Source organism: Varanus komodoensis, unplaced genomic scaffold (assembly GCF_004798865.1).
Source record: "Varanus komodoensis strain SLA01 unplaced genomic scaffold, ASM479886v1 scaffold1, whole genome shotgun sequence".
Taxonomy (NCBI): Eukaryota; Metazoa; Chordata; class Lepidosauria; order Squamata; family Varanidae; genus Varanus; species Varanus komodoensis.
In genome coordinates, this window is record NW_025335268.1 from 22,743,186 (window position 1) to 22,887,364 (window position 144,179).

The 144,179-nt window shown below is 40.3% G+C and overlaps 2 protein-coding genes and 1 long non-coding RNA gene across 3 annotated transcripts in view; 2 read left to right on the forward strand and 1 right to left on the reverse strand.

Moving 5' to 3' along the window:
* The first annotated feature begins 19,024 nt into the window (after nt 1-19,024).
* PLD5 (phospholipase D family member 5) lies at nt 19,025-99,215 on the forward strand. Its single transcript, XM_044419723.1, is given in 12 exon segments — nt 19,025-19,028; nt 20,449-20,505; nt 41,286-41,422; nt 54,256-54,424; nt 57,640-57,754; nt 75,296-75,423; nt 82,023-82,220; nt 86,906-87,045; nt 88,532-88,697; nt 91,880-91,994; nt 92,695-92,885; nt 92,887-99,215. Coding segments are annotated over 11 exon segments (1,404 nt in total). The 5' UTR covers nt 19,025-19,028; nt 20,449-20,502; the 3' UTR covers nt 92,929-99,215.
* Nucleotides 99,216-120,843: 21,628 nt separating this feature from the next.
* LOC123032959 lies at nt 120,844-122,190 on the reverse strand. The gene is made up of 2 exons (XR_006416556.1): nt 121,847-122,190; nt 120,844-121,189 (listed from the first exon to the last, which is right to left on the reverse strand). It is a non-coding gene; the product is annotated as an uncharacterized LOC123032959 (long non-coding RNA).
* Nucleotides 122,191-139,326: 17,136 nt separating this feature from the next.
* MAP1LC3C (microtubule associated protein 1 light chain 3 gamma) overlaps nt 139,327-144,179 on the forward strand; it is a 7,909-nt gene continuing 3,056 nt past the window's right edge. Inside the window, exons 1-3 of the mRNA XM_044448407.1 lie at nt 139,327-139,399; nt 139,855-139,910; nt 140,220-140,326. Of these exons, the coding sequence (XP_044304342.1) occupies nt 139,342-139,399; nt 139,855-139,910; nt 140,220-140,326 (221 nt within the window). The 5' untranslated portion in view covers nt 139,327-139,341. The remainder of the gene's footprint in view (nt 139,400-139,854; nt 139,911-140,219; nt 140,327-144,179) is intronic.

Genomic DNA, 144,179 nt, shown 5'->3' on the forward strand with positions numbered 1-144,179 from the left:
AAATTAAAGAAATAAATACAGTGAAAGTGCATGGAAGATCAGATTGCTAATATTATCCTTATGGGTGAAAAGTGCAGTATGTCAACACTGCTGAAATAATTTGACAAGAACTGCAGGAACTATTTTCTTTTCAGTTGACAGCCAATTAAGTAGCCCATTACTGCATTCCCTGTATTCATAATATTAAAAAGTTGACAGTGATCATAAATGCATGTTCCAGTGACTGCGACATTATAAATTCATCCATTATGGGAGGTTATGATGAAGATCCTGGATCTGCTCCAGCCCAAAACTTCAGTATGTACATGGGCAAAACATTCCAGATTACTAATTGGTCACTGAAGGGAACACAGTGAACCTGTTTGAATTTAGAACAATGGCACCAGCACCCCAAATTTAATGACTGGGTTTGGACAACACAATAAACACTCAAATTAAGTGAGGTATGAGTGTAGGTTTCCACTGAATTGTTGAGATATGGATTGTTGTGTTTTTTTAACTCAGCCAAGATAACAAACCACAGTTCACAATCCAAGAACAAACTATGTATTTTGTGGACCACCTTAGATAGCTTTGGCTTTGGGTGGTATAGAAATCAAATAAATAAACTAACCATGGGTTCTCTTTGTGGGTACTTTGTGGTTAGCAAGTCATGGCTTATTAGTGCATCTGGGTTCAGACAACATAATCCATATTTCAAAAAAAAAACCAACATTAACCCTTGTGGGGGTACTATATTGTCTGAACCCAGTTATGAAGAGCTCTGGAAGCCTTGTGATGCAAGACAGTACAAATATAGAGAGCTAAATTCAATGTTGCATGAATAGAAGTTTGCATGTGCAGCAGGAGGTTCCCTGCACACATAGAAGTACCCTCCAGTTCTCCAAAGCATGTGGCAGGGGGCAAGGTGGAAGAGGAAGACTGCAACAGGGAGGGGAATGTGATCTGCCAGAAGTTTCTGTTGGATGCAGGTCATTAGATTAAAAAAACCCAAAATAAATATTTCTAATCAATAATAAAGCTGAGATGTACATGAGTATGAACAAATTAAGGGAAGAAGGATGATGTGAGTTCACATTTCCTTCAAATCAGCTCATCAAATTTTTGTCTACAGATTTTATAAGTGAAAAACCATGTAGGGTTTCCTTATAAGTGGAAATCCATGTAGGTTGCCACAATGTCAGCAATATTTATGCTTTCTTCTTGAATAGTTATGTTAAAATAATGAGATGCTTTCTTCAGTAAGAAGTTTTTCCCACTGACATTAGGTATACTTGTCACCCTTCCTGTCCATGTCCGCTCACCTCTTCACATTAGACCTGGCCTTCTTATTATTTCTTTCCACTTACAGCTTTTCTTTTCAACTTTACTAATGGTATTTCCCTTTTAACTATAATCTGTCATTCTTATTTCTGCCCCCTTTCTTTTAGAGCTTTCTGTATTGCCCAGCTCAGGATTGCCCTCAGTGATCTATATTAGTTTTTTTAACATAGTTTTTAGTCAACATTTTTACTGACCAAGCTGATTGCATCCTCTCTGCTATGGCCAATTAGAAAATTTGAAACAGCAGCCACAAATCTCTAATTACAATCTCCTGTTGTACTGTAAAATATGGAATAGGAGGTCTTTCTGAAGTTCAGCATACAGTGAGCTCTCCAGAGAACTGGACATTTTACAAATTCTGTGTGAAACTAATATCTTTGGGAATTTCTAGCCAATTAACTAACTCTGCTTTCATCTGCCTCAGCTTCTGTGCTCTTAGGTTTTTCTGATTAATTGCTCCAGGATGTTCTGCTGGTGTAGTGTTTTTAAAATTTTGTGCTGATCTGTTACATTTGATCAGAACTCACTACTAAGCTATGATTGCTATCTTTCCAGAGTAGCTGTTTCACAGGGCTAGAAACAGCAGGGAAGAGACAAAATTCTTACTGTGTGATACAATGATCAGATCACTGCCATTAATATGACTGTGGACCAGGCTGTATAATCTTTGGAAGGTGACTTCAGTGTATCAGGTATCTAAATTCCACAGGAAATCAGTGGTTCTCATAGTCCTGATATTTTTGCTACCACTCACCTACTTTGTAAGTGGGATGATAGGTTTTCTTTTATTGAAGTTCAAAAGGCTTTTAACAATGCCTTTTAGCAGCTGCCTTTTAACGGTGAGTCCTGATGCCTAAATATTTTAGACATTTTGAAAATGTCACTCTATTCCTGTTACGTCTTACCTGTATGTCCATATGAAATGGTACTGCATTATTCAATTCTGCCATTAAACAATGTTTCAGTCCTCAGGGATGAGTTAAAGATTATACTGAACTTTAATTAGCCATTAAGTTTCATGAACTAGTAATAAGGAAACTTCCATTTTCTGGTAACTCAAGTCTATTGTTTGGCAGACTTGGATGGACGGACTTTTTACTTTGGATCAGCTTGTAGATCCTGATGATAACTTCCTGCCATTCTCTGTTTTGCATGCTAAATATTTGTCAGCTACAACAGAATTAAAATACATGCAACTGAAATATTTGTCATAATATAGAATCTATTTTGTCCAGTCAGTGGAGTGCTTCATTGGGATCTCTTTCAGAAGGAGTAACAGATCTTAGGTTACATGTAATTCAGCAAAAATTGATGTTTCAAGCATATTGGATAGAACAATGATGTTTCAGTAAGGGCATCATTATACTGGCCAGTTGTTTGGTATAAAACAGCTAACACTTCTTTTCTCATATGTTTTGGCAATTCCCATTAGCTGTTGCATTTTCAGAGAAGTAATAAAGTTGTTCTTTAATATTAATAGATAGAAATGCTCTTCTTAACTATTGGCCTACCTCTTGGAACACAATACAAGGTCAACATGAATTGATTTTTCATGCTACTTTGACAGCTAAAAGACTAATATTGCAACCCTGGAAGGATAAGCAGCCACCTGCAATACCACAGTGGTGGAGGACTTGATGAAATTTTCATTTTTTAAATTGGTGACTTTTAGGTATAATTTACTAATTTTTGGATATTTGGGCTGTCTTTGTTCAAGTCTATGCATAACAACAACATTTCTTGCTATGCATAAATATCTAGGGGTACATAATATACTAAATGTATTGCAATAGATTTACTTAAATATTATATAAGAAAGCTGCAATGTTTTATTCTTTTTTTTTTTTTTGCATTTCCCTTTTTCTTGTTTTGTTTGGGTTTTAGTTTTCATTTTGAAAATCAGAAGAAAAAAGTGAAAGCAATTGTCTTGTAATTCAAGACAGCTATTCACAGAAAGAGTTAATCTGAACATACTGATTAGAATCTATTATTGGGCACTCAAATAATCTGGCCCAATTCCAATTTCCATGTTGCATCATACCACTTAAATTGATGAAATAAATTTTAAGCTTCCAAATATTATTTAGTTGGAGGAGGCAATCCCTATAATGACCAAGCTTTCATCTAGGTAACAGAAATAATATTGGAAGTATTAATAATTTCAAGGATTTAAAAGAAACTTGTTTATAACTCTGAACTTTCATAAAACATACTTTTAAAATTTCTTTGTGTGATCATATGACTATAAGAGGTACTTTGCATTATACAGTATCATTCCATATCTAACTGTATGTGAACATTTCTGGAAACACAGACAATGTTGTCAGAGGCAGTATTAATATCAGATTTTGAAATATTTTCTATTTGATGCTGGAAGCAGTGAAAAATTTGCTGCCGGAAGGACACTTTTAAGATTTTATTCAAACTGTTTATCTTGTCCAGCACAACTGGAATTATCCTCAGAATTACTTACCTTAATATTCAATCTGCATGTCAGGGATTGCTACAATAATAGAGAACACATTACACAACTGGATATGTTTAGGTGATCTCTTACCCATTTATTATAGATGGGGGACAGCTGATATTTGCTTCAAGATAAGACCCCAGAAAAGAGATGATTGGAAAGACTTAATTGTGGTACAGATTCTGGTACAGATTCTGGTACTAGCCAACTACCTAGTATGTTCATGCAAGTGGTACCCTCACATACAGTGCAATATCTGAATGACATCCCTCTATAAGTACCATAGTCACATGACATCCCCCTATAAGTACCTCAAAGGCTATCACAAAGAGGAAGATTAAAATTTCTTCCCATTGATACCAGAGTATAGGACATGGAATAATCAAGTTGCAACAACCAAGATTCAGGCTAGATATCAGGAAAAACTTCCTCACTGTCAGAGCAACACAACAGTGGTGGTGGATATAAACTGTGATTGAAGTCCATTCACTTCCAAACTTATAACTAGATTGGTGGATCAAAGATATATTTAACATGTACTTTTGAAAAAAAATGTACACAAATATGCTTTAATCAATGGAAGAAACAAGTATCCATTTCAAAGATACACAGAATTTATATGTATAATCGGAAAAATATCTCTGGATATGCAGGCAGTTTTTCATGCAAAACAAAAAACAATGATCACAACCTGATAATGGACTGAGGCTGGAACAAACTTCAAGATGGGACTTGGAGAACTTCAGAAAGCCCAAGCTTTTCTGATTTCACATCTTTAATCGTGGCACACCTCATAAAATTCCTGGCATTCCTCGCTACTTGGCTTGTAATGTCCAAGTAGAGATGCATCACTATCCTATTTATAACTGTTTGCATGAGTTTCAAGCAAACATGTACAAAACCCTTAAAGATGCTTGGGAAGTACTTGCAACTGCCACCACTTCTCCTTTCCCTGTGTAAAGATGAAGAAACTTATCTTCAGGCATGCAAATGAAAAGGAGGAGGAGAAAACTGCTGCTGCAAATGAGCCAGCAGATTATCTTTATCTCTGAGGACTAAAAGGAGCAGTGAGAAGGTGATGTTGTGCATCCCAATCTTATTGGGAAAAAATCCTGAACTTTTCAGAATGTGCATAGAGATACAATAGAGGCCTTTATCCATGCCAAAAAATTCTACTACAATATTCTAAATCTGAGTTTACAAAACCATATGGAAGCTACATTCTGTATACCAGAAATAGGGAACATCTAGCCTGTAGGCTTATTACAACCCACAGAAATTTGCCATCCAGACTATGGAGCCAATCACTTCCCTCTCCAAGGTCTAAGTATGGGGATTCCCTTTATTTATCATGCCATACTTTCATCCAATCGTTTCATGTGGTTGCACCTTTTCCGGAATCTTTTCTACCAACGGTACAGCTTGGGAGGAAAAAAATCTCTTCCTGTGAAGTAGAACAGACACCCTCTTCCACTCTTCTGGTCCACCATGACTTATCACCAATGATGGGTTTTGATATCATGAGACCCCAGTCAGCAATGACACAACAACCTATTGTGGCTAACTAATCACAGCTACTGTGGTTATTGTATCATCCAAACTCAGACTGTGTATGTGGTTCTTCATCAGTTAGGAATAGATAAACATTCCTGAATGGAATGGAATAAATGGAGCCACACTGGGTTGATGGAATGGATGGAAGTATGCTGCTGGAGCCCCTTCTGCTCCATGTCAATTTGCCATCTCTGTCGGTCGGTCGGTCTGTCTCTTAGAACAGTCAGGGAAAGGTAGTGACTGTGGTAAAAAGGAGTTGCAGAAAAGGAAGGTGTTTAATATCTCTCCCTGCTAGAGTTGCTGAAAACCCTAGAAAGTGTTGAAAATGTGGAGAGTGCTAAGAACTGTTAGTTCAACACTTGAAGTTGAAAGAATTACTTTGCCAAGGGGAAGAGCTTGTCACCATCCCTTTTTTGGTGCACGTACTTCTCCAGTTTCTCCCTCTCCCTTTCACCAGTGCTTTTCTATTGCCAGCTCAGCAGCGCTGCACAAATGAGGTTTATAGGCAATTCTACTTTGCCAGTCTGTTGCCTAGTACACTTCACACTCCCTTTGACAGTTGAAACTAACAGGGATATTGAACAGGGAAAACTACATACATCAGGAAAATGTAAATGTACAATTTCAAACCTGAGAAAGATTGGCAAAATGAACTATTTAAAAAATAAAAAGAAACTGAACTTTTCTGAGGTTGAAGTGACCGGATTGACATATTTTTGAGGCTTTTTAGGGGGAGATTGAACAAGAATGGCAGCAAATGAAAAGAGGCCGTGATTGAAGTGGGTGGGGGAGGCAAAATGGCTTATATCAAGAAGGACAGTAGGATACCAGCTGAGAACTCTTAGAGAGGGCAGGAAGAACAACCCACAGTGAGGTTGACTGTCTCAGACAATCTGTGGGGTGTTCCAAAAGGGGGAAAAAACTAATTATGGCTTATTTGCAGAGTGGGTTATTATGCCACATGAATTCACCACCATGTAGCTTGTTCCTGAGGCTGCAATGAGAAGTTGTTGCCACAGAATCTTTTAAAACCAGTTTTCCACATGAAGTTGCTGGAATATGAATTGAGCAATTATGCCACCTTGTGGTTAAAAACTTTAGTTTTCTCTGGGAGTAGCAAAGCAAAGTAGAAGGTAGGAAAAAGGGGGTAGATCAAATATGAGATGGATTGACTCCATAAATGAAATAACAGTCATGAATTAAGAAGAGCTGAGCAGGACCATCTTGAATAGGACATTTGGAAAGGTTTTCATTTGTGTGTGTGTGTTTATGTGTTGTCAAGTCATGCTGACCCTGTGAATGAAAGTCCTAGAAATGTCTAGTCCATGACTGCTCCATGCAGCTCTTCCATGTTCAAGCCCATGGCTTCCTTCATGGAATCAATCCATATCATATTTGGTCTTCCCTTTCTTCTTCTGCCATCAGCTTCCCCTAACATGATTGTCATCTCCAGTGAGTCTTGCCTTCTTATCATATGTCTGAAGTATGACAGCCTCAGTTTTGTCATTTTTGCTTCTAGGGAAAGCTCTAGAAAGCTCATGTTTGTTTGTATACATGTTTGCTTCTAGGGAAAGCTCATGTTTGTATACATCAATTTTCCTTCTTTCAGCTTTCTTCACTGTCAGGATTTCACACCCATATATTGTGATTGGGAATCCAGTAGTTTGGATGGTCTTGATCTTGGTCGCCAGTAAAACATCCTTACACTTGATGATCTTTTCTAATTCCTATACTGCTTACCTTTTAAGTCTTTGAAATTAAGACTGAGCCAAGGTATGTGAAATCTTTCACAGTTTCAGTTTGTTCACTATAATATTTTGTAATTCTTCCATGGACATGATTTTTGTTTTCTTAATATTCGGCTGCAGTCCTGTGCTTTCTTTCACTTTTATCAGGAATCATTTTCAAGTCATTGTATGTAAAGATACAGAAAGGAGCACACCATCAATTGTATAAAAAAGCACATTCAAACCCTGTGATGCGCTACTTCAGTTAAGAACTTCTTGCAGTGCTGCAGCTCTCCCTAGTGGCCAAAAAGAAAGAGGACACTTCATCAAAGAACACAAAGCAAAATCATAGATTAAAAAATACTCGAGGCAGTTGTCCTCCTTTTCCTTTATCTTGCTGTCTGAAATGGAAGAAACTATCTGCACTTTGATGTATGTGTGTGTTGAAGGAAATGCAGCGCAGTTATCCATTCTTCATAAAATCAAGACATGACAACTTGGCTGGTATTTCATTACATAATATCATTGTAAGCAGTAAAATGATAAAATATTTTCAGTCTTGTTTGTGAAGTGTTGCAAGTCCTCTTTGTCTTTTAATAAATCTTCTAGGTATCATAGGTTTTATGCCAGTGGGGGCCACACTTTTAAACAATTATGTCACAACTGAATCCTAAAGTAAGAGTAACACATAGGTGCTCATAAAGCAGCCATCCCACCTACCTTCCTGCGGTCTTGGGTCTCTTCACCTCTCCAGCTGGGCAGCAACTCTACATGAGATAAGGTGACAGAATAGCAATAAAGAAGCATCCAGGGGTACATGAGCCAGCCGGTGGACCCTCCTGCCCATGTCTAATGAAATTAGAAATGTCTCATACCTGTTCCATATCTGGATTAGCCATTCATGCATTCTTATATTTTTGTTTTATTTATTTACAATATTCGTAGGTTGCCTTTCAACAGTAGCAATATCTCCCTAGGTCTGGAAGCCAAGCTTCTCGCTATATATCCAAGGGTGGTGTCTTGACCACCACATCCCACTGCTGGCTCATGTTCAGCTAGCTGTCAACGAGCATCCAGAGATCCCTTTCACAAATGCTACTTTCCAGCAAATTGTCCCCCATCCTGTACTCGTGACACCTATTCCTGTGTCCCAAGAGCAAGACCTTGCACTTATCCACATTGAATGCCATCCTGTTGTCCCCTGCCCACTTCCATAGCCTGTCCAGATCCTTCTGGATCTGGATCACCTGCTCCTCAGTTGTGGCCACCACTCCCACTTTGGTATCATCTGCAAATTTAATCAGCAGACTGGTTATCCCCTCTTCCAGATCACTGATAAAAAGGTTGAACAGAACTGAGCCCTGGGAGACTCTACTCATCACCAGCTGCCATCCCGATGATTCCTCACTGGTAGTCATCCTCTGCTTGTGGTCCATCAACCATGCCCTAATCCATCAGATAGTGCATTGATTGATCCCAAAGTTTAACAATTTCTTGACCAAAATATTATGCAGCACTTTGTCAAAGGCCTTGCTGAAATCCAGGTAAACCACATCTACTATGCCCCCTCTGTCTAGCCACCTCAAGGCCTTATCATAGAATTCCACAAGGTTCATCTGGCAGGATCTGTTTTTACGGAATCCCAGGCCCTCCCTGTTGGTCAGAACCAAGTCTAAGATGTTTCCCCACTCCTTGTGGTCTCTTGGACCCTCTGGGTGAAAAACCCTCCCTCCATAGCTTCTAGGAAGCAATGAGACCTAACTGCCACGACTGAGTGCATCTTTCAACTAATATCAGAGAAGTTGAAATCTCCTATTATGACTGCACTGCTTGTCTGGGATACCTTTCCAATCTGGTCTATCAGAGCATAGTCCAGGGTCTCAAATTGACCTGATGGGCAATGGCACATCCCTACTATCAGATCCTTGGCCACCTCTAGACCCATCAATCTTACCCACACTGCCTTTACCTGATCCCCTTCTGCCCCGCTCCCTATCTCATTGCACCTCATCCCTTCCCTAACATATAGTGCTATGCCCCCTCCTCGCTTTCCCTTCCTGTCCTTCCTAAAAAGAGCATACCCTTCTATGTAAACATTCCAATCCTGCTTTTCATCCCATCATGTTTCCATAATCCCCACCAGGTTGTATCTGCCTATTCCCAGGAGAGCCTCAAGCTCTTTCTGCTTTTTTCTCATGCTTCTAGTGTTGGTGTACATGCAATGCAGCTCTTTCCTGTGAACCCCATTCCCTGGCTCCCCTGATCTCCTTCCTCCCAGGCTCCCTGGCACAGCAGGAACCCTTTGTGCAATAGGCATGCCAGCCCTGCAGTCCCTACATCAGCTGTTCCTGAAACTGATTCTGTTCCTTCACCAGTCTGATCATGATTGGTTTCTGAGGGCCCTGAATGCACCCCACTGGATCAATTTTAAGCTCTCCAGATGAAGCCCACTAGAGTGTTCCCAAAAGTCCTGGTTTTGAAACAGTGGAGGATACCAAGAAGGAGATTACGTTGCTAAGGAGGAGATGTTGCTGCCCTCTTTTTGATGCACCCATTTCTCCTGCTTTCCCCCCTTCACCAGTTTCTGCCCCCTTTAGGTACACCTACTTTTTCCAATTCCCGTTTCAGTGCTTTTCAGATAAAAACTTGCCAGTTGAACCTTGGCAAATGTGCATAAATTAGTCTATATGCAGTTTCACCCTGTACATTTCTATGTATATTACCTTTCGACTTTGCCACTTCCTTTGACACCTGTGCAAGGAAATCAACAAGAATAGACTATACAACACTGGATAGCCACAAGTGCTCACCTGCCTAAGACCTACAACAACAACACATAAACAAACAATTTTCTGGGGTTGAAAAAACAAGAACAACTGCTCATATTTCAGGCTCCAGGTTTTTCCCCCCTAAAAGATGCAGTGAATCAAAAGGGGTAGCAGTTGCAATAGACTGGGGAAGATAAAACAGGTTCTGCCACAAAGGACATTGACACATTAAACCAAGGAAGGACGGAAAGAACAAGCCATCCTTTCTAGTGCACTGTGTGAGCAATGCATACTGTGTGGCTTATTAGCAGGGTGATGTACCTACCCTCATGTGAACATACCCTTTCTCTGAGCTGTTTTTTTTTTTTTTTTTTTGCTGCCTGAAAGTAAGTCAAAGGGTGGCAAGTGCAAACTTTTAAACCTTATATGCATTGGATTCTGTTTTTATGTGGGAGAAAGTGTCAGGAATCAAGTCCAATGACTTGAAACAATCTTGTTTTGAAATTTGTTGAATTAAAAACTGATACTACTTTTGCACCATGTACCTAAATTTCTGTTTGCATCCATGAACCTGAGCAATATTATATATGGATAACATAGAAGCATATGCATATATTTATTGTGTCAAACATTTCTAAAAATGACTGTGATAGTATCTGGAGCACCAGCTTGCGCTAACGACAAAATTCAATTCAGATCCAGACCTGAAAGTTCAGAAAACAGACTCATTTGCTCATGGCTGCTTTAATTCAGGCCTGAATCTAAATTTTGATTCCAAAATACAAATTGTCATATCTCCCAATGACCATAATTAATAATAAAGAAGTGGGTATAACTTTGTTTTTCTTTGTTAGAATTGGATGACATTTCAAGGGTCCATCATGGTGGAACCTTGTGATGGGATTATTCCTACCAATTGTCAGATGAATGATTGCAGGCATTATTGTGCTATGCACTTATCTTCCCTTTCACTGAGGGAACTGCAGATCACTTTTCATCTTGGGGCAGAACTGGACGAAATTTTCAGAGATAGTTGTCTCCTCCAATGTGATCAGATGAAGTGCCCCCTCCCACAAAAATAAAAGGAGAAAAGAAAACTATGGTTTTTTGTGGCTGGTACAAAAAATGACATACAGTATAGGAGTGGTCTAGTTAAGAAAACTGTAAAATTCAGGAGAGATTAATGGAAAAGCTTGGGATGCAATACCTGATAGAGTACCTCTCCAACCTGAAGGCATCTGAATGCCACAGTTAACATATGAGACTTTCCAAGTCTCACCTCCAAGGCAAGCAAAGGATGGCAGTAAGAGAGAAACCCTTCTCAGTGACAGCTTCTTATATATGAAATAATTCCCCATCCTTCACATCTTTCTGGTACCTGGTTAAGACTATACTCTTATCCCAGGCATTCAAAAAGATTTGTTGGCTTGATGGAGTATTTATGTCAGCTGTTTTAACAGTCTAGCTGTACTATTTTTAAAAAAGCTTTGCTTTTCTATCTTTTGGAAGAATGTTTATGTTGTCTTTATGGTCTTTTACTGCATTTGGTACTGTTTTTATACTTATTTTTATTGTTAATTTCAAAAAACAAAAACGGGAAAATAAAAATACAAACATTTTTCTTACTTAAGTTATAAGTAAAATTATTGCAATAAATGTGTATATACTGTCTATTCCTATACATTTGATGTATAGCAAGCTGTACTACTATTGTTGAACAAAGTTATAGACTTCAACAAAGGAAGCCCAAGTATCCATATATTTGTACATTTGAAAAAACTACATATTCAAAACTTGAAACTTTCAACAAGTTTTCTACCCATTGTGTTACTGCAGGTAGCCATTTATCCTTCCAATAATGTAGTATTAATCCTTTAGCTGTCAAAAGTGCATGGAAAATCCATTTGCATTGATCTTGCATTAACTTCCATGGGGTTGGCAGATCCTTAAGAAGAGCTTAATATTTATGGATAAATGTATCCATAAATATTAAGAAAATCTTCCATCACAATATTTATACAAATTATTACCTCCTCCCAAAAGGAAGCAGCCATTGGGCATTGCCAAAGCATATGTGTAACAGAAGTGTTAGCTGTATTATACTTCCAATTCTTTGCCAATTTAATTAATTCCTGATTGAAAAAAGATATTCTGGCATCCAATATACTTGAAACATCATTTTTTGCTGAATTAAATTTCCATTAGTCCCCTGAAATTGATGCCAATAAAGCGTCCTGTTGACTGGGCAAAATAAGGCACTCCAATTCATTATTCCATTCTTGCATAAGACCCTATGTATCATATTTGTGCACCAACAGTAGATACGTATAAATATGGATTGTGAGCCAGTGTACCTGTTCAACCTCAATATTTCCAATAACAAATTAGGTGCTGAAGCTGTAAATTGGAAGGGCTGATTATAGATTCTAACAGATGTTTCAGTTGTACATACTGCTATTTAGCCGTGGCTGGCAAATCATATTTAACATGTAGAACAGAGAATGGCAGGAAGTTATCATCAGGATCCAAAGTAAAAATCAGCCTGTCCATCCAAGTTTGTCTGTCCAAGGTTTTCTTGCCAATTTTGCAGTCCAAATTTTCCCATAGAGTTGATTCTGCACATGAAAATAAATCAAACTGCTATTGACATGAAACTATGCACCATTCTTCTCTTACTGCTGTAACTGTAGGAGGCATGTCAAGAACCCTGTGCCTTCCAGTTAGGGAGAGTGTCCAAGCATGAAGGTTTTACAACAGACAGAAAAGTTTAATCTGAGTAGAATAGACCAAGATTTAGTAGAAGTCAACAAATAGACCCAGTGATGTGAAGAATGATCAGAGAAACCAAATACACCTTATTCCCAAATAAGCAATAAATTCTGGGCAGAATCTGAATTGTCTGATAACTAGCAGACAATAGGGTTGTCTGTGTCTGTCTTGACATCAGTTCCAAATGTGACCACTTGCTGCTGCTGCTGCTATTTCATGTCTATACCCACAGATTTCATGTCTACCATCCCACAGCTGAAGCTGCCTGGGCAGTTTACAGGAGATAAAAATAATAGCCAGATAAATATTCAAAGTATCAATCACCTGTGTCAAAGCTGGAACAAAAGCCTGGAGTTCCAAAATAAACAATAGAAGAGCATTAGCATAAAGAACAAGATCAAATTCTGTACAATTATGCAAAAATCCATGAATATTAATATTTCGTTGGATAGTGCATGCCAAGGGTTCCTAGAATAGTCAAACATCAGTGGAGAGCATGGACATTCTTGTCTGGTGAACCTCTCTCAAGTATTAAAAAAATCAGGCAAAATACCATTGGTCCTGTAACTAGTTCTTGGAGCTGAGTGTAAAATTTTAACCCATTTTCAAAATTCTTCAGGAAAACCAGAGTAGCCAAGGTAGCCAAAATCAGTTTCCAATTAATTTTGTCAAAAGCCTTCTCTGCATCCAAAGAGATAACAGTAGCAGTACTGTTCACTCTGCATTTAATGCAATTAGAGCAACAACTAGTATAAGATTATCAGCCCCATCAGTTTTTAATGAGCTCAACTTGATCTGCTTAGACTAGCATTGCACTAACATGTTCTAGTCTATCAGCCAAAGCAGCAGTTAATATTTTCATATCAATTTTAATTAATAAGATGGGATCATAATTATCACATTAAATTTGCTTTCTATCAAGTTTAAGAATTCTGATAATACAAGCATAATTTAAGATGAAAGAGAATCCAGTTCAACAATTAAGTTAACAAGTGATAATGGTTGAGAACTAAAACACTAGAAAATACTTTGTACTACTCAAATAGAAATCCATCCAGACCAAGTGATTTCCCAGTTTTTATATAAGTTATAACTTTCATATTTTCCTCAGTACACAAAGGTTCCAGTAAAGAATCCTTTGTAAAATGTCTAAACATGGAAGTTAACATAAGAGAAGAAAGCTTCTAAATCTTTCTGTCTCTACCATACAATTCTGAAATAAAGTTTTAAAACTGAGAGTTTATTCAGGATGACTATATTTTGCCTCTATCTGCTTTATTTACCAAAATAATATTTCAATGTTTTTGTTGCTTGAGCCAAATTCTTACAGGGGGGTTCACCATTCTTCCAATATGTCTGTCTGAAAAAGGCTAAAGCAAATTCTGCTGTGAAGAATATTGTTCAACTCACATTTAACATGCTGTGCCTCCTGATAAAGTTGTACAGTTGGAGAAATAGCAAACTGAGTTATAACATCTTCAAAGCTATTTGTTGTTCCTTTTAAAATGTATTTTTATGAGAAGCATGAAATGCGGCCTTAGATAAACCTTTGTAAGCCTCCCACTTAGTGGTGTATGTGTTAGTTCCCACTTAGTATAAGTCTTAGAGAAAATCTGAGTTTTGAAAGATTTATAATTCAATGAAGAAACATTAAAGTACAAAAGATGATTAGCCCTTGGCCAATTTCTAAACTGTAAGTCCAAAGAAACTGGTGCATTATTTGATATTACTGCATCACTTCTCCAAAAAGTTATGATTGGAGAACGCTAGTAAAACTATTCATTTGAATTTAGTCTTACGTGGGGTTGCCAATGTTAACACCAGTTTTGTAAAAGGATGGGAGCCAGGTCAGTAAGCTTAATATTTGTTCTGGGTAAACTGCTTGAAAACATTATTAAAGATAGAATCAGCAGGGACATAGAGGGACAACCCATGCTGGAAAAAAAAGGATTCAGCATGGCTTCCGCAAGGAGATGTCTTATCCCACTAACCGTTCTTTGAGAGTGTCAGTAAGTACATAGACAGGGGCAATCCAGTAGACATTTTTTACTTGGACTTCCAAGTGGATTTTGACAAAGTCCTTCACCAAAGACTCTTGAGCAGACTGAGCAGTCAAGGAATAAAAGGGAGCCCTCCTTTGGATCACTAATACATTAATAAACAGAAGACAGAGGTTGGGAATAAATGGTAGTTTCTTCCAGTGGAAAGACATAAAACAGTGGAGTCCCACAGAAAGTATGAAACAGAAGGATTGTTTATTAGCATGATGATGACATCATCTGACAGCCCTATCTACTTATACTTAGGTGGAATTGTCTCCATAGCCAGAAAAAAATGGAACTCCTCAGAATTATATATTGTTGTGAGCTTTCTAGATTATAATGAAAAATAATTGCAGAAGGTTGTCTTGAATGAAGAAGAAAGATCCATTATATCAGGTCATGTACTTCACCAGGGATACCACAGAGGAGGAGGATGGAGGCAAGATGCAAACAAGGTCCATAGTATGCACAGGTCCAATGTAGACAAGGCATGGGACAGCCAGAGGCTGTCCAGAACAGATATGGGTCAATCAAGAACAAGGCATAGCAGGGCTGGAGACAGGAACAACATCAAGAGCAAGATCCAGCCACCCTGAAGGCCCATGTCATTGTGACAAAGCTGAGTAGGAAGGGGTAAGTTCTTGTGATTCTGAACAGGCCTGCCTGATTGGACTGGCAAAGATCCTGCAATCAGTCCCTTGTTTGGTGCTTAATTGTACAAATACCCACATGCAGATCAGCCTGCCTTCTCAACCAAGCCGCTTGGGGGAGCTGTGGCACTTTTGCAGAATGAGCATATATCCCGACACATTACCTTTACAAAAGACTTGCTCTTGGTAATGTTGAAAACTGCTAGAAGTACTTTGTTGCTATGGATCAACACAGCTGACTGCATTTTTAGATGCTTTGAGGGGCATGGCCAGAATGAGTTCCTGCACTTCTAAATTTGGCCAGAATGAGTTCCTGCACTTCCAAATTCCTTACAGCAATTACAGTCCTTCATTAATAAAACATCTGAAATGGTTAAATAATGCTCTTTGGTGGACAGCATCAGCAAATTTGTATATTCGACTAACCAGGGCTGATCTTTCATTTGCTCCCCATATATCTGTGATTTCGCAATGAAACAATCCATATTTCAAAATCCCCCCTTCTAGTTCAGAATATTTGGACAGAAATTTTCATTGCTGTAAACTGGATGTCCCCTGGAAATTAGGTTAGGACTGCATTCACTAATCTTGATTTTTAAACACACAAACTCCATTTATCTATGTAGATTTGACATGGGCTATACTGCCTAATGCCTGTGGGGAATGTGCGACCCCCGGGGTTCTTGTAGTCTATGACAGTCAGAGCACTTGAAAATAAAAGGACTTGTTGCTTAGCAAAATACCACTATTCCTTTCTAAGCTTGCTTTTCCCCACTGATCTTGAAATGATGTATTTATTTAGTGTTCAAAAATTCTTAGTCTCTTTCAGTGGAAATTATATTAAATTAAATCATATTTCTATACTGCTCCATAGCTGAGGTTCTTTGGGTAGTTTGCAACAATTCATAAAATACAGTAGAAAATGCAAATGCAATAAACATAAATTTTTACTATATACATTTAAAAACTGAATTTAAACAATTTGAATAAAACTAGCAAATACAACATGATCCACAAAAATGCTGACATGTGCTCCTCCCATGCAATTTACAGCCATTAAATATCATAAAATTACAGCATAGAGTACAGTCTTAACACAGCAGTAAAAGGAGTAGAGTGGTCCTAAGAGGACCTCCATGTGAGGTAGTTTCATAATAAGCAGACCATAGCAGAAAAGGCCTTCTTCCTTATTCTCACTTTCCAAGCCTCTCTCAGAGGAAAGCCTCAGATGTTGAGCATGTTGTCTAGGTAGATTTAGGTTGGGAGAGGTGCTCTGACAGGTACTGCAGTCCCAAAACAGATAAGGATTTCTGGGCTTGGAATTGGGCTTGGAAGCATACATGCAGCCAAAGTAAGTGGATCAGAATTGATGGTACATACTAATACAACGTTGTACTAGTTATTAGTCTCCCTGCAGCATTTTGTACAAATTCTGAACAGTCTTCAAGGGCAGACCCATGTAGAATAAATTGAAGGTTACCAGAGCATAGATTATAGAACCAGACTATCCCTGTCCAGATAGGGGAATAGCTGGGCCACAAGCTGAAGCTGGTAGCACTCTATGCCACTGAGGCTGCAGGAGCCTCAAATGACAAAAATGGCCAAAGAAGGCTCCCAAGCTTTGAACATACTCCTTCAAAATGATTGCAACCCCATTCAGAACTCGGCGAGCTGCCTCCATGCAGACAGAAGAAGTACCCACTAACAGCAACTCGGTCTCGTCTGGAGTGAGTTTCAGATGGTTAAGCCTCATTCAGTTCATTGTCTCAGTCAGGCACTGGTTTATCACCTCCACAGCCTCAGCTGTTGAAGATGAAAAAGAGAGGTAGAATTATGTGTTATCACTGTACGGATGACAACATGTTCTAAACTTCAGCTACCCACTCAGCAGTTTCATGTAAATTCTGAATAGCATGGAAGACTGATCCTTGGAAACTCTCAGCTAGAAAATACATGGGGTGGAGCAACATGCTCCTTCTGGATTCAGCCATCCAAGTAGGAAAGGCATCACTGCAATGCAGTACCCCCACATTCCCAGCTCAGACAGCTGCCCCAGAAGGATAGCATGATTGATTGTACTGAAAGCTGCTAAGAGATCCAGGAATATCAACCGGGTCACAACTATACAGTCTCTGTCCTGGCACAGGTCATCATACAGAGTTATTAAAGGGGATCCATTCCAAAACCTGCCCTGAAACCTGCCTGAAATGGATCCAGATAATCAGTCTTATGGTTGGCTGCCACCACCTGCTAAAGACCCTTGCCAAGGAAAGAAACATTTGCCACCAGCCTAGAGTAGTTGAGGTCTTCTAGGTCCAGAGAGGGTTTCTTCAAGAAAGGCCTTACTGCTGCTTCTTCCTGGAGGCCTCTCTCAAGAAGACAGTGATCACCTTCCTGGCCATGTCAGCTGTCCCCTCTCTGCTAGCTTTTTAAGAAAAGGGGGAAAGTGTCCAGTATGGGTGTGGTTGCACATACCTGTCCAAATCACTTTTCAGCATCCTCTTGTACCAACAGAAACTCATCCAAGAAAAATGGACCAGGCTGTGCTGCAGTTCAACTTCTGCAGGAGTGAGAGAGAGATGAGAACAAAATAAAGCTTTTCCTATTTGCTTTGCCCGTTTTCCAACCACAGGCATGCTCTCAACCATCTTCAAAATCACTCTCACCTAAAGCATTGCAGCATCCATTATTTGGACATAGAGTACCAAGGGCAAGTTATTCCTGTTCAGCTAGAGATGTAGGTAGGCCACCAACTGAAGCCAGATGAATGCAGTCCATGCAACTGAGACCATCTGAGTCTTAACCGATAATCATGGGTCTGGGATAACCCCCAGGCTATATACTTGCTCCTCTAGGGGCACTGCAGCCCCATCCAGAACATCCATATCCTCCATCTGACTCAAGCACCTTTCAGTAACAGCCAGGGACCTATCTACCATCTCACCTGATGAAGATAAAATGGATACACGGAGCTGCATGTCATTAGCATACTGATAACACACTCCAAAGCTCTAGGTGACCCCACTGAATAGCTTCATGTAACTGTTGAATAGCATGGGGTACAAAAGCAATCCCTCCAGAAACCCTTATTGGAGAATTCATAGGGCCAAGAAATATCTCCCAAGCACCAGCTTCTGAAGCCAACAATCTAAGTAGAAGTGAAATCACTATAATTAATTGTCTCCCATTCCAAACTCAGACAATCTCCCCAGAAGGATACCATCATCAATAATATTTAAAGCTGCTGAGAGATTAAGTAGAATCAACAGGATCACGGCTCTTCTGTCCCTCTCCCAATATAGGTTATCACACAGAGCAAGTAAGGCTGTTTCTGTGCCAAAACCTGGTCTGTATCCTGATGGAAATTCAGATAATCAGGAGTATCTAGGAGTATCTACAAATGATTGGAAATGACATGCTCAAGAACATCCAAGAAAGGAACATTTAGCGCTCTCTCAAAGTTGCTGAGAATGGCATACAACTGCCATTCTGGAGACTCATGTCCCAGTCACATCTAAGGTGGGCCTGCCCTGAAAGACACACTGGCTTAGAATTTTCTGGCAAAACTTGTGTTAGGTGTTAGCAGTCTAAATGTTTCACTTTGTCCCACATTCAGTTTTTGAAAAACCACTTTTTAAAAGTTCATTCTATAGCATTTATGAATAAATTTGCAGATTTTGGTAAATTCTTATTAGAAGGCAACCCAAATAAAATTCTCAGCAGCAAAGGTCATATTACGTCAATTTTGTTCCAGCTTTATTGACTTCATCAGTTTCTGTGCTCCATTCAATGTGCTAGCATGCCCTTAATCCAGGATGTTTAGGACATAACAAATATAAATTCCTCCAATATGAACTTGAAATCTTTGTTCTGAGGCTGTCCTTATTATTGCCTCGCCAACAGAAGTGCCGTTGTTGGCAAGAATGGTGGAGGAAGTCTTCTCAGTTTTGAAATTAGGAATATCCTCACAAGAAATGTAATATGCCGTTTGAGAATATATTTCACACTCATTGGTGATGCAGGAATATACTGAATGAAATAGAATGCTACCCCCATTACCCCCCATACTCATTAGTGGTGCCTACATGAGTAATGTTCTGTATGTACAAAACATATAAATGTCTAGATTTCCATAGGCTTTATCCTCCATAGGCTTTATCCTCCTCCTCTGAAGTATACAAACAAGATCTACATTATAGATTCCAGGAGACTGCATGGGAGGAGAGGGACCATGCAAAGTGAATATTATCTTACTGTCTGCTGATCATTTGGCATACTTGGATAATGCTGTATGATGTTTGCTTGCTACCTTGGACTTTATTCATTGTATTAAAACCATTCACTCTTCATACTCTTTATGACATAAAGTATGTGTTTTAATCCAGATTTCTCCTGTATTTGAACAGGCTGTGTATGACACCCAACTAGCTGAACTTTCCGAAAGAGAAACAGGTCACAAAACCCACCAGTTTTGTCCAGCTAGTTCACTCTCATAGCAAAAGCAGAGAAATACATCTGAAAGCTGTTTGGTATTCAGACTGTTTATTATTCTGCTATGTTTCTGAGTCATCTAATTGCTGCTATTTGTCCCGAATTTTTTCCCTTTTTTGAAAAAAAAAAAAGAAGAAGCACAGTGCAAGAAAAGAATTTGCTATTGCTAGTGTGTAGATGAACATTCTGCCTACAGCACAAACTATCCCGTGTTCCGGCTGAATCCGTGACAGTGAGGACTTAGGAGAAGCCTCATTTGAAATCATAATTTTTGCAAGTCAGCATTTAGGTAGCTTGGCAGACCTCTGTATAATCATTCAGATGGGCACGTGCCACATACTTGCTTTTTGACAGTCCATAAAACAAGCTTCAAAAAGGTGCATGAATCCTTTTGGAATAAGAAGAGCTGAGTTATTCTCTACTGTACAGTGAAACAATGTAAGTAAGTGCACATATCTTAAAAACAACAGTCACCACACAAACCTGTGCTATGTGAGCATTCCAAGATTCTTGTTGCAAGCTCTTCTTTTTCATGCCTGGATTGGCTGCTGATTTTCAAAACATCAAGGATAACAATTGAATGACCGGAATTTAAGCAGTGGTGATACATTTTCCACACATCTCGGTGCCTCTAAAGCCTCCAGTGGCTTCTCTAAGCAGTGCTACAGCCACAGCTCATTTGCTGGTACTGCTGGATTCCACGGGATCAGAATGGTAAGAAGCTCTTTGGATTTTACCAGATTAAGAAAAAAAAATATAGCTGCTTGGAACTGAAGGCAATGTGTAGCAGAACCTGCTAGTGAAAACAGTAGAAGGCAATTATTTAAAGCAAGCTGCAAGTGGCTAACAATAGCGCTATCAATATTTTGTTGGAAGGAACAGGCAAGTTGGTGACAAATTATTTCTGGTACTGATAATGTACAGTTTAACAAAGCCTTTTTAGCTAGAGGATCGTTGTTTAAAAGAAGTCTTGATATGGAAAGGCTGGTGTTTTCAGCAATAAACATGTAGTTGTATACATTTGGTTGACAATTTTTAAAAAGTACTCCAGGAGCAATGCTGATTTAGATTTATACTTCTAATGGCTCAATAGCATCTATTGATTGCTAGCTTGTATATGACTTTGAGTGGGTGTGTAAAATATGTTTGTCCTTTATATATATAAATTCAATCAAAGTATTCCAGTAAGTACAAAAAACACAGCTTAGGATGTAATCATATGAAAAGTAAGCAAAAATGGAGAAAGGCAAAAGTATATTTCACACTGCAAGGAATGTTTTATCTGTCTTTTTAATCTTTAGATTCTTAGGTGCTAAATAATCACCAGGGGCAGGAGAAAGGCTGCACACTGTAAGCATTTGGATCTACCCTAACTGGGAAAAAACCCCCACAGGATTCCTTAATTAAATATATAATGAAACCAGTATCCTATATGAAAGCTTATTTTAATCATTTATCAGAATAAATTTAAATGATAAGGAAACAATGAGTGCACCAAAACACCGAAATACAAATCCTTTAAATAAATACTTTGTGAAAACAGCAAGCTATAAAATATGCTTATTTGATAACTGACACGGTTATTAGCCTCTTTGTAATTTAAATAAAAGAAGAAAATCTGAGGCAGATTGTTGTCTTTTTTTTACTTTCAGCAGGATGTTTCAAGCAAACCAACAGATAAAAGAAATATTTCAAAGTATGATTGCCTCAAAGTAGGAAAATAGATAACAAATAGGCTGTTGGCACTCCAGCGTGATATTCTGGAAGAAGTTCAGCCCTTCATGTTATTTGTTACCAAGTCAACAATGTCTGTGTTGAACATGCAATAACTATAACTTGCTGAAGCACTTACTTTCCATACATGTTACCATAACAGATCCTAACACAGTGGAACTGGATATTTTCCAAATATTGTATTGTTCATTATACCAAGTGTTCTGCAACCTCCATAAATAATGTTAGATAAAAGAAAGGTTAAGTGAAATGTTCAACTAAAATGTCTTTTTTTGTTTTTTGTTGTTTGCTTTCCTCTGGTTTTACTAAGGAAAGGTGGACCATGATTCTGAGTTATGTGAAATGATAAGGAACCTAGGTCATGGGCAGCATTTGAAAGAATTCTTGATGGGTAGATTTTGCCAGGATATGAGTGCCACAAGATTATGTGGAGCACCACAACAATATAATAAGAGTAACTGAATACTGTTCCTTCAAAATATACAAACATAATGTGGACATGAAATCATAAGAATCTATCTGATCTCTGAACATGTTATACAATGTAGAGATCCCAAATAATTTAAAACTCTCATATTTTGTGATATTCATATATATGCTGATTATCATACAATGCTTGGAAATTTTAACGTTAAAATCATGGTAAATAAGAGTATAATAGGGAGAGAGACAGTCTGCTTTAGGTTATAAAGTGCATGGAGCAACAGGATGACAAGTGTGTTGCATTGTTTCGTGGCAAAGAGACATTGGCTGCATTGCACATATACCTGGACAATACAGAATGGTGTCTTTGTTCTCCGGGGCTTCCTCTAGGAAGTGCTAAATTTCTCCTACATAAGTCCTGGATCCTGTTTCAGCAAAGGAATTAGTGGGACCTACTTCTTGAAGAACAGCATTGACAGACCAGAAACAACATTGAATTCTGTCCTGAGATAGTTATTCCACAGATAAGCATATGTGAAAATTAATTCATCCATGAAAATACTTTCACATATACCTTGACAAGACTATTTCCAAAAGTATGATTATGGCAGCAAAAGTTAGATGGCCACTGACACACAGGGTGTAGCATGGTTATCATTTACAGAACACACTGTATTTTGCTTGACTTCTTACACTTTTACTGCTAATTTAATTTTATGTGAAAATATTCAAAATGAAATAGTACTGACCAAGTGGCTGCCATTTCTTTGCTGAATCCGCATCCAACAAGGGGATGTCTTTGCAAACAAATGACCCTATTAATTTGGAGTATGATGGTTTTCTGTTGGCTGCTGTGGAACTGGGTGGGAAAGATCCAAGGAATCAGACTTGCTCAAATGACCACATTATGGGGGAATGTCTAAGTGGTTTTTGTATTTGGATGTAATTGTAGGGACTAGAGGATAATTTCATAAATGCTTCATTTTAAATGGAAATCAGTTTTCAGCATACATTTAGCTTAAATAGGCATGTGTCGTAGGCATGTATACTTGGGTCAAACTAAAATAGTATAAATTAATCAAAATATAAGTTATATCTTTTCACATTCATTCTTTGTGAGCTGTGTGTCTTAGAAAAAATAGCGCATTCATCTTAGAAAAATTGCAGGTTCTTGTGTTTCTTAATTTTCTTAGCAATAGCATATGACAAATTCTTCAGTGTTGACTTTACACTTCACTATCTGACACCAGGAAGAATTTTCAGATAAAATATCTCAGCATAAGAAATCTTGATAGCTCCCCTGCAGGGTTCAAAAAACTGCTATTCTGGAACAGAATACATTTCTTTTATGTCTTTGAACTATGTTCTAGAAGAGGCATTTCTCTAAATGCTCGTTCTCCTTCAACGTTTGTTACCTCAGACACAGTCTCAGATTAATTTTTATTGCCTTCCTAGTGATCCTACAGGAACCAAACCAGTGCTATGGTATTCTGAAGCCTGAGAATATAGGGAGTTGCTATGGAAACCAACTCATAGCCTTGAAGGGGATCCTCTTAACTCTGTTCAGGGAGGGGCACAGGTGAAGCAAAAGAACAGAGATCGGGGCTAGGATGTACAAGATCTAACTCAGATAAAGGTCTTCATCTTGAGCCACAGAGAGTGACACAGAAATCTCAGGGACAGGGTTTTTATATAGTGGTACAGATTGCATTAAATATAAAGGCTTAAAGCTGGAAATGCTAATATTAAAGGAGAACATATGGAAAGTTTTGAATTCACATAATTTTAGACTGCTTCATACTATCCTTCCCAGAGATAGTTGGCCCTTGTGGGAAACAGAGCACTGGACTTTTTTGGTAAGATTGATTTTGGTATCATTCAGAAAGGTTCTTTGTACATTCTAGCAAACATATGTATTTTAAGTCCTAACTATGCACATTTAACAAATTAGTTAAATAGTTTACTGGAGTGTGGCTTCTTCTCATTGTTGCAATTTATGAACTTCTCTTTTTAAGGCAATTTGTTTAAAAAAATGATCAGGTTATAAAACTATTCAAGTCTTCAGGTAAAATCCTCTGTCAGAAACTTCAAAATCAAATTTCTGAATAACATGATACACCTTTTTATAGGTGTGCATCAATTTAACAGAAAATAGTTAGTACTTAGGCTGAATATTGTTGCTATATGGGTCCTAAAGAATGGGAGCCAAGATATGAGTAAGATGATAAACCAGGTACAAGACTAGCTGAGCTTTCATGTTACACAAGGTTCTTCATCAGGTTGAATGGAAAGGTAGCTCAAAGCTTGGCCTGGCCCACTGTGATTAGAATCACATGTTGGGAGTTGGGGGAGAAGAAAGATGGAAGGCAAAGACCAACCAGTGTGGCCCAGCCCCTTCCCTCAATTCTAATAGCATAGGGTGCAGGGCAGTGCCAGGTTGGTTATCAATAAATGGAGCAAATTTTGAAGATCAATTACTTGGGAGAGTGATATAGTTTGATAAATATTTTAGCATTTCAGAACTGTTAAATACAAAGTGTCAAGTATTAGATGAATCCAAATGTAAGAAGAGATTTATAGGTTAATCAAACCTGTCTTAGCATCTCTGAGGCATAATTCATGAAGGGCCAGTAAAAGGCATATTTGATCACCTAAATATTGGAAAAGCTTAATATATCTCCATTATAATAGGTACTCTCAGGTAGTGAAAATCTTGCAAGAATATACATATAGATTATAGACACAATAAAGACACAAGTATTACACAAGTAGCATTTTTTGATAGTTGCTTGAGTCTTATTTCAATGATCTAATTTAGTTTTGTATCATTGTAGTAGTTCTTACTTGGAGAGTCAGGAGATAACTTTAAATTTAATGTCCAGTGATAGTACTTTAAAAGATGTATACTACACATATAATTCAGCACTAAATTCCAGTTTCATCCATATAATTTATTATGTAAATAGTTGCCTATTAAGGTTCATCTGAAGTCTTTCATGCAACAATAATGGAGGCCTTTTCATTGAAATGGCAGACCACCATGTATTAGGGGCCCCATCAATTTGTTTTTTTATGCAGGTAGGCTAGGCAAGGGCACTGGCATTAATTTGCCAGAGTTATTTCCCTGGCAAAAGTGCCACAGTTGCTGTCTGTTCCCTCTGCTGCAGTCCGTCAAGGACTCTCTACCTTCTTTAGGATTCTGCAGTGAAACTGTGAAGTCAGCAACAAACAACATGAAGGAAACTATTAAGGAAAAGACGGCTTCCTTTGGAAAATGAAATTCTTGCCCCAATGAGGAAAACATGAAGGAGCATGTGCTTGCACAAGGGAAGTTCAAGCAGAAAAACCAAAGGGTCATTCTGAGGGCATATTGCTAATAACATGAAGGCCAATAATACAAGTATATCAGAAGCAGGAAACCAGCTAGAAAAGCAGTTGAATCACTGAAAGATAATATAGTTAAGTAGTACTTAAGGAAGAAAAGAAGAGCACAGAAAAGCTGAATGATTTTTCCCTTTTATCTCCACTGCAAAGGATACAGAAAAGATAACTGTTCCTTAAGTAATGAGGAAGTTTGAGGGACTAAAGATGAAATTCTCAATCTCACTGACAAATGAAAGTTAATAAATCACCGGTATCCTTCCTAGAGTCTTTAAAGAAATCAGTGAAGAGTGGGACATTGGTGGCTGGCAGGGATTGGCATAACACCAGGACACTGGTGTGAGGCTGGGATCCATAATTCTGTGGGGCTAGAGACTGGCAGCATGGTCAACAGTCTGGAACCAGAAACCATTCAGCAAGGAGTTTGAAGTAATGCGAGAGAGAGAGCACAGTCCAGGAGTCAAATGCCAGAGAAGCAGTCGTGCAAAGGTGGTTGATGTTGTGGAGAAAGGCCCCAGGGACAGACAGGAGCGAGCTGGAGCCCGGCAGTAGCAAGGCAAGGACAAAATTAGAGCAGGGCTAGAGCGAGGCAGGAGCAGGTGGAACAGGGAGGAATTCACAGGAGCAAGGCAGGAACATGCAGCATCAAGGTGCAGTCATGCAGAGGGACAGAGCACAAGAGAGTAATAGAGACAACTTGTATTGCTGTGGCTGAGAGGCCTTTTATGTTGGTTTCCTGGGTTCCAACTGCACCACATGATTGCCTCTTAGCTATTCCCTGCAAGTGCCTGAAAAGGCGTTCCTGGTTCAGCAGACATTTGCAGGATTAGCCTGGTTTCTGGTCCTGACTTTCCCTCCCCTCATTGCGAAATGGACTTCCACACTCCTTCATGGTCTTGGATTCTCTGGGTGTGCATGGTGGAAGGCACAGACATTTGCTGTGGCATGAATATTCTCAACTGGTTCCCAGGATCACTTCTCAGGTCTGTAACTCTCCCAATCCAGCAGGTAGAAGAGCTTGCCAAAGGACCTCTTTGAGTGAAGGATTTGGGCCACATGGTATGCCTCATGCGCACCCACTTCTGTGGGTGTTCGTGGTGGAATGGTGTGGTCTGGAAATGGGTTGGGATGGCAGGGTTTCAACTGGGAGACGTGAAAGACCAGTGAATCTTGAGGGTGTGGGGAAGGTCCATTTAAAGGTCACAGGTATGCCTCTCTCCACATCATGCATTATTTTAAAAACAGAAAGAGTCACCTCTTACCATTTTTCTAAGCTGAACAAGTGTCATAGCCATTCCTCATAAGGTTGCTGCTCTGGCCCCCTGATAATTTTTGTCTCTGCACCTTTTCCAATTCAACAATGTCCTTTTTCAGGTAAGGCATCCAGAACTGAACACAATATTCCAAGGGTAGTCACACCTAGGATTTGTATAATGATCCAGTGGACATTATTTACTTGAACTTTAGGAAGGCCTTTGACAAAATCCGTTCCTGAAGACTCCTGAGCAAACTTAGCAGTTATGGAATAAGAGGAGAAGCCTCTTATGCATCAGTAACTGGTTAAAGAATAGAAAGCAGAGAGTAGAATAAATGGTAATTTTCCCTAGTTGAGGGACATAAACAGTGCAGTCCCACTATACTGTACTAGGATCAATGTTTTCAACTTCTTCATAAAGGATCTGGAATTAGGAGTGCTGCTTAGGGTAGTTAAGTCACAAGGATCTCTCCAAACTGGGGAAACAAGCATCAAAATGGCAAATGTGGTTCAATGTAAACAAATATAAAGTAATGCACAATGGGGCAAAAAATGCTATCTTCAGCTATAAGCTGATGGGATCTGAGCTAGGGATGACAGACCAAGAAAGAGTTCTTGGGGTTATAGTGGACAGCTTGCTGAAAATGTGGACCCAATATGCAGCTGCTGTGAAAAAGGCAAAGTCCATGATAAGCATTATTAGGAAAAGAAATGAAAATCAAACTGCCTCTTTCACACTACCCTATACAAATCTATGGTGCGATCACACTTATTACAGATTCTGTAAAATTCTGGTTGCCCCACTTACAAATGGAAATTGTAGAGCTGGAAAAAGTGCAGAAAAGAACTACCAGCACAATCAAGGAGTTGGAGTCACTTGCCTATGAGGAAAGTTTAAAACAGCTGTGATAGCTTTGCTTAGAAACAGGGTGAGTAAGGGAGACATGAAACAAATATACAGAATTAGGCATTGTGCAGAGAGAGTAGAGAGGTACACATTTTCCTTCTCCCATAATACTAGAACCTGGGGTCATCCCATGAACCTGATTAGTGGGAGGCTCAGAATAGATATAAGGTAGTACCTATTATTTATTTATTTAGCAAACTTCTATGCCGCCCCATTCGCCAAAGCCTCAGGGTGGCTCACAACAATAAATAAATACACAATTAACCATATGGAACAATATAATTGGAGACATCCTGGCCGAAGATATAAATCAATAAATAATGTTAACAATTAAAATGACATTTAAATAAAAAGGTCTTGGCCTGGCACCGAAAAGCAAATGACGGTGGCACCAGGCGGACCTCTCTGGAGAGCGCATTCCATAGATTGGGCGCCACCACAGAGAAAGCCCTCCTCCAGGTACTCACCCTCCTAATGTCCTTCATGGAGGGCTCCCGGAGAAGGGCCTCTGCCGCCAATCTCAAGGGGCGGGAGGGCACGTATTGACGCAAGCACTGCTTTAGGTAACCAGGACCCAAGCCGTTAAGGGCTTTATAGGTGATAACCAACACCTTGAATTGGGCCCGGACTTCAGTGGGGAGCCAGTGAAGCTGACGGAGTATTACTTCTTAATACAGTGTATCATTTAGCTTGCAATTTACTTCCATGAGATGTAGAGATGGCCACCAATCAGGATGGCTTTCAAAGGAAACTGGACATATCCATGAAGTAGGAGGTTATTGATGCCTACTAGTTCTGATGGATATATGCTGCCTTTAGCATTGGAGGTAGTGTGCTTGTGAATGACAGTTGGGGAACTTCAGACAGGAGAGTGCTCTTGCAGTCATATCCCAGTAGTGGGTAGCATGGCTCTTATATATAAAGACCATCTCTTTTTCCTCTAACATCCTCTTTCTCCTTCTCCCCAGAAAGGTTCGCCTGGCACCAATGTCATGTTTTTTTTGGTGCCAGGTAAAAGCCTTTTTATTTGCCCAGCATTTTAATATTTAAATATTTTAACTAAGTTTTTAATGGCCATGCTTAGTCATATTTTATTATGCTTGTTGTATTTGTTGTGTTTATTTATTATTATGTTTAATTATGTTATAAGCTGTACTCAGACATTTGTTAAGGATGGAGTAAAAATATTGTAAATTAAATAAATCAGTATCATTACCTACCAACCAGGCACTCGGAGTAATATCTGGTCCTGTAGATGCCAGCAACAAGGAGTGATGAGAAGTTAGAGCTAAGGTAACCCACTCCAGGGAAATATTGCAATGTCTTGTTTTTGGCCCCCACTTTATATGTTCTAATCCAGAATTTATCAAGGCATAGATCATGGAGGCAAGTTCTCCTCTGTCAAAAAGAGGAATAGATGACACTTCAAATGACACCAAACAGGAGACTGATGAAACCATATCTGCTACCTGGGATTCATGCAGCAAAACCAGTTCACAAGTTTTCACTAGCTCCAGATCTGTTCTTTCAGTATGACTCCTCTCCTAGACAGTTATTCCACCTACTCTCAGGATTGAATTTCAGTGTAGTGGCCCTTGTTTCATCATTTTACTGATTCTAGGCTGACATGTTCAGGGATTATTGTCTCATTAGGCTTTGTGGATAAACAGGGAAATAACTGAACATTTTGGATTCTGAAAAATAACTGAACATTTTGGATAAGCACAGAATTTATCAGAGATTTCTTGTAGTGTTGAATACAAAACAAAGTGCTACCACTCCCCACAAAACGGTTCACTTATATGATGTATTTAATTGGACCTGTGTATGAATTTGCACATGTTCCAATGGCCGACTTATAAGGAATCTTTAGACATTGGCTAAGAAGGCAATTCCTACCCAAGGGGATCCACAGTCAGATGCTGTTGAAGAGGATATCACTACAATGGAATATGTGTTGATATGCACTTTGGGGAGAATTAACTAAGCAAATAGATTTGTTCACATGCAAGCCAACTGGGGACACTCCAGTCTTGGCCAAGTTCTGATTTGATGGGGGAAATTAGCAGCATTCTTGCCAAAGCTGGGCTCAGAAGCAGTTTTTGAAGCTGCTGCAGTTTTTTGAAACAGTGGGAAGGAATCTTCAGCATGCTTGAGAAATACAAACAGAGGGGGTGGGGAAGAGGGTATGGAGGCTACCACTTTGCACTAAGAACCTGCAGAAGCATTTTTTCTTTCCTTGAGTGGAAGCCTTTTCCTGCAGACAGGAGCTTGCAAGCACTGCAACCCCTGATTTATGGAGAAGAAGTAAAGAAAAAGGAAGCATTGACTATGGGAGACAAGGTACCTAATGGTGACACCCTGCTCTGGCAAGCAAGGAGCCTATTGATTTCAGCAGGAAGGAGGCTAGTCCTTCAGTGATTTTCATATGGTGGAGCAAAGATTCTGAGTGATTTCTGTAACAGCATTAACTTTATCTTGAGGGATAAAGTGTGGTAGTGATTTCAGCCTGGGAAAAGCAGGAGCTGGGAGCAAAACCACTATCATGCTGCATTCCTTGCTCCCATACCTGCCAGACAGTTCAGATGAGATAGCATGATCAATGGTGTGAACAAACCATTTAGAGCAGGGGTCTCAAACTCAACTTACCTGGGAACCGCTGGAAGTAGAGTCTGGGTGAGGCTGGGCGGCATCAAGTATTCCACCACTGCGGTGGTGGTGGGCCGCTCATCCCACGGCCGGCCCGGGCGCCGCTGGCGCTTTGAAGGCCACAGGGCCCCTCCCTCGTGCCCCGTGGGCCGCGAGTTTGAGACCCCTGATTTGGAGGTTTGCTGGATGTGTAATTGGGCACACTGAATTCTAGGTTGTAGACCAAACCTGTGCATTCAGAGATAAATATGGTTCTTAGTCCCTATTCCTGTTATACCTAATGATGCAAATTTATAGCTGGTATAGTTTTATTGAGCTGAGAGTTGTGTTTGTCTGTTGAAGAGTACATGCTACACTTGATGTTAGCACTGTTTATAAGTAACTGCTTGGTATAAAGATTTTCACTAAACACAGAAAACACGTTCATTTATTAAAAGGCATTTAACATTCAGACTGTCACTGGGATTCAAGGAATAAAACTGTATTTAGAAAGATACAGGTTTGATTTGGAAATATGATGTTCATACACATAGAATCCCTTCTACTGAGAGCAGACCAGTAGTCTGGGCTTCAGGGGCAAGTCTGATGGGCAGTGCCAGCTCCAAGTGGTTTTGTAGAAGGCAATGGTCCGCTTCCTCACCCTTCTCACCACCATTATCACCATCTAACATCCTTCCTAACAATGTTCCTCATCATTGCTCCCACTTGCTTGACAGGCAGTGAACCAGTGAGCACATAGACAGGGGCATCTACTGCCTCTGCTTCTAACCACCATCTTTGTTAGACCCATAGTGTGAGGCAGGTGAAGAAACAGGTAGCAGGGAAGAAGAGGAGCAACTCCAGGCACCTGTGAGCCATTGGTGGGTGCTCAGTCATGCCAGCCCTTCTGATAGGTAACAGCAGGTCTTGAAACCCACCAGTTGGGAAGTTAAGAGAGAGACTATTCACAGGACTCATATAATGTACAAAGCACACATTCTAGGTTCTTATTATTGATCTGTAACCTTTTTTGTGGAGAAGAATATGGACAATATTTTAAAAATGACTCAATATTATGATATCTTTTGGGGTAGTTAAATAGTACTGGTCAATCTAGGAGAGGATTGGAAGCTAAAAAGGAGCATGGTCAAACTTGGTGTGCCAGTTGATGTTCTTAAAATAAAGTGGAAATAGAAGGGTGAGTAAAGGTTAAAAAGATTGCTAATGGATGCAATGTGGAATGAGCCTAACAGTAATACTATTTATGGCAACTGCACAGACTGTCTCACTGTAAGCTAATGGAACTTCTGCATTTTCAGTGGATCATCTTTATTGTTGAGAAGCAGTAATTTTATGACATGCTGTGATCTTTTTCAAGGGCAGGGGAAAAGACTACACATTGATATTTCTTCAATTGCAAATCTATTGTAGTGAAGATAATTTAGGAAAATTATGATAATGAAAAGAAAAAAGAATACATACTTATCCCAGAGTAAGGCCTATGAAACTTGTGGGACGTATTTCTGACTAAATATGTCTAGGATTGCACTGTTAGTTACTGCTTAAGAATTCTGTTATAGATCTAAAGAGCTTTGGGGAGCTGAGGTTGAGAAAATGGAATGTATCAAACAGGAGCTAAAATTAAATTTAGTGCACAAACAGCATTTATTCTCTACAGATATTGTTTTCATGTGGGAAAAAACTGTTGATACTGACTTGTGTGTGATCAACACCATCCCACTTGTTTTTCCATTTGCATTTTCAATGGGAAACTGAAGTTGATTGCTGCTTCCAGTTGCATGCACATGCATCAAAATAAACACATTAGTACATAGGGCACATGGAACAAGGTACATTCAATGGAAATATGTTTTTGTACATAGTAGCAATATACCAGCAGGAAAATTATAATGAATGAAAAATTCATAATTGTTTTAACAGTTTCAAGGTAATTACTCAATATTATGTTATATGAAATGTTTGGTATAAAAATAAGCAAAACAAAATTATGATTTTAGATACCTAATCTGATGCTACAATAATATAATGTGTTTTATAGTTCTTGCAGTTTTCTTAATGCTATCTGCCTAAATAAGGCTGAAGGTTCTGATATTTTCAACAAATCTAACTTTGAGGATGCATACCTATGATCTCTTGGGACCATCTGGGGGGTTATAGGATATAGAACATTGGTATTCTGTATCACCAATACGGCAATATTATACAAAATCCCTCCCTTCCATTGAACTAGGTCTTGAACTAGTACTTGAGATCAGTTAGGGCTGTGAACTTGATGATTTTGGTTGGTAGGAAAGCTAATTTATAATTAAGGGTGCAGCTTGTTTTGGATAGAATGGCGCTTCCCTTGAAGTCCAATGTTTGTGTTTTGGAAGATTTTTTTTTTTGTTCCAGTTAGCTCCTCAGTGACCAAGTAGGAACTATGGTAAGGAAAGCTTTTTCATAGATTCAGCTAGTATGCCAACTCCTCCTTTCTTGGGGAAGCAGATATGGTAAATGTCACTCACACCTCGGCCACATCTATAATAGATAACTTTAACAAACCCTTTGCCTTCAAAAAGTGTAACGCTCAACTGTTACAAAATATTATTAATAGACTATTGAGTGGAGTCTGTTTTTCAAAACACATTGCCCATAAGTTGGGTAATATATTTATTGGGGTAATGCATTTATGGATAATAAATTGTTTGCTGATCGTTGGATTTCTATCTATTGCTGAGCACAGCTGAGAGTGTTTGTGATCAGCTTTAAAGTCATAAATGACTTGGTTTCAAAATAGTTAAGAGATTACTTTTTCTGTCACAATCGTGCCTACCCACTTAGGTCATCCACGGAGACTCTTATCTGTGTCTCACTCCCACCCCTACCAGACATATGGTTAGTGGGAATGCACAGAGTCTTTTCAGTTGTGGTGCCTGAGGAAGCTTGCCTCACTCATTTTGATGGTGTTTATACATTTTGTATTGTTTTATTGTTTAGCTACCTTGACCCATGGCAGAATGTGAACATATAAGTACATGAGTAAATGTTGGGGATGGGGAATTTGGATGAAAAGGCCCTCTGCACAAATCACAGCTTTCAGGAACAGAGGCATAATGTCTGTTATTGATTAACACATTTAGTATCCTGCATTTCAATATGAAGTTTTCTAGAGAAGTTTAACATGGGGATAAAAAGCATATGAAACCAAACTGAGTACAAACATGGCAAACAGCATAACCAATAAATGAAGGTTCAGGTCTGGGAGAAAAGGCCTATTCATTTCATGTCAGAAGGACAACAAATCCAGTGCAATGTGGACCTACTTAGGCAGAGAGTTCCAGAGATAGATGCCACCATGGAGATGCCTCTTTCCCCTGTCTGACAAGGCACCTCGCAGAGCATTCCCTTTTGACTGTCCAAATGGCACCCTACTCTTTCCCTTGAAAGACACTAAGTGCTGCACAAAATACCTGTGTGGCATCCATGATACTCCAGCAAGACTAAAGCTCATCTGAGGTCGTATGGCTTAAAGACTGGTTGCTGTGTTTAGAATTGTACTCCTTCCTTGCCTAATGCTGGTTTATTTTCTGTGTGTGGCAATGCTTGTAGCAATAACTGTTCATACCTTCCTCAGCACTGGTTGCCATGATAAGGAAGGTGTTGTGACAAGGAAGTTCTGTGACCATGCACTGTAAGGAAAAATTTCATGGCACCATTTTGGGATTATTGCTGTTGTCATAGGTTTATCGGTGTGTTTCTAACATGAAAACATGTGAGGATATTACTGTCATGCAATAGCATGATTGGTGAGCAGCTCCCTGGGATACTGTGGGAAAAATTGTTAGTGTTGGTACATTAATTCTGGTTTCTACAGCTAATTTGTGCCTATCATTCCTTACTCATGGTTGATTTACAGGTTCTTTAACAATGATGTGACAGCTTCATTTCTGTTTTCCAACAGAACTTTTGGCAAGTTTTTTAGAGCAGGAAAAATGCAATATTTTTTGCAAAAGGAGCACTTTTTCCATTTGTGTAAATGTGCTATTCCACTATACACAGTGCTGCCTAGAGGTTATGTTGCAGAAATGCAGGAAAGAGAAAGGCTTGGTGTAGCCCTTGGATATCAGTTTTGTGATGAAACCAGCAGTAGATACAGCAATTAATAGCATCACATAAAAGCTTACTGTTTTGCTTTCACCTTTGTGAATGAACAGGACCACACAACCACATCACATGAAATTAGTGTAGCAGCTGATGGTTTAGTGGCACCACAGAAACTGTTTGCCTGTCCTATTGATTTCAAAGCATGCTTGCTGTGCTTCCTTCTCTCAGTTATTCATCCAGTCAAAGTGCATCCTCCCAAACCCCATTAATGCTTTGCATTTGATTACTGAAAGTCAACTGCTCCTTTTAGTTTATGGACCTGCCCTTAAGAACAAAACATTCCCTCTTGGTTTCTTTGCAACCGTATACACGTTTACCTGGAAGTAAGCTCATTTAACTCAATATGGCCTCCTCCTGACTAGACAGGTATAAGATTGTGCTGCTAAACAATAGCCCATTCTATTGCAAATCAAACTCTTTTTGAACCTGAGATGACTTTCAGAAACAGCTTTATGAAATGGCATGGAAATCTCTAGATGAATGAAAGAACACATAAATTTAATGCATTAGTTGGAACTGCATGGTTCTAAATATGACTTTATCATATTGTTATGCTGGAGAGCCAGTGAGGTGTAGTGGTAAGAGGGAGTTGGGGCCCAGTATGGATGTGGATGCACCTTGTTAACATCCTCTTATTGAAACACCAAGAAAACTAGACCAGGCTGTGCTATGGATATGCCGCCTGATTTAACTATTGTACTCTCAGCGTCTAAGTACTGGGATTCACTAAGTGGATGAGAATAATGAGAGCAGTGTGATGCACTGGTTAGAGCATTGCACCAGGGATCTGAGCATCCAAGTTCTAGTCTCCTCTCTGCCATGAAGCTCACTGTGTGTCTTTGGGCCAGCTACTTTCAGCCTAAACTACCTCACAGGATTCACATTGTGAAGACAAAACGGGGAGGGGTACAAGGACCGTGCAAGCTGCCTTGGGTTGGGCCGAATATAAGTGCAATAATAAATAAGTAACAGGCTTGCAGTACTGTGCAGGGAGGTATCATTGCCTAGGTCAGATATGGCCAAACTGAGGCTTTTTGTGGTTCATGGCTCGCCACCTATGGGCGCCCACAGGTGCCCACTTGCTGCTGGCCACCCATAGCCAGCCCTCACAGGCAATTGCTCGCCACCCATAGCCGCTGCCCATGGCACCCACTTGCAGCTCTCAAGCATCTGACATTTACCATATGTGGCTCTTCCATTGAGCTCGTCTGGCCACCCCTGTTATACGTCATATAAAAAGAAATATTTAATTGGTTTTATTGCAAACAAAGTGAAACTATAATTTCCCAGCTCTTCTCTATCTTTGTCAGCCTGTACAGGTAGATGCAGGGCTTGTATAGGAAAGTGGAGATCATCGCCTATAATAATTGGACTTCCAGATGTCCCTTTCATTGCTTTAAAGAAATATAATTGTCATATTATATGAGAGAGAGCCAGTGTGGTGCAGTGGTTAAGAGCATGGGACTGGGACTCAGACGATCTGGGTTCTGGTCCCTGCTCAGCCACAGAGCCAACTGGGTGACTTTGGGCCAGTCACTGACTCTCAGCCCAACCTACCTCACAGGGTTGTTGTTGTGGGGATAAGATGGAGGAAGAGAATGATGTAAGCTGCCTTGAGCCCTTTGTAGGAAAAAGGCAGGATATAAATCGAAATGTAAATAAAAATAATAAAAATAAAATATTTGTTACTGGGATGTGGGGAGTGGTTGGGAGACTGAGAGTAGCAACTGTCACAGTGCACGGTTATTTTTTCCACATGGTACATATGCAGTGAAAATAATGCATGCAATCTCTACTCCTCTTTTAAATATTTATGTTTGCTACTGATGATATGTAAAAGTAAGCAGATGAGATGAAAGATAAATCTCTCTCAGGAAAATTATAGTAACAGTGAAGTGACCACAAATGTTTATAAATAATAAATTGGACTTGCCAGGAACAAAAAAGATTGTCTTAAACATTCTTTCCTAAGATTTCCCCAGCATGCAGCTTTAAAAGGGTTGCCCCATTATTTTTCAACATTAGCCTTCCTTCTAAATTAACCATGTACTAAAACCCTCATTAAATCAATGCTTAAGGCTTGTCTTTGTAAGTTCCCAAATATTTGTTCCTGTGTTGTTTATGTCTAAAACAAGAATTTCTACATTGGATTTGTCATTGTAGTAACATGAATCCAGGACACAATTTATTTTTGTTAAAAATTTAACTATTTATTTTAGTTAAATATGCATATTATTTTGGTGTTTAAGATGGTTTGATACTTAAAATGTTCAGCCCCTCCAAACATGACCTGTGCTGTAATCTTAAGGTACATTTAGTTGTGTAGAAGTTTCAAAAGTAGAGGGAGTTCGGTGGGAAGGAATGTTTTTATGGATTATAAATTCATAATTACTCTTTTTCTATAGTAGATGTTCAGCAGGTTCAATTCAGTTTTGGCCTTAATTCCCTTGGTACAAATTTCAATATGATTATTAAATGGCAAAGTAGCATCCAAAGCAAAAGTAGCTACGGAGAAAAGAAAAAGCAGCAGTGTCAGGCCCATATCTAGCACTTTAAGATCTTTGGAATGCTCCACTTTAAGGTTCAAACTTAAGTCCAGCGTCAAGCTTAATCTGTCAAAGAACAAAGACTGTTTTACCATCAAATGGGAGGCGAGTAGAGACAGGAGTTACAGAAGTATCTTTTGTTGAACTGAGAAGACTGCAGTAACAGAGACAGCCCCTGTATTACATCCATATTAGATCTTATGCGACTAGAGCCAGCCTAACAAAGCGCATCACACCCCTAAGTAGGACAGAATATAGCTCAAGCAAGCCAACATGATACCACATGAACATATAAGGTACAGATGGACAGTGGACAACTATTGCAGATATCTAAAGAAAACAACAGAAGAATGAGGGGATGCTATGAATTCAAATGGAGAACAAGCCTGTAATCAGCAGGGGATACTGCAGGATGAGACATGCAGGGGATACCTGCCATGTGCTAGCTAAGGCAGAGACACACCAGGCGGTAGTCCAGGGGAGATGGATGCAGAAGAGTGCAGGGGAGCAGAATAAAGGGTGTGTCACTGAACCCAGACGCACTCAGAGGGGGCATGTTATTAAGATAATGCACACCTGAAAGACTATAAAGCTCCAATTTATTTTTATGTTATTTTTCTTTCTCAAAAGATAAGGGAGGTAACAATATGGAAGAACTGCTGGATTATGCCTGAGTAGATAAGGGATTTAGGGAGTAGTTAACAGCAACACCCACTGCTTTTGGCTTGAGGATAGAAAGGCCACAGCTGGAGAGAACTTGGTAGAAAAGCCTTTGTTTAAATAAAGCTGAGAAGTTAGTTTGTTGGAAGGCATAGTCTGTGTCACTCAGTGGGATGCAGTTCATCAACCTCAAAACAATTGCTGAGACACTTTCCTTACCCTTTAGCATCCATCTGCAATTTAGAGATGACGATGGTGATAACAAGAACAACAATAATGAGTCACCACAGAGCACTGTGGTGTTGCGATTGTTGATGTTTTTCAAGATACCTGGAGAGTGCAGTTTTCTGTCTAAACACAGAATTGCACACACTGTGTTTTAATTGATTAGGAAAAGTTTGTTATATTGTGACAGCTTGCAACAGGTGAATGCCCTGCTCTTTCCTACTCATTGGAGTTGTACTCCTGAATCCCTTCTGCCAGCCCCCTTCCTTTCCCCCCAGATCTAGCTGCCAGGCACAGTAGGAACATAACATGCTCATAAGGAGTGGGGCCTATACTGAGCCCGGGAATGCTGATGTCCCGCTACTTAGCATGCTGTTCTCAATATGCTCAGCACATCCTGGGTGCCAAGACACCTCTCTTAGGAATTATGGACTGCTGGTGCCCAAAATACAGCCTTGGCAACATTTTTGGGAATATTGAAGATCCCAGCACTGGTTCTGCCTGGCAGCACTGGATGGAACTCATGCTGCCAACACTTGATTGTTGCTGTCAGATACAGTAGCTTTCAGTAGTTAAGGAGGCAGCTTCTGGTGGCAGAAAAGACTGCTGTGGCTTTCAGGGAACCTATAAAACGGGTCCAAATTTCAGAGTGGTTTTGGGTTCAGTAATAGGCCAGGGAATGCACTTTGGTCATGGAGCAGGAAATAGTGAGCAAAAGGAATTGGATTCTGAGTTTTCCTGTTTCTGAAACGCTCTCCTGGAAGTAGGTTCAGGTTTCAGTTTACTGCAGATTAATGTTATGAAATATTTAGGTTGCAATCCTGTACACACTTACCTAGAATAAAGCCTCCTTGAACTTGCTGACTCTTACATTACAGTGGACATGCATAGGAGTGTGCTGTTAGTCAACCTTGAGGCTGTAATCCTATGCACCTTTAAGAAGGATTATGTTCTGGAGAATTCAAAAGGGTTTACTTCTGAATAGGCATGTACACTAGGATTATGAATTCGCTTCCTGTCAAGTTATCCTGGTGGAACACTTCTTCCAGTTTCTTTCTGCCTTGTTAATGCCATTTCAAGGAGAAACAGGAAACTGTAGAAAGCACAAGGAAAACTTATAATTGTATAAGTGTAAGTTTAGGTATCAGTTTTGGTGCTTTCATTATTTAGTATGCTGGCTGAGGTAATTTGATCTGACAAGACTCTCTTAAACATTATTCATTAAATATCCGAATAGTGTGAGGATCCATCTATGAAAGTAGATTGCAGTATTTCCATTGATCTTCCTTTCTTCTTCTTTTTAATGGCCCTGGGTCATATGTACTACAGTAAAATCTTGACCTTCTTCATTATTAATAGGAAACATAGCAGTTCAATTTATTTTTGAGTTGAAGTCACCTGTTTTAGTATTATGCAAATAAGATTCTTAAAGCCATACAATTTAATTAATTAAGTAGATTTATATAGCACTGAAAATATTTAAAAACAGTTCTAAAAAGTATTCTTTTAACAAAAAGACTGATGAGCAGCAGAGAGTTAGGTTAAAATCCAGTGCATATTTAGACAGAAAAAATGTCATATAAATCCCAGTATTGTTCAGGTAATCATGTTGGTAAGCTTTGTCTAAAAATATAAATTGGTCTTTGAACACATATTGAGTTGAAAATTTGCAAACAAATTTTAGAAGACTTGGGAATAGGTCAAAGGATGTGTTCATCTGATAGAAGAGGCAGGTAGTACAGAGGTGGGAAAGCATGAAAAAGAGGACAGGAGAGAGCAGGAGATTATGAACAGGGATGCATGCATATTGGGATACATCTGTATGTATGGAGTGATATATATGTTTATAAATGGGAATGTATGTTCCTATAAGTCATGCATGTTTGAATATAATTTATGCATATGTGTACATGCATGTGTGAATACAAGAATCTGAATGAATTGTTTGCACTGTGTGTACAAACACGTGAGAAAATGTCTATGCATGTAAAAATCCCTGTTCTTCCTTCCCCTTTGTCCCTTCCATGTTTGCAAATTTTACAGATACCATAAATATTTAAACTAAGAACTAAGAATAAAGCTATGGAAACACAATGGCTTCTTTCATTGTGCAATAGACAATTCTGATCTTGTGTTTGGATCTGACATGCATTTCTGTGACATGCTACACTGGAAGAACAACTCCTTCACTTAGGCCATGAGGTCAGAATTAAGCAATTTTTAAACCAGATTTCCATTCAACTATTTTATTGTATCTCCCATCCTACAATGCAGCTGTTTTAAAATTCTGCAGAATAAATTTGTCTTAAAGTCATCACTGAAGGAAATGCACTTTCATTCACGACCAGAATTGCAGCACAAAGCCATCCAAATTGCTAGAACATTTGACAAGAATGAGAGCATTTTCATACCAGGAACAGAAATAATTTTTATACCAAGAGTCATACAAAAGTGGCAATAAGTTTGCAATCAGAACAGTAAATAAAGCATGAATATTAAAATATGATAATTGTCTGTATGACTCTATATATTCTGAGAATATACGAAACTTGAAAATCTTGCTCATGTATAGGCATATTTCCTAATCAGCTCCAACTGTACTTAAGGAAGCACACAACCTATTTTGCTTGAATTTAGATGGGGAAGTTAATTTGAATGTGTATCTCGTACTAGCCACACAGTGTAGATTGACAGCACCCATGCCCAGATTTGCATATTGATAGGCACTGTGAAGCACATCTCATTTTTGTCCCAGTCCAGCTGTCTAAGGTGATAATCACTGGTAGCCCCAGTCTGTTTTGGAAAGAAGTACACACTTTTCACTGTACTTTATATATATATTGTCCATGTGGTATCTCAAGCTGAACTGATGTTTTTGAACAAGTTGCAAGTTAGCTTTTAAGACCCCCGAGGAGGAAGATAATGCTTTTCTCTGCCAGAATCCAGACTAGTTTGAACAGCTCTTCCTTGGGAAACTTGTAGCTTTGTCATTCAAGTGGCAGCTCCCCATCTACAACTAACGCTCCATCCAAGACTGGAGGGCCTATTGCCACCACATTTTTACCCTATAGCTTATCCTTCTTGCATACAGAACTTCAACTGTTGAGTGGTATAGAAACTGAATAAATAAATATGACTATTTTTCTATACAGCAGATGTTGACACAGAACTCTTCTTTCAGTTTCAAAGTATGCTGGAAATACTCTTTGGTGTGCTCACAAAATCAGACCAAGGATTCCACTTTCATGTCTAAGATGGAATGATTGACATGTTATAATAGACACAAACTTGGTGTGTGAAGCTGAATAGAAAAGTATTTTACTATGAATGTCCATTGTGCCAAAAATATTGAAAAACCAATTAATGTTCCTATCAGGGTTCTGGCACTACTTTTTGTGTAATGAATTTTGCATAACTTTCAGGATCAAGCTGAATAGATATTAAAGAAAATTCTGTTCTGCAGAATTTATCCTAATATTTATGACAATATATTCAAAGGTACTGAAGATATTTCAGCTATCACTTCCTAGCATTTTATTATCTCCATTTTAATCTCTTTAATCTCTTTCAGTCCCAGCAAAAATGCATTGTGATCTTTGCATTGGTTTGCTGCTTTGCAATTCTGGTTGCACTGATATTTTCGGCTGTGGATATTGTGGGAGAAGATGAGGATGGACTCTCAGAAAAGAACTGTCAAAATAACTGTCGGTAAGAGGTAACAAGCAAAACTTCTCTTTTGGGGTGGGTGATAATCCATAGCCAAGAAAAGTTTAGGCTTGTACACAGTTATACTTGGGATAAGAGAATTCGGTGGTGATGTTCACAGGAACAAAGGCAAAAGTGAATTAGAATGTATGGCATAGCATAGCAAGCATAGCATAACATAGCATAGGTAAAGCCAGCTTAAGACACAGAATGCCAAAACCTGACTTGCAAAATCTCTCTTGTCAGACAGCACAAGCTATTTAACTCCAATGTGAACATTAAAAGGATTAGCATGTCTTGCCTACATTAAGCAGATTGAGCATTTCTATTACAAATTCATTGTTCTCACATCAGTAACAATCAGACATTCACATAAATCACACAAGAGAAGGTCAGACCTTATGTCTCACCCATACAAATGTTTCAGTGTCTGTTTTCCTAGCTGAAGGATCAAGTGCAGTGGCTTTAGAGCATCTATATATTCTCAGGGGATATCCCATGATCTTCAGTGTGGGAGAAAGCTCCATAACTGAACATTTAGTCTGGTACTAAACATATATTCTGCCATGTATCAGTAGTACTGGGAATAGTCAAATACCATATCCATATGCTTAGCTTAAGCTTCCTCTTTGAACTCCATGAAGTTTTGAAGTTCCATTGTACCTATGCACAGAAAACTGAAAGGTCTGTTCCACTGCCAATTCCCTGCTCCATTCTTAAGTAAAACACAGGTAACTGACACAAGGAGAAAGTGCAGCACCTTTCTCTGTTACTCGCTCTTATGCAAAAGTGACAACAGGTGGCAAAGTGTTAGAGCTGGTTATGTTCACAGCTACATATGATGGGAAGACTGTCTTTCCCTTATTCAAGGAATGAACCACACATTCTCAAATTCATCTCATATGTCTTAAGAAATACCTGTATCATCTCGCCTGTGCTTTATTTAGTTATTGTTTGTGCCATCCAATAGCTGAAGCCCACTGGGCAGTTCACAACAGTTTAAAAACAATTTAAAGTGCATAAAACAGAACAAAAATGCAGCATAAAACTTAAATGTTTTAAACTACAGTATAAAATAGAACTAGCAGCATTTAATATACAGTAGAGAATTTAAACAGATTGAAACTAACATTCTTGGGAAATTAGAAGATCTTCACTTTTGTATCAGTGAAGGGTTCAGTAATATGAACCCTTTTGTATCAGTAATATGATCATACTGATTAGTGTCCATTAGCACTGTTTTAGGCTTGCTGAAGTTTCCATTTTCAAAAGTAGTCTCATGTATAACACATTGCAATAATCCAGCCAAGGGTTACCAGAGCATGGGTGAGACAGAGGGTGAAAGCCAGAGTTCTTGGATTTTGGCTCTGAGACTATGGTATCACTGTGGAAAGCTAAGGAAATGGAATACAGCTGGTGGAAATGAGTTTTCAGTTTTTGTCTCTGAAGCTCTGCCTGCCTCCTGAGAAAAGACACCAATACCAGCAGAGGTAGGACAACCCTGAAACTAGCAGCAGAAGAAGGCAGCTGAAAAGGGGAGAAATCCTAAACTTCATTGGTCCTTTTTTAGCCACTGTGCTGAAGGCTGGCACTCCCCATTTTGCATATTTTAACATATGTCTTGGAATCTTGAATAATCCAGGGAGAAAGGGAAGAGGTACCCCAATTACTGTCATTATGGGTAAGGGCAGGTTTTGGACAAGTGACCCTTCGGGTGCCTAGGGAGTTTAGACAGAAAAAAGTCCAACAACTCCAAGGCCATATTTGTTTCTAAAAATGCATACAATGCCCTAAAGTCAGGAAGAAGGGGTGCAAAACCATCTTTGAAGAAATTGTGACAACCCAGATTCAGGAAAAGCTTCCTCACTGTCAGAGCAATACAACAATGGAACCAGCTGCCTAGAGAGGTGGCGAACTCTCCCACACTAGAGACATTCAAAAAGAAACTGGACAGCCATCTGAGTGGGATGGTGTAACTTGGTGTCCTGCAACAGCAGGGGGTTAAACCTGATGGCCTTCATGGCCGCTTCCAATTCTACTATTCTCTGATTCTATTGCATAACACTGAGACAAGCAGGAGATGAGTGTTTGAGGGTCTAAATTTGTGGTCCTTTGATCTTTGGGGGGGGGGGGTAATGGTTCTGATTTTCCAGCCATTTATTCCCTGTTCACATGTTTTCTTTCCCAATAGTTTGATTCCTAATGAGCTTTGATAAAAATGATCAAAATCAGCCAGTTCTCTTATTTGTGGCCCATGTAATATACAATTTATTTTAGTAGATGTGTGATCTTTGCCATGGCAGGGATGTTAAATACTATAGTTACATATTGATATACTGCCTATAAATTACACAACTGTCCCACAGATGCCCTGACAGCAGACTAATATACTACATTCCAGGAAAGAGCAGGAAGAATTTTAGGGGAAAAACGCCTTGCCTTCAACTCTAGTTACACTCACAGAGGCTGGAGAAGGACTTGCTGAGAGGATATAAGGGGTTTTCTGCAAGCTATGGCTTATTCAGAACAGAAGTATTCTTCATGCTGGGTTTATTTATTCATTTTAAAATGTCTTGGTCACCTCACAGGGAAGAAGGCCTCAAAAAGGTCATTTTAAGAGGCCTTCTTAAAAGTCTGAGATATTGGAGCATGGTGACACTTGTTCAGGAAAGGTGGGGACACTGCAGAGACAGCTTTCTTGCATACGGTCACCCATCTACCTGCTCCCACAGGTGGGCAGATGAGAAAAAAACTCAGGACCTGCAGTTTCCTGGATTTTAAATACCAGCCTCTATGAAATTTTGTGCTGCTCTGTGTGTAGCATAAACATAGTCTTGCATTTCAATTAGAAACACTTAAATGTATTTGTGCATTTTGCTTTGTTATATAGTGGAAGTTCTCCTGTTGAACATTTTTTCTTTTGCATGTGCAGCCAGGAAGAAGTCTGAGAAAGCAGTCTTCTGAGCTAGAGCAGAGCCTTTTGCAAAGTGTTAGGAACTGTACATATTTGAATTCATATTCCAACATTGATAATTCTGAACTTGCATGACATCACTATAACCTGCCAAGACAAAATTAAGCCATTTTCCTATCATTGGTTGTGCCACAATATATTTATTTATTTATTTATTTATTTTATTTTTTATTAAAACATTTTCATTTCAATTTATATCCTGCCTTTTTCCTACAAAGGGCTCAAGGCAGCTTACATCTCCTCCTCCATCTTATCCCCACAACAACAACCCTGTGAGGTAGGTTGAGCTGAGAGTCTGTGACTGGCCCAAAGTCACCCAGTTGGCTAGGGGAGTAAATGAAGGAATGCATAACCAACTCAAATGCCAAGACCTAAGAAAGTTGGTTTATGTGTTTAATAAGTTCACGCATAACATAACTCTGCCTAACATATAAGTCCTAGAGGCTTTTTCATGTGGGAGGTAATACTCATGTCAAAAGGAAGCACATTATTGGTCCTGCATGTTTGTTTCCTTCATATGCATATCTGCAGAAGAGCATGAGGAAGCAGGTCTCCCCCCCTTTTTTTGCAGGCTCAGAAGGATTAATTCCAGATTTATTACTGCTTGTATACTACAGAGTCAATATCTGATATTGGGATTAATAGGCAAGTTCAAATAATACCAGCTGCATATGTACTGCTACTTTCTTGCCTACTGATTTTGTATACATTTCTTACAGATTTCCTATTGTTTTCAGTATCTGCATAACGGCATACTGTTGATGTAATATCTCTTGCTATTTTTTTAATGGAAAGATATTAATAAGACAAACAGTGATAATACATGCTTGGTATGAAATCCCAAGAGTCATTGCTTTGTATTTTTACCAAAAGTATTCCAAAAGATCAAGGAAGTGAAAACCAGAGTTGATTGAGGATTTCCAAAACTGCATGAAAATCTACATCAAAGTTTGCTGTCTCTTTGGAGAAGAGATGCTTTTAAAAAATCTGTTGAAGGGAGTAGGAAGAGATAACTTGAATGAATAAATGGATAAACAAGCTTATGTTGTTACTGCACAGCAAAATTTAGAGGCTTGAAACTCTTTAACCCTTTCTCATACCCTTTGCTAGATGGTTTCTGGGCAACTAGTATCAAGTTCCAAAAATACATTAGCAATTTCAAAATACTGCATAAAAACTATAAAACCTGACACTGAGCAATAAAATAACTATTAGCAAATTGTTTGTCATTTGGAAAGCATTTTCTCTAAATTTTTATCATGAAGCTCCAGGATGAGCACCTCATCTAGAAAAGTCCTAGAGGGCCTGAGAAACTAAAAGGGACTTAACTGGGTATACAGCTGGCACTCCCAGGCATGGTTCCTCAGTCTGAGCAATTCATCCCATTAAGCAGTCACAAAGCTTGCCTACCACAGTTTGTCTGACTGTGCTAGAACCTGACTGCTTCCCATCTTTGATCATATTGCTGAGTCTTGGTTGCTTTCAGACTTTTTCTCTGTTTGTTCTGGACTATGTTATTTTCCTTTGACCCTACTGGACACCAATGTCTCTAGTCAGATCATAGATGACCTTGATAAAGTGCAGTAGGAAATTTTGCCCGGACAGTCTTCTGGGTAAAGATTTCCCATGGGATGAACACATCTGATCTTGCTAGGCAAGATGAAGGGAATCTGAGCATGTTTTACTCTTTTCTCTCCAGCTAAGAACTGATTGGCACAATGTTTGCAATGTCCTTTGTTTTCCTTCCCTGTTTTCTGCACATCTATTAAACAAGTTCCTCTTTGCAGGATATTTTTCTTCACAGTTCCCCAGATCAAGGGGACAGTTGTTTCCTACTTTCCTGTTTTTCATTCTTGCCAAAGAGATTTCATTGACCTGACACCTTAAAAAGACACTTGTTCTCCTGCTTTTTCTTCATTTTTTATGTTTTGCACAATATAATATAATTGGGGCAGCATATTTCATTTTACTCATCAACGTTTATTTGTACTTTACCAAGATACCTCCTACAATAATCTATTTGCCATCTTTAAATTCTTTGTGCAGAGGAACAAAGCTCATTAAAGCAATTTTGTGCAGACAACTTTATAACTATAAATTTTCTTCTGATCGAGAGCAAAAAGCAAATCCTCTCAATGAATATAAATTTTGGAAAGGTCTCTATCTCTGTCTCACACACCACAGAGGGAGGGAGGGAGGGAGGAATGCTGGCTTAGGAATAGTAAAACACCTAGGAGGTAACAGTATTTTTTGTCTTTCCGTGTTCTGGTTGCATTGATAATCAAATTTTGGGAACAGGCAATCTTACAAAGGTACACCACATGAGCATTGGTCCATCCAGTACAATAATTCCTGCAATTCAGGGTTTTAGGCAGGGTTTTCCCCACCCCAGCCCACCTGGGTATACCAGGGAATAAAACTGGGACATTCTACACACAAAGCAAGCACCCTGCCCTACAGAACCCTGGACTTTCTCCACATCATACCCACTTTGTAAATCCTTTCACGTATATTATCCTTTCTATACTTCCACATCATTCAGATCTCATTTTAAACCAAACTATTTTTAAAAGAGTTATAATATCTGAAACTTTTAAAATTATTTAAAATGCAAGTGGATTTTTAAAATGATTTTTAAAAAGTTTAAAAATAATTTTACATTATTATTTTATTATAACTATTAATGGTGTAATAAGCAGACATTGAGAACTAATGGCCATGTATAATCACATGCAAATGTAAAAATAAAAATCCTCCTTTAAATATATCATCAATTCAAAGTTTGCATTTTTAGCTTTAAAAAATACCATCTGTGTACATTTTGGATTATGATAAATGTGAAGGACAGATTGCCCTCAGCTTCAGTAATTGCTACTATTTTGCTAGCATTTACAGATTAAATATCTGTCCAAACAGATGTGATAATTCTATTTCTTCCTCCAAAGGCATTACTAAATAAAAGTGAAGTACAAATTTCTTTGCTTTAACAGAAATTTTCACTGCGATTTTCTTGCATATGTTTGCAGACTGAGGCAGAATGCCTGCTCTTCATGTAAAATGTTGCAAATACAATTCCTGGCCTCCTCAATAAAAAGTGTTTCAGTAGCTGGGTTGATTAAAAAAATCTTCTGGGACCTTAGGAAGTCACTATCCATTAAAACTGACAATGCTGGTCTTGATGAGAACACAAATCCTTACATAACTGAACAAATACAGACTGATTGTAAACATGTTTAATCTGTAGTAGGGGTAATTAAGATTGCATCTGAAATAATTTGTGTTCGTTTGGGACCAAATTGCATCCACATAACCTGGAAAGATATAGGTGAGGCAAAGGTATAATCAGCTGCTATAAGTAGAGAAGTATATGTGCATAAATATCTGTGTGTGATCTATATGTGTATAGATATATATAGGCAGATACATGCACCTGAATGCACTCCTTGAAGTTTCATCCCTTTGAGGAATCCCCAGTGTTATATCTGATCTGTGATTAGAGATAACTGTGGGGATTTGGATGGAGAGGAACTTAGCTGGCAGTGAGAGAAATCCTCTACCACCCCAGCCAAAAAGTCCATGCACAGTATGTTACGTAAGGCCAGGAATGCAGTAGTAGTACAAGATATTTTTCATAGCATGTGCTGTTCCAAGAGAGGGATTTGGCTGGTGAGGCCTGGAGACAAGACATCTCTTGGGTTCCTACACCCATCTGGAGCTTCCCTCTGCCCTTAAGTTGACCCTCAGTACATATTACCAGCACTACCTGACATATTATTTATATGTCCGTTGGTTAAATTTCTAATTGACACAACAGCTAATGATTTCTAGGTGAATTACAAACAATAATCCACTCAGATTCAATGCTTTTCTTTTAGAGGTCAGCAGAAGTAGGGTGCAGTGGAACTGCCTTTTTCTTGTGTCAAACTACTTGTGTTGACTCATATACTAAAGAACTGTGAATGTGCTGTAATGGAGGAAAGTTTGCATTTGTAGCAATGAAAATGGGGCACCTGAGGCAGGGGGTTAGATGCAGAACTGAGCAGAGCACAAATACACAAATCTGTATTTGCCACTGTGTTTCTATTATATTTGAAGATGCAGGTTTTATTGCATTGGAATTTTTCATTCCTGTTCCATGTATGATAGGTTTAGGCTTTTAATCAGCATGGTTAACATTAAATGGATATTCTAAGCACTTTGGAGCCTTATGTACAGATGAGGGATAAAACAAATTACTATCAGCCAGAAACATTAATATTGTCCATTAAATGAATGTAACAGTATTGAAGGCTTGTATATCTTACTTATAAAGACAACTTTGAGCACAGGATATTGGTTACAGCATTTAATTTTTTCCCCTGAAGCATTTTGTATTTGACATGCTTCAGCTCATTGTGGAATGAATAGTGACTGTAGCAGTCAACTCGTGCAAAAATCTAATTTCTCTTGTAATAAATATTCTTCTCCTTACTCAATGAGAACAATTTGTCACTGCTTTGTCGATTGGGACAAAATGTACAGAAAGTAGGTGACATTCATTATAAAGTTAAAGTCTGACAAAAAGATGACAAATTATTTAGCTAATGTAGTTGGGTCATGGAACATTTAAATTCCAAACTGCCAGTTTCTTTGAAGAGGTTCCTGGAGATCTTTTGACCTTCCCTCTTCACATATCTGAAAGGTCTGCTTCTCTGTTACACACATATTTAGTTCTATTCAAAGATCTAAAACAAGTGGGCAAGCTGTGGCCCCGTTACTTAATTTCATATATCAATTTATGAAGTCCTCTGCATTGAATCAATTCAGTTTTTTGATAAGAGCAAGCTGTCCTTTCCCTGGCAGTTCACTGCATGGGAAAGCAGAGAAAGTGACAAAGTGAATGACATATATAGAGAGAAAGTAGGTGGCAGAGAAACTAAAAGGGTGACCCACACACTTTTTACTCTGGCCCTTTACTGAGTTTGGCACTTCTGACATGTAGCACCTGAAAGATTACTGAAAGATTACTGAAAGATTACTCATGTGGAAATGTGACCCTCGAGACAAGAATGGTTCCTGGCACCTAATTTAAATCAGTGTAATAAAACTGGAACATAGATAGAACTGGGGACTATGGTACTTTCTAATCTGAGGGTATTCTTGAATATGATGTGTGAGATACCATATCACAGTCATAAGGAGAAAGTCAAAAGGTTGAAAGGACAGGGCTATTTGCTGGACTGGCTCAAGATAGTTTGCTGCCTGAGGAAGAATAGTAAATGTCCCTCCCATAAGTCAAGGAATATAGAACCCAAAGTCAGCCAAGCCATTTTGGTATACGAGGCCGAAAATCCCATTAGCACCTCACTTCATCTCTGACAGTAGAAATGACACAGTAACAAAGTAAATAACAATCTGCTGCCTGAGGGGACTGCCTCACTCTGCCTCATGATAGGACCTGCCTATCATGGACCATGTGAGAGAAGAGGAGGAGAATTTCAGATTGCTGTGGTTGGTAGAGCTGAAGAATAAAGTTAGTGGCATTACTTACTCTCATTATAGGGTATGAAAGAGAAGAATGGAGTGGCAATTTCATGGGAAACTTTGAAGGGAATTTGGAGAAATTTGAGGTAAATTTTGCAGCAAACAAGAAGCCAATCTAAAGAGAGGTGATGCTCAGTACCAAAAAGATCTGGGCTCATGCCTACAAAGGTGAGCTTTATGTGCCTGAGCATGCTTCTTTACTAAACCCCCTGTCTTTAAGAGATCCCATCTGCTAAGAACACTCCTATTTTTAAAGGGGCATGTATGGACATGAGCCCACTGCTAAGGGAGTCACAGCCTTGGATTAAGAATGCAGGGATGTCATGAATAGGACATTTTGGAGGGCTTTCATTCATGGGGTCACCATAAGTTGGAGACAACTGGACAGCACATAACAATAACAAATGCTACTAAGACTGCAGTAATAGCCACATGCTAAGTGTCATAGATTTTGAAATTCCTCAAAGCAAGGGGACATGATTCTTTGAAGAAATTTGCCTTATTCAGCAAGGGAGAGTTGACATACTGCAATGGGTTTACCTGAGAAGAAGACACCCAGCAGGGGGTCTGAATAACTTTTATTCAGTAAACAAGTTATTGAGGCTTTGTATTGCACAAACAAATATTTTGATCCCACCGCTTTCTCTTATCTGACATTATGTGCCATCACTGAAATGGAATGTTCTACTATATAAGTAATAGTTAGTATTCTTGTACAGGCCAAATATTATCCCTAACCAGGCCTGGTTTAATTAGTTTATTAAGTTTTCAATAAAGCTAGTAAACACATCTTTACCTGGCACAGAAGTGCAAATTCTAGGTCATACATTTCCTCTCACACTCAGCCTTTTGTTGTTTCCCAGTCTATTGTGGGAGGATAATAATTCTTGTCCATTACTCACATCACATGTATATGCAGAGCATTTAAGTAGATAACATATAAAAGGAATGAATGAATAAGAGAGGCATTAACTTCATCCTGTTAAAAGTGTTCTGCCTGGGGAAAAAAGGGGTTAAATGTAGAGTTAGTTTTCTTTCTTTGTACCACAGTCTTTTGTAAAGATTAGTTGTGGAGATGCAGCTGCTGAGATGTTTCTGTTCCTGTGGGATCTTTCTGCTTTCATACTTCATGCAAACCCCAGCAACCTGTAGTAACAGAGGAGGAAAAAAGGATAATAGTCAGGTACATGATTGCAGAAGGGACTGGAAATATTAGCTAGTATATCAGTTTTCACATGTGAAATAATTTAAACTTCTAGCATGATTATTTCAAAATAGGTTTTAATGAGATGCTCCATTTTATTACCGTTTTACTGAAAGGTTATAATGACACCTCACTCTACTTAAGGGTTTCCATAGAAGACCTGTAACTTGAATGTGACTTCTTAGCAACTGGACATCACAAACATGACAAACAATATGAATGAACAGCTGAATTTGGTCTGGATGAAGTGTGTTTCTTGGGAGAAGTCAGTAGTTGCAGTCATCACCCACTGTTTCTGATCGAAGGGGAGAGATAGTTCTATAGAAATTGGCAGGGTCTATTTGTTTCTGTGGGTTTCAATCCACCAACTTTGAACCATGGTGACAATGGTGACTGGACTGTGAGTAGAAAGGGAAGGAAGGAAGGAAGGAAGGAAGGAAGGAAGGAAGGAAGGAAGGAAAACAGAGGGCCTGATACCACCAAGCACATTTCCCCTTCAAGCTCAGAACTTAGCCCAGACATGGAAAACCTAGGGGGAAAAATCCAGTCTCTGTTTGGACATTGTAATCAATGAAATGGTTTGATTAAAGAAAGTGAGAATAGTAAGTGAGACAATACATGCAAACATCCCCAAGCACAGTATACTATGGCAACAATAATAGGCTGTTTTGATGCGCTACGCAACCCCAGAAAGGAGGAAACAATGTAAGGATTTTTTTTCATGCTGAACCAAGGAGAGGTGAAGGCACTGAAGAATAATGTATTCATTTAAAAATGTTGGCAGCCAGTTGCAATTTTGGAGATGATTCTTAATAAGGGAACAGATAATATGCAGAGAACAATGCACAATTATGACAGAGATTGCTGAGGGAAGCAGAGTTGACCTTTGAGCAAAACCTTGGTGAATTATAAGATTTTCAAGTTATCAAAAGACAAGTTTAGAGTCCTGAAGGGGAAGCTGAACTCAAGAAAGAATTCAAAGTGGTGTATTTGAGGAAGATGGACAGCTAGATGGAGTTAAACCACCAAGGGGAAAGTGTCAGTACCTTTAGTACAGAATTTGAAAGAAGAGTTGTGAAATCTACAATTATTCAACCAGTAGAGAAAGGTACACACTAGATCAGGGGTCTCAAGCTTGTGGCCTGCAGGCCAATTACTGGGACGGGTGGGGCACAGGGGAGGACCCTACGACCTTCAAAGCGCAGGCAGCACCCGCCTCCATTGCGGTGGTGGAATACTTGATGCCGCCCAGCCTCACCCAGACTCTACTTCCAGCGGCTCCCAGGTAAGTTGAGTTTGAGACCCCTGCACTAGATAGTTTCTAAAAACCACCAGGGAATCTCTGAATATGTATAGATAAAAAGTCCTTAAATAAAGCACTATTGCCACTACTGAAGAAATATTGCCATATCTGTCAAAGCAAGAGCGTTTTCCATTGGTGATGTAAAAATGGATTCTGACATACTGAGCTGGATGAAGAATCCAGTTATCTGACAATATTGACACATCCTTTCTGAAATTATCACTGGCTAAGAATGCCAATGGGCATCAGTCCAAGGTATTTCAGAACCGGCTGACATATGCCTTGGAGGGTCTGAAAAGAATCTGGGCAATAGCTGATGATGTGCTGATAGTGGGAGAGGTCTAGAAGAAGTAAGAGTTATTTGAGACATGTCACAACCTCAAGATATCAAGAAGTCTGGGAATGGCCAATTATTTGGCTAAGTTTTATAAATGCCTTTCAGAGAATTGTGAGACTGTTGGACAACTGACACATCAAGAGACGGTGTGGGAGTGAACACAGCAACATGAAGATGTTTCCAAAAGATAAATGGGATGAAGCATTACATCCCAGAAGAACCATCAATACTTCACTGTGATGGATCAGAAATAGGTCTAGGGATTATCGTGCTGTAAGGTGGACAGCTAGTTATATTTGCAAGCAGAGACTTACCAGAAGCCAAATAGGGCTATGCCCAAGTTGAAAAAGAATGGCTTGCAATACTTTTTCGGATGTAGATATAGCTCGAGTGGATGCACAATGGTATCCAAATATCTGGAAATTATATGGACAAAAACTTATATGGCTGGGGGTGAATAATAATATCAGCTTGAATAATGAATAATATCAGTTTAAGGAGTAAGTATGATTTAGAACTAAATATGTCTGGAAGCATATGCTTCCTGTTAAATTGTTAGGAAACCAAGACCCAGACCAAGAGCTTGGTGGCAATGATTATATGAGATCATTTCTTCTTTAAGCCATATGAAGGGTAGCAGGGAGACAAATACTTGAAAGAAGCAAGGAAACACCACTTATCTTGTCTGAAATGCTGTGATGCAGCACACTTCATACACCAATCCTACTTTTTTCCAGTCATAAAAAGTGAAACAGTGAATTTGTAAACTCAGTGAATCATCTGTTCTGTGATAAAGGCAAGAGTACTATTTGAGCAATTTTTAGAACAAATTCTACATCCTAGGACTTTTTAAATCACCTATAATTGTGTGTTGGAAAATGGTAGAAATCATTTCAAGATTCCAAAACAAAAGCAGGAAAGGGAAAGAACAAAATTCTTTCCCTTTTTTCAATTGTGAAATTGGTAGGAAAATAGATCATAAAGGTGAGGTAAGAGTTAAGGGCATTAATCATTTGCCTTAATACATTAGGTAAGAAAGTAATTTGCACAGAGTAAAAAGAAAGTGTGGGGTGATTCGAATTTTAATTCTCTTCTGTTTCTAGGCTAATGTTTGAGAATAAATTCCATCATCCTGGTTTCATAAATGAATGGACTGAAGGAATTCTAAATATTACTAAAGAAAATTATTTTTAACCTATATATCTGCTTCAGGAACAAGATCATTTGTTTCATTATTATAGATAAAGTTCTCCAAAGTTGTGCAACAAATTATAATATTGTTGATTACAGGAGAAACAAAATGTTTGCTCATGTAGCTCTTCATGCCTTTTGAAACAGAGAATCAATATTCAATGCCTGAAACAGAGAATCAATATTCAGTGCTCATGAGAGCTGAAAACAAGTTTTTTAAACCTTATAACAATACCCTGGTGAAATAAGAACAATGTATATCTAGTAGTTGGTAAACTGGCTTATTTTCTTTGTGTCTTCACAGAGTTGCTCTTGTGGAAAATATTCCTGAAGGTATAAACTATTCAGATAGTGCACCTTCTTATTTGTCCCTTTTCCAAGGCTGGATGAATTTGCTTAATATGGCTAAAAAATCTGTTGACATAGTTTCTTCCCAGTGGGACCTCAGTCACAGTCATCCATCAGCCTGCCAGGTATGCTTTATGTTTAACACTGATGTCTTTGATAATGTACTTTTTTTTGCATTTTATTCTTCATTGTCTTTTCATTGGACCCTTGTGATATAACTTAGATAGGGACATCTCTTATGCTTGCTTTCATCATACTTCCTTATTGTAAGAACTAGCTGCCTATAGAATATTTCCCCATAGAAAATAATAGTAACGTTTCAGAGCATACAAATGGTTAAAGGCTGGCATGGGGAAACAGAATTTAGGAAGAGGAAGAGGTACCCTAACTGGGCCATGAAAATATTTTCATATTCTTGTATATTTTTTGTATTTTCATATTTTTCATATTTAAAATAAAAACAGTTTACAAAAATATTTATCTATACATTTGAAAATAGGCTTATTCCAATAGACAATAGCCGGTATACAGTTCTCAGTTGCTACTGCAAATGCAAAATAAGCCAGCTGATTAAGAAAGGAGCATGCTTCTTTAAATTATCCGACAATACTCAGCTCCAACATGCCAGCAGTTTGAACTCACTTGGTTTATGCTATCATGTAGGAAATAGATCTGCATTCAGTTCCAAATAGTAACCCTGTAAAAATTCTGCTTATCAGTATGGGCTTTGTATGTTATCTATTGTAATACCACACAGGCCAAGATTCAAATAGCAGAGATCCAAGCATGCAAAGATTGTAAGTAAACACAAGTCATCATCATATAACATTTATTTATTTAAAAATGTTTTAAATACATAAATAAATATCCTGCCTTTTTTCTTCTTTTCTTCTTTGTTAAAGTTTCCAGCTTTCCCAAGGCAAATTTCTAAGTGACACAAACATTTGGCAAAATGAATATTACATTAAATTAACATATAAAACCGAAACAGTGATTTTGGGATAAATAAAGGCTACATTTCAACTCTATTCTGTTCAACTGTGATACATCAGATACCTATCAGTACAGTCAAGTGACATAGAATCAATCAGGGATTATACTGCTATCAATCTTTTATATCAATCAAATCATTTGCTGGCTATGACTATGAGAGTATACCTGTAAACAATTAGAGAGGATGATGATGATGATATTCAAGCAAAATAAATACTGTAATTAATAAATAAAATAGTAACACCTAAGAAGGCAACCCTATAGCCTAGATAGTGTCTAGGCAACCATAGGATGGCTTGCAACTTCCTCTCCAAGGTTGGTTGGAAAATCACTCCAACCTCATAGTTGCGGGGGGTGGCGGGTGGGGAGCTGCAATGCCCCTTCTTCCCACCCTGTTGCTGGCATGGAAAGAACTATACTGACTATGTGTGCAAAACAGCAGTGATGAACTTGGAGAAAGGATTTGGAGAAGGGAGATATTCCAAGAATTCTGGAGGGTAGAATACTGACATCACCAAGATAAGAGGTAACCTGGTGGCACCCCACCTTCCCTCCCAGTCTGAGGCATCCCAGTTAGCCAAAACTGGAAAGTTATAGATATCCTGCTGGGTTGCACCCTAAGTCCTTTAAACATTAGCAAGTTTCCTTTCCATCTGAATAGTTCTGGATTCCACAATAAATAATCCAAGCCTGTTGTGTGCACACACAGGGAAAAGTGGCCAGAGGGGCCATGGTCTGTTGATAGATTTGATGGGAATCAGAGTTCAGACAGTGAAAATGAAGCAGCTTTGAAATGTCAGCAAATGACAATATCAGATCAAGGCCAGGGAACATCTGCAGTTCAAGCACTGTTGCCCCAGCTGGGTGGGGGTGGCAACCAACCATCCAGTGAAAATGGAGAGGTAGCCCAGCAAGGTGAGCTGGGGGTGGAACACAGTGGAAGATCTGATCTGCCAATGAGAGAACAGGAGCTGGGCTGTACAGTGTCAGATGTAGAGGCCCCTCCCCCTGTGGAGGTATTGCTGGTGGTAGGAGGAAACAAAGGTGGGGGTTCATTTTATTTAGGAGAAGGACCATGTCACACAACAAAACCTGCTTTTTAAAATCTCTTTCATAGAACATCTCATGCCTATATACTGTCATTCAAACAAAAGGGCTTGAACAACACACACACAAAAGCTTTGTACATTTATGGTTTTGTGAAAATGCTTGAATTTTTAATATATAAAATGTTCACATAAAGATGTTTCTAATTCTAAACTGTATGAGATTTAAAATAAGAAAGGGATTATATGGAAGGGGAGAAGCGGCTATTCGGCAGGTAGACTCAACTACAGTATAATGTGAAGCAAGCAAGCAAGCAAGATGATATTTATATTATTGGTGAAATGGAATAGTTTAGATAGCCAGTTCAAATAAACAGAATTAAGCAACAACTGCTTCTTATTAAGAGATGGGGGTGCAAACATACAGCTTCTCCATTGTCAAGTATATATAAAACCTTTGCTTGGGGTGAAGCTACATCCTTACAGTGAATCTGTGGCACATACAAAAAAGTCTCTGTATCAGAGTGAGTGTATTTAGGACAGAGCTTGCAATCATAATTCATGTTCATTTGCTCTCAGTTTACATTTACTGTGAGTGACAATAAATGCTATTTAGTGACAATTTATATATTTGCTTACAAAGTTTGTCTACCATACCACATCTAAACAGATTCTGGAGGCGCCATGAACAATAACATGAGGAATTAATGTGATTGCCCTCATAGCTTCTAGTTTGTAAGATATTTATTTTGAAACAAAGACTGAATATTATATTATTGCTGTGACTGCACTGGGACAACAGAACTTTGGAAGCAAATTAAATACTCAGGGTTAAACTGCAGCTCCATGAAAATCTGAATAACTTTCTATTGTTGAGACTGTGCAGCAACAAATGCAAGAGAAAAAATATTTAGCTAGTTTTCACTAGTACCTTATCCAAGGTTCAGAAAAGATTGTGACTTCCCCAATATCCACTTAACTCAGTTTATTCTTAGAACAGGCAATGTGAAATAAGCTATGCTGAGATATAGTCACTCTAAGACTTCCATAATTAAAGAGGGATCTACTACATCTCTTGCAAAATGTTGATATTTAAGGTGGACATAACAGGAATTCATGTCTATTTGTGATTTTGACAACTTTAAATGCTTTCAGAAATCATTTCTGAAATGACAACTTTCAGAAATCATTTCCTGGTCCATTGAAATATAGCATTATTATAAACATATTGAAATACAAATAATACTATATATTGTATGCCTGTGTATCTAATAATAAACCCCAAACCTTTTTTAAAACAGGGACAACATCTTTTTGAAAAATTGCAAGATCTGTTGTCTCAAAATGTTGAGATCAAATTAGTAAGTGATATTCTTCACAAGGATTCCAAGTTATTGAACGACTTGGGGAAAAAGGGTAAGACTTTAGTCTTTATTTTTCCATATGCTAACATTAGTAAATAAAAGTCATATCTGCTCCTAAGATGTGGGATGTTGATCCAGGTACAAATTAAATGTATGAAAGCATTGGCTGGAATGTATACTATAAAGTTCAGCACTTCTAATTTCAACTGGGTTCTGTTAGAATTAGTAGTCCTTAGCACTATGCTAATAATTGGCCAACAGGTAATCATTCTATGCATGTTTAGACATCTACAATTCCCAGCATGTACCATGCTTTCTCCATGTTAGGGGCTAACTGTGTTTCCAGTTAATAGTGAATATATGTTACATGCTGAAGGAAGTGAAAGTTGTTTTATATAATTGCAAACCCTGTTAATATTAAAAGCAAAATATACTAGAAATTTGGTTTACATGGTCTTTGAGACTTGAGTTTTTGTTCATTCATAGTAAACATTAGCATTATAAGTGATGAATGAATGATTAAGAATGAAAACCTCTGAAACATTGTATATTGTAAAATCTCCTTGTGTGTAAAATCTCCTTGTGTGAGGGAATATATGCATAATTTTGAATAACTTAATTTCATTATGAATAGTATACATTGATTATAGAATGGTTTGAAGATTTAAAAAGTAGCCTTCAACTATTTGCTCATTCTACGGCTTTCCATTTCTTTGCTCATTTTATACACAGAGTTGGATACATGTGTATATTTCACACACTGAGTCCATCTCAGAGAATGCAGTATTCAATATTTATTTGCTCCCATGTGATTTAGTGGATTGCTGTATTTATTTGTATTTTCATTTCGGTCAAAGGTTCAATTTTTGTAGTATTAATTACATGAGAAAGAAACAAGCAGAATAGTCACAGTCCACGATAGATAAAATGTTTATATCAAACAACAGTAGCATTATAATATGTCCTTTACAGGCAGAAGAAAATCACATCCTAAAAGCAGACTGAAAAGAGGCTTCAAAGACAAAAGTTCTTTGATGCAGAAGATGCTCTTGAAAACTAGCCATGTATTCAGGATATTCAGGATAAGCTGAAGCTGTTTTCAGTGGTGCCCATGTTGAAGTGTCCTTTAGAAGCACCATGCAGTCTTTCTCTTTTCTCTAAGCTAGCATTCTTCATCTGGTAGCCTTCCCAAGAATGTTTGATACAAACAAGTATTTCCTTGTAATCCAGTGGTTGCATATGGATTACAAGAAAATTCAGTTAATCAAAGTAATTACTTTTTATCTATGTTATAATTACAAATAGGAACAATAAGAAACCTCACTAAAAATTCTGACTGACAATTTTAATTTTTGCATTTCCCAGTATCTGTCAATTATTCACATCTAGCTACATGATTACAATATATGAAAAGTACCTGGAAATATATTTGAAACTAGTGAACCTTGAAGGCCCAGATTCTGTACTTGCATTAACCATCTAATAAGAATGAATGATCTTTCATTATTTGTTTGTATTTTACAATTACTATTATAAGAGGCCTAACTACCTGAGTGTACAAATCACCACTTAATTGTGTAGAAATTAAATCCAGTTTTTCCAAGTTACAAACTTTTTGTGATCTTCTTTCTTTCAGGGAAAGAATACTGATATTTATAATCACAATTGGGATGAAACATGTGGTGTAGTGGTTAGAGTTAATTTAGGAGACCCAGGTTCTAGTCCCCCAGGTTCTAGCCATGGAGTTCACTGGGTGACTTTGGGCCAGTCACTGATTCTTAGCCTAACTTACCTCGCAAGGTTGCGAGGATCATCTTAGGTCCCTTGCAAGAAGAAAAAGGGGTGGGATAAAAATGTGATGTACTAAAGATAATGTAAACAAAAACATTAACAAAAAGGAGAAGAATTTAAGCCAGAAATGTTGGCAAACTCAGAGCTTCAATAGGCTATAAATCTGCCTTGCAGGAAAAAAAATAATGAAGTTAAAATAATTTAATTTCCTCTATGTCTCACTCAGCTTGACCAGATGGACTGTTTCAGAATATTCAGAGTGTTTTCACCTATAGATCCACTTCAGCTAACCTTTAGTATTTTCACAGACTCATCAAATGTTTGCTCATCCATAGGATTGTTTTATAGTTTATATTGCCCCTGTTAAGATTTGGCTTTGTGTAAATATAAGAGCCTAATGCTGGCAACAATAGATGGCAAAAGAGGAAGGGGACGGCAGAGGATGAGGTGGCTAGATGGAGTCACTGAAGCAGTTGGTGTGAGCTTAAGTGGACTCCAGGGGATGGTGGAGGACAGGAAGGCCTGGAGGAATGTTGTCCATGGGGTCGCAATGGGTTGGACATGACTTCACGACTAACAACAACAACAACAACAACAACAACGTGTGTGTGTGTGTGTGTGTGTGTGTATCTATAAACACATTTGCTTTTTATCATTTATTACTAAAGGAAACAATTTTCACAATATTTTCTCATTGGTAATATCTGGTTTAACAACTGAAGAAAATTCTGCATAATATTTGCAACATCTTAATATAAACAAAATGGATATCTGTAGCCAAGAATGATGTGGTTATTCTGAGTGGGTTTTGTAACTAAACCAGAGTATTTCACCACACAGTTCTTCAAGAGTAAGAACTGTCTGGTGTGATATCACCAAAATGGTTTGGATGTAAAAAGTATTACTGCATTTTGAAGCAGCATGTCAAACATAGCATACACGTTGATAGAAGGGAGCAGGAATATTGGCTGAGTTATGTGTGGCTATGTCACCATTAGACTTAAAACATTTGTCTTTTGGTGGTCCTTCCATGCCTTATGTATAATTTTTGCCACTTTTGCTTTGTCTGCTCTGTGAGAGATTTCTACCAATTTCTTTTTGTTCCTGTGTGCTCTTCAACCTCAAATTAATTATAGTTTTATCATATCTAAATAGGCTTGAAAACAAGCTGACAAAATAGGAGAGCATTTTTTAAAAATCTGAACTACATCTTCTGTTATTTTGTGCATGTCCCATTTATTTGAGAGTAACATTGAACAGAGCAAAGATGAATTCTGAAAAGAAAACAATTAATTAGGAATATTAGGTTAATACACTGATTGAATTGTGAACTTTCCTATCTATCAGATTATTTGAATTATTCTTAAAGCAATTATTTTAAAAATAATGGCACAGGGAAATTCTAATTCAGGAATGAATAGTTTGTATCCTTGCAGATGGATGGGTTGCAACTCCATCAGTGCTAGGCAGCACAGCCAATAACAAAAGATGATGGGAGTTAAGTCCAACAACATCTGGAGGGCCACATATTCTAATCTCTGGCTAATGCAGGAATGGGGAGCCTATGGGTGCTCATATTTGAACATAACTGAAATCAGAGGGTCCCAATATGGTACTTGTGGTGCCATGGAACCTACAACACCTTGGATGGTGCCCATGAAGGGGTCCCTAATGTTGTGCATGGCACTTGTTTTGTTTGTTTGTTTTAATATGTGTACATGGGTTTATATGAAATGTATACAACTCTCTAGAATCATACATCATCATCAGTAAAACTGGGCCAAATCCAAATAAGTATCCATTTGAAGGTAGCATCTATATACCACTTGTTCAAATATTGAAAGTCCATTGCATTATAGGCAGTGAGTGTTTATCTTTCGAAAGCTATGATATCAGTCTTTTAGCTGTCAAAAGCCCACAGAGAATTTTTTGTACTGACCATTTGTTAATTTCCACAAAGCAGGTATATAGTTCAAGACTGTGTACATCAGATGCTAGATTCTGGAATGAGGAGAAATGGCAGGATGTTGTGAGGTTATCTACTTCAATTTTGTTCTCAGTACAGGAAAACCAGAGCTAGAGATGGCTGTCCAGGCTTTGTCGGAAGAGCTTCAGCTATGGAGATCCCACCATAAGAACTTCAGATGGGTTTGCTGGATCTGACTAAAAGACTGTCTCATCCAGAATTCTGTTGCACAGTGGCCCAAGTAGATGCCCAAGTACACAAAGAGTGCAACGGCAGCTTCCCTCTTATATTCCCCAGCTACTGGAATATGGAAACATGTTCTAGGTCAGGACTAGAAAGGCCACAAGATCAAGATCAGGAGGTCACATAGTTCTCCCCTCTATTTTATGTCAAGAACTTTCTTCTAAGTTCAGTCAGAGGCTGCCCTCCTGTAACCTCCCCACTCACTCTAGGGCCAAACTACACATTACCCTGATTACATATATGCAGTGATGTTTCACTTCTGTTTTATTCTATCATTTATTTTAACGTAAGTGTGCCAGTTTTAATTGGCACCACCGCATTCTAGGAGGAAAGAATTAGACCTTCTCTCTCCCATTGCTTGCTTCCCCAAACTTCCCACCCTTCACCCATGATGGTGTTAAAAATAACAAGTCCCCATTGACATAAACAGAAACATTTTTCTCCTTGTTAACCTTTCCCCCATGCAGTGGAGATTTCAGAAAGTAAATGTGTGGGGGGGGGGGGGCAGGGGAGAAATATAATCTTCCCTTCTGCACAATGGTTCAAATCCAAAGCCATGTGTGCTTACATTAGAGTTAAAAAAAAACCTGTTTACAAACTACATGATGAGTGTAATGTGAAGTGTGTTTCCTAGTCTGTCTTTGGACAGCAGAGCAAAAATCTTTGCACTCTTTTATATGAGAGTCCTTCAGATATTTGAAGGAAAGTTTTGTAATCCTATAGAATCATTGCTTGCTTATTTGTGCTATATTTTCAGTCCCAGTTAGAAAATGTTTCCATTTCAATTTTCCCCAATTGGCTAATGGTCAGGGTAATTTGATATATAAAACTATACAATAATATAGCTGGGAAAGGGCTAAAATTCATATATTCAATCCATTATACTTCCTCCCCCCCCACATACTATGTGCACAAAATTATGCATTCTGTACATACTTTGACTTGTTTGTTGGTGGAACTGCAGCAACTATCATGTGGATCAAATAATGACAGTATTTTAATAGACTTCTGTTTTGTTTTGTTTTGTTTTGTTTCGTTTTGTTTTGTTTTGTTTTGTTTTGCTGTCGTGCAACTGCTTTTCACATTTCATCATTATATCCAATACTGCATGTACTGAAAAGGTCTATTGTGTCCTTACAAACTTAGCAATATCTTTTCAGTGCAGAGGGGCTTGAAGCCATTACAGTGTCAACATTCAATATGTGAGGTGCTCTATGGGAATGCAAGCTTTTTCTTGCCACAGATTTTCACTGACAGTCAAACATTAGAAAGAAGCATACTCACTTTCAGTGGCTTTACTCTTTAATTTATACTAAAGCTCAGGGTTAGTGCATTGGGTTTATCTGGGTGGTGGGAGGTGAAATGTAATGAAAACTCCCACCTTAGATCTTATTTGTAATTCACGAGCAGCATCAAAATCAGGCTCATTTTCTCATTCACTTTGCAGGAAAGTGTGAAAGCAGATCCTGTGATGAGATGGTCAACAGAATGAGGGTAAGTCTTCCTGGAATGAGGAAATAATGTTGAAAGTTAGATAAACCTAAAATAAAAGAGGTAGGGGATTTTTCTGGAAATACAAAGAAAGCAAACTTGGAAAAGAAAAAAAGTTAATCATCTTATATTCCCATGGAGCTTCCATATTTGAATGTTGACACTTCTGGATCATTGTCACCCATGGAACTGCATTTGCACTTAGAATGGTGGACTTTAGCTTTAGTCCCTGCTCTTCCCTAGACTTGTAGGGTAATCTGGAGCCTATGTCTCCAGCACCAGTTAATAAAGGGCAACATTAAGTACCACTCACATAAACAGCCAGCATGGAGGTCACTGGAAATTTTATTAAATGGTAGCTAAACCCATATACAAAGCCATTTGTGTGCAGCAGTTCATTCCATGAATCAGACACCACTGAAGAGCGATACTTCGCAGTAGCAGGTCCACATGATGAACCGCTGCACACAAATTATGACCTGCACAGATAGCCTGCAGGTTCCATTTCAAGGGGTTTTGTTTTTTTCACTCCCTTGTGATTGTACAAACCCAGGCAATGTAATGGGGAAGGGAAGGAGAGGAGTCTCAAATCATAAAACACATAGTAATGACATGGAATATGCCATGCAGTGTACTGTAGGAATGACTGCCTTCTAACATCTTCATAAAAAGCATATGAAATACTATTAAATGTTTTATATAATTTTTAGATTAGATTCCGAGGTAGCCAAGATGCTACATTTTGTGCTGCACTGATATATATTTCTGATATATCAGAAATTCAGACTCCTATTTTTTCTTATCAAATAATTGTTATATCTAGTTGAAAAATATCCTCATCTCCTAAGCAATGCTCTAAAAATACTTACTAAGATGCTTTCAGACAATAACCTATTGATATGTAAAATTAGACTCTGTATGCCATTCTAGTAGCTCAGTTTGATCCTAATCTTACTGGATTAGAACTGTCTCTTAGTTCATGCTGATCACATGCTTCAACATAGTAGGTTTTATATTTGCTTCAGTCTGGTGTTCATCTAGTGTGAAACAAATGCAAGACACTTCACAAAACTAAAATCAAGCATCTGATCTGGCATGTTTACACTGTAAATAGCCAACATCAATGTCAAAGACTTAAGGTAACATATATAAGCTAATCTGATAACAAATCATATTTACCCTTGCTTTCAGTGTATCGTCTGACTTTTAGGTTGATCCTTCTACAAATTTACTGTAATCCGTTTTTTCTAAACTCTGTTTGTTCCAGGATTAAAGCCAGGGTCTGCTTTGGTTTTCTCTTCAGAACTCTGAAGTAAAAATGAGAAAATCTGGGGTCACTGCTCAGTCACAAGGCAGTGCTTATACCAAAACAGGAGGGGGCACCCTGAGGTCCAAGTTTGCATTCTCAGCCCTATGTCCAGTTCAGAGCTCTCAAGCAACTGGGCTGGGATGGAGCTCTGCCTGCCACCTAAGACTGCCATGGCCCCAGCCTATACTAGGGTAAATTTATTCATTGGTTTTTACATTTTTAAAATAGCTATACCCCACCATTCATTGCCTAAACTTTCAGGACAGCTAACAAAAGAACTATAGCCAATGAATGTATGCAAACCATGTAGACATTCAGCGGTGTAAACCAAATGAAATGATAAAGCCTTGAAAAATAAGAACTTTGATGCCAACAAAATCACAAGGCAAACTGCTCTTGGGACTACAATCACTGTTCCAAGGGACTACAACCACTGAGACACAATAAACTGTTCCAAATGCTAGGTCAGACTGTTTGCCTGGGTTTGGACAATCATGGGGGAAAGAAACCATGATGGTGCATGCGCAGCGTACTTGTGGGTAAGGAAAAGAAGCCACGGGGGCATCTTCTTCCCATGATCATTCAAACTTAGCCCTTCCCTATTTAGTCCAGCATTGTTTACTTGGACTGGCAAGAGCTCTTCAAGATATTGGACAGAGGACTTTTGGTCAACTGATCCATTAAGTTGGAGATGCCAGAGATTGAATGGGAGGCCTATGGCATGCAATCCGTGTACTGTACCACCAAGCTATGTTCCCTATTCCAAGGCCTTACCACAGAATGTGGGAGGGCCCTAAGCCTGGTTTCCTAAAATGTGTCATTATGAATGGATAATTGTTGAAATTATAGGGGACTTAAATCTGGAAACCAGATTGCTCCATCTTTCATGTCAAGAGATGAGGACCATTGCACATGGATTCATAGACATGGAAAAGCCCAGGAGTCATCTAGTCCAGTCCACCTCTTGGATGGCCACCCAACCTCTGTTTAAAAGCTAGCTAGATCAAAGATCTGACTCAGAATAAGGCAACTTCCTAGGCATCTATTAGCATGATTCAAGTCATAGGGTGATTTGAATGATGCACCTCTTCCACTGCATGAATACATGCATACAATTGTGTCATCTCTTTCTCCCTAGCAAGCATTTCCATTCGCACTGTATGTCTGCATGGTGATGCTGTCTGTGCACACTCTGAGTACACTTCAATAGTGTGGTACAATGAAATTTAGCAGATTTTCATTGATATCCTTTGTAATATTTTGATTGACACATTTAATAGCTTTGTTGTCTGAAACAGATGTACAACAAATATAGCCAGTTCTTTAGAACATCAATTTCTGTTATATGGAGTTGACAGAATCCATCAAACACATCCCTGTTATAACTGTAATTGTTCCAGTGACATTCCATAAAAAACACAATCATTTTATAATACAGTTTTCTTCTGGAAACTGCAGTTTGGAGAAGTAATATTTTACACCTCTAATTGTCATAACTATGCTGTCAAAGTAAGAGATCAAAATAATGATGGCTATGTAAGTGTTTGGATGAGTGTGCACTCAAAAATTGAAGAGTCTGCAAGAAAATAAGTAAGAATTAAAGCAAAGAGATAAGAACAAAAGAACACAATAAGGACTATGCTGGATCAAACCAAGAGCTCATCTAGTCCAGGATTCTTTTCAGACAACGGCAAACTGCCTGGCCATAGCATCCCACAGGTAGGATGTCAGTACAACAAATCTCTTCTGCCCAATTTCCCCAGCAACTGGTATACAAAATATACTGCTTGTGATACTGGAGGTGCCTTAAAGTCTTCAGAATTAGAAGTCATGGATAGTGTTCTCCATGAATTTGTCCAATCCCCATTTAAAGTCATCCAAATTGACGGCCATCACTACATCCCCTGGAAATTTAACTATGTGCTGTGTGATGAAGCACTTCCTTTTATGTGACCTGATTCTCTCACCAGTCAGCTTCTTGGGAAGACCCAGGGTTGAGTGCTATGGGTGAAAGAGAAAAATGTCTTCCTCTCCATTTGTACCACACCATGCATGATTCTGTACACCTCTCTCATGGCTCCCTTTACTTGTCTTTTTCCCCAAGCTGAGCAAGCCCAGCTGTTGCAACCTTTCCTCACAGGGGAGTTTTCCAACTCCTTGATCATTTTAGTTGCTCTTCTCTGCGCCTTTCCAACTCTGCAGTGCTTTTCAAATGTGGCAACCAGAACAATTCACAATAGTCTACATCCAGTCACACCACAGATTTGTATAAGGAGAGTATGATGTTGGCAGTTTTATCTTCATTTCCAGTTATGCCTAACTGGGGATTGCTTTTTCCCAACAGCTACACACTGGTTTGACATATTCATCAAGCTGTTCACTGTAACCCCAAGACACCATTTTTGATCAGTCAACACTAGCTCAGGTCCTATTAACTTATATCTGAAGTGGGGATACTTGCTTAGACTGAACTGCATTGGCCATGCCTGCTTAGAGTTGAGGGACCATCATTTGTAGTAAAAGGAAAACCAAACCTAGGATATGAAGGGAGAAACTGCAAATAAAATGTTCAGTCAAAATTGTTGAGTGTATGTATTTGGGCACTGAGGAGAATGTTAAATGATAAACATGGAGATGATGTTACACCTTTCTTCGCTTTCCAATTTTAAATAGGGAACAGCATAAATACATACAAGCAGCTTTTAAATGGTTACAAACAATATTGAAGGAATGGACTGAGAGAACATTAAGTGCTATTATTTCCAGGATGTCTCATGACACAGTAGCAATGGGTGGAGTTTCAGGAAAGAAATGGGTAAAATGTAGCTCTGTCTCACTACTAGGATAATAGATAGGTTACCTATGTAAGATGGAATTGTTCCTATTATTAATGGTAACCATAATTTAAATAAATAAAACAAGGCTAAATAAAGTAATGTGAAGCATTTGCTCTACTACCTCTGTGTATCATTTTTGCCACTTTTGGCTAATAACACAGAGTAAAGAGAGGCTAACCATTTCAAGCAAAAAGTGGAATTCCATCCTTGAGAACAGAAATGGGTGATGCTCTGAATGAGGCAGTTTTGATGCCATTTCTGATTTTTCCCTTCAATCCAGAAGATATAACAATCTGCCAATCATTAATATTCTCTTTATGTTCAAGGTGCTCAAGCAAGTGATTGCTGCTGAACTCCAGGCCATCTTGGGTAAAAATGATGATCAGAATCCATCTCTGTTGGACTTTAGGCCTCATTTTTGGCCTTCCTTGTTCTGTTAGATGACCTTGGCTGATGGAAAAATGGGGTGGTGTGATTCTACTTATTCATCAGAGCCCTTCATTGGCTGAAAGTGTCATTGACCATGACTGGGTTCGCAGTCCATTTCCAGGCACACTTCAAAGTGCTGCTGCTCACCCATAAATCCCATTTTGGTTTGGACCAGGGTACCTGAGAGCTCACCTTGCTCCATATCAGCCTGCCCATTTGCAGGTCATCCTCCCTTTGACCTTTTTGTGGGAAACAGGAAGGAGTCTATTTCATGAAATATTATTGGAATGCTCTCCCTAAGAAGACCTCCCCTGGTGCCTAAATTGGTATTTTTCTTGCACCAAGGAAAGACCTTTTTTCTTCTCCTGGATTTAAAAAAATATAATTAATATTTAAAGTAGTTAAAGACCCATTTGTTGGGGAGAAGGGACCATGAAGTCACTTTCATCCTCCTATCACCCTGCCTGGCCCTTAGCAGCAGATCATAGGATAGGTGTAGGGCTCTGATATCAAAGCCCTCTATTAACTGGGAGCAAAATCCATAGGATTGTGGCCCAAACATTTTGAAATTCTAAACTTGCACTATAAAAGCCAAAGTAAAAACCAACACAGTTTAAAGAATTAAAAATATAGTAACTGATTTAAAAACAACAGAAATTGAAACCGTAGAATGCCTGGGAAAATAAGAAGCTCTTTGCCTGATGCTGAAAAAATTAAAAAGTAAGCACCAAAATGGCAGAATACAGAGTTGAAGGGAATCAGGACAAAACTGATGCTCTCCAAAGCTAAGATGAGTAACAAGACAATAAAAGAGTATTTAAAACCTTGAATTATTATAAATATAGATATATAAAACACATGTAAAGTTTTGAAAACAAAGCTGGAAATCATTTGATTAAAATGATAGAGGTATAATTGCTGTGACAGGATCCAACACAGATGAGGCTTCAGCAGCAGAAATTGTAGAGGGGTTGAGAGAAAGCAAGAAACTGTTGAGAAAAGGGTGAAAATGCAAATAGCACCTATCACTTTTTGGGAAAGCAAGTAAAAGAAGATCCAGGATTGGGTAGGTGAAAAAGATTAGAATGGCGGGATACTACCTCTTCCAAGGTGAAAGAAGAAAGAGGGACTCTCCCTCAAGGGAAGTGCTGTCAGTTTTTTATATTTGAGCTGTGTATGTTATTCATTACAAGCTGCTACGAATGAGGGCATCCCATATTGGAGAACAGGCTGCAGATTGTTATCTACAACGGTGTAGTAGAAAGATAGTGATGTGGGGACACGAACACTGCCAAGGCCCTGGCCTGATCCTTGAGCTCACTATGGAATAAAATGTCTGCAAAGGTCAGGCTGGGGAAACATGGGCACTCTCACCAAAATTGATACAAAAATAGAAAAGATGGGGAAAAGAAAAGAGCTCTTTCTCAAAAGAATACCTTATCATAGAGAGTTCCTGGTTTTCAAAACAGGGAATGGAAGTTTTTAAAAAATGAAAGAAAGCAGGGAGCTATAGCTCACTTGTTTAAAAAGATGCAGGCTTTGGGACTTGGGAATAAGGAAATTTTTTGAAATAGTGCAGAATATAGCTTGAAGTCCACAAACTACAAGTTCGTAGAAGACCTAGTATTGCAAAACTGGGATGGAACATAGGCAAGATTTCAACAGATTTCTGCGGTTTCACATATTTGTGCAGCAGATTTGAATTTTCTTATGTTGGAAAGAATTCTTGCTAAAATGCAAAACTATGCTTTAAATTCTGTGTTCCTGAATAACACAAAATTAGTAAATTTTCCAGCCTAAACATTTTAGTCAGATGTGTAGTAAAATTGCCTTATATTATTGATTTGCACATTCCTCTGTTTTTACACTTACCCTCATTTGAGTGCAGAGGATTTGCACTAATGGAATATGTGGAACATCTCCAGACCTTTGGCTGAAAGCTAAGAGGGAAGCTGAAAATGTCTGAAGATTTTCAGTGGAACAGATATACATATGTCCAACATAGATATACATGTCCAACATGAAATGTTTCCTGTTAGTTTTTTTATATATATAGTAACTCACCCAACTCACCTTTTAAAAACACAACATTGCACTTCTCTATGAATTGCCATTTTTATTTATCACATTTTTAAACCTCCTAATGATGAAAGTTCTCATTCTGATAAAGCAGCTCACTTCCTTTTGAGTATGATTCATTGAAATCAGTTGTGTGTGACTCCAAACAAATATTTTGGTTTTGCACTGTATCAACCATATGCAATTTCCACTATTGATTTAGCTTACCTGAGAGTATTTATTCTTCTAATCATGTTGCATCAAAAGCAAGGCAAGAATCACTTTGTGGTGCTCTTCAAATTTTAATTCTGATTTAATTCTCAAGTATTATTTGTATCACAAGCCATTACAGCTAAAGGTGAATATGACTGTCAGGAGTGAAACAAGGCAAAAGCCACCTCCCATGCTTGTTGGTACAAGTAGGTGTCGCCTTACATGATGGAGAATGGCAAGGCAAGGAAACCTGTTGCAGAAATATCTATGTTAAGCCTACCCAAATATCACCTGGAAAAGTTGTGCATGCTTTTGAGATGCCCAGATCTTTTCCTCAGTCAAAATGTTAAAAGGGCAGGAGGAGAAGGAAGGGAAAGAGAAAATCTTGTCTAGATGGCTACCTTTTCCTCTTCCCCTCTCTAGACTTTTAATCTCTTACCTGAAGAAAGATCTGGGGGTCTAGAAAGCTTGGGCAATATCTGTGATCTTTTGGTTAGCCTAATAAACCTGTTAAAGCAGCATGTATTTCTGGGAATTATTCATATGGTCAGCAATGCATTCATTGTTGATATACTCTTTTCAGCACCAGGCCAAAACCGTTTTATTTAAACAGTATTTTAAAATTTAACAACTTTTAACCTTCAGTCATTCTGTTTGCTTTGTGATTTATTGTTTTGTTCTGTTTCTATTATTTTTCATAAATTGTTGTTTTAATTGTTCTTTTAAATATTGTAAGCTGTACTGAGAGTTTGTATAATAGGACAGCATACAAAAGCTTTAAATAAATGTATGTATGTTAGGTTAGAATGGTTTGTGGAGGAAATAATCCTCCTATGTGGAAAAGCAGGACAAACAAGGGTTTTCTGTAGTTCTAAAGGAGACGTTCACTCAGATTTATCTGATCCTATCAGCAAATGGTAAAAAATGTGCAAGAGCACTGGCAGGCTGGAGCCTTAAAAATGAAAGTGCTTTGGTTGGTCAGTCTTGGTAGATGCTTTTAAAGCAGGAACTGGCAGTCTGTGGCCCTCCAGAAATTTTGCTTTACAGTTCCCATCATTCCCTCAGCATTAGCTGTGCTGATGGGAGTTGCAAGCTGAAACATCTGGAATGTTACAAGTTGCTCATTGATGTAGGGGCAAATAAAGGTTCTCTACTGCAGTAACTTTGTTGAACTTAGTTAATTGTTAATGCTCTTTAATGAAATTGTAGCCATTTAAAACCACATGTGTGTCTTCCTCCTTGATTTTGCACACTGCAGCAAATGCTGATTTAATCCATCGTGAGAGGATAATTGGGTGATGCAAAAATTCAGCAAAGCAGAAGCTAGCACTATCTCTATATTTCATTTTGAATAATTCAAAATAATTGGCATCTTTCTACTAAAAACCTCTTACATAAAAACATGCACAATCTTATATAAGAAAATGTAAAAACATTCTTGTATTTTGTAATAACAAAATTATTCCTAAATTTATTTAAAGAGATAAAAGTAAGTAAATTTTCCATTTTGTTTTTTGTTTTCTTAACCATTTCTACTTTCTAACTTTTGTCATCTTTGCTATGTTACATTAATTCATTTTTATTTACATATTTTCCAATCACTTGCTAACAATTTTGTAAATCAGGCCATTTTTGAGCTTCCAAACATCTTACAGAGGTTAATGAAGCTATTTTAGTCTTTTTATTTTTGACCAGATTGTTCTTAATGTCCAAAGAGGATCATCTGGGGATGCAAATGTATTATCAGAGATAACAATTTCATTGATCTGAGAAGTTATAGACTGAAACATGACAATATTTGAAGATATAGCAGCTACATCTTTCTTTTTTATTTACTCTAAAGTAAGCACAGGTTACACCATTGAATTGGGGCTTTAAACCCTTGTCCCTGCCATGGTTCTGATCTGAATTGGGTCTTCAGTGCCATATCTGCCAAAAATATTCAAAATCAGCTCTCTGGAATCCACACCTTAGTGCATATCATTGGTATAAGCTTATATCTTGTTCAGCATCTATAGAAAAGTATATGCCAAGCATGTAGGAGTTAAGTGTAATATAATCAATTACATCAAAAGTGTGGAATTCTGCTTGCACAGCAGAGGTTCCCTTGTTCTCCTACCTTCATGGTCCCTCAACCCCTTGGAATTCATTTAGTGGCATGTAGGGGGTGATGTGGGGAGGGAAATCCTTTTCTCCAGCGTTCTACTGGTCGGTGGCCGCCAATGGATCCAACAGATTCCTTTCACAGGTTAACAGGGAAGAGCTATGGCTTACTAAGACTGGCTAACCTAAAAGATTTTAAACCACTGCCTTTCTGTTTCAAGACAACAGTAATAAATATAATTGAGGCAATACCCACTTCAATAATTTTCTCTAAGGAAGGTGATGCTTTAGTTATTCTGTACAGTAAACTTCCTTGATCTGCTTTGTTAATTAATTTTTCAAGCACCTGTGGCCTTGGATTTTGGCAAGGGGATGGATGCAGGATCTGCTTTTCTTGGACAAAAGAGCTGTCCTTAGAAAGATGCCTCCGCTCAGTTTCTGGGATCTCCTTCCCTCCTTCCTCCATCCCTCTGTGTACCCTGCCTCACCCAATTTAGTAGGGTCTCCTGACCCTCTGTGTAGCATTTTCAGGAAGGAGAAAACTCTGTTTCTTCCAACCCAGCAGTGTGCATCAAACTCTGAAGACAGCCAGTGCTCTAACAGTAGTAGCAGTTTTTGGTTTTAAATCAGATTCTCACTGAAAGCTGCTTGAAATCTCTTCCCTTTTGTGCTCTGTAGCAAAGAAATTGTATTATCTCTATTGAATTAGCAGAGAACAGGAGGTATTTTCAATGAACCCATTTCCCCCATTGCAATGTGTCTGGCTCGTATAAAAAAGCCTTTCTGGTCTGAATAGCTTTAGCTTTTAGTTTCCCAGATTCTGAGTGTGCCATATTTTTCCCACTTAGCCACCTGGTGCCTATGTATTAAGAGATTGTACTGCCATTCATGATTATATGAGAAACTACATTTATCATAGCATTGTTTCCCTCCTCCTAGAACTCTCCCAATGCCTACCAATGCTTCAGAGCAACCTTTCCACTAAGAATGCATAGAAATTGCTTCTAACCACCCCCACTTCTAGCTAATAGCTTTATGATGTACGTGCACGTACACAAGTGTATTTGAATAGCTGCAACTCTCAAACCTCTATCAGGCAGTCCATTTTTTAAACTAAGAGTGTAGGTTCATAGGAAATGGTAAACAAATGAGAAAAAGGTATCAGGTAATAAAGCTAAGCAGAGCAAACTTAGAGCAAGGTTGCTAACAGAAAAAATGAAAACAGTTTGACCACACAATATAGCAGGGCATAAACACAACCCAAAATCACAGCATGGTAAAAAAACAACAACACAGACTTCAGCTGCTGGGTCAGCAATAAAACCAATCAGCTTATTATTTGCATTTCTTTTGATGACCATTCTTAAATCAAGACTGTACTTTTAAAATGTTTTGGGAGCTTTAAACATAGTCTCATGAGACCAGCCATTACGAAAACTGCTGTCTCCAAGTAAAAAGTTTGAACATATGGTCCTGAGCCTTCTCCTGCTGCTGTGCCACTACCCTGACATGGGGTGTTTCATCTTTATTCAATACACATAGTTAGGATACATACTCATTAAAGCATGATTTCCCCTGGCCATGCCAAGGTCTATCCTTGCTGCCTCCCCACTCCTCCCCTTCATCCGTTCTCTACACAGCTACGTGTTGGCAGCAAACAGCAGTCAGTGTAGCCCTTCAGAGAAACTAGATGAGGATGAATTGCTCTGATGAGGTCCTTCTTCAGAGCCAGTCATTGTGGACACTGCAGGCTATGGTCTGTGCTGCAGGCACTCCCTCAGAGCCCCTTTCCTCAGGAGCCTGTAGCCCTCTGTTTTGGGTTTTTTTAAAGTGATTGCAATATTAAGGAGTGGAAGGTTAGTCCTTCCCTCCCTAGCAATGATCTCTCATCAAAGATTGTCTGCAATGCAATTATACTTTTTAAAAAAAATGCCTAAATATAATGAGGGAAAGGGACAAAGAAGCAGGAGAATTTTTCTTCAATCACTTGTGAATCAGAGATAAGAAAATTTCATGTTCATGGAGGTGGATGGGAGAAGGGGGCACACAGATCTTAGATTCTGGATCCTTGGGGACATGAGCTGTAGACTAGAGAAAAGACTAACTCATTTGGGAAAAGTCTCATGACAGTTTACAGTAGCATGAGGTGGATGGGGCTATTTGAGGAAGGAAGAAAGGTCAGGCAGATGGATGGATGGGTGGATGGATGGAAAATACTTTTCATTCCAGCTGTATTCTGGCAAGTCCTTGTAGAGGGTCATTTGAATGTGTTGTCTATTGGTGAACTTATTCTTTATGTCCCTTGCTTTAATGAAGTAAATAATATGATTCTTACTAGTATCAAAGCCAGTTAGTATTACTTAGTATTTTTAGAAGGGTAACCAAGTTAATCTGTTGCAGTGAAAACAAGAGAGTCTTTAAAGATTTACAATTTATCTGCCATTTGTTCTGTCCACAAAAGCTTAAACCAGAATCCATTTGTTAACCTTTATGTCACCAGCTTAATGTGGCAGAGATCCAAGAAACTTTGCTGTTTCAGAATTCTTATTTTTCATTCATTTGGAATGAGTTATCCCATTGCAATTTTTATGAAGTAAAGTAATAGTTAACATTTTCCTGATTCTGAAAACCTGTACACCAGTTCAGTTCATGCCCTGCTCACCTTGGACAAAGGAAATGAAACTGAATTCATACTGAACAAAATCTGTCCTCAAATTACACACAAATTTCCACTTACTTTTTATACTGGAGCTGCATTTTAAATGGCAAAATGTCATCTTTTGGCTTTGTGTATTAAGGTCTTGTTTATTACCAGCATAAGTCCCATTAAACTCAATAGGCCTATTCTCCAGTACAGGTGCATACACTACAATGCAGATGCTGCATTTCCAAATACCCGAGGAGGCAAGAAATCTCACAGTGTGGCATCCTACTGGATAAACATGCATAGAGTTGCACTGTCTGCCCCTCCCTCTTAGGTTGAATCCTGAAGAGACTACTACTCGTAAGATAGTAGTAGTTGAACTTCATTGAACTTCCTGAGACATCTGAGTTAACATGGTTGCAACAGCACTGTTAAACTGCTAAAATCATTAACTGTATGATCTTTTATCTTTTTGCACATTTGTAATGTTATGTTTTTATCTTCCTTAGGTGCAGAAGTGATGTATATAAATTTGACTGCTTACAATGATGGACATTTGCAGTCCTCATTCTGGATTGTGGACAAACAGCATGTATACCTTGGAAGTGCAAGTTTAGAGTGGAGTTCACTGGGACAGGTATTTAAATTTCAAAAGGAGAACTTCTTAAAGAAAGAACTTTCACTGATTGGAAACTGTTGGAAGTTATAGACTTTTTACAGAGGACTGCATCCTTAAAAGAACAAAAAGCCATATGGAACAAAAAAGTTTTATCAGCTAACCTGAAACTGGGCAAAGAAGAAGCCAGCCTGGTTTGTGAATGCTGGTGGCTCCAGAGCCCATGAGGCTGTTCATCCATTCCAGATTTTACCCTATTTGAGAAAAATGGTTAAGCACCATGGATGCTTTCTTTTTAAGTCTGACTCAAATATGGGGTGGATGCACAGCCCCGGTAGCATTGCTGCCACCAGCTTCCACTGTTGGGAGCACAGCCACAGAGAAAGCCTGTGTGGATGAGGGTTTTAAAGTGAGGGGAGCTACAGTATAACATCTTATACAGTAAGTTTAGGCATCACCTTAGGGAACCATAGGATACTTTGGATTCCCAGACCTGAGTCAGAACAGAGCTTCAACATCAAAGCTGTGGTTCTGCACTCTGATCCACCTTCCCCACTCCCAGCATCAGGCACAAAAAGAACCATGCCAGCTGCCTCTGCAAGGTTGGGAAATCAGCAGGGTGGGGAGAGACTGGGGCCTCCAAGGCCTCTTGCTATCCACTCCAGCCTCCTTCCCTCCCCCTCCAAAGTGCCTCAGCCAAGTTGGAGGTGTGGAAAGCAAAGATCAACTCGGTCCCTCCTCATTTTATGCATTGGATAGTTGTGAGTCTCTGGCTTTAAGGGCTTACAAGTATTGAGGACATAATTGCTAGGATTGCACCCTAAATATATCAGGGTACAAAATGCCCTTCATCCACAAGGAATCACAGAGTGGTGTGCACAACATTAAAGACAAGCAAATAAATCTGCTATAGAAACTGTATGATTACATACTAAAGGACACATTATTTTTTAAATAAAAAATTATATCCAATTCTTCCAAGCTCGTCCTGGATGATTTGCCCATTCCTTTGCTGCGTTTCAGCTTCCACTATACCTTCCCTCAACCTACATCCAACTCCTATCCTCTCCCTTCATTTTTGGACACTTGGCTGGGAAAAGGCATTTCTGTGTTCAAGTAGCACCTAACACAGAGAACATGGAAACTTGGAATGTTATCTGAATCTTACCTACTTGCTAGCTTTTTCTCTGTCAACACACAAGTGCAAGCCCCAATACACACATTAAGTTTACAAAAACGTTTAGTTTGACTTACTGTAAGTATGCCCTGCTTAACAACTTAAATATGCTGCACCTAAAATATGGGCAAGTTCTACATATCAGAGTGCACACAGAGTGATGCCCTGATGCACTAGCTTTACTGTTAACTACTCAAGGGTAACTCAGGACCAAATTAGACACATGTGGCAGCTATTCTTAATGAAGAGAGTTCCCATTGGCAACAGCCATTTATGTTTTTTTTTCTTCCTGGTACCATAATCAAGATTCTGTTGTGTCTATTCTTATTATGTGGTGACAGGTTGGAAAACCAAACTTATATTTTCAGCATCTTAAACTCCATGAAAAGAGTGATTCTTATTGATCAACCATTGTGTTTTCCAATGTATTCATGTGTGCAAAAGAAGTCATTTTCTGTTACACAGAGAGTAACATGTTACAAAATGCTCTTTGACCTTGTTATTCATCAGTAGTGTTCTGGGTAATAAGTGATATGATCAAATCATTTTTGGATAGGAACAACATATGCATTTCAAACAATACCTTTCAGCCATCCTTTTTGAAATTCCTACCATATCAAGTGATGCTTTAAATATAAAATAATAGCAAATTTGGGGGAAATCCTATAGATTTGTAGTAAAATACATCATTTTCACTTTGACGAAAGCCAGTGGTCTGTCTCCATGCATGCTGCAGGAATGAATGTTCATCTACCTAAACTGTGTGTTTGTTATCTTGACATGCAACATTCTAGCAAACTGAAATAATTATAATTTAGTGGATATTAGCTAATTATTAGATATTAGAGGATAGTGGGGGTTGTTAATAAAGATGAATCAATATAGTTTAAAATGCATTTTGTGAGATCCATAGTAATTTTAGAATGGTATAGAATAAATCTCTGGGTATTTTGGATTGGATTTGTATATTTTCACAACTTTTCAATAATTTGAGAACGTGTCTTGGCTTCCAAGGAGTACAGATTGGTAATATTTTAATTAAAATGACTGTTCTGTTATACATATTAAAGATTTCAATATCATCTACTAGAAGGATTATTTAGTTTCTTCCACTGTTGTTGCTTGGTAACACTATAAACTGGGAAAATGAGTTTTCCCAACTGCATGTCCTTAGTTTGAGCTTCCCTACTTGCCCCAATTCAACACATTAAATCAGCTTTACTTCTACAAGTAATTACTACAGTCCATCTTTAGCATGAAGCCTCATATGTAATGGAATGCAAAGGACACTAAGGGAAAACCTCCCACTAGTTTTAAACTATGAAACTGAATATTTAACCAGCCTACCTTGAGATGTTGCAAATACCCATCTATAAAACAGATGAAATGCTCTGTAATATTTCCAAGCAAGAGTTTATAGTAAGAATTATTTGCTGAGGTAGGGCCTCTTCATTTGCATTTCTGGAAAAGACAGCTGCATGTCCTCATTACAAAACTGTATGTAGTGAAAAGAACTCTATATCAGTCTCTTAGTGTTTTGAAGCTAATGAATTTTTTAAAGTTATGAAAGGGCCCATCTGGCTCTTTTAAGATAAGACATGTATGACATTTAGTCAAATTAAGTTCTTTTACTTTGCATCAAATAAAACTTGGATTGAGATGAGCTGTTTCTCATCTTTGTACTTGGAATAACGTTGCACTGGAAGTTGATACATTTAAAGTTCATTGATGCAGTGCAGTTACTCTTCGGTTCCAGGTCACTTTCCAAGTTTTGGAGAATCAAGGCACAACAGTAAGTACTTTGTGGAAGGAAACTGACAAATGAACATTTTCCCCCCAGCTGTTATAGGAAGCAGTATTATAAAACATATAATATGCTCTTACAGGACTAAAATGCTAAAGAAGAATATATTTAAAAGCAAACAAAACTATGTAAATAAATGCTAGTTTCTTTGTTTCTACAGAACTAGACTTATCAAATCTTCCAGATTCATTGCTTCTCCTCATATTACATGAGACCTTGACATATGCTACACTCTGCAGTGTAGAGTGTCTGTTGGGATGCATATCTTAGAGCATCCAAGATCACATATCCCTCCATGTAGTAGGAGTTACTATATTGATATTCATTTCTTCCTAGTTTTCTAGTACAAGATATTCAGAGTTGAGTGGAAGCTTTTCACATTTGGCGTTAATGACCTCATTGGGTTAGATCCAAGCTAAGGTAACTGAATTTGGTGCCACTGATGTCAGTGGGATTGGGTCCTGATGAACTTGTGCCATTGATTTCAGTGGATCCTATTATAGTCTGGATTCAATTCATCATTAATAGTGATTGCATAAATAAATATGACCACTATCTTCAATGCAGCATAAATTCTGATGAGCATTATCCTTAATAGATTATTACTAATAACTATAATTAGGCAGTGCTTGATTTTTAAATTAATGTAGGTGTTATGTATGTCCTTCTTAGGATGGCTCTATTCTAGCTCTGAAGTTGAAATTAGAATGATTAATGAGATGTTGGCTTTCCTGCTACAGTTTGTACTGGCAAATAATAGATTGACTTAGTCTTGCAATAGCTTTACCAGTACATGTTTGAGCTTTACAAAATGTTGGTATATTTATTTTTTACAAATGTGTCTCATATCTTGGTAGTAGAAGTAAAGGCCATGAATGTAGGGATCAAGGCACTGACTTGGCTCAGAAAGTCTAGAAAGAGGGCTACTAGCCCTAGTAATCAGAGAAAAAATGGAGATTGATTTATTTATTTATAGCATTTGTATGCCGTTCTATTATACAAAAATCTCAGAATGGATTACAATATTTAAAAGAACAATTAAAACAACAATTTCTAATAAATAAATTGAAACAGAACAAAACAATAAATCACAAAACAAACAGAGTGACTGAAGGTTAAATGTTGTTGATTTTAAAATACTGTTTAAATAAAAAGTTTTTGGCCTGGTGCCAAGGAGTATAAGCTTGGTGCCAGGTGTACCTCTCTGGGAAGTACATTCCAGGGTCTGGGTGCCATGACAGAGAAGGCCCTAGTCTGAGTTGATGACCTTTTTACCTCTCTTAGAGAGGGTTCCCAGAGCAGGGCTTCCACAGATCTTAAGGGGCATGAGGGTGTATAAGGAAGGAGAAGATCCTTCTGGTTCTCTCTTTCTCTTAATATATTTTCTGCTAAGGGAAGACATTATAAGAAAATACAGATGGCTCATAAGTAGAATCAGATTTTCCCTCTCCCCAAACCCAAATCTCCATGAATATGATAGTATCAACAAAGATTCTTCTGGAAGTTCCCTCAAACCCACTTAAGTCCAGCAACCTAAGTATGCTTTGCTTAGCTTCAGCAACTAGTAAAACAGAATGGTATGAATGGGTTCCTATTCTATTGGTATTTATTGTGCATTACCATATCACCTTATTGTGTATGTGGCAGGGGGCTGAAGTGCCTAATTTTGCAATGCCACTTATTTCAGTATTCCAAACAAGCAGATAAATGGGAATGAGTCAGAAGTATAGCCTTAAGAAATCATTATTTATAATCTGAGTGAAGAGTGAATAAAAAAGTAAGTAATGTACAAGAATATGTCAGTGAAAAGCTCACTCGCTCACAGCCACCCAGAGGCTTTGTTAGGAGTAGGGGGGTGGCATATAAATGCAAAAATAAATAAATACCTAGAAGTAAGTCCCATTGAACTGAAAGGACTTGCTTCTGTTTTGAGTAAGCATGCATATAATTGCATGGTATATCTGCAAAATAAAAATAAAGCTGCTTCATAAACTGTGGGAATAGAGTTCAAACCAGTACTAATGGAGAACATAATCGAATTGTTTAAAATAAAACTATTCTTTTCTACAAAATGTTTGAATAGGAAATAATCCAAGCCTAATCGAATAATATCAGCATATGTGGTTGCCTTGGTGTGATCTTCACATGTCTCTTAACATATCCAAAGGCAAGCTGGGAAGATCCTCATTAAGAAAATAATTTATGATCTATGGGATGGCTTTGTTATGCCAACAGTTTCTAGCTCTCTCCACTTCCATACAAAAGTATTTAGGATTGCAAGGTCAGGAAACCCAAATTCTATACATTTCTGAGTTGTATAAAGGAGAGAAAGCATTTTCTCTTTGTAGCAAAACACAATGGGACATGTTGAATTTTCTAAAAGGTCCTTTCCTTTGCCACTGCTAAAAGTACAGGACATCTCTTACAGTACAGGATCTAGCACCCCTGAAGGGTTTGTGTATATCCTTCTATGCACCATAAATGAGTCGACTCCCAGTACTCACAGAGTGTACCACTGCTCAGTTTTCCTCTATTTCCCCCTTCAGCCCCAAGTGCCACCTGGCATTCCACTTATGGTCCCCCCACACACACCTTCTGTGGGGGATTTCCTGCTGGATGTGGCTAAGGATGAATAATCCACTCTTTTCAGAAGGATTTGCCAAAGTGGTTTGGAAAGTACAGCTCAGCGATGTATGTGGAAGGTAGCCACAGCAAAGCTGTGTAAATTTAACAGAAAGACTGAAAATGCAGTCTAGCTGCTACATGGAGAAGAGAACACATATTTATTAGTACTTGCACTAAAGTAATAAACTATGAAGTTAAACATTGAAATAGTAGCTAAAATAATATTAGGGCACAATCATATGTACATTTGGACAGGAAACTCTAGAACTCTGTGGAATGCTGGAAGTAGTAGGATTATTACTATCAACTCAGCATATGTAGAACTGCACCCTCAGTATATTCATATTAATATACTCAGAATTGAATTCATGTCTGTATTGATCAGAATTTTTCTTCCATTGGTCTTATGCTCAGGAAAGTAAATACAGTACTTTTCACCAGGGACTAGAATAGACTGTTCCCAAGGATGATGCTAGCACAACCGCGTGATTCCGTGACATCCAGCTGTCACCAAGGTGATTCTTGTAAAGAAGTACATTCAGAAGAGTTGTTGTTTTGATGATATAAGGAACTGAAAAATAAGTAACATGTCTTCAGTTATTTTTATGAATGGGTAGGGAGTGTTTTTTATTCACTGTGTTCAGCTTCGCTGGACAAAAATTTTATTTCAGGAAATAAATAATCTATATGTCCTTTACTAACCAGACCTGCCATGTTATCAACACAGAATGTGTTAGTCACTTACAAATAATAGTTAAAATATTAATGCCTTTCTGTTCTTTTCCCTCTATCAGGGCTGATGTTAAAATATTTAGCATTAATATATGTATATGGAGGCAATAAAAGCAATTGCATTTTGTCTTAGAGTAAGGTGTTGTCCCTACAGATCTATTTCAGATTAGGGCAATACTTTCTTGCATTTAGCTACTTAAAACAAAGAACTTCTTAAAAAATAACATCAACTGGATGAGATACAACACAATGCTCTTACTAATTTGCACTTATATTTCACAGATGAAAGAACTGGGTGTCATCGTGTATAATTGCAGTTGTTTGGTGTTAGATTTACAACGGACATTTGCATTGTACAGTTCTCTGAAATCCAAGAGCAAAGTACCTCCCGTTTGGTCTAAGAGACTGTATGCAGTTTATGGCACTGAAAATAAACTGATCCTCAAATTGAATGAAACCAAATCGCAAGTCTTTGTCTCGGTGAGCTTGTTTTTGTTTTGTTTGTCTGGAGAATGCTTGTTCTTTGCTTCTTTTTATACAGGCTGAGAAATAGTCTTCATCAGAACTTGAACATACACATGGCCATATAGAGTGAATCAATATTTATATAATATTCCACATGTGTGGTTTCCTTAGAATTCACCTACCATTGATCTCTGATCAGCCTCTAGTTTTATTACAGATGAATTTTCCATAGTTACTTTCTGCAGCTGCTGTGGTAAAAGTGCTTAAGAACAGGCCAATACCTGTGATTTGTGCCATAGAAACACACAGCCCCAGCTTACATCAAAAGCTATTTAAGTTTTTTAGTGTGTCAGACAGAACTACAAATCCCTATACCCAGACAACAAATTATGTTCCTGAATGTAATGTTTAGCCTTTAGTCAAGCACCTATCACCCTCCCTTTGCAAAGATAATGTGTTATTTTGCTGACTAAGGGGTGCAGAAGACAAGGTAGAACTAGCAATTACAAGATCCAAACCAGGGAGAGTAAGTTGAATCATTATTAAATCAGCAATGGAAAAGGCCATTTTAAATAACTGATTTAAGCCAAGTCTTCTATTGATATTTCTTCATCTACTTCCTAAACAAAGGTGCCGAGGTAACTACTAAACCTTATTTACTTACAATCACAATATGATTTCCTTTGATTGATTCTTAGAACCAGGCTTGCATTTCTTCATAATACCACAAATATGTAATATGTAATATACCACAAATAAGTAAGAGAATATAGTGATCCCTAGACTGGACATTCTTCTCTTCTCGCCTTGTCTCTTCTCTTCTTCCCAGAGTTGCTCTCTTCTGTTTTGTTTTCATCCCATGAAAATGAAATTCGTGTCCTTGGTAGATGATATATAAATGTTCATACTTGATAAAGGACTAAATTGGTCCATTACATAGAAAAGCCTAAATACTAACTTTGTTTTGATACTAACTTTTAAGGCCAGCATGTCTTTGTCTAGATTATTTAATATCTAGTTATTAATTAAGACAGGAACAGGGAGCCTGTGTTCTTCAACACGTTGTTGGACTACAATTACCTCTGATCATTGATTGGGGTAGATGAGATCTGGAGCCCAAAAAAAATCTGTAGGGTCACAGGTCAGTAACCCCAATTTAAGAAAAAAGTAATATGTAGAATCAAATATTTCTTATTTTATTTAATAAAAAGAAAAGAAAAAGATACCAAGGGACCTTACACAAATATTACATATTGTACCAAATTTGGGAAGTTTTATAAAAAGTCAATAGTTATTATTACTTCTGGCAAATTTATAACTACAATTTTAACTTTATAATACTTAGGTAAGTTAATTAATACTTAATTAAAATTAATAATTATTACATAGAAAAATGTTTTGAGATGGGTTTCAAAAATAATAATTCACCTTATAACATATCCACAAATCCACCAACGATTAGTAATTAATATTCATTTTTTTCTTCGATAAAGCAATATCATAATAGAAGAATTAAATTCATAAAGCAATTATAATTCATAATACTAACTTATTTTCTATTCCTTTTAAATTAATTGTATTTGTATTGAAATTGTGATTCACTGATAACATTTCTATAGGTTCTTTTTTCTCACAATTGCTAAATAAAATATATGTAACAGACTTTCCATGTATTATTAGATTATTTATTTAAAATATTTTTAATCACCTGATGTATCCACCTTTGAGCAATTTCATTTCTGAGTAAACTCCAGGGATCTTGGGCCAGTTCAAAATGGAACACATCTCTTTGAATGGGATGGGTGAATTTACTAGTTGAGCTCTCACTTCCTTTAAAAGTCATCAACTTTAGGAACCAAGAATTTCATCCTGAGCTTATATTCTGAAAACCTTTGGATAAAATCAATAACTGTGATATATTGTTTGAGTCTTGTCGTACTATCTATTGGTTATTAAACAAATGGTGTCTGCAACAAAATGTTGCACTATGGTGAAACCCTACACAGTTCTTGCTTGCCAACCATGTACATTTCTAGGATTCTCCATTCCATTTCTCCCCTGTTCTTCAAATAGTCAACCATCATCAGTTCACACTGAGATTCCGAAAGGGATTTATTATCTTAGAGGTGTTTTCATTATTTTTGTACTTCTGCAAACATTGGATTCCCCCAAGCCTAATGCAACATTATCCACATTCAGAAAATGAGTCCACTGTTAGTTTATATAACTTATAGTATGGAAACACTAAATAGGTTTTTTTCCTGATGAAAATCCAGTGATGGATATATTATCGTGTCACAATAGGACATGCTTAGCAATAGGAAGAAAACTACTATCTTGGATAACCCTTCCTTGTTTTTTCCATGTCCACATGATATTAAATCTGGGTGCTTTCCCTTTAGCAACCATTGTGATACAGTTGCTAGGCAACAAAAATCATCTCTATGGCTGATAAACACAAAAGAACATGTACTTTCTATATAAGGTCACAGAAGCTGCTGACTGCCTTTCAGAATTAATGACGTTACTGTTGCTTGAATCATTTATTATTCCATTATTATCATCACTCCCACAAGCAGCCAAAGTTTAACACTAATAATTTTAGGACAGACTGCATGCCAGATCAGGGATAATTTTTGCAGACAAGGAGGAAAATAAATGGAATAGAAACTAGGAAGAAAAAGTAGCAAAACAGCATATTTAATAAAAATTAATTATTATTATTATTTCTGTTGCCATACAAAGACACACATTCTCTGGTTGGGTCACAAAGTGGATACAACATTAAAATACAATATAAATTATGTTAAAATAATACAAAGATATTGTTTGATTGACTTGATTTGTACCCACCTTTTCACCAAGAAAATAATGCAAGGAAGCTAAGCGTTTTAAAATTTTTAAAAATTGTTTAAAAGAATTTCAAAGATTAAATTGAGAATTGTCCAAATAGCTTTGGCTTTTGGATGGTATAGAAATGAAAATAACGACGACGACAATGACAATGACAATGGCAAGGGCAGTTAGAACGCACAAGATTCACAGAATAAAAGCAGTACTCAGCCCGAACATCTTTGCAGACACTGAATAGCAGGACAGCAGAGTGGAAGCCAACCTGGCCTCCCTCAGCAGGGACTCCAAAGGCTGGGAGCGGCCACTCCAGGGGTTCACCTCTTCCACCACCACCAGACTTGACCCTGAAGGCGGTAGTAGCAGGAGGAGTGCCTCCTCTGAAGAATTTTAACCCCAGGTGGGCTCATATGAAGGAAGACCTTCCAGGTAGCCCGGTCTCAAGCCATCTCGGAGGTAGACTAATAACCAGTGAATATTGTAACAAAATAGTCACTTCTCTTCTTTAACTGTTCCCTGTAACATAGAATGGAGACTTGGCTTTGACTTTCCAAAAACACACATGGGATGTACACACATCATAGAATATCTGCAGCGGCAACTGTCATTTCCTGGTTCACATGATCACAGTGTTGCTAACAAACCATGGTGGTTCGCTGCATGTGCTGGTCATGTGACAGCTAGATTTCTCTAATTACCGCCCCTGGCATGATTTGTCATGTCATTCAAACTCAGGCAGCATGGCTTGATTGATTGGGAGCAACCTCAAATAACCTGTGGGCTGTTATTTCTAGGTTGCTCCCTTACTACAAACAAACCATGTTGCCGGAGTTCGGATGACATCGCAAGCCAAGTCAGCAAGGGTAATTCAGAAAATCCAGCTAGCATGTGTGACAGAAGGGAAAAAGAGCCACTGTGCTTTATTTCCGTCACTGTGATTGGGTAAACCAGGTCATTATATTGTAGATCGTGTCTAGAATCCATAATGTAGGATCCACAGGGACTTTGAAAAATGATGGACCTTGACAAGGTGTGATTTGACCTGTGTAGCTTTGGTATAGGAATGCCAGGAACTGACATGTGATTATTTGTTTCTGACTCTTTAAGAATTTGTTACACATATTCTGATTCCTTAAGGAGGGCTAACAGTTATTGATCTGGTCCAGACATACACGTAATAAAAATTCATGGTTTAGCCCACAGGTTGTTGAACTTTGGTTTGTCCTGATGTGTGAACCCAGCCATGCTAAGAGTCCCATGGTTAGAGCTGATGGGCTGTATGCTTTGGGTTGTTTAAAACATGGGTTGTTGTTAAATGTCATCCCAAAATCATGAATTGATCATAGTTTTTTCCATCAGGACATAGAGACAGCGTGAGTGTTAAAACATGCACACATGCATATACAGAACTTTTTTCATGCCAGTAAAGGAATTTGGGAAACAGGGAGGGAGTGTGCAAAATGAGAAAACAACACAAAGACTGAGAAAAGAAATAATAGTTTGCTAAACTGTCTGCCAGAAAAATTGGATTAAACAGGGTTCAAATGTATGTTAGACAAATCATGGGTTAATCAGGAGTTAACTCATAGGTTAGCATTATGTGCAAACCAGGTCATAGAGTACAGAAAATTTGTACTCATTTGTGCATCCAGCAAATTCTAGATTATGTATTTGAAAATACTTGTTTGAATCCTGTGTATCAAACAGTAATTTCCTTGAACATATCACCTACTCGTTACAAAGCTGATGAAGCATAATAATTTTATGCATTTATTCTACACTGAAGAAAGGTGAAAGGGTAAATCCTCTGCATAACTTCTAATGTAAGTTTTGACCTTTTATTTTCACAGAATTCTCCCAAGCTACTTTGCCCTAAAGACAGAGTTTTAGATATTGATGCTATCTATAGTGTTATTGATGATGCTCAACAGTTTGTTTATATTGCTGTTATGGACTACTTGCCTATCACCAATGTCACAAATGAGCCAAGGTCAGTGAATACCAGAAAACTGTGTTTGTATATGATTGTATTAAGAGAAATAAGCTGTTGCTTCTGAAAGCAGTGTTCATTCAGTTATTTCCTGGAGGCAACATTTAGTCGTCCAGCTCTTGCCTCAGATATCAACAAGATTGCAAATGTGGGATCCAGACCAGAAATTATATGAAGCTGATACAAATCTTGTTTGTTTGTTTTTGGGTTGATACAAATCATGACCCCTCAGAATGTTCAAACACCATCCACTTAAGAAAGGTGCCATCTTTTTAGAAAAAGAGAGGTGCGCCCAACCCAGCTTGCAGGGGGCAATCAGAGATAACCTGGGGATCCGCTTCTCATACAGCTCACAGGCCACTTGTGAGTGTTGGGATGCAGGGCTGTGCTAGATGATATTATGGGATGGGAGGGCCATAGGCCTTGACACCCATCCTGCTGACTTGGTCTGGGGATGGGCAATCCAGCCCCAGAAGAGAAGTTTCCCAACCTTGCTTTAGAAAAGTAGAAAATAGGGGTTGAGAATCTCTGACATTTAGTAGTAGAAAGCATGCAAGAATGCTTGTTTTTCATTCAGGGGACCAGATTGCTCAACTGTTCTGCAGCTACCCTATCTAATTTCTCTTTCTGACAAGAAAGGGATAAAGTGTGGCTTATTTATTGTTTATTTAACATGCTGTTTATTTTTTAAACATCACTTCCCAATTAAGTGTTTATTTTAGGATGCCACATGTTCAGGTTAGAGAGAACTAAGTGTTAAACTTCCCAAAGATTTTTCTGTGTCAGAAACATAGGAACTTTGTTCTCCCTATCAGAATATGCCAATTAACAATGACTAACTGAGCATTTTCATTCATAGGGCTGCCACAAGTCAGAGATGACTTGATGGCACATAACAACACAACTTAAGGTGAAAGGAATTATTTTCTCACATTGAATATGAAGTACTAACAAAGAGACCTTCTTTGGTTGTAGCAGTTCCACTGAAGTTCCACTTTCAATCTTATGTTTCAGTATCCACTTTCCTTTTTACATTTATACATGTCTGTTTCTTATAATACTAAAAATACCAAAGTAATTTGTGATTATTTGCTAGATTTGAGCTCTTGGGCTCTTGGATGACTTTATCCCATTATTGATCTGACCAAAAGAAACCTTCTTAGCAACTTGCCAGTTCTAGTAATGCCTCCTGCAAATTCCTAGACATGCTCTTGTCTCATGCAGTTGGGATTTAGCCAGCAACCCCCCCCCCCCCCCGCCGCCACTTGGAGTTGACTCAGGAGTCACTTAGGCCTTGCATACTATTAATGATCACTTTTTCAACCAATGCAGTCTTAACAAGAATTGTCCCTTTCATGGTTTGCTACTAGTTGTTCAACATAGTCAACTGGGGTGTGCGTCTTATTTTAATTATTTTTAATTGAACTAGGAAGTCCTGCTTTTTCTATTAAAAATAACAGAATAATATTGGATACTTTCTCCATAGGTACTGGCCATACTTGGATGGAAAGATAAGAGAAGCACTGATTTTGCGCAATATTAAAGTACGACTCCTCATAAGTTTCTCAAAAGAAACAAATCCACTCACATTTAACTTTGTTTCATCTCTTAAAGCAATTTGCACTGAAGTTTCTGGCTGTAGTTTAAAAGTTGTAAGTATTCTTCATGATGTTTCTTATAAATCTAAAAAATGTTCCAATTAAATTTCTTGTGAAGACACCACAACTGATTTCAAATAAGTAACTCAATCAAATTTAACCTTCATTGCCAAATATAACATGCTGTCTTCTTTCCTGTTAATTCAATATAAGAATGGCAGCCTAGTGCCAAATATCTCAGTTTACCCATGTAGTTTTCCATCCAACCCACCCAACTCTCTGTTGCTGATTAGATTGCATTTGATTTTCTTTTTGTCAGTTTAGCACATTCTGTGTGAATGTGTCAATTCAGCACATTCTGTGATATGTGCCTCTTTACTTAACGCTGGTAATATAAATTCCCAGGAAGAAACATGTTGGGTTTGGGAGCATTTGTTAACTCAGTAAAATCCATTGTACAACTTTGACAATTTTCCATGATTACATGAATGGAGAACTTCCTTTTCACCCCACTTTCTTTCTGCATAATATTATTCCAATGTTAAGCTCACCAATTGGTTAGCATTATGAAAAACCCCTGGAGCTCTCTGGCATCCCATTCTTTCCCCCTCTGGCACAGCCACAGAGAGGAGATTTGAGTCGGTTCCTAGAGAAGATGACAAGAGAGCCTCTCTGCCAACCCAAACCAGCAGAACTCCTCTCCGCTGTGGGGAGGGATGAAGTGCCCCACCACTGCAGAACCTCCACTGCCTCATGGAGAGTTTCTGCTGGAAGTTGAAGGCATGGGGTCTCCAAAGCACCACTGCGGGCCAGGGGCTGATCAGAATTAGCTAAGCCACTACATTGCCCCAAGAGGCACTCAGTCTTCGCCTTTCAACTATGCTAGCCTGGTGCATAGAAAGTTCTGCAGGACTGAAATGCTGGGCAAAACTGCTGCCAGCACCTGCATTCTACCCTGGCCAGTGCAATTCTCCCTTAATTTCACTTAGGGTTGCTCTAAATTTTTCAGGGTAAAAGTAAGAAAGTTAGTTTTAAAAGTGACTGATAGGACACAGCCCAGCCAAAATTTAAACACCTTTAGAACTCACTGATTTCATGGGAGAGATTAAGCTATGAACCTATGGTACTAGTCTAAGTAGAATTTTAAGGCAAAACAAAAAGATATGTGAGGAATGTTTATTTTTAATATTACTAAAATGCCTTTTCATTAAGTACTCAAACACAATAAAATGTAATAATGAAATACTACCACAAATATACCCAAAACCATTCCAAAATCCACAGTGTAAATCCCTTCTCTTTTCTTTTAACATATTGCTTATATATGTTCTTGCTGGTTGTTAGAAATAAATAACCTCCTTGCAATATATTTGTGAAATACAGCATGGTTTTATTTGTTTTGTGCATTTTAATTTTCCTTAAATCCAGAAGTTCTCTATCATGATTGCTGCTCAGCAGAGCCATAAGTTTAGCCAGCTTATTCTTCTAACAGCCCTTAGAATTTAGCAGGGAAAGGTTTGGTGGCTTACTTCCTATAGAGTTGACCCAAGATGGATGGGTGGGGCTATTCACCATTGAACAGAATATGTGAGAGATCTGGAAAGGATGCTTCCCTTGTTGATTGCTAGTTCATCCTGAGCCAGACATCCTCTAAGAACTGATAGCAGAAAAGGCTTAGCAATCCTTTCTATCTTAGCTTAGCCATCTTATTTCTGTCTTTGTACCCTCCCAAGTTGTTGTAGGCATCACTGAGCCAGGTAGAGCCCACTAGTGAGAGCTTTGGCTGTTGGGTGGTACAGAAATTAAACAAACAAAAACAAAAAGCAAATAGTTATGGTAATGGCCAGAAGAAAGCACTGCTCTCTCTCCCCTCTCTTCAGGGCTAGGGCTGAGGTAAAGCATTCCCACTTCTCAGGGCTTAGGAAAGCAGTACCCTCAGTCTTTATTCAATAAGGGGAGCTGATTTTAGGAAGCTGAAGTATTGAGTCCCCATCGCATGAATTGCAGCAACGTTATTTTCCAGGTGCATCACCAGAGGGCATTTCCAAGGTGCAGCTTGGTTTTCCTTCACTTGTCATCACACGAGCAGTCATCCTCCAGGGAACTAGTTCTGACAGGAGAGTGGTTGCTGGTTTAGCAGGTGTAGGATAGAGAAAAAGTGTTAATGACAGATTCAGAAACCAGTGTGCTTCTCCTTTTCTATTCAACGCTTTCCTAGTATTTAAAATAGCTTAATTGAATTAGATTTTATTTCCCCCACTTTTCTTCTTGACAAGCAGGTGCCATAATATGCTTTTAAATTTTTATAATTCTGAACTATATTAAACATTGCTGAGAGCTAAGTTCATTTTTAACATCATTCAGCAAACACATACTGATAAACCAGAAATCTACCATATTGTATATGAGATAATATTAAGACTGCCAGCAATTCTGCCACAAGTGATTTTTAAATCACTTTCTTTTTTCCTGAAAGAACAACTTTGGATATTTTACATTTTATACACCTTCTATATTTTTCAAGGCATTATATGCCACTAGATATGGCTATTGTAAAAATAGTTTTCCTATACATTAGGACAAAAGAGAATAAGGATCCTTGGCTGAATAGAAACTTCCAAGTGTCTGCAGGAAGAATCATCTGTATGATATTAACCATTGCATGACTGTTCTTGCAAATCTCTATTCTGAATGTTCAGTGGAGCAGTGACCAAGGAAACATGGGCTGGGGCCATGCAGGCATGTTTAATCTGGGCTCTCTACACCCCCTTGGGCATTGAGCTGCAGAATGCTGAGATAGACAGACATCTTCTGCCACTGTCTTCAGAGGCTTGCTCCTGGCAAGACCACAAATCTCACTCCCCATAGGTTGCTGCTCATTTAAGTGGAGGATCCTCTTTCACAATACCCTACCCCCTTGTAAGCCATTAGCGAATACAATCACGGCCATTTCCTGACCAATATTTTGTTTGCATAACTGGCAATGAGACACCAGGCTTTTGAACATCAATATGGCTGTTAATTTGGAAATCCTTCACAGTGTGATCAAAACTGGCAAATGGGTCCAGAATGTGGCATTTTCCATGAAATCTTTATAAACTGAAGTAATTCCATGATATTTTATACTCTGTATTTCAACTGTCCCTAATGTGATATGTCATCATCTTTATGTTTTCCTTCTGCAGGATTGTCAAAGGGATAGGTTTCACTAACTGGTTCTTTCTTCTTTAATGCAGAAATTTTTTGATCTAGAAGAAGAAAATGCTTGTTTTTTAAAAGAACAGAAAAACTCTTCTGCTCTCAAGCTAAATCGCAACAAGTATGTGGTAACTGACAGAGCTGCTTATATTGGTAAGTGAATCACTGGATAATCCACTTGCAGACTGGTTAATACAGGTTAATTGCAGTGTCAAAGCTACAGTAAATTAATTTATTATTCCATAAAGAGCAATATAGAAAACCTATAAATGTTGCATGTGAAAAGTTGTATAGGATAATCTACTATGTTTCCCTGAAAATAAGACCGGGTCTTATGTTAATTTTTGCTCCAGAAGACGCACTAGAGATTATTTGCAGGTGTTGTCTTATTTTTTCATGTACAACAATCTACATTTATTCATTTATTCATGTACAAAAATCTACATTTATTAAAGTACAGTCATGCCATCTTCTTCTGGAACATCATCATAACTCTCCAAACCCTGAATTGTGTTGCAACAGATGTACTAAATGCATCTGTCTGGCTGACAATCCTAACTGGGGCTTATTTTTGGGGTAGGGCTTATATTACGAGCATCCTGAAAAATCATGCTAGGGCTTATTTTCCAGTTAGGTCTTACTTTTGGGGAAACAGGGTATCACCCACTAACCTTACATATGAACAGCTGAGAAAATGATTTAGAAAATAAGAGCAATCTACTTTTAGAGTAATCAAACGCAGCAATAAAAGCATTTGCTATGACTAGAGGGAGGCAAGTTTAAGAATAAGGATTGTTCTTAAACTTACTTTCACTACCAACATGCTACTTGCTATTCTTTCCTTTATTTACAGGTAATTTTGACTGGGTCGGAACCTATTTTAATCAGAATGCTGGAGCTGGTCTTGTCATCAACCAGGATGGTGCAGGGAACAAAACCAGCATAATCAAGCAACTTAAAGCTGTTTTTGACAGGGATTGGTATTCTCATTATGCTAAAAGTTCAGCAACAAAAATTCCGAACTGTTCCAGCTACAAACAAAACAAGAATAGCAACCAATAAGACTGCCATAGGCAATGTAAACTGAAACCTCTTTTACTGTTCTGTACAACTAATGGGAAAATAGAATGGGACTGATACTGATCCTCCCTTTCATATCTATGGACTATAGACTTTTTAAAAAAGCAAAAAAATTTATAGGAAAAAGCACACTTATATAAATTGTTCTTTAAATTATATTCTCTATACTGTATTATTTACAAATGTTAGATTTGTTACTGCTGACACTGAATGTCATTTCTGTTTTATTATTGGTTTGAACGTATCACATTTAAATTTAAAAGCATGCTGATTCTTCAGTTTTAAGGTTATTCCTACCTCTTTTCTCTGATTAACATAAACCAAACATAAACAAAGCAAGTTTTATTACTGAATAACATTCTTAGATCAGTTTATAGTAAAGAGCAGATTTTATCCAAACAAAAAGTCACAGGTATAAGCAAGCTATTTATATATAAACAATCCCCAATATACAATCATCAGAACAGTTTTAAGTGTGCATTTACCGCAATATGCCTGGTCCAAATGTATTTTAATCATTCATTATTTTCTTGTCCTGCTCAAGCCATAAAGCAAAAGGCATAACTGAATCAAACTTAGCTTTTATGCCTATGATACACTAGCCTGATTAACTTTGATTTTGCATATTTCATTAAGAATATCTTGCTTTCTGCACTGTAAGATTTTCCAAATATTTCATTTCTTTTTACTTGGGTCAACAATAGCTTGTATGTAACTTGATTGTCCTCAAAAGTAACATACAGGCAATTTGAGGAAATGCTCATTATTACAAAACACTAAAAAGGTCAAATTGTTTCTGTAGAATTGACCATAAGGTTTGTTCCACCAATGTTATTTATTCATGGTGTTAATGAAATAGACCCATGCAAGGAGGTTTCCACAGGGCTTAACAGAGCTTCTTTTCTGACCTCGCCCTTTCCCTACACAGGCAGCACAACAGAAACATTAGAGAATCGAGCACTTGTGCATGTCTCCCATTGCCCTTGAAATATAAGCAATTTGCAAGGCATGAGACAGAGGGCTTGATGGGGATATAGGAAGCATACACAGCTTCCTCTAATGTGCCCTTGGGATGCCTGTGCATGTGGCCACGGGCAAACATAGGTGGCTGGAAGAGCAAGCAGGGCTCTGGTGAGCCCTTTCAGAACCCTCTCCAGGTAGGTGCTGCATGCTTGGTGCAAATGGATATGCCCATGATGTTTAGATACATAACTGAAAGGTCACCTTCTTCAAAGCTTTTAATGGGATATTGTAAAAGTCCTTTGGTACACTAAGATGATTTTGTCTACCACTGTTGCAGGGACACCAGATTATACTGGCAGAACAGGGCTCCAGGCTCATCCATAAAAGCAGTGACTCCATTGTGAGGTGTTCCATTGTTTAAGTTCTTTTCTGTTTACTTGGAAACAGATCCTATTGATTTTAGCTAAGCTTTCTTTCAATTAAGTGTTTGTAAGCTCACATGTTTAAGCACCATAGTTGTTTAGTTTAATTATTTCTCTTACCATTTCTGCAACCACAATACATTAATTCTATATTTCTCCTTAAACAACAACAGATTTCTTTCCTAAAATCAATGCTGAAGATACCATCCGTAAGTAATGGGTTTTGAACATGTCAGAATTTGACTAGTCGAATTTCTGATTCTGCTCTTAAGAATCTGATTTAATTTTGCAATGATTATTAGTTCACTGAATTTTATATGCCACCCTCTTCCCTCTTGTGAGGAACCTAACAAACTTTCAGATCCCCATTGTGTGGGTAAGGTGGAAAATAACAAAAATTATAAGCAATAAACAATATTTATCCAGTACTGAAATAATTCACAGTGTAGATGCAGGCCTGTGATAATTTTAAAATAATTTCTCAACAGATTCCCACTGCAAGTACAGGACCAAACTAACCTATCGGTTTGCTTGTTTATAGCAGGGTACAGAAACTGTCCTGTGGGTCCAGACTGCCTTGTGGGATACCCCAACCCAACCCACACAGCCCCTTGGGTTCCTTCAGGAGCCTCCCCCTGCACTTATTTCTGAACTGAGATTGAAGGGAAAAATGGGATACCTCCACCCTGAGCACCTTGGGGAGGAGGTGTGGTGGGACTCACCCATGTCAGAAATGGCCGCTCTCCTACACATAGGAGAACCCTCTTCTGCTTAGTCCTTTGTAGCATTTGATCCCATCCTTTGGTGAAGAGTCTCCGAGAGCCCCTTGCAAGGAGAAGGAAAAAAGAAAGCCACTGCTGTAAGAGTTCCACCAAGTGGCAGAGGGCCAGGGAACACACAGCCCCCTTTTGCTGCGGTTCTGGGACAATGTTGCATGACTGTGCCCTGATGCTGGTCCAACATGTGCTTCAATATCCACTGAGGTTGATGTGATTGTTGGAACGGTTGTGACGGCTCTTAAGCGCTCCAGGCAGGATCCATCAGCAGGTCTGAAGAGTCCTAGGCAACCATTTATTTTACATCTTTTTCAGAAAACAAAATTGTTTTCTTGAACTTCAAACAAAATTGTAGGTTTAAGAAAAGGGAATTAATATTTTTGAATAGATTTAAAAAGAATGATTTTCAAAAGTCCAGACATTTGTATTTTCTATCTATAATTTTAAAGCTATCCTTTGGTTTTGATTTTTTTAAAACAAAACTTTTAATGTCTCTTCAAAAGAAAGGCTGAAAAGCATTTAAAGAATCAATATACAATTATGTTTCTTAAAGGCAATGAAGAATCCTTCAAGGCCTTCAGCTGCAATAAAAAATTGCTTTTGTTCTAGCCCAGTAAAATGTGTTGAGCCAGGGAAAAGAACATGCTTCTGATGGGGAGCACAGACTGCTGGGTTAGCTGAATGTCACAAAAAGAAATGTGGCAGCAACACAGAATTGTTACAGCAATTCTGCAAGCAGATGTACTAAGCAAATGCAAAAACTATCAAATCTAACAGCAATCCTGTTCATATCTAATCAGATGTAAACCCTCTTATGGTCATTGGAGATTACTCCCACGTACTTTTGTTCAAAATTGTACTGTGCATGTTTCTTCTATAACTGATTTCCTTCCATAACAAAGGGCCAGTTTGGATGTCACAATGAATAACAAGCCATGGTTTATGACTGTGGGCTGTTTGGGGAGAAACAAGCCAAAATTTCTAATTCATATGATATAATAAACAAACAAGGGATGGGGAGCCAATGGTTTGTTGCCTGCCCTAAACTTGAGTCATTGACTCAATCTTAATAATGCGGTTTCTCCAAAGCTTATGTGTCATCTAAACCAAGCCATCTTGGCAATTATTTTAGTTTAAAATATTTAAGTAACAGCTGGTCTAAAAGTAGATTTTTAAGCAATAGCTGCAGAATCGCTTTGAGTCAATAAAGCCTGTGATTCTGAGCTACTAATATAAAAGATTTCTGTAAATAAGGGCAGGCTTCAACAACAGTCTTTCAAAAGAATTTTAAAAGAAACAGAAAACAATGGTCTTTCTTATCAGGGATGCTACAAATGCCTTTTTGTCTCTGATGTGACAAAAACTCTGACAAATACCAATAGTTGCTTATTACATTTTTACTTGACCCTTCCTATAGGGTACTCAGGCAGACACACACCCCCCCTTACACATACACACACAGTTTTATGCTAAGAGACAATGCGTAGCCCAGGGTCACCCAACGGCATTCATAACTGAGCAGGAACTGAAACCTGAGTCACACTGGTTCTAATTCTCCACTACACCAGTATTCCCTAACCCCAATTTTTTGGATGGAAGCTCCCATCATTCCTAACCAGTGGCCATGCTGATTGGGACTGACAGTAGCTAAAGTCCAGAGGACACCATGTTGGGGAAAACTGTCCCATACAATACTGGCTTCCAGATCATGTATGTGAATATCGATTAACTTATCAACAGTGGGCTTCTTCCTCAGTTGATCAACTAACACCCTAAGCTTTCCCCTTGAAAGTATGGTCACTCTTGCCAGGTACAGCTGTAACATTTCAAAGCATGGAATAGCATGAGGCATTGACCTAATGTAGCATTAACTGTTAAGAAAATCAGAGCCTACACATTGGAACATCAATGACCAGTTACCGTTACTATAACTGCATTCTTTATAGAGAAGAAAAAAAGCAGCATTGTATTTCATCGAATAATAAAATATTTCACTTTTCCTTTATAATGGCAGCTAGTTATACTTTTTCTGTTATACCACCTGGATGATTTGGGAGCACCTCCTGAGGAGTAAGCACCATTGAATGCTGTGGAACATACTTTGGAGTAAACAGACATAGAATTGCAGTGTTTGATGCAGTTGTTTTAGCTGCTCCTGGCCAGGCAATTTTTTTTTTTCCGATTTATATCCTGCCTTTTTCCTACAAAGGGCTCAAGGCAGCTTACATCATTCTCCTCCTGCATCTTATCCCCACAACAACATCCCTGTGAGGTAGGTTGGGCTGAGAGTCTGTGACTGGCCCAAAGTCACCCAGTTGGCTCCATGGCCAAGCGGGGACTAGAACCCAGGTCGTCTGAGTCCCAGTCCCATGCTCTTAACCACTACACCACACTGGCTCTCCAGTTCAGTGTGGCAACAGTTTTTAGGTTTGCCATGTGGTATGTACATCTTCAATAGCATTCTAAATAGCTTGTTTAGTAAGGAGAAGAAATAAGATTCAGCAGGTTTGCACTTGGTTAGCAACCCATCCTGGAAAAGAGCCACTGTGCGTTGGTTGTTGTGCAGGCAGCCTGCATGCACACAACAAACGACTGGGCTCACTGTAGGGTCTTCTTCCTCTCCTTACCTCTTGGCCCTCCAGGCAAAATCCCAGAGGATTTGGTGGCTGAAGCCTCCTTGTCTCCTCTGCCTGCTATAAGCATGAGCCCTTTCTGGCTCACCGTGGCTTTTCTCCCCTCTAGCTTTATTTTTCCAGGGGTCATGAACAACAGTATCCAAACTGAGAGCCGGTGACAGCCCTTTCAGAGTGCCCACGCAGCTCATTGAAGGGGCTGCCCCTGGATGCCCATCTTCCCTTTGTTGGCTTGCACCATTTTCACCATTGCACTCCAAATGTGCACACTTTTTCATAATGTTCAGATTATTGTCATTATTTTAGTCAGGCTGCACAACTGTGGAGCTGCACCATTCTGTGGCTCCAAAATGGGAAGCCTTGCCTGGGCAGTGTCCTGGGGGGCACCTTCTGTCAAAGGGCTGCAAGGATCAACCCTGGCTGTTGACCCAGAGAGGCTCCAAAGAGGTTTGTTTTTTACTTTGCTTCCCCCGAAAGCCGTGGAAAGGTGTGCTGTCGAGTCAAAGCAAAGCTGATAGAGATCTTTGCTCACAAAGGGGGTACGTGCCTTTTCCCCCACTTTGCAGCAACTTCAGAAGTTAACGAGGGAAGTGAAAATATAATTTTCAAGGCAACTTGTAAAGTAACTTAAGAGTACATGCTATAAACAGAACTGGCTCACACTTAGTTTTCTAGCATATATACTAGCTGCATGATATGCCTTTAGAATACTGCAAGATTTTGCATTTATTATCATGCAGGCAGAATACCAACAATGCACTTTAACCAAAGCCTTCTAACTGCTGCAGATAATTCTGTCATATTGCAAAACTGATTTTTGAAAAATCAGCTTTTTTCAAATATAGGCTACTGCTTGCTATAAATGTTAAATAGTGCCTTTTTCTATACATTTTATTTTACATGTTATATTCTGTATTGGGATTTTCTAAGCATTATATCATTAACTAACTAAAAATGAAAAGAATTGTCTATTGAGGATAGACTCATCTTCTTCAATATACAAGACTAGATTCACACACTATTTTCAAAGAAAACTGACAAAAGTGAAAACAGAAAAATTTGAAGTCCAAACTTTTTTACAGATTGACAGTTGTTCTTTCAGCCCAATTCCAAATCCAGGTATGTGCAATCCGAGGTCAAGAAAGCTCTTTTTCTAGATGTAAATGTAACCAATATTATAATAATTTCATGGCAGTTTGTTCTAAGTTCTTATTTTTATGAAGTATGAATTTGAGTTTACTTTGTGACAAGGATTACAGAAGCCAAAATTGCTTGCACTTCTGAATCTTTACTAAAAATAAAATATCAGATGTACTGATATAAGGATCTTTCCTGTAGGCAGATATGCATTGCTCAGCATTTGCTGCAGGAGAATAGAGAACTGTCAGTGAGACCCATGTATCAGGATAGATCATGAATACTCTCTTTCTTCATATGCCTCTAGAATGTGGTCAAATGCTCTATTTTCTTTCTCCTAATTAAATAGTGCTTCCTACTGCATTTCCTTTGCTGCACTGCCTTGTATTTATGAACAGTTCTATACGAGGTCTTCCTTCTTTTTTATTTTAGTTTGTGCTATCAAATTTAGAACAACCAGGTGTTTATATCCTCAACTGAACTCTATTTTGACTATGTACAATGCTCAAATGAGCTTCCTTATATGAAGTTTTGAACTAATTTTAAATCACGAGGATATGGCTCTCACCTAAAATGTAAAGAGTAAAAATACTCTGTATGTAATTTTAAAGTCAGTATTATTATGTGTTTAACTCACCCCCTCACCCCACATCTTTCAACCTCAGATTTCATTATATTTTAATTCTCACTGCTGTATTTAATCAGGTTATATTAGATGAATTCTTTATTCAATTTAAATTGAGAACCTTACTAGATCACATTATATGCATTCCTAGCCTTATGCATTACATAGTTTAATAGTGTAAGTTGATAAATTTCTCAACTTTTGTTGCATTGTTACTCATTACTCATTACTTTGATACAGTGTTTAATGATTTTTGCACAGCCAGGTAGGTTGCTTTTGCATTAACTCCTTACAAAAATGCCTTAGATGCTTGCCAAACTAGCCTGACAAAGCAAAGAATCTTTTCAAAACAGAGCTTAGACAAGTGTAAATATTTGAATATGCTATTTATCTATTGCAATGTGAGGTATATCCATGCAAAAGATCATGCCTTCGTAGGAACCCTGCATATCTCTTAGGCTTTTGTAGTCTAGCATATATAAATTTTCCTTTTAGTCATGACTCCCTTGTCCTTTTTTTGGGGGGAGGGGCACAGGTATGGTGTATAATGTTGTGCCTCAGAAGTCTTCTATGTGCTATTACATATTTTGATGCTCTGTTTGTACTTGCTTGCTCAAATACCATCAGATTTTGTTAGCATCCATTTACTGACTCTGGTTATTCCATCCATTAATTAAAGGTTACCTTTGAGAGATAACAAGTGGTATTCATCCTGGATAGATAATACTGCAAAACCACCCAGATTTTGAGTAAAGTTTAAACTGTATATAAAAAGACCAAATTTGCATTGATATAATGAAGGTTGTCCTGAAGCTCTATATGGTTGTAAGGATAAAATGTTTGGGTACTTGTTTAATTATTTTTATTTGCCCCATCCCCTAGAAGCACTGCAGCCCACACTGTGGGTTGAACATTTAGCAGAATGTGGGTGTAAGGCCTCAAGCTCAATGGTGAATATAATATCTGGTATGAATTAGGGCCCTAGAAGTGCCACCTCATGTTCTTCAGAAATTCGGGAAAACAAATTCCATTGCCTGATCACTGATCAGGCCAACTGATGGGAGTTCTGTACCAAAACATCTGGAGATTGCTAGGTTGTCTAGGAGGAGATATTTAAGCTCATCCACAGAAAAGGTTATGGTCAGTCCCACCATGCATATCATCTGTGTACTAGACATCATGTGAACCGGATCTAACTGACTTTTAGCTGTGAATTCCTAACCAGAAGCCTGCCATTACCGGCTCATTTCACATCAGCCTGTTAAACAACAGAACCTAAAGCTTACATCTGTACAAATAGATCAATAAGATAATTAGGAGCTTCTCTTTCCCACTGGTCCCTTTTTCATAATCTCCTTTCTGTACTGCCAGGCACCAAGCGCACCAAAATGCCTTCCTTCAATAAAATACAGGACCATGTGTGCCCATTGCTGGCAGCTATAATGTTTATACATTGTCCTGCTTGTCTTTGGGCAGAAAGTATGGTTTATAAATATTAATCAGATAATAAATAAAGCCAAGAATTCTGATTATAGCTTCTTACTAAGAATACATGAACCCAAATCAAACAAATATTATACACATACACACAGACCTGGGACTGGGGAAACATCGCAAATACCAGTTGCAAAGCCAGTAAGCAACGTCCACCTGAACAAACTGCTTCTCACTGAATTGTTAGCTGTCACATCATGGCTGGTTTTGTGCTGACACAAAAGTTTTACCTGCTTTTGTAATATTATGAGAATACATGCCGCCCTTAAATAAAATTCTCAGAGCAGCACCATAAAATGCTGTTCAGAAGTTTCTGGCTAAAATAACTATAAAAGTAATACAGGAAAACGTAAGCAACATTCAACAGGAACAAGGTTCATACAAAGCTTAATCAAATGCCACATCATAACCAAGCAAACATCAGGTGAACCTCTCTGGGAAGAACGTTTGGAGCAGCACCATTGAGAAGGGTCTTCTCCCTCAGGTGGTGGGGCCACACATAGCAGATCCTGCACTGAAGAGCTTTAGGCACAGGAAAATACATAAGGAGGCATGTGGTTTGTTTTTTCCATATATCCCATCCATAGGCTGTTAAAGGCTCGAAGGGCCAGAAACAACTTTTTGAATTGGGCCCAGAACAGATTGGGTACCTTGGACCAGGATATCCCAGAGCCCTTGAACAACCCCACTTCACATCTACCCAGTGTTTGTGCCATACAACAGATTCGTTTGATGCCCTTACATAGCCTCTAGTGATGGTAGCCTTCACTAAGACACTGCTGCTCCAACTCAGTCCACAAATCCTGCCTCTGTTGCCAGTGAGACCATTCTAGTATTCATTTTAGTTTGGTTTATTTTTATAATTTGCCTATGACCTGATATTGTATGTTTTCTAAGTAGTTTATATAACACATAAAATGCAATAAAAAGCCAAAATAAAATAATATAAACACACTAAAAACATTACAGAAAAAATTAACCTTTCTACTAAATAAGTTCTTTTATGCATTTTGATCTTCTACTATACCTTGGAGCAAGAAAAGGGTTCTAGTTTTAGGGACTGACATAGGAATTGGCTGCAGCATTCCACATTAGGTCTTTCCCCTCTTCCAGCTATAATTACTCTAGGTTGCCCCATCCTTCATGAACCAAACATTGTGGTTTTAAAATGACATCAACCCAAGCAACAGTTCTTCACAGACTAATGGCCATTATGTTCTTTTCCAGCTAATAGCTTTTAGAGTGGAATTTGTGCTATGGTAGCAATTTTTTTGCTATAAAGCAGTCTCCCCCAACCTATTGTTCTCCAGATATTGTGAATTACATCTCCCATCATGTTTGACTGGCTGAGCATGATGGGAGTCATAGTCCAAAACTTTTAAAGCATCAGGTTATGAAAGGCTGCTGTAAAGTAAAACTCCAATGGAGCCCCATGTTTTAAGTTAACATGGCATCATTTTGTTGCTGTCCCAAAGGAACAGCTTCCAGAGAAATATATAGCAAATGTATTTGCTGCTTTTTACCTACTCTTTGGATTTACAATAAAATTTTCTATTCACTTGGGCAGTCAGTAAACAAAAAGGGAAAGTTATGGCGAGATATATATAAGATTGCACTGAACACAATCCAAATCTATCCTGCAGTTTTGGCTGAGAGGCTATTGTGAGCAGACATAGGACCCAACTAATTAATTGCTTTCTTCATTATATTAATCATACAGGCATTGTAGATGCCATTACAGAAAAACCAAAATATAAAGGCATTGCAATCAACTCCATATTTTAAGTTGACTGACACAACGTTGATATGTCCTTGACTGACACATAATGAGATTAATTCCTTTGTCTCAAATCTACAGTTAGTAATAATCCACATTATTTAAAAAAAAAACCTCAGGCATTAATAAAATATTAACTAAGGAAGTACGATCTTTCTACTGCATCCTTCTGTCCTTCTCATCTTCAGCAAATATTCCTGTAGACACAACACACACACGGAAATTTCCTAAATTTTCTAAGGATACTTAATATGCTGTTTCTGTTCCTCGTCATTTCATAGATAACTTGATCATATGACCACTATGTTCTCTTAAAGCCTATGCCATTATTATAATGAGATTTAGAAAAATGGAATATTGAACAGCTGATTATTCTTTTAATATTGGCATTGTTTATTAGTTCTACTCCTTCAGGCAAGGAACACCAAAATTCACACACTGGTTGAAACACAAAAAATACATTGCCCATAACCTTTCAGATCTATTTAGACTTGCTTGGTCAAGTGCTGCGATAGCTACAGTAAAAGATATGCCTAATCTATATGCTACCTCAGTGAACAAAAAATGCTGACTCGTCATCTTCTTTTTTAAGGCACAAGAAAGATGAAGTCAATGTAAGCTCCAAAGGGCCGGTTGCCATCTCTATATGAGGTTAGTGGGACTCTGTAAGGGCTCCATGTGGAGAGAGAGTTCTAAAGATCTGATGAGTGATGGCCTTTTATTCCCATCGTGCTTTTGATGGGCTGTAAACCCTTTGCTGCTGAACTAAGAAAGTTTCCCCTGGTATAGATGTGCATTTTGTGAGCCAACAGATTTGAGAAATACAACTGTATCAAGCACCCCTTTTAGAGAAACATAATGCCAGTTTAGTTCACCAGAAACACTGTCTGGAAGCAGCAAGAATCATGCACAAAATGTCGAAGGGGCAGTGATTCTTTGTACAGCAATATATAATGCACGTGTATTTCTTTAGCTAACCATCTGCTATCAAATAGCAGAGCTGTCTAAATTCAGTTTGAATGCTGCATGGCTAACTTATGCAGTTAAGTACATGTGATACGGCTCAAAGACTCAGTTTGGACATATAGCTAAAACCAGAGCTGGGGGCTGTGAGAAGGATGGTTTGGATTTCCTTTCACGTTTGGTTGGCGACAACAAAGCTTAAACACCTGGAGGGGGAGATAATCCACACGCATGGGAGGGGGCATTCAAATTCTGCCTGATCCTGCACTTCACTCTCCAAACCTAAATTCTACTTTGGTTTGTCTGTGTTGGACTTCAGAATGACATAGAAAGTGCGCTTGAAAGAAATTGAGACAAGCCTTACTGAGTTTCCAAGCAGGAGTCCTTTGCATCAATTAGGCCTGATGTATAGATTTGTTTCCTAGTGCACATATAAGAAATGAAATTTACTACTGCAAGGGATTTACTGCAAAAATTTTGATTTATATTTGAGCAATCAATGTGTGGTGATCTCCAAAAACAAAACGCAGGGCAATTGCTGCATGCTTATGTAACTCATTACTTTTATTATGATGTAACTTTTATGAATGCCTATGCATTGTAAATGCTTTAATACCAGAATATGGAATGTTTTGTACTTCTTTTTGTAATTATGCTATATTTATTGCATGATTCTCTCACTGTTCTGTTGTCCACAAAAAGTCCAACTAAGGAACATGTGGTATTATTATAGTAGTTAACCTCAGTCCATTACATGAGATGGTAATGACACTTTTTTCACATGACACTTTTTTTTAAATGGCAAGAATATGTGTCTTGCAGACAGTGGGCTTGGTTCACAGCAATACAGGAGTTAGTGAACAATCTGTTTGTAGCATTAGTGATGCTACAGTGACGTCCAGTTTTATATAACTGGGACTAGAAGCCTTAACGGACCATGGAGGCACTTGCCTAATCCAGCAGGCTATCCAAGGTTTTCTGATTGCTGCACCCTGAGGGTCACCTGCAGGATTGTGGGATAGGCTGAATAATTCCAAACACTGGACAATCCTCTCTGCCCAAAACGCTGGTCTGATATAAGAGGTAGTTGGTATAAAGCCACAGGGAAGCAACCCTGTGCCTTCCCACGGTTTTGGATGGCAAGGCTCATAATCCCCAAGCATTGGTCATGCTGGATGGAATGGATGGGTGTTGCTGTCCAAAACATCTGGAGAGCACCAGGTGATCCACCCCTGGCACAAGGCATCCCCTTTTCATTGCCACAGGCTTTGGCACATGTGATGCCTGCTTTTCCAGTCATAACTGAATGTGAGTTTATGAGAAAACAGATGCAGCAAAGGGGCTGCGTCTTGCTGGGGCAGCAGCTACTTTTCATGGAGAAGGTCCCAGTTTCTGCCCCTGGGGCCTCTAAGCAGCTGGAAATTCCTGACACCAGTCAGTACTGGGCTAAGCAGGACAATACTGATAAAACCCACCAAATAAAACATACCTTGGTTTGAGACCATCTATTTTGTAAATGCAATAACATAATTTTAGTCCTTGGGGTGGGGGGCAAGGTGCTCTTGAAGATGTAAGGCACTGAAAAATTATTTCTGGCCCAAACCGCTGCTTCTTTCATATTCAGCAGAGTTTCATCCCCTTCCCTGCAGTTTGAACAGCAGCTTCCCTTTCAATTTCACAGAGAAATTTAACATTCAACATGCAAGGTGCTGTGTTTAAAGCCCCTCTGGCCTGTCAGAACTGCCATCATGCTTCTTCAGGCTCTTTCTGTTCTTTAATGCATTTGCTCTGATCTCATTCAAAAGACCTGTAAGCACAAGCAGGTTTCTCGTCAGTAATTTTCCTGACTATCGGGGGTAGGTGCAGTTAGGAGAACGGCCCGATCGGGGTCCAACGCTCCCCCACTGCATAGTACCAAAAGACAGGCAGAACCAGGCAGTGGGTCTTGTGTATTTTCTGTTTTCACCCTTGTGTGTCTCAAAGGTAAAGAATGCTGTCGGAACAAGGACATGGCATCCTCTTTCCTGAAAGTGGGCCAACAGCCACAAATGCAAGCCCACTGAAACCATAATGGTGGTGACTGGTTGTGAACTGGGCCCATTGTTTACAGTGTTACTAAATGTAACCAAAGATCAATATACTTGACTGCTTGTTTGAACAACAGTGGGAATACCAAAGGGATGGATTGATATAAAAATAGCTTTTTACTGAATTAGTAGCTTTCATATCTGAAAAGTCACTGTCTGACTGAGGCAGCCAGAAAATTGGTATTAACATTGTGAATGAGGACTGGTAATATATTTATACTGATGCAAACTGAATTACCAATGGCATAACCCTGAATCACATTCTGTAATGCTTTTATTTACAGCTATGTAATATTTATGTTAATGTCGTTTCTCTGCCATAGCTTTGATATACAAGAATTCCTGACACTGCACAGAATGTATTTCACATAGCATTTGGTTGGGTCCTGTTTTCTTTTCAAATGCAAGTTTTCATGCCAAGCAGAATAACTTTCTTTTTACTTCACAGAAATAAAAGAAACATATTTCAGTAGATGATGAAGCCTTTTCATTTCAGTGCAAAATTCTTGCAGTTTTCCTGCCATCGCCATACCCAAGTAAAGTGGTTATCAACTCATGCCACTGGGTTCAGACAACAGGGCAAGCCAGCCCTGGCTTATAAATCCCCATGGCTTCCTGTTGTGTGAACCCAGCCACCATCTCACTTCAGAAAATGCCAGCTTGTCTTATGAACAAATCTGAAGCTGAGTAACAGGTGCTCAAAATGTGGCCTATGCATTCTGTTCAGGTGATGCACAGAAAAGTTTCAAAACAGTAGAAATTATCTACATTTGGCTTTACTTAATTCACCTGATGACTGAGACCATTTCCATGTGGTCTTTGGTTGGATTGTTGGACAAGGCCCTGGATTAGGTCCCATGATGCTTACAGTAGGTCACTGGTTCAGTTTATTAATCCTTCACAGAAATTCACTGTAGGCTCACAGAAAGGCAACCTGGCATTTATGAAAAAATGTAAATTATTATGTATACACCTAGCTCTATAGAACAACAACAATAACAATGATGACGGCAAAGTTGAAGCCGTCTTCATGGGTCTGTGGGGAATGAGTTTGAGAACAAGTGATTTAAAGTAGGGAGGTAAGTCAAAGCTGGCCAAATCCTGATCTCAGTTGGGCCCTTACAGGCCACTTCTGGTGTTTCTTGAGACAAAACAGGTTCCCCTTCAAGGTGATCAGAACCTACATGAAGCTGCATTCACAATTAAGCAGTGTTAAATTCAGATTCCTGTTAAGATGTGTCTGCCATGGTGTATCTACTTAAGGTAAGAACCATCTGTGTTGGAGAACAGTAAGTGATCCTGTGTCACCTATTTATGAATGCAAGTTAATTGAGGTGTTTATGACAAAAATGCTATTTTTCCTCCTTGGTTGAACATAATCCTTCAAACTGGAATATCTCCTTGCTAGTATTAAGAGTGATTCATGGAAATCAACAAATGTTGCAGGATTGCTAACAGAGCAGAAGCAAAAAATATGGCAAAGGAATTTCTCTTCTTTGCATCCCAGAAATCAACAACTCCCTCCTGGGACTGCAAAACTACACTGGAGATGAAGATACTTACTACATACTTATAGAGTGACTTTGATCCAGAATTCAGTGTTTATCTTAGTAAAATTAAGTTTGGCTTCAACCTGGCTTCTCTTGTCTGCTGTAAGGTTAATCGCAGCTGAAGAAAACATGAGTTGCTCCACCTGACAAATCATGCAACTACAGGACAGAATTTAATCTCCCTGATTTTACAGAGGTTGCAAGAGGGAGGTCTCAAATTTATAATGGTCTGCAACTCTTTGTTCACGCTAGTATCGTTCGTCAAACCAAACCAGGAGTACATGCAGCGCTTGGCCTGATTTCCAATCAGTATGCCCGGAGTGACCAGTGAGCATCTTTGAATGCATGTGCAGGATGGAGGAAAGAGAAAAAAGGGGAAGTCCAAAGGAGGTGGGGGAGAGGCTCTAGCCACCACAGCTGTAGCCTCACCCACTATCAACATGCAGACCCTAAAAGATCATGCATGAGGGAATGTACCCCTCAACAGAGAAAGAAGCTGTCTATCCCTGTTCTAACAGTAATAAAAAACAGCTATGACAAAAGATGTAAGAGGCTGCCATTACAAAGACTAGTGGGAACATGCAGGCCATTGAAATAGAAACTTTGTGGAGACATTTCCAGAAAAATGCACCAAAGGTCTGCCTTAGCTTTGTTGACTTCTTGCAAGAGTACTTTATTGGTATTTTCCTTCTACAGCCCATTCTCCACAAAACTTATAACAGAGAGAAATTAATTACTTTACTTTAGCCAATGCATTCCATATGACTGAGTTTAATTAATCACACCTACGTGTTTATAGAACTTATGTTTCTTGGCTTCCTCAACATCTCTTCTTAATGCTGTTGCCAAAAGAGAAAAATAAAAGGACCAGCACAATTGATTTCTTCCTTTCCTGACTGCTAATTAAAAGGGCAGCCCATGAAGAATTATACCATGAACATCAGCCATAAGTAATACACATAGCCTTTAAAAGCTGTATGCACAAATGGTCTCTTTTTCTGTCAAACAGAGCAATTCAAATATCCCATACATGAGGAATCTTTCAGGAAAGTCGGTGGGACCTTGGAGTTTGCATTCCTACAACATAATTCTATTCATGCCTATTCAGAAGTATGCTAATGGGACTTACTGTCAGAAAAGTATGTTCAAGATGGCAGCCTTAATTTTTTCAATGTTGGTTTTTGCCAGAGCACTTTTGTCAGATTACTCAAACACTGTTGCTGCCTTTCCAACTTTTCTTGTTGCCTTTCCCCCTTTCCTTTTCTCCAGCTGCTGAGCTTGTAGCAAAAGCCTGGCTTGCAGAAAATAAATCAAAATGTTTCCAGGCAGACACAGGAGGCATTAGGGAAAACATTGCCAAGACAAGAACATGGCCAGATTTAAAAAAAAAAAAAAAAAAATCCTATGCCTGACTATTTCAGTGAAATCATGGGTTCAGTAAGATACTACTTTTGTACTTTCCATGTGATGTTACAGTGCACACATTTCCATGTATCATCAAGTTCTTCAGCAAAGATGAGTAACACAAAGATTAACTAGAAGTCGATCCAGCATTTGATTCACGATTTGTGACATAAACACATCCCTAAATTGTATCATTTGAATTAGAGCACAGACAGCTTCCTAGATTACTGTGCAAGTGCTGCCATCTAGCCATTTTAGCAGACACCCAAAGTGTGGTCCTAAGATCATGGCTTGGGGCTTGGCATCTCCGTTCACACATTTTGCTGATGTTTTTTCAAACTATCTTAGCAAGCGGTCTTTATTTATTTAAAGTTTTTATATGCCATCCCAATACTAAAAGTCTCTGGACAGCTTACACCATCACCGCCATCCATTTGGTAAGTTAGCTATTCATGTGTGAGGATGAGGCTGTGCTTCTCTTCACCTGCCCTCAACCTGCAGTCAGGCAGTTCCTGTTTAATGAAGCTTTTTATTTAAAACCTGTTATCCAGCTTTTCCATGAATAAGCCCAGGGCAGCTTTCAATATTCACATTAAAACAAAAAGAGCAAGAATGCACCAAACCCAGTACAGAAATGAGAGCGCTTCCTCCTTTTCTTGTGAATTCTAAAAACCATGTTACATCCCTAAGATGGGAATCTGTAGCACAACTGCTAGCTGAATGTGAGAAATCCACCCTTTGGGAACACGCATGTGCATCGTGTTTCAGCAGCTTCACCTTCTCACTGAAGCTGGCTGTCAGGTGTGCTTCTTCAACGGAGGGTGTGGGGAGCAATTTATTGGAAGTCCTGGAAAAAGTCCACTTGTGAGTGCTGAAGGCAGGTGGCTGGTGTGTTTGGGGAGGGCACGTAAACAGAAGCTTCATGCTAACAAAGCCACTCAAGTAATAGCTGTTAATGATTAGAGATGCCCATGGGCGTGCAGTCAGTTGTTTCTGGCATGTGCATTAGTGTCAATAGGCAGCAGCATAAGCTGCCAAGAGCCCAAAAGGTGTGTGTGTCTGTGTCTGTGTCTGTGTGTCTGTGTCTGTGTGTGTTGTGCGCACAGATCCGAAGATCTGCAGCACAGTTTCTTTCTGAACCACTAATGAGGAGGTGAGCATGTCTTTGTAGAAAGAAGAAAGTTTCCCCAGCTGTCAAGTTCAGAAACATGAAGGAAATGCCAGTAAGCACATTCACATCAACGTCAGTATCCACAGTTGCAGAGCTGCAGGCTCCAGAGCTGGGAAAAGTTGCTCACTTGACAGCTTAGAGAGCAACCAGCACTCAGCAAAGCAATGCTGGCCCAAAAGGATGGCACATGAAAGAGGCCGTTATTCTTGGGGCGCTTTCCCAGGCCAGGGTGGCATGAACTCTTTGGATGAGGAGGGTGAGGCCTGGGAAATGAAAATACAGAGACAGTGGAGGGCTTATCTCAAGGCCCTCCACTTGCCTCCAGGTGTTCAGACAGACCTTGGGAACCAACAGGGTTTGGAAATGCTGGGAGGAGAGCAAGAAGAGCCTGGTCCGATCTCTGGCCCCACGACGAGGCATCAGGAGAGATGGGCTAGCCAACTAGAGGGCTTGCATAGATCTAGGAGGCTGGTCCTATTCCAGAGAGATACAACCAGAGGGGTGGAGCCCAGGGTAATTGAAAAGGAGGGTTCTTGGAAAAAGTTTCTAGTTTGGGTTTAACAGACCTCTCTGAGCATGCTTGGAGACTCTTCCTTTGTTGACTAGTAGCTTGCTGGATGTGCCCTGGAAATGCAGAGCTTTCCAAAGAACTGGCCATGGCTGGAAAGGAGGGAAGAAGAAAGACAGTTCCCAACACACAGCAACACACAGTTGCACGTGGTCAGAACATATGGTGGCTCCAGCACAGCCTGAGGTGCAGGGACAAGTATGCTGGGTTGCATCCAGAGCAGGGTTGTTCCACTGCTGCCTGCCAACCCTCTCGGACAGCTGCCCTGCTGGAAAGGTGAGCGGTGATCTTTGCTGAGTTGCACTCCAGCTTCCCCTGCCCCAGCCTTCTGGGGCAGATTTATCAGGAGCGACCTTTCAGAGCAAATTTTGAGGGAACTTGTGGGAGGTGCAGGGGAAGGGGCCATTGACCAGCTGAGAAATTCTGGGCTAGGAACCTGCTGACAGAAGGGCCTCTTCTGGTCCAAGGAGGCTTTGCTGGCTCCATCCAAAGGCAGAAGGTGGAAAATGCATTGCTGCCTTTCACAGGAGTGCTATTCATAATAATCTGTGTAGGCTCACTGGAATTCAGGATTGATCAGCTACATATACTATCAGCTAGCTGGAAGTGCAAAACTGGGGCAAAATGCTTGCCCCAGGTATGTTGGCTAACTCATGGAAGCAAAAGGCTCAGAACCTCATGAGGAGATGAACCTTTGCAAGCCTGCTTCTGACGTTCATTGTAAATCTGGCTGTGTCAGGGAGACGCCCTCCTATGGTCACATTCACTATGGCTGAGCTCAAAACATTCAGGTGCACAGAATTCTGTTTGTTCGCATTTCTACCCCCCTTTTCATGCAAGGAACCCAAGGCGGTTTACATAACTTCCCCCACCTCTCCATTATTCCACACAACAGCCGAGGTAGGTTAGGGTGAGAGTGAATAACTGGCCGAATGTTACCCAGTGAACTTCATGGCTGAGAGGGGACTGGAACCTGGATCTCCAGAGCCTCGATCCTACGCTCTCATCACTACACATGGCAGTCTTTATCATCAAGTGTGGCTGTGCATTCAAGCACCCCGGTTCATTGAAGCTTGTGCAGAGACAACACTTGGCAAGTGACTGCTGTATTTCCAGCGCTTTATCCACTAGAAGCTGCCTGAGATCCAAAGCAAGGCCGACGCGGCTGGCACACTCGGGCTGCAGCGCTGGGTTGACCGCTGCCGGGAAATAAGCCCTGTCGGCATGCTGAATAAAAGACTCAGGAAAAAACAAAATAATAAAAACAATTTAAAAAGCAGAGGAGAAGCAAGGAAACTTGCAGAGGTGGGGAACTAAATCACAATAACACTAAAAAAAAAAGAATAGAAATGCCATCACATAGTTCATTTTTCTCAGCAAATAGCACGCACCTTCCAGGCTTATACTATTTTGCTCATCACTGAAATTCTGTTTGAGCAACACTCCCTGCCTCCCTCCCTGACACACACACTCAGTGAAAGTTTCCTGGTGATGTCCAAGCTCTTGCCCAAACCGAAAACAATCTCAAGCAAAAGTAACTGCCATTCTGGGGGTGGCCAAGGCTGTGTCTGCCATGTAAAAAACATTCTGAAGGTGCAGGGCAGAAGGCAATGTTTGCTCTCCAGGGCAAAGACAAAGTGTCTATTGCCTGCCTTTTGCATGCCAACAGATTCCAAAGTGAGAGTTTCTTTAAAATTCGGCTGGTCAACCCAATGGCTAACCCAAACCATTCTATCTGTTGCACCGCCCTGCTTCACCCTGCCCCATACATGCTTTCTGGAGTAGTTTGACAGAAGCTGCAGATTTCAGTCTACACCCTGCGAGTTCCCAGTTCTAAATACATGTAATATATCGTAGCTTTAAACCCCCACATAATACCTAACACAGAGGGTTAGCTGATCCTGGTAGTCAGCCAGACTTGGTTCCCAGGATCACCATACTGCCTCTGAAAGGAGGAGAGATGGACTTGTAATATTATGCTGAGCTCAAGACCCAGCAGCACTGCAGAGAAAGGAAGATGCACATTCATCCCCAGCATACCAAGCCTTGAATTCTTGGAAAGCACAAAAAGAAATCTCATGCTTTCCCAGGGTCTCTGAGGTTCAGGTAGAGGTCCACCACGCTCTTGTGCTTCTGAAATCAGTGCAGCATCTGGGAGCACCCTCAGGCTTCTCCGGGCAGAGGCGGTGGGGAGGGATTCTTCCTGATTCCTCACTCTCAGCAAAGCCAGTGTGCTGTAGAGATTACGACTGCCGGTCTGTGGCTCCAGCGACCTGGGTTCAAGTTTGCTCAGCCATGGAGCCAACTGGGTGACTTTCGGCCAGTCACAGACTCTCCACCCACAGGGTGGTTGTTGTGGGAATAAGACTGAGACCAGAAGTAGGAGAATGCTGTCAGTCCCTTTGAGCTCACTGTAAGAAAAAAGCAGGATATAAATCTAATAAATAAGGAAATACATAAAGCAAAACGGGTCCTTACTAAAGGCAAGCTGGTGAGTGCATTTGTGAACCCTTAACTAAGCATCTGAAAAACCTTAAAGCTCTCTTCACACTAGTTGAAATTCTCAGTGTATCTGCTTATTTGGCACAAATGCTAGGGAGACATGCCCAATAGCAGTTTCTCAGTGTATATCATTCAAACATCGCACATCGGTATTTAATATGCATTTTCCAAACTGGCTCTCACAGAGCAAAATTCTACACAAATCTGTCTCTTTCAGATATTGGTGCCACTCTCTCAGCAACTGCAAAGATGAGAAGCTAAGTGTTACTCTCCCTAATTAGATCATAGGTGCACAAAATGCCAAGATGGTCTTTCTCTCATTAGAAGATACAGCAGGTGTATGCTGTGCAAATTGCCATAAAAGCAGCAGAAATTATTCAGCCGCTTTTAATTCCAATATCTGTTACTCCTGGCATTCACTTGCGGAAGGTGAGTGTTAAAAACAACAGCTTCAACATTTTAATGAGCATCTTCTTTATGAAAAAAGCACAAGAGCGCATTAGCTCTCATTGGCGTCTTTCACAGATCGGTCTGGAAGAGCTTGACTGGCAGAGAGGGAGGATCGCGGCAAGGGCTGCACATCTGCAATGCTGCGAGGATCCTTTCCAGAGCATGGAGCGCTCCAGTTTGGAGGAAGCTTGGCCTGCCTGAAGTCTCGTTCCCCAGCTGGGGTGCATCTGAAGTGCTGCACATAAACCGGCCGGGGGGTGAGGGGTGGCAGTGGACAACCCAATTAGCCCCAGACGGCCACACCCAGAGTAGGAAAGCATGCCTTTAAAAGGAGAAGGGGACGGAGCGTAGGATTTAAAAGGGGAAGGAAGAGAGCTCAGAGCACAATTAAGGCATAGGAGTGAAGCACCAAGGCAATTATGGCCCCAATTCCCAAGAGGATGAAGACTTTTCAGCACATCGCCTTGACAGAAAAACAACAAAACACAATTAACCGCTCTCTACATTACCTGGTAATGCGTCTCCATGAATAGGAGCCCGGCAATGTTAGTCAGACAAACACCTCAGGGCAGTTTTTTGTCTGGAGGGAGATAAAGACCCCCATGCACTGCTTTTTATTCTCCCCTCCCTTGCCAGCCAGGGTGATCCCCAGTAACCAAGCCCAGGGTGGCCCACCATCTTGCCTGGCATCTCCCACCTGGCCTTCATTCCAGCTGCAGCCCTAAAAGGCTAAGGCAATAGCACCTGGCCAGGTGGCCTTGGGAAGCAACCCACCCCTTTCCTGATGAGGCCTGGGGTTAAATTGTCCAGTCAAGCAGAATAGGAAAAAAACCAACAATGTGGTTGGTCCTTGAGCCCTGTCCCTGGGCCTCCAGCACATATCCTGACCCCAGGTTCTGTTCTTCTTGACATCAGAGGCAGGACTGAATTCACTGGCTGGAACTGGAACTGGGCTGGGTGAGGCCCATCAAGTGGAAGTCAGTTCTGCCAGACACAGGCTCTGGGGCTGGCTGGTTCATCAGACTGGAGAAATACTGTTCAGCCCGTTCTAAAAAAGGTATGTGCTACTCCAGCGGTTCATGGTGTGGACTGCCCTAAACCACTGACTCATTGAGCAGTAGAGCTGGAAGGGGCCAGAAGGCCATAATGTCCAACCCTCTGCTCAGTGCAGGACATTGAGTTAAACCACCCCTCTCGGATGGCTGTCCAGTCACATCCTGGATGCCTCTAGTGTGGGAGAGCCCACAACCTCCCTTGGTTCCACTGTCATCCTGCTCTAACAGTCAGGAATTTTTTCCTGACATCTAGGCAGAATTTGGCCTTCTGTAACTTGAGCCAGTTATTCTGCATCTTACACTCGGGGATGATTGAGAAGAGATCCTGTCCTCCCTCTTGTGACACCCTATCAAGTACTTGAGGAGTGCTGTCTTCCCCAGACTTCTCTTCTCGAGGCTAAACATGCCCAGTTCTTTCCGTTTCTCCTCGTAGGGCTTTGTTTCCAGTCTGTCGATCATCTTTGTTGTCCTTCTCTGAACCCTTTCAAGCTTCTGTGCATCTTTCTTGAACTGTGGTGCCCAGAACTGGACAAAGTACTCCAAATGAGGTCTCACCAGTGCTGAGAGAAGTGAAACTGGTACTTTGTGGGATTTGGAAGTGATACTTCTATTAATGCAACCTAAAATAGCATTTGTCCTTTTTGCAGCTACATCACATTGTTGATTCATATTCAGCTTGTGATCTACAACAATTTCAAGATCCCCAACAGTTCTAAGATCCCACAACAATTTCAAGATCAACAATTCACGTTAACACGTTTTTACAAGAAAAAAAATAGCCTTTAGATAATGAAATACAGAATTATAAAAACAAACCAACAATAGAATATAAAAAGAAGCAGTTAAAACACTAGACCAAATTAGGCAAATGCTCATCGGATAAAATTTGTCTCTATAAACAAAGGAATGACCAAATGCATCAATATGTACACTCTCTTAACCTGCATAAAGATGCCATATGAACCTGCCCACATTTTCAGAACTGTTGCAGGGGCTTTTAGCCAAGAGAGCTAGGCTGGTGAGAATACAGGACAGAGCCTTCTCTGTGGTGGCATCCTGACTCTGTAGAACTCTGTCCCTAAAGCGCTTAGGCAGCCTACTCTTTTTTGCCTTTTTGTTGGCTGTAAAAATCATGAGTTTCACTTTGTTTTTGAGTGCTTGCAAATATATTAGTATCACCCCCACCTTTAAAAAATCATTTTGTCCTGTTTTTAATGTTCCTGTGTGTTGTTTTAAGTTTCTAAACTGCCTTAACCCATTTAATTTGTAAGTCACCGGGGCAGTGGGGGCAGGACGGTTGCTTTCAGGGCAGCATCAACTCAGATGTAATCTAATGAACAGGGTAATCAATTTTTACCTTACACAGGGGGAAATGTGCGTGGCATCAAGAAAATGGGCAACTGTCCTTCCTCTCAGAGGCCTGAGCTTTTAAACCGCTGCAGTTTCAAGCCAAGCGAGTGATGTGCATTACCTTCAGAAATACTATTAATTCCAAACTTTCTTGTCACCCTGACCTTGACACAATTGCCTCCAGTTCCTCAAACAGCTGTCCGTGACCAGACTCGTCTAGGGGAGGGGTCCATCTGAACCCCAAACCACACTGAGCCAGTTCAAACTCATCCCAGAGATGCCTGATGGCAGAGGACAGAGGGGCTCCTGCGAGGGGGGCTGAGTCCAAATCTGGGCACCGCTGAGGATGCGGCACCTGGACTGCCACAGTGAGCTCAGGCAATCGGGAGCAGCTGCAGTACGTGCCTTCTTGAGGTCTTTTGCTCTTCGGAGTGACTAACGCAGCTTGCCTACTCGGGTGCTTGTTCTCCGAGGGGCTTATCACAATGAAACAGCAACTCATCTGTTCCTGCAGGAAGCGCCTCCACCCCACCACCACTTCTATTTTTACTCAGCTAACAGCCTTGACTGTAAAGCCAGCAATTACTGTTGGGAAGGCTTTGTTATCTAAATGCGCTTCTTTCTGACATTAGCTGGAAAGTGCATGGTGAAGGTCATTTTGTCGTTGCTTGGCCCTTGTCAGTCTGGCAAATAAATGGAATAGCGCCGGGAAAGGGGAGCGGGCCATTCCCCCAGTCCTTTGTTTTTGACAATGGAGCAATGCTGGAATGAAACAAGAAGGCACGCAACCCAGGCAATGTACGTGGGGGAGCATCCAGGCAGGTTCGTCACAGTCATCTGAAAGCTGCCGGGTACACTAATGCGATTTGGCTTTGCAGAGGTCCAACATTTGTTTATCCTGCACAGAGGGAAGGTGTCCAATGATCATTCCTTTCCCATCCCTGCACTCTTTGTTGAACTGAATGTCACTCACCTCAGCCGGCCCTCCCTTGGCCCAAACTAGTGCCGAGAAGAATATTTGCACATATTCAGCATTCAGTGAAAATTCAAATTTTGGATTTACATTTTAAGTTTTACTCCAGAAGTTGACACATGTTTATTGCTTGTTGGGACTTCCTGACCACTTTAGACTGTACTGAATCAGAGAGTTGTCCTATCTGGTCTGTCACTGTTCTACCTTGGCCGGCACCAGTTTCCTGGATTGCAGGCAGAAGTGCTTTTCAGCTCTGCCAACATCTCTTTTTAGCGGCAGAGGCTGAGAATGAATATTTTCCACACACAGCCTGTGATGTCGTGTTATGCTAAGGCTCCTTCCCAACAATCACATAATACCAAATACTTTCAAATATCAGTCATTGTATATATCAAAATCCAGCATCACAAGTATTTCAAATGCAAAATATTCTGTGAGTATATGGCAAATAGCTGAACAATAAAAGAATACAGCAAATATTCATCAACTCTGTTTGCAAAGAAAAATTCTGAGGAATTTGCAATATTTTGAGTTGCAAATTTATTCTAGTGTATCCTGACCATGAAAAAAGGCTGTGTTAGCACTAAGAGTATGTCCAGAGGAACACAGACGGCCGATTCAGCCAGGAACCTTAAACAGGTCACAGGGTATTAGAGGGCTGTCTACCCCTCCAGCAAGCCACGCTGCCCAGGTTTGGATAAGTAGGCAAACCAAGGCAACTCCCAACTGGGGACTGACTATTCAAAATGGCTGCCGGCATGGTTATTTAAAGCATGGTTTAAATAAGTCCCAGTGGGTTCCAGTCAATAAGCAAGAAGCCTGAACATCCCAGGCCAAGAGTTTGTGTGAGTGCAGAACAAATGGATGGGTATAACAAATGTTATAAATGAGCAGTGAAAAACAGAAGGGCTGGAAATCTCCTGAAATTAATAAGAATTATTTTGGCTTAATACATGTAGGCATCTCTGAGAAATCTGTATTCCCTGCTCAGCTCCTGCACTCCGTGCCTTTCCCTTTTATTCCCCTGCCATCACAAATATTACCCCTTGAGCTGGAGGGGCCATCCATTCCATGAGGTCTGTTTGCCCACAGATCTTATCCATTGCGATAAGAAGGCGCTGTTGTTTACTTCTCACAAACAGAGAGCCATGCAAACGGAACAGCAGCACTCAACCAGAGTTTGGGCGTTTCTCCTCTGATGCATGCATGCATGCATCTAATCTAACAGATAAAATCTGCCAAACTTTGCCCCAATTTGGGGACAGAGCAGAGCTTGCCGCAGCAAGAACCTGGCTTAGAAACTCCGGCTTCTTTTGGGCTGGAAGAATTTCTTTCACGCTGCCCGCAACATTTAGCAGCTCAGCATATATGTGGCAGGGGGAGCCCTAGTCTCTTATCTATATTGTAGGGATGCTAACCATTTTGGCCCTAGGGCCCTGAGGGCTGCATGCAATGTAGGGTGGGGAGAAGGCTTCACACGTGTGCCCCCCCCCACGTCTCAGCACAGACGGATTTCATCCTCCCCCCCCACACCGCCTGCTGAAGACGGGTGAGGGAATAGGATGCACGATTTCTGCACCAGGGTCCCTGGGGGAAGGAAGTGCTTCGCGCCTCCCTTCCAGGAGTCCCTGTACGGGGATTGCTGGCAAAGGGAAGGGAGTTAAACTCTGGGAGGAGAAAATAACCTGCTTCCCAGCCCAGGGCAGATGAATGGTGGGGGAACGTGGGCAGGGCACAGAGAGTGGCTACTGAGCTGTGTTGCCCATAAGCAATACACAGGGAAGATGTGTTTTGTTTTGTCTTGTGTTTTAGCCATCAGCACAGAACAAGATGCTACTATTTCTGTGGGTGGGATCCTTCCATCCTTTCAGGTGCCTGATCCACAAGGGAATAACAAGTAACCTGTTGCTGTAGCTTCTTCTTCCAATTTATTGCAGGAAGAAAAATATGACCTTTATTCTGTCCCCCGCACCCCGGGCATTTATGTATTTAATTTATATCTGCCCCTTTTTCCTTTAAGGAACCTGAAGCGGTTCATACAATTCTCCCCCTCCTTCAATCTTATTCTCACAACAACAACCCTGTGAGGTAGGTTGGGCTGAGAGTCTGACTGGCCCAAAGTCACCCAGTGAGCTCCATGGCTGAGCAGGGACCAGAACCCAGATCTCTTGGGTCCCAGTCCCATACTCTGACCACTATGCCACACTACCCATTTGTATTTGTCTGTTTTTCTATATGTTGCATTAACCAACCAATCCTTGTGCTGTGATTTAAAAATTTAAAATTCAATACCAGCCTTTCCTTGTTCATGTTAGACGCTCTGGAGGAGTGATCAGGTGTGCACAGTGAGTGCCTCCCATAGGAAAGCCCCAAAACCTCGCGGCCACAATCGGGACTAGAGTCCTGTGCATCCATCACTGAACTCCTTTAACATGTAATGGAGGATACAGCAGCCCTCCTTCTCCTTCCCAAGATCCTTTGCAAGCCCAGGCCTCCAGGCCAACACTCACTTATGCCGAATTTGATAAGGAGGGCCTTAGTTCACAAACACCCTGAAGCACACAGTGGAGGGGAAAGAGTTGGACAAACCAGTCCAGGAGAGGAAGGCTGCAACTATTGCCAGCAACACATCAGCTAGGCCTGATTAAAACCGTTCTGCCCAACTCTGTGCTTGATTGTAGTCCTGGTCGGCAAGCAAAGAAATGCACAAAGGACCTCAGTAATGAAAGCCGCAATGCCCGTGCCATTGCAGTCTCAACTTGGGTTTTTCCAGTGTAGAAAAATACCACTTGCATGCACAACTCTGCTTCTCCAAACACCTCCCATAATGCTGTGCAGCAAGAAAACAGAATTACATACAAAGCATTTTCCCTTTCATGTTCCACAGCCTCCGATTTGAATGTCGTCAAGATCAATGTAAACCAAATGAATCGGGAGTTCAAAGCTTGGCAGCTTTGTGCTAGTATAAAATTAGCTTTGTGCGTTTCCCAGACAGTTAGGCTATGCTTGCACCTCATACATGCACTTCATACAAGTTTATAAAATGTTGATGAGTAGACAGACAAGATTCTCAGAAGAGAACCTATTTCCTGTCCCCTCAATATTCCACATGGTTCAACCACTTTGGGATTGTATTATATTTAAGCTGTATACAAACAAATGCATTATCAAGAAACAAACCCAGAAAAGCCACCAAAGAAAAACGTGCTACTAAGGGAAAACTGAAGTCATGGAACCCGTGGCTGTCGCTTCTTGAGCTGGACAGCTACCGAAGGCAGTTCATTAAACAGCTTATGGCCACCGTTGCGTTCAGTTTATTTGATTGACGTTGATGTGCACCCGCTCCTTTCCTGACTGCTTTCAGATGGACAGCTAATGGACCAGAACATTCATACTGCACGCGGTTCCTTGCAGATGCACATCCTCGCCAATCAGGCGTGGCTTGGATAGGCTGGATAGATCTGATGTGCCTGCAGCAAAGATACAGCTGCATTTACCTCCAGCCTGTGTTCAAGGGGAGCAGGCTATCGATGCAGATTATCACTGCTGGACTGGCAAGAAGGCCATGACTAAATTGCACTCGGAGCAGTGTGTGCCTCAGCAAGGTTGTTGTGATCGTCATCAACAGCGCATACTCTCCAGCCCGCTGAAGAGGTGATGCACAAGCACCTTACTGAGGGTTGAGAGCCCAAAGCCACACAGTAAACTTTGGGGCTGAGAGGGGACTAGAACCTGCATCTCTTGAGTCCCCATCCCACACTCTAAGCACTTCACGACACTGGCGGTTGCTCACGGGTTTCCCCCATCTCTTTGTAGTCTTTGCTGCAGCACACCAAGATGTCTGCTTCTGTGGAAATTATTCTTCTATTGAACTATTTTCAGGCAAAGCATAATATTTAAATTTTGCTAAGCTCGTTTTATTAAATACGCCTATGTAATTACTGCTTAGGTACACATTATTGCAGTGGCAGGTCAAACATGTGCATATTCTCTGAACATGTAAAACACTTTACAATTGGAAACACTTTGCTCACTGAGTTTTAATAGCATTTTTAGAATGACTAAGAGGTATTTAGGCTCTTCGTTCACTGTCCAGTGTTCTTCCTTTCTTTCTCCCATCAGAGGGCAGCAAGCCAAAGAAAATGTAAACCACAGTGCATTTATAGTCTCTCTGCCCAGCTGGCTTTTCCTGGGGCAATCCAGAAATAATGAGTTTTTGATGCAGAAGCGGCTTCCAGGAATTCCCACGTGGCTGTAAATAGGCACCAAGCCAAATGATCCATGCTTCACCCAAGGGCCATCATGGGCACGTGCAGCGCATAAATCAGCCCCTTCACACTCCGTTAGGGAAGCCCACTGGAGTCTGAGCTGTGAGACAAGAAACATCCCACTGTGTCAGTTGGGCAGCGATTCTGTGTGCTGCCCCCACTAAACTACTTTGGGTGCATTATTAGCATCCTGCTTGGCTGGAGGAGCACTTATCATCCTGTGCCATGCGAAGTCTATCAGCCTTGGAAAGTCTATCTGCCTTTCAACTGGGCAAAGTGGATTTGCTTTTAAATTCTCCTCCTGCTCAGTGAGACTTTCTTTCCCCGTTATCTTGAGAGGGAGCGGATCAAGGGCCCTGCTGGGTCCAGCACTGCTTCCACTGTGCCTAATCAGAGGCCTCCAGGAAGCAAGCAGGGCACGAGGACGCGGGTGTTCGCTCACTCTTGGCCCTGGTCAACCATCTTAGGAGGCATGCTGCTGCCTCCGAACCTCGGGACCCTCGGGTTATCATTGCATCTTGATCCCTCCATGAATTGCATGCTGGCTTTCCTATTTCTGTTTTGAATCCCCTCTTGCTTGGGTTCTAATTCCACAAGCAATGTGGATGTGGCATACTGGCATAGCAAGAAAGTAAGGACAAGCTCCATGCTGGGCTCCCGGATACTCCGTTCCTCCCCCTGGATACTCCATTCCCTCTCCCACCCAGTTTCCAGATTATCTCCCTGTCAGTCAGTGTTCCATGACCACTGAGCTTACCTAGACCTCAGTGTGCTGTTTTGTGAGGTTCTCCCCTCAGGAGTCTGCCCACCCGCTGTATTTTCGTACTTCTGCGGTCCTCGGGATTCTTCCAGGCTTGCTTACACCTCCTTTGGGTGCACGACCAGATCGGACAGCATAAATAGCGGGCATGACCAGCAGGCCTGCTTGGCTGTCTCTTCAGCAGCGAGCCCCGCCGAGCTCCCCCGGGCTCAGGCCAGCGGGGTGGGCATAGACTCGCACCTGAAAGCGGGCTCACTTATCACGTGTGGACTGGACATACTTCAAACACGGGGAGCTCTTCCCTGGGGCCTCACAGTCTTCCAAAGGCAGGGGCTTTAGCAGAGTCCGGCGCCCGCTTAATTAACCAAATGATGAGATCTAGAGGACAGAGACGCCCGTGTCCCCCCGCCCGCTCCCCGCCCCGATGCCGTCCCCACGCCCCTGGCAACCGAGGCAGCGCGGCGTCCGAAGGGGCTCCCTGCCTAACGAGCACGCTGCCTCCTCGGGACCAGGCTCCCCGCCTGCTCGGATCATCACCCCGCCACGGAAGCCGTGCCCCGCCCCTCGCAGCTCCGCCTAAATTTAGCCTGCTGCCGCACAGAGCAGTGACTTCATCTCCTTTCCCCAAGTAAACAGCTCCCTCCAACCTCCCCGAACAGAATCGCCCCTGCTGCGAGGCGGGGGGTGAGCGGCTCGGTGCATAAAATGGGTAGGCAGCGCGCGTGTCTCTGCATTTGCCACTGGAAATGGTTCTCCAACAGGCAGCTGGTGGCTCTGCTGCCCCGTGGGAACGGCAGGCAGCTGTGCACGCTGAAACGACCTTGCCTAGCAGTGCAGCACACCTCCTGCCGATGTTTGCTGTGGGAAATATATTTTTTTAAACAGTTCAGTCTCCTCCAAGACACCAGAACATTCGGGCCGGGAGTGGGGCACACGTGTTCTGGATGTTCTTAAAAGGGAAGCGCCGTTGCTGTATTAGACCTCTGGGTGTGTTGTGCCACCTAGTGGCCGAGATTATGAACTGCACCCCTACAGTAACTCAGCAGTGGCAGGGGAGAAAACGGGCGCTGGAAGAAGGTTACATGTTCTGGAAAATGTAAAAATCGGAGGACCTGCAAAATTCTGTGAATGATGCGGGGTGATGGTATAATAAAAGCATAATCTGAAAGCCCCACCGGCAACCCAGGTGTCTGTTTCTTCAGGGGAAGTTCAGGGCCCCTCCTCTCCTTTCTTTGGCTCTCCGACTTTAATCCAGGCTTGGCCCAGGCAGGTGTCCACATTTGTGGAGGATGTCCTCAGACAAAGGGCCTGCCACCTGCAAGGCCCTGAGAGAGGCCTCTTCTCTGTAAAGTAGGACACGGGGGCTCCCTGAGCAATTGAGCCTTGGGCTCACTGACCATGGGAGGGTTGGTGTGGCCTGAAGCCTGGCCCCATCCATCCATAGCCAGGAGGCCCTTCCCACACATGGCAGGCATGGCAAGGGATGGGTGGGGCCCACGTCTGGCTTCGCTCAAGCCAAGTATATGCCCACACGTTCGCACAACCGTGTGTCCAGGGAGTTGAGGGAAACAACGCATGTGCCCTGTGATCTTACATGCTTGAGCATGTTTCTAACCACCCCATTTTGGCTTTCTAACTTTATGGTCAGGATGCATCCCATGGCCACTAACAGAAGCATTTTTTGCAATCATTCGTACTCCTTGATCCTTTCAGGCTTCAAACAGAAAAGTAACGTGCTTCTTAAAATGCTCATTTCAGGTGGAAGTCCCCCTGCCAGTTCTGTAGTACTCCTACCAGGCCACCCTCCTTGCCTTCAGGTGCCATTTTGAGACCCAGAAGACAACCGAAGTAGGATGGCCATGTGTTCTCTTTTCCCGCAAACAGTCCTCTATTTGAAGGATCAGTTTCCATGTACACTGGTTTAGAGCTGGTAGCACCAATGGATACAGACAACCACCAAATTCCTGCCAGGAATGGGAAAGACAGATCCGCATTTTGTGCTTCAAACAGTCTGTGTTTTGTGCAGCTGTACAATGGCAGAGAACACAGAAGGGCTCTCAGTTGCAAACTGTTCTGCAAGTAAATTCTGTATGAACACCAGGGAGAAATATCCATTTTAGAGAAACAAGAGGCTAAATTAGATTTTTAGTACAACCCTCAGCATTTTCTCACCTCTCTTTCCTGAGCAGTTAACAGAGTAATAACAACACATAAATCTTGCATAGATGTAGCCCACTAGTATATATAGATGGGATTCTAAACCACTTGAGAAAAGTACATTTTGTGCCCATGTGTTAAATCTACACCAGCTCCGTTCACAATGAATTGGTATCACAATAAAGTGAGAGGTATATTGAAAAGGTACACACTCCAAAATATGGATCACCTCAATTAGAAACAGTAAATAATGTTAAACTGTGTTTAACACCACTAATTGGGGAATTGTACATGCTGTCATGCCTGACAAAGCGGAGGATGCAAGTATGCTGGTGAATGCAAAAAAGTGATTTTTATATATTTTTTTAGAAATACTAGCACAATTAAAGCCTTTAAAAAAGAGAGTTCTATGTTTATCAAGATTACATATCCAATAAATCTGATGAATGGCCCATCAAGGACATTTACAGTCCTATGAGAAGAAAATCTGAGTATGTGCCGAAATTTATTTTATTTGGGATATTTCTGGCCCATCCAATCACTTTTGTCTCTGGACGGCTCACAGAAATACCCCATGCTGGAACAAAAGTATACACCAAGGGGATATCTCCATCAAAGAGCAAGATGCTGGAAGGCAAAATGACACTCTGTTTAGTTAAAGCAGATTGCACCTATCCAGCCATTGCCAAGCACTTCGTGCAGGCAGGACTATTATCTTCCTATTTATTGATTTGCATCCTGCCAATTCCGCTGGGGAGAGCATGGCTGTTTGCATGATGTGGCACCTCCAAATGGATCCAGCTGCGATCCACGCAGTAGCAGCAACTCAGAATGGGGGCTGCCCCAGTGCCCGGCCCGACCTAGAAATGGAGGCAACTGGAGCTTTCGTGTGACCCCAGCCGAGGAGTAAGCCCGTGGGAGGCCCTGAGCACTTCCAACGGCACCACAGGGTGGTTAAAATCATCTGAATGCCCACCATCCTTACAGGCTCAAAAACACTAAGCCAAAGTGCCAGCCTGAGCACCAAAATGAGTTTCAGAGATACTCTTGGGCCGGAGGCATTCTGGTGGGAGTACAGCAGTTGCTAAAAGGGGTGGGCCCAGACACCAAAAAACCTGAATAAACAATCCCCAACATATTATAGCTTCAAGCTCATATGGCTAATATTTAATCCTTGTAGAAGCATTCCGATCTTTTACAATGGGGGAAACTACACCAAAGCTAGGAAAGCATCCTTCAATTGGGGGTGGGAGTAAAGGAATTAGGGCCGAGGGCAGAGAATGGGGACTGTGGAGCTGAGGTTCCCCACCCTTGCTCTAAACTCTGAAGGAGCAGAGGCTGTCCCTGCTTCTTCAGTGACCTCAGCCAATTCTTTTCTGAAGTCCAATTGACCCTCTTTTAGAAATCAGTCCGTTGTCTGGTGTCGGGGGCTGACTGCAGCAAAAGGCCCTGTGTCAGCATGAGCATGCTGGGATCCACAGAGGCTGAAACTTGCCACTCCAGCTTTTTAGCTTGCTCACATTTTCTTTCTTTCTTTTTCTTCCTTTCTTCCTTTCTTTTCTTTCTTTCTTTCTTTCTTTCTTTCTTTCTTTCTTTCTTTCTTTCTTTCTTTCTGCTTTTAAAAACAAAACATTTTACAGTCAGGGGGTGGTTATCCAGGCATGTTTGTGGTTATGATTTTAATTGCTTTATCTTTACCTTTTATTTTGTGCAACTAAAAATGCTTATTCCCAAGAACATGTGTTTACCATTCCCGTAGTCATGATGATTAAGACATCTGGGATTGCTTAGCTTAGAAGAAGGGTGAATAAGAGGAGAAACGGTAGAGAAATTATGGTAGACAAAATTATGACTGGTGGGATAAAGTGGAGAAGGAGGCATTTTTCTCCTCTCACAATGCTAGAACTCCGGGTCATCACATGAAGCTGGCAGGTGGGAGCTTCAGGACTGATACAATGAAATGCTTCTTCAGGCAGTACATAATGTCCCCAAATGTGCTGATGGCCACCCGTTTGGATGGCTTTTTAAGGGGATTAGACAGATTCACTGGAGGGTAAGGCCATACGTAACGACTAGGCCTGATGGTCCTGTGCTACGTCAGGTATCTGAAGCAGCATGCCTATATACTCCAGTTGCTGGGGAACACGGGCAGGAGGGTGTTGTTGAACTCATGTCCTGCTTGTTGCACTTGCGCCACATGGTTTCTTCTGGACGGCTGTTTGCCTACCATGTGAACAGGCTGCTGGACTAGATGGCCCCTTGCTCTGATCCAGCACAGCTCCTCTTATGTTTTTATGGTGCTAGTATTTAAGACCAAATTTTGAAATTTTAAATGAATTTAAAATCTGGAACTGCACATGCTCAGAATACTTTGGGGTGGGTGTTGGGCAAGCCTCCATTGTATCAGGAAGGAGGAAGCTGCTGTGGAGGATGGAATGGAAGCATTTGTTGTGTGGTTCACAACTAAAGTCAACTTTCGCTTTTGTATAGCCTGAAGTGCTACAATCTTGGAAGCTAAGCAGGGTTGGGCTTGGTTGAAATCTGGATGGATGACTTAAAATGTGAACTGCTCAGAGAGCTTTGGCTACAGGTGGTATAGAAATGTAATGTAATATAATAAAAATAATACTGAAGTATACACATGGCTGTCTGAAACCTCATAAAATAATGCAGCCCAGGGTCTCACATCACCTGGTTGAGAGACGGTGTCCATGTGTTGAATGATCAGGCCTCACTGCCCACAGTCAACAAATCAGAACATTTGCCTCTTACTGACCAAGCCACACCATTATTTTAATAAGCAACATTTTGAGAAGCAAATCCTCTTCTGAGTGGAAAAATCTGTTTGAATTTCATGAAACTGAATAATCATCTGTATCAAGGTCAGCTGTTATGCTTCTATGTTGGGAGAATTTATAAAGGCACAAATCTATGCAGGCTTAGATGGAAAAAAAAAGTCCTACAATTCCCAGCATGCCCCTAAGCTATTGATAAATAGCTGATTCAGGACCTACTATCCTCCAAGAGGCATTGCAGGGCAATTTGAAGCATACACAGCCCTTGCAATGAATTCTATGGGATCACTGATCAAAAAAGAGACCACTTTAGCCAACATGCTCTTAAAATGAATAATTTCAAGATCGCCAGCCTGGTATTTACAACTGGATAATCTGATGCATGCAAACAACAATGTAATCATCTGCAATCAGAGAAAAAAAGAAGGGTTTGGTTTATCGTGCATTTGTGTGAACTCTGGCTGATGTCCACCTGGAAACAAAGACACAGTTAAATATTTAGCTGTACTAATCAGATTCTCTATAATTTGCAGAGATCCTTCTATTGCCAAACAATGGTGCTGTTCCCTTGCACGAAAACAATCCAATAAAGACCGCGGAGGCATTGTGAAATTTTTCAAACATATTTGGTGAAGTAAATATGACTCAAAAGCAGGGGTTTTTAGAAGCATTTTGTAGAAATGGAAAAATAGACTACTAATCAACTTGTCTCTTTTATTTCATCTCTACCATCTGAGCAATTACTGTAATCATAACTGTCCTCATTTAAAAGCTGTATGAAATACAACAAATGCAACAAGTAAAAGGTAGTGATGGGTGGGCAGTTTAGCACTATCCCGATATACCACTAGTTTATCTTCCACCACGGGGCAAGGAGCAAGATTGCAACAGGTGGCGCTGTCTCACCCAACCATCTCCCCCAATCCGAGGGGAATCTACCCGTGCAGCACATGACTCACTAGCATGTCACATGACACTTACCCGGACTGTCCTGCTTGTGCCATTTCTGTCCATATATCCCAGGTTCCTTCCAAGCAATTGCATCACAGCTTGTTTCTGTGATGCTAGTGGGCATTCTTCAGTGTGTGCTAAATCGGCGGTACTGTCCTGCGAGGGAAAAGGAATGCTTTCACTTTGTCAGGACAGGGAGTGGATGTGCTTATCAGGATCCTTCAAAAGACAAGGCAATCAGACCTCAGGTTCTCTTGCACCTCCCTCATCCCCTCCCGACTTGCTCAGTGAACTGAGGAGTAAGTGCAGTGCTGCTTTGCTTCCCCCTCCCCTTCCTTGTCCTTTGAAAAAAATAAAGTTTGCAATGTCTTTTCTATCTTTCCTGATTGCCCTCTTGCCTCAAGAAACAACTAAGTCTGCTCACAAAGGCATCACAGTTTCTTCAGTGGCCTTATTCAGCAGTGAATTCCACTGATTCCACAGAGCTTCCTTTTGGGAAAGTCGGCTTGGGGGAAGGACTGCTCCTGCTTGCTTTCAGGTGGGAGGAATGGAGTGGCTTCATCCCATGGGAGGATGGCAGCAAGCAGCCCCACAGCCTGCCCTTTGCCTCTTCTTGTCCCTGCTATCTTCCCCCACTCCTTTGAATTATCTACTCCTTGACTTCTTTGCACCTAGCTAATAGATTATTAAAAATACTGGTTTTTGAAAGAGCCATTTCCCTGCACACGCCATCTTTCTACCTCCTCCTACTTCTCCCACCATTACATTTGTGCGTGACAAAAGATCACCTTTTCAATACAGTGGAAAGCATGCTCAACTACGGCAAATGCATTTGGCATCAACACCAAGTTCCATCATAGCAGAAGGGGCACCAGAGCAGATGGGCAACAGGACTGACTTGGTCAAGTGGACCCTGAAACCCCACTTTCTCCCATCTTTCACAGTCTTGGTGACTGATGCTCTTAGCACTGAAAGAAAGCTGCCTGCACATGTCACGGAAAGGCAGTGGAGAGGAGGCAGAGCTTCAGCCAGCTGAGTAACAAGTGGGGGAATACATCTCACCTAGGACCCTGGGTTAACAGAAAGAACAAAGAAAACACAGAAACAGTCCTTCAAGTGAGAAAGAAGCACAGTGGGGAACAGACTAGAAAAATGCTGTCACCGAGGCCCATTGAAAACAGGGACTAGAATCTTATGATCATGACTAATGTAACTCCTATGGGTTGCAATAGGGTACAACCATAAATAACTTTTGATGATATAAACAAGAGATCATATGTGGCTTAATAAAGAAAATCTTGATACTGGAATTAGGGCACCAGGTTCAAATGCTGGCTCTATGAAATTGGCCCTAAGCTAGTCAAGCTTTAGCAACTTCCTTCACCAAACTCTTAAAATGAAAACAGTAAGCACATCAAAGAGACCAGAATTCAGTTATGCAAAAGCAAACCTAGGACTTCAGAAAAAGCCCATAAATGCAGCAAGGACACTGAAGTTGTTAAGGGAACTTGAAATTCAAAACACTGGGCTGAACCAAAAGTCTATGTGATGCATTACCAGCCTTCCCTCTCCAGGTACAGGAGCACAGCTACCTGGTATATGGTGAGAGAGAACATATTTGGCCGTTCCCTCTCTGCCCTAAGCTGCTCGTATGCAGGCGAGATCCCCTGTAGCTTACGTGCTCAATAGATTTTAGAATAAGAACCTTATGAGGGCATGTAGTGGGACAACACCCCAACAGTGAAAACACCGCACTAGGGCAGGTAAATCCTTCTTTAGATCAGGGATGAGGAATGTGTGGCTCTCCAAACACTGCTGGATTGCAACTCCCATCCACCCCATCACTGGCTATGGTGACTGGGGCTTATAGGAGATGCAGTGCAGCAACATCTAGAGGGCCAGATGTTCCCCACATTTGACTTAGATAGAGCTTTGTTTGAGCTCATCTGTGGTTAATTTTTAGGTGGGTCATTAACAGTTTTTGGTTCACTCAACCACTGAATAATTTTAAATTAATTAACTCTGCTTTGATTTTTAATATGTGTTTCAAAGCAAACAGCAGAGTTAATAGACATATCTAATGTGTTCTTAGTCTGCTTATAGCCTATGTTTTCCAAGTTTTAAAAAGTTGGTGTGCTCTCACAACCATCCCATGAATTGGATTACCAGGTGGCGAGGAAGAAAACTGCCTGCTCAGTTCTTGTGCCTTGAGCAGTAGCTTAACGTGCAGATTATGGCTGCGAAAGCCATCAGGGAACTGCAGTGGCAGCAGCAGCAATTGCTCTGAAAAGAGCCAGAAAAAAGCAGGAGTTTAATGTCTCCCTTCTCTGGAATAGGTGGAGAGTTAGGGAAGTGCTAAAAAGATGGAGGGCACTGAAAAATGTTGGTGCAACACCTTCCTCCAAGGTCATATGGCGAAGGAGAAGATATCTGTGGGGGCCCTTGCCTCCCCCATTTCTGGGGACATTGGCTTGCGCGACCAGGTCCCTCCTCTCACTGTTATTTCTCTCCAGAGCAAATTAGCCGGTAGACAACCTCGTCTTGTCAGTTTCCTTGTGTTGAAACCTGTTTGCATTCACTGGCAGCTGAACCTTACAAGAAAATTGGCCAGGCAAGGCTCCTAATATTGGACAGTCATAAGGGTGCTTTTATGAAAGACCTTCCAAACATAGACACACACCCCCCCAATTGTACATTTCTGAGGCACCAAAACATCCAAAACTAAAAAAGCTAGGGAATGAAAAGGGGTAGCTGTTGGAGAAGGAACGATGTTGAGACAAGGAGATAAGCTGGGTTCTGCCCCAGATTCCCCTGGGATAGATGCCAGTGCCAGCTGGAGGACCGAGAGGGAAGGGGGGCAGAACGACCCATGGCAAGCCCAATCATCTGTCAGGTATACCATGGGTTGTTCTGTGAAGAACTAATCCATTGTGGTTATTAACAGGCTGGCCTACCATGAGAGGGAAACCCATCCAGTGTGTTCACTCTGCAGCGTGTTTCTGAACCTGCTGATCATGGTATCAAGGATTTTCAGAATGTTGTGCAGAAGTGGAAATGCTGCTGGATCTTGGGGAATGATCACATGTGACCTGTAACAAAGAGAAAAGCGGGATCTCACCTGTCAGGCCATCCCTAGAAGGTGCCACTTCAAGAGTCCAATGACCGACTGGTAACTTTTCTGTTCAAATGCTGGCAGGGTGCATAAGCAATATCACCAAAGTCTTTGCTTCTGGTTCATAGATCAGTCTGAACATGGTTTACAGACTTCTTGCACTAATTACTACATTGGTCAGGCAAGGAGAATGGTAACAATTTATCTCAAAGGAGAAATTAAAGCTTAGACAATAAAAGGTCTGTATAGAAATAAGGCTGAAAGCTAGGAGGCTTCTGGACAGAAAGCCTGGAGGAGTTAAAAATTAAACCCGAGTTCAAGACTTAGCAAATAATGGTAGGCTGCATCTCAAATAAAGCTGGAAATTCTTGAGTTTATGGGGACAGCCTAATTTAACTCTTGAGAAATCCCCTGAACCCAATAGCCAAATGCTTTAGATAGCAGCTTGATGACACAAATACTTATTCAGAGGCAGATAAATGATTGCTAATTTTGACATTTGGGGTACAGGCAATGGTCATAAGCCCCCCACTTCCCCATCCACACATTTTTGCATAGTGACTCTTTTCCTGAAACCACCAGTACCAGGTGAGAACTGCAATTTACTACCTCCTGTTTTTGGTTTTTAGTTGAAACACAGTTAATCTCAGCACCAGGATTATGCCTTACTTTTTCCACCTACTGTCCTTAGACTGATTTTGAAATCCCACCCACAGCCACCTTTTTTCAGGGATGCGTCATGCTGAGAATGGATCCCAATTTCAGGAAGAACCACACCTGAAAGATATCTGAAGAGCATGTGCAAGAAAGATCTGGGATCACAGGCAAGAGAGGCAGTGTGGTGTAGTGGTTAAGAGCGTGGGACTGGGACTCAGGCGATCTGGGTTCTAGTCCCCACTCAGCCATGGAGCCAACTGGGTGACTTTGGGCCAGTCACAGACTCTCAGCCCAACCTACCTCACAGGGCTGTTGTTGTGAGGATAAGATGGAGGAGGAGATGTAAGCTGCCTTGAGCTCTTTGCAGGAAAAAGGCAGGATATAAATCGAAAAACAAACAAACAAACAAACTTCACGTGTGCTCTCACAGACTCTTCCTTGAGAAACTACACATGGCTTTTTGCCTTTTGCATATTGACATTTTCTATCATGCATTTGCTTGTGAGGGTTCCTTTGGGAGGAGAAATATTACCCTGCAGATAACTAGTCTGTGAAACGGTACAATTCAGTTTCACAGACAGGCAGACGAGCATAGGGAATCGCTGCTGAGGACCACATCATCACTGTTGGTCTCCAGCATCCTGGTTTATCTTGCCCCACCATGTGACAAGAAGCTACCTTGGTAGACTACCAGTGTGACACAGTGATTATACCCAACATCAAGATCTCCTGATGTTCTGAACTACAACTCACCTCAGCCTCAAAAGCATGGCCAGTGGTCAAGGGTGATGGGAACTGTGGCCCAATACACCTAGAAGGCACCACCCTGGGGAAAGCTGGATTGAGGTACTGGGTTTAGGCCAGCAGTGGCCAACTTGAGACCCTTCAGATGTTTGGGCCTAAAAGCCCCATTGGTCATAGCTAGACCAGCCAATGATGAGAGATCATGGGATCTGTAAAACAAAATATTTGGAGGCTGGCAAGTTACCCACCTTGGTTTAGACCTTGTCTTAGCTATGAAGCAGTTCATCAGAAGGCTGGTTCCTGAAGAGCAACCAGCTGCTGTCTGCAGCCGTCCAGTAGGGAAGAGCCTGGGATCTGGGCTACAACCTCAGCTCAGCTGCAAGGGACCAGAAGCAACCACCCCGAACACCCTCATTTTTCTGGAATATGTAGTACTTTTTGTGGATCTATAATAAGCTGCCTCTCATCAGAAAAATTATCAAAACTGCTAAATATAGAGCTCCCCAGATTTTTCTCTCTTTCTGATTCACAGGGCTGTTGTAAAAATGTACATGCTGCTCCAGGCCATTAGGAAGAAGGGTACAATACCAAATAATCATTTATTCCCTTTATATTCCCATCTTTCTTCCATGGAACTGAAAGCAGAATATATTACGAGTAGTTCCTGTGCAGTTCTTCATTGAGGTACTACAAGACACTCACATGGGTCTTTGGGCTGAAGCCCAAAGTAACAAATACCCCATGCTCCCACTTTGCTACTGTGCTGCAGCAGCAGAGCTACAACATCCAATTTCTCTTAGATTAGAACGCACTGAAGACATTGTGTGTCCTTGCAATATTTGTGTTATGCACCCACATACAAGCAGAGCATGAGAGGAGACACAGAAAGGCAGCCATCTACAGCAGGCAGCAGAGCCGCTTTCCAAAAGCCTCCCAGTACAGACGAGGAATGTTTGATCCTCCAGCTCTTGCTGAATCACAATATCTATCATCCCATATTATTAGCTATGCTGACTAGGGCTGATGCAAGTTGCAGCTCAACAACACCTGGAAGACCACAGCAGCGGCAGATGCAACGTTTCTATACTGCCCATAACCAAAGCTCTCTGGCCAATTTAGAACAATAATCATAAAATCATACATTCAAGTCCCCCATCCAGATTCTAATCAGACCTGACCCTGCTTAGCTCCCAAGATTAGGCAGGATCAGGAACTTCAGGCTATTTGGAAGCTACATACAGCTTTTAAATTTTAAACCTACCCTCCAGTCTTCAGCTAACTCCTGCTGGAAAGGAGTTCAGTCTATCTGTCCTTTGTGGTCTCTCTGCCCTTTCACTACAAAATCTCTCATTCTTACACACACAGAGTGGCACACAGGTCCACTGGAGAGCCTACTGCTGCAGATCAGTTGCTCATTCATGGAAACATCCACGGCCGCTGAAAACTGTTTTGTCAGACCCTTGACTCCCATCAGCTGGCACATGAGACCCAGCCAGAGTGATCCTAGCCAAAGGACCAACAATAATGCATCCCTCTACATCGAAGTCGCTTTCTACAGAGCATCCAGGCAGAGTGTCAAAACTGCACTTTAACCACATCTGGTTAAATCGCCTTGCTGCAAGTAGGGGCGAATGTGGAACATATTGGCACCTCTTGTTCGTTGCATATCAGAAAAGGTTTATGTCAACGTTTATGTATTTACTTTAAAATCTTCTCACAAGGCTACCTCTGTCCAGGTAGGATCATAGATGGTTGATCAGCCTGCACTGATAAAAAGCCACGCTGAGCCACAAAGGCTCCTAAACCTCTAATGATATCATGCATCCAAGAGCACTCCCAGACAACAAACTCGATCTTTAGAAGGAATGCAACCCCTTGAGAACAAGGTGAACATCACTTAAATAAACAAAAATGGGCAAGCCTACCATAAAATGGCATCTTCCTCTTATCTGCTAAGAATCTCAGTTAACTGGCCTTCATCCGATCTATTACGCGATCCAAATACTAGTACAGAACATCAGCTGCTTTGTCTCTCTATCACCACAAGTCATCTGCACCAGAGCACAGCCCCAACTAACCTTTCAGTGGTTTCATATAGATGGTGAAAAGCATGGGAGGGCTAAGAAACTGCTCAGAGGAGAGCAATGGTCCTTCGGCCCCATCAAAGCAGGAGCAGAATCGCTGCAAAAGAGCAGCCTCGCATCCCAGCTCAGCACACCAGAAGGACACCATGGTCAATGAATTCAAAAGCCTCTGAGAAAGCTAAGAGAACCAACAGGGCCATGCTTCCTCTCCCAGCACGTCACCCCACAGAGTAACTAAAGCAGTTTTGGTTCCAAAACCAGGCCTGGAGCTAATCCAAAATGGATTTAGAAAATCATTTGAATCCAAGAGTGTCTAGAATTCATCAGCTACTAACGAAGCACCTTTCCCAGGAAAGGCTGTTGGCATCCAGCCTACAGTTGTTTTCATCTTCTAAGGCAAGCACATATCTAGTCGAACTGCATCCAGTTGCATCACATCTCAATCTGAAAAGTATCCACTGCCATCACAGAATCATTCACCCTCTTGGTTCTGATGCCTACCTGATGCTGAATCCACTGGACCGTATCTGGGAAGAGATAATGGCATTTGCAAACGGATGCCTTTACACAAGAAACTGATGACCATGTGTGGGTACTAAACATTACAAGCAAAAATGTACCAATGCAAGAGATTGCCCATAATTTGCTGCATTGTATGCAGATACAAAAATTGAGTCACAATGCATCTTAAATAATAAACCCAAGATTTTTAAAAAAACTTACCGTCATCAGTCAGATGCTATTGTTTAAATGTTGTCTCTGAATCAATGTGACTAAACATTTATTTACTTACTTACTTCACTTTTATTCCACCCTGTCGCCAAGAAACCCCAGGTTCCACGCTTATCCTCTCATCCTGTACCTTTTATTCTCTCAGCAATCTTGCTGAAGTAGATTATACTAAGAAATGGAGACTGGCCCAAGTGTATCCAGTGGACTCCAGTGGACTGAGCAGTGTATCTGGTGGATTGAGCACTGAATGTAACTTTTTGCTCCAAGTCTGATATTTTCTCTACTAGACCATTCAAGTGATAACAGCAACTACTAATAGTGCTTCCTCCCACCTCAACTTAAAATGGATATTTTGCCCTCAAAGGGACAACATGCATTCATGCATGAGTTATTGTATATTCCCATGTGCATGTCAGCCATCTTGGAAAATGGCAGCTACAGAGACCAGAATGGCTATGACTGCCCAGGTGAAATGTGTTCCTACATGGGCCTGCAGCACATGCAGGTTTTAAGATTTACAGGGGGTGCTGGGCTAGAAAGATTACCCTCTGAAACCCTGGAGTGTTACTGCCATCAGATGTAAAATGCTGAGCTACATGGACCCATGGTCTGCCTCACTATGCAGCACCTTCACATGTTAGTCGTATTAGGAAGGGCCTGACATCACTCCTAACTGAAATTACTGAAATTTAGACTTCCATGAAATGTCTGTGGAACATTTTGTTCAGCAATCCATATCCATGCAAAAGGTACACTGCTAAGTCATTTGATCACGTAATTGAAGACCCACCCAAGCCCTGATAAGCAGAACAAGGGCAAAATCGCATGTCCCTGAGGAGAGGTCATACCCTTGCTGTGTTTGGCACGCAGAAGGATTTGGGGTTTGGAAACATTGCCCTATGAGGAGAGACTGAGAGGAGACTGAAGGGGGACATGATAGCCCTCCATAAGTACCTCAAAGGCTGTCACAAAGAGGAAGGTCAAGATCTCTTCTCACTGATACCAGAGTGTAGGACACAGAATAATCAAGTCAAGCTGCAACAACCCAGATTCAGACTAGATACCAGGAAAAGCTTCCTCACTGTCAGAGCAATACGACAGGGGAAGCAGCTGCCTAGAGATGTGGTAGGCTCTTCCACACTAGAGACATTCAAAAAGAAACTGGGCAGCCATCTGAGTGGGATGGTGTAATTTGGTGTCCTGCAACAGCAGGGAGTTGGACCCGATGGCCTTCATGGCCCCTTCCAACTCTACTATTCTATGATTCTATGAAGGATGACCAATACAGGAGGATATACAGTTACAAAATGTGTGTATTTACTGAAGGTAAATCTATAGGTCCAAAACCCCCACTTGATGGCCTGTCAGAAAGACCATGGTAAAAGCTGACCCAGGGTCACTTGTTCTGTTGTAGGAACCCAGCCACTGTCTCAACTGCAAAGCCAGGTGCTGGGTAGAGAAATCTGCCACCCAGTGAGTGAAGGTGGTACTGCAAGCTGCAAACAGAAACACAAGAACAGGGACCCATTTAAATTATTTTAAAGTAATTAAAGTACAGTCCTATGCCTGCTTAGATCTATTGCAGCCTCTGTGTGTGTGGTGTGGGGGGGGGGGGTTCCTGCACCTTTTCTTTCAAATAATTGAGTCATGGGGGAAACAGTCTTTGGAATAACCTCCCTGCTGTGATCCACCTGGAATAGAATTTGCCATCTTTTCTGCATCAGGTCAAGACAGCCCTCTTTACAGAGGCCTTTAAAAACCCTGTTCTTTAGCCAGGTGCCTTTCATTCTTGGGCAAGCCTTTTAAACTGTTTTTTTAATTATCTTTTACTGTTGTGATGTTTTCACACTATCTTACAATAATGTTTAACTCTCATTAGTCTACCCAGCCATATGCTGGGACACCTCTTCTCTTCTGCCCAGGTTCCTCCAGCATGGCCCACATACTGGGCTGAGTGGGGTTTGCTGGGTTCGTGGTGGGCATACTATGCATATAATGTCGTTTTTATGGGATGGACTATTTTTGTGATTTTGTATGTTATTGATTATTATATATTTTAATGCTGTGAACTGTCCAGGGAGCCTTCTTTGGCTAATGGATGGTATACAAATGTTTAAATAAATAAAATATGACCAAAAGCCACAAAATTCTGCTGGGGAATGCTGGACGTTATAAGCCGTTTTCTGCTTAGGATGCATAGGATGATCCCTTAATGAGTTTTGAAAACCAAAGAACTCTGTGGTGCCCATTCCATGTTCCCCTTAGAAGCCATGTCACATTTGTGGCCACATTTGTGTGCAGGTCAGTTAATGGTTTTTCTTCACATGATACTATAAAATGTATATTTGAGTCTGATTTTCATCAGCTACAATCAGCTTTCTTTCCTTTGCCATTGTTTAATATTTTATACTGTAATAGCTCATGGGTGAACATTTTCTAAGTTACACATGATAAATGCAGCACAGGTTTTTATGCACTTTTGCTAGACACAGCTCAGTAAAACGCTTCCCATAGTTTAAGTTGCAGTTAACACCTCAGCTTAAGTGACTGCAAATCTGTTAGATGAGCCTGTGGAAAAAAGAACTCTCGCTGTTAGAAAGTCTGCATTTCAAGGGCACTTTACAGGGGATTTACTTAGGAAATGGCTGCACCACGGAAATTTCCGCACATATTAAGCCATGTTATGTTGATCCCAATCAATTCACCATAGAATAGAAACCTGCTTCAATATCAATTCACTCGGCATCTGTTCTAGGAATCCCACGCTAAGCTTATGGAGTGAATGACACGCACACCCATTATTAGAAACAAAAGAAAGAGAAAATATTTGCTGTTGTTTCCTTAGAGTGCTTTAGGTCATGGGAAATTTTCATTTAATATATGAGAAATGGAAGCATCCGGCCATTATCAATTGTAGAGAAAACTGCATACCTTACAATGAACCTTGGTAGGCCAGAAATATCTGTAAGCACACTTTCAATGAAATTTCAGAAGCCCCACAGAGTTCAGCAGGGGAATTGCAGACATTTGTCTGTCTAAATTTGCATCGGGCTGCCCTTCAGTAACTTTTTGTGTTTGAAGAGCTTTCCAAGAGCCTTCCCACTGCTGGATAAGCAGAGGTGGAAAACAAGTGATGGCTGGAGCAGATAGGCTGAATTGGAACTTATTTCTGCCCCTCTTAAGTGCTGTCCTTCCACTATGAATGCACAAAACAAAAGAACAGGAACCCATTTAACAGGAGCTAACTACAGAGCTTACAGTATTGGGCAGGGTCTTAGTAGAGCCATGTTCTAGTCCCCACGTGGTCATGAAGCAGCAGGGTGATCTGGGGTTAGTCCCAGACTCTCAGACTAATTTACATCACAGGGTTGTTAGGAGGATAACATGGAGAGTAGGCCAACGTGAGCCAGATTGGCTTCTGTGCAAGAGTAGGAAAATTGGGGTATAAAGGTAATAATGATGTATGTAAACACACATTAAAAAGGCATCTGGTCTTTAAAATAAAGAGGGGGCAATACATGCCAACTTCTTGGTCCACAAGAAAGAAGGCACGGACTGAATCACTCAAAGAATTTTTGTAGATCACGTGAACCGTAAGGGCAGGTGGTCTCTGCATGTTTAATGGGAAGTAAGCCCCATTCAGTTCAACAGCAGCTCCTTATCTTCCGAAAGCCGGGTCATCGGATTGCAGCCTGACTCTTTAGGTCTTGGTGGCCGCAATCCTATACATGCTGAGACAGACCAAAAAAAAAACCGCGAGTCCCAGTTCACTGGGGACGCTGGGACTTGCAGGACTTTTTTTGTTTGTCTCAGCGTGCATAGGATTGCGCCCTATGAAACCCTTCTGCTGGCAGCGAGCGAGAAGCAGCAAGGTAATAACAAAGGCTGTCCATCCGAAAGACAATTCGCATGAGAACCGGATCACATGTTCTTTCCAGGTCGTATCTTCCAAGATTTCCTGCGCCACCGCACGGAAGCTCACAGTGACGCCATCTGCGCGGGGCCGAGAAGGGGCGCCTGTGGGCGCGCCCGGCGCATCGGCCCCCTTTGCAGCCGCGCTCCGCCCCGCGGCGCCCCTCCCGTGGGCCGGGCGGCGAGGGGAAGGCGCGCCCGGGGACGTGCGGGCGCGGCCTGGGCGGCGGCGCCGCTAATGTCGCCGGCAGGGCTTTATAAGGGGCCCTTTTAAAGCGCGCTCCAGTTGGACGCAAGAGCGGTCCTTATTTGTAAGGGGCAGCCCCTCGCCGGGGAGGGGGCGGTGAAATGCAGCCTTTGCATAGCTGCCACCATGCCCGGCCGTTTAAACAAAGGAAGAGTTTCGGTAAGTTGCTGGGGGGAGAAGTGGAGCTTACTGCGATCGGGTTGTGGGGTTGCCTAGAAATAGGGCTGCCGTCGTATCGGCTGCCGTGTAAGAGGCAGAGGAATAAGCCGCACTGAACTCGCTGGGGGTGATACTTAGCCGACTTGCCGGGGACAGGACTGAGGATAACTCCAGAGGGTCCGTATGAGGGCGCAGTCCAGGTCAATTCCAGCCAAGAGGACTTAAGCCTCTGCTTTTACCTAAGCGAAAGACGCCAGTTTTTTGCGGGGGGGGGGGCTCTTTTCGTTTCTATGGAGACGCATCTTAAGCAGCGTGTTTGGGATTGTAGCGTTGCGATGCGCGCTTAGCTGGACGTAAATCCGAGAGATGTCCGTCGGGCTTACTTTGGAGTAGGCCTGTACAAGATTGCAGTGTCCAAAATGCAGGTGGCTGACCCTTGCCTTTCTTTTGCACAGCAACCAGAGTGGAAGAAGTTGCAGGCATTCGAGGGAAATTCCCAACGAAAGTCCCTGTAAGTGTTTCGCTAATTACTTGCTGCACTAACTCCTGATACTTGCATATTTTAAATAGAGTTCTGGCTGATTCTTAGCACATTTACTCGGTAGCAAGTATCGTTGAAAAGATTGAGAGGAGGAAGAGAAGATTTATGCAAGCTGCCTTCAGTTCCTCGAGTGGAGGAAAGGAGAGTTATAAATACAATAAATAAAATAAAAATTGACATCAGCAGGACTTGCAATGTAGGAGGTGTGCTTAGTATTGCTGCATTTGTCTTTATATGACTTTGTAATAAAATCTGTTTAATTCTTGTATTATAAAACAGGTAATAGTTGAAAGGTATCAGAAAGAAAAATACCTGCCTCTGCTAGACAAAACAAAGTTTCTTGTACCTCAGGAGCTGACCATGACACAGTTCATAACCATCATACGGTAAGTAATAAGCCATTCATGGGCTCTTCATTTTGTTGGGGATTCGTGTTTTTGTGCACGCTCGCTCCTGTAGTCTATTTTTGGTGCAGGGCCTCTGGAAAACTTGGGGACTATGTGCTAATGTGGACTCTGTTACCCAACACCTTTCTGTTACTCTTCCCCTCCTCCCACTGATGCTTTGATGTGACGCAGTCATTTTGAGCCTCCTTGCAAATTATTCCTCCTTATTTGCACAAAGTTGCAGTGAGAAATCTATGCTGGATTAATATGTTTCCATTTACTTCCAGCCACTCTTTTGAAGAAGCAACCTGGATTCTTAAGCCTGGTTTCAGGGGTGCCTGAGCCTTGGCAAGTTTTTACCAAATATATAAAGACGTGGTGTTTAAAACATGGGAAATGATCATTACAAAGATTTGGGTCTACCTTTATTCTGAACCCAAACCTAGAGAGCTATTTTTTCCTTCAAGTTCCAGATTTATTCCCGCTATGTTGTGCTTTATTTAGGGCAAATTGATTTCTTATGTGATGTTGCAAACTGCTTTCGAAAATTCCTAAGTTGCAAAAACTGCCATGACCAGGGGTGGGAGCCACCTAGGTGAAAGCCATTGTGGTGGTTTAAAGTGTAGGTCTGGGACTCAGGCAGTCTGGGTTCTAGACCCCGATCAGTTATGGAACCAACTGGGTGACTTTGGCCCAGTCACAGCCACTCATCCCAACCTACCTCACAGGGCTGTTGTTGTGGGGATAAGATTGAGGGCAAGAAGGGGAGAATGATGTAAGCTGTTTTGAGTTCTTTGTGAGAAAAAGGTGGGATATAAATCTAATTAATAAATACTTATGAAATAGAGATCCAAAGAACCCTGTGTTTGAAAAAAAAAAGCCCATACCTACTGATCCAGTATTCCTCTAGAGTCCCGACTTTCTGGTGGATGTAACCCCAATACTATCCTAGGTATAACTATGGAATGATTTAATTCTAATGAACAGCAGTCCTTCAACATCATAGACTGCCTTGCCCAATTTATGCCAGGCGAGATGATTTCAGTGGAAATGCTGTACTTGAACCCAGAATATTTCAGCTTCAGTCCTTCTATACAGGATGCTTCCAAATGTTGGCTCTTACTGTTAGCAATCAGAAGGCATTGTGCAGGCATTTCATCTTTTTGTCAGTAAAAAGAAAAAAGAAAAGTAGTGGGAAAACATGGAACAGGAATACATGAAAGATGATGATCTCTGAAGCCAGTCATCCCATAAAACTTTGTTAATGAGGCAGGGAAATGATACAGGAAAAAAGCTAATCTAGAAGCAACTTCTGTCTACAAGAGCATGGAGTGTGTGGTGACCGCAAGATTTTAGAGACTCTTCAGTTTTAGGAAGATGCTTGCCCATTTTAAGTAAGAGAAACATAAGATTGTTCCAAAGTCCATATTACAGGAAACCTTTCTGAATTTTATATTTTCAGAAGGAGGGATTCCACAGTTTTCCCTTTCTGTTTTCCAACCATTCCTGGGAAAACTGCAGGTCCAGCCTGAAACAGTTGTATGGCCTGCAGATTCCTCACTCTCACTTCATCTTGAAACTCTGAATACGCAGACACTTTTCACCATCTTGTCATCTTTCCCCTTCCATATTCTCCCCACAATGCCCAAAAAGGCTCGCATAGTTGCATACTTTCCATTTCATTCCACAACAACCCCATAAGGTAGGATATTCTGACAGTGAGTGATTGGCCTGAGGTCACCCAGTGGCCATGAGGTCATGGACAAATGCAAACTAGAATCCAGGTCTTCCAAGTTCCAGTTCAGTTCTGTAATCCGTGCACTGCAGTAGCTTGTACACTGATGAGTTTTTGGCATTTTTCTTACGCTCTTTTCCTTGTGATGCAAGTCTCCAACATGTGCAACCAAAGAGTGCAAGAAAACTAAAAAGGACCCCAAGCTCCAGCCTCTGTGCAAAGCTAGATGCAGAAAATGTGCTGCGTTTCAGCAATCTGCCCTTGATCTGTAGCGAGCAGACTGATCTTTGTGACTTACACATTGTGTGCTTTTTTAGTTCACAACCTTTTCATAGTAGAGGGTTAGGAACTCATTAGACAGGTATTGACTTTCTGCAGTGCCATCCTTTTGTCTTTGCTAACAAAACAGTGTCACGTCGTGCTGTTCTTCTACTTTAAGACAACCCCTCCAAACCCCCATGTTTTTCTAAAGACAAAATTTGCTTTTTTCAGCAGTAGCTGCTTGTTTCCTTCATCCAGATAAGGAGGAAAAGGTAATCTTGCAGTGCCCTTCTATTCCCAGAAGTGTCTCTTATCTCTCATCTCTGGGTGTATTCCCCCCCTGGGAAAAACAGAAAAGGTCTTGATCTCCCAAATTCCCCTTCAGTACTCTAACCATTATACCACACTGAGTTTACATTATAGATAGTTGGATCTTTCCTAAAATGTGCAGCTGGCGTTCTCCCCTTGCTACCTATAGGATCTTATCTGTGTAGGGTTTTGGGTAGGAAGCCTGTTAAGTGTCTTGACCCCCAAAAGCCCAGGAACATCCAGCTCCACATCATTGCTAAATTGCGAGCCTTGGGGCCTGCTTCCACATTATCATTATTATTATTATTATTATTATTATTATTATTATTATTTAAAACATTTCTATGCCGCCCCCATCACAACAAAGCCTCAGGGCGGCTCACAACAAAAACAAAACCATATAAAAATTATACAATAAAAATATTAAAAGCCAGTGCATCTCGGCTTTAAATTTTTTTTAAAAAACCTACATAATAAATTAACAATTAAAATAAGTTTTAAATAAAAAGGTCTTAGCCTGGCATCAAAAAACAAATAATGATGGCGCCAGGCAGACCTCTCTGGGGAGCGCATTCCATAGGTAGGGTGCCACCACAGAGAAAGCCCTCCTCCGGGTACTCACCCTCCTAATATTCACAGAGGGTTCCTGGAGAAGGGCATCTGTTGCTGATCTCAACAAACACATCAGAAGCAACTATCTCAGTCCAATAAACTGACTTATTAGACCAGTTTTGCTCTTGCATATGCACCCCTCCCCTTCTCCTCCTGCAGCCAATTAAAGAACCATGGCTTCCACTTACACCCAAACTGGAAACCCAAGGCTTAACTTTGGGCTATAAACCAGAATCAGATCCTCATTTCATAGCCTGATTTGTTATCTGATCCAGTTTTGTTATAACAGGAAAACATGATTTAGCAAAAGCTGAAATTGTTTAGCTGCAGTGCAAGAAGGAAAGGAGGGGAGGGAAGGAGGAAGCACATGTGCAAAGCACCCAGGCTGAACTTGCTGTGGCTTGATTGCTGTCCCATGGGTGCTAAGCAGGGTTTGCCACGGAAAAGTCTCCCCAGCCTCATGCATTCAAGCAGAACATCTGACGGGCCCTGTGGTGACATATTGGTCTTGCTTGAGCTGCCGTCTCCCAGCCGACCCTGCAAAGCTAGCAATGCGATGCTGTTAGTGATTTGCTCCAGAGAACATCTTGCTGTGTTCAGTGGGACTTGTTCCCATGTAACGTGACTGAAGTTAAGCCTGAAGCCCCACCCTTGGCTTCTCGGGGGGGGGGGGGGGCGGGTGAAACACCACTTGTGCTTTGCATCCACACTGTACAGAATAAAATATTCAGGCTGACCTGCTGCACAGAATTGCAAAGACACGGCTTTAGATCCCAGGTATGCCTTCCATGCATGGGAGGGCTCTGCTCACGGAAGTTCCCCTGGCCCTCTGTGTAGCATATTTAAGGAACCAGAGGACCCATCATGAGCAGAAGGACGGTGAAATCTGCTTGCACCAGTCCAGTCACATGTGCTTAAATCCCAGGTGTTAGATAG